At 41.0% G+C, this 121,896-nt stretch overlaps 5 protein-coding genes and 1 pseudogene across 9 annotated transcripts; 4 read left to right on the top strand and 2 right to left on the bottom strand.

Annotated features, from left to right (window-relative positions):
- Positions 1–463: 463 nt before the first annotated feature.
- Positions 464–3,882, bottom strand: LOC121327393 (claudin-1-like). Its single transcript, XM_041271414.1, has 4 exons — positions 3,406–3,882; positions 2,006–2,170; positions 1,543–1,627; positions 464–891 (listed from the first exon to the last, which is right to left on the bottom strand). The coding sequence occupies exons 1-4, from the start codon at positions 3,626–3,628 to the stop codon at positions 726–728; spliced, it is 639 nt and encodes a 212-aa protein (XP_041127348.1). The 5' UTR covers positions 3,629–3,882; the 3' UTR covers positions 464–725.
- Positions 3,883–6,610: 2,728 nt separating this feature from the next.
- On the top strand, positions 6,611–8,779 carry LOC121326613 (annotated as a pseudogene).
- Positions 8,780–9,474: 695 nt separating this feature from the next.
- LOC121326612 (claudin-16-like) lies at positions 9,475–13,906 on the top strand. Its single transcript, XM_041269940.1, has 5 exons — positions 9,475–9,588; positions 11,272–11,374; positions 11,701–11,865; positions 13,154–13,345; positions 13,758–13,906. The coding sequence occupies exons 1-5, from the start codon at positions 9,475–9,477 to the stop codon at positions 13,904–13,906; spliced, it is 723 nt and encodes a 240-aa protein (XP_041125874.1).
- Positions 13,907–27,559: 13,653 nt separating this feature from the next.
- On the bottom strand, positions 27,560–48,122 carry LOC121326994 (coiled-coil domain-containing protein 50-like). 2 transcript variants are annotated; one of them, XM_041270710.1, is made up of 12 exons: positions 47,897–48,122; positions 41,013–41,075; positions 38,527–38,656; positions 37,324–37,414; positions 36,769–36,874; positions 32,222–33,289; positions 31,444–31,568; positions 31,067–31,111; positions 30,860–30,964; positions 30,346–30,425; positions 29,499–29,605; positions 27,560–28,908 (listed from the first exon to the last, which is right to left on the bottom strand). In XM_041270710.1, the coding sequence occupies exons 1-12, from the start codon at positions 47,943–47,945 to the stop codon at positions 28,889–28,891; spliced, it is 1,989 nt and encodes a 662-aa protein (XP_041126644.1). In that variant the 5' UTR covers positions 47,946–48,122; the 3' UTR covers positions 27,560–28,888. The 2 variants fall into 2 exon arrangements, with proteins under 2 accessions (XP_041126644.1, XP_041126645.1); XM_041270711.1 differs by lacking the exon at positions 32,222–33,289 and having other exon boundaries at positions 47,897–48,116.
- A 3,137-nt stretch (positions 48,123–51,259) lies between these two features.
- On the top strand, positions 51,260–53,916 carry LOC121326353 (urotensin-2B-like). Its single transcript, XM_041269588.1, has 5 exons — positions 51,260–51,619; positions 52,059–52,169; positions 52,439–52,476; positions 52,832–52,919; positions 53,034–53,916. Exons 1-5 carry the CDS (start codon positions 51,520–51,522, stop codon positions 53,057–53,059), a joined length of 363 nt encoding a protein of 120 aa, XP_041125522.1. The 5' UTR covers positions 51,260–51,519; the 3' UTR covers positions 53,060–53,916.
- A 1,238-nt stretch (positions 53,917–55,154) lies between these two features.
- Positions 55,155–91,729, top strand: LOC121327040 (dynamin-like 120 kDa protein, mitochondrial). Of its 4 annotated transcripts, XM_041270818.1 has the most exons (31): positions 55,155–55,345; positions 58,620–58,938; positions 60,078–60,174; positions 60,899–61,006; positions 61,377–61,430; positions 62,577–62,650; positions 63,582–63,692; positions 65,631–65,684; positions 65,966–66,070; positions 66,525–66,611; positions 67,035–67,148; positions 67,371–67,451; positions 67,590–67,664; positions 67,754–67,825; positions 68,105–68,204; positions 68,412–68,542; positions 69,007–69,079; positions 69,196–69,268; positions 69,362–69,477; positions 70,718–70,782; positions 71,084–71,160; positions 72,048–72,213; positions 72,554–72,706; positions 72,993–73,101; positions 73,282–73,361; positions 73,443–73,583; positions 73,755–73,871; positions 74,539–74,632; positions 75,468–75,578; positions 90,596–90,674; positions 91,227–91,729. In XM_041270818.1, the coding sequence occupies exons 1-30, from the start codon at positions 55,317–55,319 to the stop codon at positions 90,658–90,660; spliced, it is 3,051 nt and encodes a 1,016-aa protein (XP_041126752.1). In that variant the 5' UTR covers positions 55,155–55,316; the 3' UTR covers positions 90,661–90,674; positions 91,227–91,729. The 4 variants fall into 4 exon arrangements, with proteins under 4 accessions (XP_041126752.1, XP_041126753.1, XP_041126754.1 ...); XM_041270819.1 differs by lacking the exon at positions 61,377–61,430; XM_041270820.1 differs by lacking the exon at positions 63,582–63,692.
- The last annotated feature ends 30,167 nt before the right edge of the window (positions 91,730–121,896 follow it).

Raw genomic sequence — 121,896 nt, 5'->3', positions numbered from 1 at the left:
AAAACCATCCCATGACAAAATACTACAGTGTAATACATTACTGCAAAAATACAAACATTCCTAAGAACAGTACAAGATACTATAGCCTGGTAGAGAGGTTCAGTGCTGCTCTGTTAACTGTTATAGTCCACATATTTCTTAACTATCTCATAAACTCAACTTGTATCAACATACACACTGTAGCTGCTTTACCTGAGTTTTCCTCCTATTGGCAGTTGCTTTTACCCAGTGGAAAACATTAAGAATGACCTAACGGTTACCAAAAATTCTGTGCACAAAAAAAGAGCACAAAAAATAGATATGTTCCCCAGTTTTGCTATAAAACCTAGGCAGGCAAATGTAAACAAACGTAACTTTGTTTTTTTGAAATGAATAGACTATATTTGAAATTAGTTTTAATTGCACACACTGTGGACCCCTCCCTGTCTAAAGTCAACACACACACACACACACACACACACACACACACACACACACACACACACACACACACACACACACACACATATATACATATCCATACAAATAACAGTTAATAGCAAATACAGTGGTGTGCTTTTTGCATTGTTTGTTCTTGTGAACAGTGATTATCCTATCAGAATGTAAAAATCTCAAAGCGTCTATAAACTGGACGCTGTCTTTTCAGATAGTGGGATACTGAATGCTGAATGTCCAGTCCACTGTATTCGAGCCCTGCTCACTCTCAGGTTGATTTCCTCGGGGCTCTACACGTAATCCTTTCCTCCTGGGGGCATGGCTTTAGTCTTGGGGTACTGCTGAGAGCCTGCCTGCCTCCCCTTCGAACACAAGGAGCTGCAGAGGAAGGCCCCCCCCAGGATACAGAGTGTTGCAGCCCCCCAGCCAATAAAGAGAGCCATGCCAAACTCGAATCTGCAGAACAGAACAATGAGGGGATATAGGTCAAAAACATCAGAACCACTCTGAGCTGGATTAGAACTCATTTTGAGGGGTGCGATTCCACAATCTAAAAATGAGCAACAACAATACAACCCCAGTACCATGTTTGTATTTGAATCACTAGATTTGTGTTGTGACATACAGCATGGTAATCCACATAATGCACGCAGCCACATTCACTAAATCAAACCAATACTGCATGCACTGTCAGTCATGTCTAACCATCACGCAGTCCTACAGATATATCCTCAAGACAATGTTATCTTTTATCGAACTGAGATCCAGCACTTTGATAGTTTGAAGCTAGCTGTCTTTTCCATAACGGTGGCACATAAATATAGCCTGTTGCAAGGTGTAGACTCTCATCAGTGGGTTTAACTTGTAAAAACATACTTGCCCCCAGGGACTGAAATCAGAGCTGCCTGCCTAGAAGAGGTTTTACACCTCAGCTAGCTGACATGCACAATTCAGGGCCTACAGCTAAAGGGTAACCATGGCTTCCAGGCTCCCTGTCCTCAGTTCTAGCCACTGGGCACAAAGCCTGAATATTCCCTTGAGAAAGTACCATTGCATGCCACAGTAAAACTCCACACGTAGTACAGGACATTTAATAGAATCATTTACTTTGTGTTGGTTGGAGTAAATGGGTTGTAGAAATCCTGTGCAATTCTTTGACCATACCAAGATGTAGCCACCAGAGCCGAGAGACCTGTAGACAGTACAGAGTGATTAATAACAGCCACAAACTGATACAGCACAGTGCAGCTCCATCAATATAGACTGGAACCAATCTAATAATGAGAGCCACAAACTGATACAGCACAGCTCCATCAATATAGACTGGAACCAATCTAGACAAACTGATACAGCACAGCTCCATCAATATAGACTGGAACCAATCTAATAATGAGAGCCACAAACTATACTACACGTCGCTGTGCTTTTACTGTGGTGAACTGGTGTAAGGGCAAAGCATCTGCAGAACAGCCACTAAATAATAACAAAAACACATTGGGGTCTATAGGTCCGTAGCTACAGTTCTGTTTGTGCTGCCCTCAATGATACTGTCAGTCTCCTGACTCTCTACCTGCCGTGATGAAGACAGCTCCCCCAATCGTGGCAATGCGTGATTTTTTCTGCTTGTCGTCGGCGAAGCAGGTGGTGCACTTCATACCCAGCGACGCAATGAGAATGGCAAAGAACCCCAGGAAGATGCCCAGGATCATCAGAGCCCGCGTGGTCTGGACAATGGCTACAAACAGGAGCAAAACACATGATCACAAAGAAGCCAACTGCAATTCCCTTAAAGATCACTTAGCTGAGAAATGGTGTCACGCGATACTGAACGCTGTTCCCTTTAAAACAATAACGGTTGCAATTGCAACATGCATCACTAGGAGGCACTGTGCCAAGTGATCTTTAACCTGCCTGATTTAGTCAGGGGGTGCCATTAAGTGGTCTTGTTTACGTTTTCCTGACCTTGTAGCATCTGGATTTATGTTGATTCAAAATTAGCAATATATGCAATGCAGCTCTATGACAAGTTCCTTTTTGGTTTGAAGCTAGCAATAGGGCATTGGGACATGCTAGTGGTGAAACATACTCTGGGATCACAACTGTTCAGTTTCCCCACTGACTGAAAACACGTCTTGCTACATTTACTATCCAGCAAGGTGATACATGTCTGATGGAGGTGTACAGTAGATCAGATCCTCATGTGCAAGTCAAGTTTCCGTGTGTGTGTGTGTGTGTGTGTGTGTGTGTGGGGGGGGGGGGTGTAACTGCCTTGTGAGAGGGTGTCAGGCTGTTTCGGTTGGGCGTAGTTGCAGTAGATGTGTCCTGGACATGTAGACACAAGAGTACATTCCTGTGTGTGAAGAGGAATCCATTGGAGACAGGCATCTGGAAAGGCTATTGCCTGGACTTGCACACCCCTTCTCTCTCTGCTCCTGTTCCCAAATCCTAACCCTATCGGCAGCAGGAGGCAGCGTTCAATCAGGCGCACACCCATGCCTCCGCTAAAAAACTGTTGTTTGTGTTCTTTATTTTTGGTACATATTTAAGTAGACTGTTGGACCGGGTTAAAAAAACGGCTGAAATTGTTTCCTGTAAAATGTTATCAGTATAACAAAAAACACACCCCTTGGACAAAAAACAATTCACTGCTGGAAATGATAATCTCCTATTGTAGTAAACAACAAGAACATAACTGTCTGACACACACACACTCACCTATTATTATTATACCATACATACACACACACACACACACATTTTTCTTATTTTATAAGACTTCTGTAACATACTATGCTAATAATATGCCTACCTTCTCTCTCTTTTTATTTTATTTTTATGACAGAGTATCTAGCAATATGAATGAACGAAGGTCAGCGCACTTGCATCGCGTGTGTGTGTGTGTTAAACTAACACCTCGAACAGCACCTGTGAAGCACTATTCTCATTGTAAATACGAGTGCGTTTACTTACCGCTCAGTTGCAGTAGCGAGTCAAACCACTTGCACTGTACCTGTCCAGTACTCTGTGACGCGCACGACATCCACAGCCCCTCGTATATCGCCAAGGCTGTCACGATATTGTCCCCGGCATACGATGATGCCTTCCATTCCGGCATCGACGTGGATGCAATCAGACCGACAAAGCCAACGAAAGCCAGGACAAACCCAAGCAACTGCAGTCCCGAGTTTGCCATCTTTCTTGATCAGATAAGTAAGTGCTGGTCCCAGAAAGGAAAAGCGGTTTTCGTGTGGGGGAAAAAAAAATACAGTTTGATGAAATTAAATGTAAAAGGTTAACACAAGTTCTGAGAAATGACCTTCTTTAAAAAGATGTAGTTCCTGGAGGCTTTTTTTTTTTTTTGCAGTGAAGTAAAGAAATGTGTATTCTTTCCAAATTTAAACAGCACCTCTGCTGCTGGTGAATGAAGAATACCTGAATGACGGTCTCACACCTCGCTTCCAAATTTAAACCGGAGCACAGCGCTCACTACCGCCCTCTGGTGGTTTCACCCCAACAGTCCACAGACACCTCAAAACATCGCCTTGAGCGCCTTTCACAGTGGACCGCCATCACAACGCGCTTTGCAAGATGCAGTAGCAACAAGAACACCCAGAATACTTTAAATACAGAGAAACGCAACAACATTGTAAATTGCACGTGTTTTCTTTTCTTTTTTGATTTTTATTTGAGTGACATCACAGTTCTGATGAGCGGCCCTGCCAAGCAGTCCGGTCAAACACGTGATTTCAAAATAATCTGTCTCTCGAGGTATCGGAATGTTTGTTTATTTTAAAATTAGGCTATTATTATTATTATTATTATTATTATTATTATTATTATTATTATTATTATTATTATTATAAACCGATTCCCTGTGTGGACACAAATTAAAACCCCATGCTTATTGTATATGAGTATATACACATCACCTAATAATGCATTATAAAGTGACAGTAAAGCGCAGATACGGTGGAGCTAGGAGAGTATCGTTATAAGGATGGCTGATCACCGTGTAACAATTTTTTTTTTTTTTTTGTTCCTGGGTAGTAAGCGTTATTTCCAGTGATATTTCAAAATATCACTATTTCCAATGGGAAAATGGGCAAATGTGTGTCTTTTCGTTCACATAAAGTCAGAAGAAAACAACATATGAATCCAAATTAACATGTATTTATACTAAAGTAATACAAAAATGACTACAAAAGATTTAAAAGTGAGTAGTTTTTCGAGAGATTTACTGTATTATACTAAATCTCGTAAAACTACTCACTTCTAAATCTTTTGTAGTCATTTTTGTATTACTTTAGTATAAATACATGATAATTTGGATTCATACTTTTGAGGCATAAGCAATTAGGAAATAACACTTACTACCCAGGAACAAAAATTGTGTTACATAGTGTTATGTCTTAATTCGTTCTATCCTCAATGCCATAGTCGTTACACACTCCCTTTTTAGAGGGAGCTACACTGTTTTTTATTTTTAACCCGTAACTACTATCTAACAATGAAGTACCATCCACGGGTCCTCTGGACTCAAATACCAACCTGTGCAGAAACCCAGGAGCCAGCCCGGCAAAAACGCCGAGGGAGAGACGGCAAAACACATTGTGTACACAGACATAAATAAATAGACAACACGGATTCATACACAGGACCCTTCTGTAAATATCAGTGACATCAGGAACAACAAGCTGATGCCTTCTTGTGTCACCGGATCAGCAGCTTCAAACTACAATTAAATCAATGACACCTGACGGAGCCGTGAGAGCTTCTCAGCGGCAAACCTCAAATTACAGTACACTGTGGATAATTCAAATTATGGGAGGTGTGTGTTAACACTGTTTACCGGTGAAGAAGAAGAAGCCACTGCTTGGGATGGAAGCGAAGCTTGTTTTTGTGCAATGTTGTGCAATTAAAGCTGTCAAATGCAAAACGAGACTGGCAGTGTGATTAGAAAAGTGGCAGAGTCCTGATCTGGCCACCGAGGCAGGCACAGTCCGCTTGTGGAAATTTCCAGTTCTGTACACAATCTACTCATTTAGACACTTACTTAGAGCTGCTGTAGGAGTCACCGGCACCGGGTACAGGCTGGTCCGGTACGCGTATCCTCAAGAATAGTCAAGAAGCCCAACAGTACAGCTGATAAGATTACTTAATCGCAATATATGGGCTCGGGCCAGTTGCCAGATTTTGAATAATAAAAAAAGAAAGAGCACAAACAGTCCGTTTCTAATTTTGTTAGTTTTTTTTTTTTTTAAACGTTATAGCTGTAATTGTTGAACTGATTTCTGGCACTGTGGAAATGTGTGCTCTTGAGAATAATAGTACCTGTGCTCTTCGTTATTAGTTCAACATTGCATACATCTATAGATTTGTCGAATTCTTCAATCAGACAGTTCGTTCTAGTCAGTGTTTTGCATTCTTTCTATTTGCATTTTGTGTTGTTGATAGGAAATATATGGGCATAGATAATGTTTCAGAAGTTATATACTGTATTGGTAGTGACATTATGATGGTAACTTCTTGGATGTATTTATTGACCAGCAGGTGGATAGGATCAATGTAGAGTTTGTTATTAAAAGTGCGTAAACAGTGTAAAAAAGCACTCAAATGACTTGAGGTCTTCTGAAAAGTCTGAAAAGTTTTTAAAGTTTCTACTGAATAATTGAAAGGACTTGGAAATTTATATATATATTTTAAAAATTCAAATTCTCCAGTAGAATATTAAGTTAATGTACAAATGTAAAGTAACAGATTATTAATAATAACATAATATATTGATTGATTTATTTTCCAGTCAGATAAATGTATAGGTATGTACATATGTATGTTGATATACATAGATACACATTCACATCTCAATTATCCATGCACATACATACTTTCATACCTTATCATATTATACAGCATAAATGTGACTATTATGTGTTTCACCTTTTATTGAAATACTTAATGAGTGGTTTCCACAGTCTAACAAAGCAATTTGTCTTTCATCTAGCCTGGGTTTTTACAATTGTAATAGAGCCAATTGACATTTTGGATAGTTTTCCAGTAGAGGGAGCCAATGGGTATGGGTTGATTAGTTTAAAAATAGCCTGTTATTCATTTATGAAAGACCAAGCATAATTTTCTTAAGAATAGTACCTGTGTCATTGGGAACAGAAAGCCATGCATGGAGTGTTTAAGCTCCAGTAACCGAAACTTCCCAGTGTGCTTCGTGTTCTGCAGGAGTAAGCTGTCCCTTTCTCATGAGTTTGTGAGTCGGGAGGGGGGTGGGGGGTTCAAGGCGCTTATTGGCACAGCACAGTGAGGCTGTTCTTTGTTTATCTTTGTTTATTATTATATGGCTCAGCTTTGATGGTAACAGAATACTTTTGGAATATTCTAAGAGGAACACACGGGGCACAGGTCTAATTTCCAAAACAGGGGCTATTCACTCCAAGTGTATGTGTCTATATAGATAGATAGATAGATAGATAGATAGATAGATAGATAGATAGATAGATAGATAGATAGATAGATAGATAGATTCGATTCCTAGTTCTGCATATAAAAAAGTTTAAAGTGTCTGCTTTGGTTCTGACGAAATGCATAAATAAAATCAGAATGTTCTGATTGTGAATAGAACATCCAAACATAACATTCCAACTGTCCCCTCCCTGACTCACTCTAAAGGAATGTTCATTTGACTGATAGAAATCACCATAACCTTCCTGCAGGTCTAACCAAACCACAAGAAATGAGTGAGAAATATTGAACTCAGAGAGAAAGAGCAGAGTGGAAATGAGACTCCCATTGCAAAGCATTGAGCTCAGAGACACAGAGAAAGAGCAGGGTGGAAATGAGACTCCCATTGCAAAGCATTGAGCTCAGAGACACAGAGAAAGAGCAGGGGTGGAAATGAGACTCCCATTGCAAAGCATTGAGCTCAGAGACACAGAGAAAGAGCAGAGGGGAAATGAGACTCCCATTGCAAAGCATTGAGCTCAGAGACACAGAGAAAGAGCAGGGGTGGAAATGAGACTCCCATTGCAAAGCATTGAGCTCAGAGACACAGAGAAAGAGCAGGGGTGGAAATGAGACTCCCATTGCAAAGCATTGAGCTCAGAGACACAGAGAAAGAGCAGGGGTGGAAATGAGACTCCCATTGCAAAGCATTGAGCTCAGAGACACAGAGAAAGAGCAGGGGTGGAAATGAGACTCCCATTGCAAAGCATTGAGCTCAGAGACAAAGAGAAAGAGCAGGGGTGGAAATGAGACTCCCATTGCAAAGCAGATTGATCCATTTCTGGTTTTACTAGGATTTTAACACAGTGGCTAATCAATCTCATAGTAAACCTGGAATGGGTGAAACTGCTATGCAAGAGGAGTCTTATTTCCATCACTGAAAAGAGAAAGAGAGAGAGTCATGACAGGGGCAGCAATGGTTTCATTTTCTTATAGGCATTCTTTAAAAAAATAACACAATATCATTAAAAATATATATATAAGGACCAGGAATTAGCATTTGTACTATGACTACTGCTGCTGCCACTACTACTACTACTACCCTAACCCTTTCCTTTCAGCGGCACGAAGCAAAAGGACGGCACAGATCTCCCAGAAGAGAACATTTGTTGCAGGTGGCATTTTCAAGGCCGAGCTGAATGAGTTCGGCTGAGCTGAAAGACTCCTTCGTAGTGGAGGTGCGCGTCACCCCAACCGGGACTGAGATCCTCATCCTAGCAACAAGGACTCAGAATGTGCTGAATGGGGAAGGTCACCATACTTGGGAACTGGCTGCTGTTGTCCACAAGTGGTTTGGCTTCCCAGAGGGCAGTGCATAACTCTGCTGAGAGGATTGCCACCAGGGGACTGCACGCCACTGCCCAGGCAGAGTCCCTCCACTGCAAACCGATCGGGATCTGGCAGTGCGAAGAGCCTGCTACGCTGTTCCTCATTTTAACATGGAGAGCGGTGCTAAGGGCTGTAAAGTCGTCATTTCTGAGAAGCCAGAGAGCCAAGTCCATGAAGTTTATGGAAGGTCTGATGAGCCACAGTGGTGACCCAGTCTACTACTATGTTGATACCACTGTACGCCACCTTGTGCTAGGGCAGGGTGTGCTGGGTATCAAAGTAAAGATCATGCTGCCCTGGGATCCAAGTGGCAAAATGGCCCCTAATCTACCTGATCACATCAGCATTGTTGGTTCTGCCCACCACCCCCATCTCTGAGCAGAAGGGAGCCAAGCCAGATGTGCCGTCATGCCCCTGGGAGGCCCAATAAGGGTATTCATTAACTCGCAGAGAAGAAGTCCCTGGAAATTTTCTTTGCAAAAATTTAAACAAAACAATAAAAGACAAAAAATAAATAAACACCCAGTTGTACATAATGAAGCTATAATTCCAAGCAGGAGAGCAATACTCGTCAGTAAAGAGACTTCCAATGGTTCAATACTGCACGATTCTGACATAGTAAACTGCAGTTTAAAAGAAAAGTTTATCAGGAGTGGAGATACAAACAAGACTGGCTGCATGCAGGCTCATCAGGGTGGCTCCCGTTTGAAAGGATAACCTGGTTTTGTGTAAAATGTATAGGTCGAGTGAAACGCCTGTTTTGTGTCGGTACTCTTCAACGTTGTATCATAGCCTTGGTTTCTGTTTTTGTCTTTTTTTTTTTTTTTTTACAGTACTCTCATCTAGGAGGCTTCAACAACTGCATTCAAAAATTCTTTGCACCTCACTGAACCACATTACTGTGCATCAGCTCAACATTAGCATATTCAAGAGACTAACTGCAGTTACACATCTATGGAGGTCCTTCCAGGTCACCTTGAGCTTCCTGGGCCTGATCTCTGACGAAGGACCCTCCCCCTGATCCCAGACCCAGGGAGCCTGCCTGCCTGCCAGGGATCCAGCCTCTCTGTGCCTGTGTGTCTCACGGCCGCTGAGTAGTGTGGTGACAGTGGCTGCAGGAGGAATCGCAGTGGGGTAGGGAGATTCAGTCCCTGAGTGGCCGCAACACAGCTCTGATCCTGCCTTTGCCTCTGCTGCAGTATGAGGACTCTACTTGAGTACGGCGCCTTTTTCTTCGCTCTGGTGTCGTCCGGCTTCCTCATTGTGGCCACCTGGACGGACTGCTGGATGGTCAATACTGACGACAGTCTGGAGGTAGGTGTGGAATATCATGGTATAGGGTGCTGTTCAAGCTGTTAGTCCCACGAGAGCTCAAAGCAGCTGTGGTGGTTTCAAGCGGTTCAATAAAATCATCTTTCAGACAGCCCTCGATCATATCTTTTGTATGTACATAAATAGGAATAAGTGAACAGTATAGGTGGCCGCATCACCAGTGAAATCCGCCAGTATTGCTTCTGCATCCTATTGTTTCAGAGGTCTGCTTCTATCTTTCAGCAATGTCAGAGTACTGCTGCTTTGAATGTACATCCATAGCCTCTTCTATTGCAGCTGACTGTAGGTCCATGTTGCCTTGTGTTGATGTATTTGTAAAATGTTTGCTCTTTTTCTATATTCTGCTGGCACTCAAACAAAAGCTTCGGACGGGGTCAGTGTGGTAAAGATGCTCTCCTCCCTCCCGTGCAGCGGCATTAATATTATATAACAGCACAGCGCCTCCGCTCACCTGGCTTCACTCAGCATTTCATCCATTCTTCTGCATGTCGAGAGCCACGAATCATTTGAAGCCAGTGGAGCTGCTAACTGAAAGCCCATTGGAATGAATAGCTTGAACACCAGCCTTTCCACTGGTCAGCCATTCACACTGTGCTCCAGCACAGCCTGCAGTTCACTGCTCCTTTTCATACCTGGATCTCTATCATGAAGGGTGCAATAGTTTTTCACATTAACAAAGCGTTTTCCTCAAGGTGACGGAGATAGGTAATAGCATATACTGTAGAAGGTATAGCTGCAGAGAGAATTATGTACAGTATTAGCACAGTTTGAAAACTCAAGCATCAGGGTTTAAAGTAATGATTAACCCTACCAAAAGCCTATAAGCAATTCTAATGAAGTGCTTAATGTGCTCTTAGTCCTACTAAATAGAGACAGAGTCCTTTGGGGCAGGCCACAACAATTAGTTCTTTGCCACTAAGTCTAGTTGATATGCATGAGCTCTCTGGTTTGTGTTGAGGTATTTAACAGTTTGCCCTGTAATACAGCTCCTTCAGCTCCTCTCTCAGTGCGCTGGAACAATCGCCTGTGTTCACACAGCTCCTTCAGCTCCTCTCTCAGTGCGCTGGAACAATCGCCTGTGTTCACACAGCTCCTTCAGCTTCCTCTCTCAGTGCGCTGGAACAATCGCCTGTGTTCACACAGCTCCTTCAGCTCCTCTCTCAGTGCGCTGGAACAATCGCCTGTGTTCACACAGCTCCTTCAGCTCCTCTCTCAGTGCGCTGGAACAATCGCCTGTGTTCACACAGCTCCTTCAGTTCCTCTCTCAGTGTGCTGGAACAATCATTAGTCTTAGCCTTGTTTCCGGTGATACTGGCGGAAGTTGGCAGGACTCTCTTCCGAGCCAGCTCAGGTGATCCTCAGAAGGAGTTGTTGTAGAGAAAGAGCTGCAAGGGACTTCCCGGGGGAAGAGTGGAGGAAAACAAGATGCAACAATGAATTGATTAATCGATTATTGATCAACGTGGCCTTTATTTCTGCGAGCCTCGATTCAGCATTCATTAATGGATGAATTGGCCTGGGGTCCTTTGTGGCTTTCCTTGCTTTCCTCATGCCAGACTAAAGCTTTGCTGTTTGTATTTCTCTTGTGAGGAGGAATGGCAGAATGTCATTCCCCTGTACAGCTGTATTACCAGTGTCTCTTCTCACCTGTGCTCCTGTGCTCAGTTCAGCTCCAGTTGCCGAGGCCTGTGGTGGGAGTGTGTGACCCACGTCTTCGATGGAGTCACGACCTGCGATGAATACGACTCCATATTGGCTGACCTCTCCTGTGAGTATGCAGCTCATTTACAAGCTTCGTAGTGGAACCCAAGAAAGGTTTGGCATCCCCCTTTTAATCCCCCTAGTTCAGTAATATTCTGGGGATCGCTGCAGTAACTTGTGATGGATCTCCTCCTAGCAGCTGATGAGTTAATAACACTGACATCAGCATAAGTCCTGGACTTGCCTCTCCACTTCAGAGCTTGCTCTTTAGTTGAATGCTGAGATGTTCCTCTTTGAACCCTATGGCTTGCAGTTCCTGTCCAGCCCTTGCCTGTCCATTCAGTTCAGTGTGCTGAGATGCCAATGCATCGCTAACTGTGCGTGTGTTTACAGTGAAGCTGGTGGTAACCCGAGCCCTGATGATTATGGCTGATATCCTGTCCGGGTTTGGCTTCGTTATCCTGCTCCTCGGACTGGACTGCATAAAATTCCTGGAAGAAGAACCAAGTATTAAGATCCGGATCTGCTTAGTTGCTGGAATAACGTTACTGCTAGCAGGTATGGCTTTTAGTTCTTATCATTTTCAGATCAGTTTTGTGCTGTTTAGTTGTGCAGAGAGAACAGTGTAGTATGACTGGCACTGGTGGAATGTTATATTGATCTCCCGCTACATGCTATACTATGGTGGAAATCTGTGTGCAAGTATTCGTTGATTTGTTTATTGATTGATTCTTTAACCAGGAATAAATCCACTGAGACTGAGGCCTCCTTTACAAGAGTGTCCCGGCAAGATGACCTGAAACAGACAGCAGTCATTTCACATCCCTAAAAAAACAACATCATACATTCAATCTGGATCATAAACATTTGCACTCCGATAACTCTTGAAACCAACTCATTAAAATAAATGTCATCTTTGTTTACGTTTAGCTGATACTTGTTGACTGGCTGTTTCCCGCAGCGGTCCCTGCATGTTTACTACAGCAGTATGAGTGATTGTTGACTGGCTGTTTCCCGCAGCGGTCCCTGCATGTTTACTACAGCAGTATGTGTGATTGCTGACTGGCTGTTTCCCGCAGCAGTCCCTGCATGTTTACTACAGCAGTATGAGTGATTGTTGACTGGCTGTTTCCTGCAGCGGTCCCTGCATGTTTACTACAGCAGTATGTGTGATTGCTGACTGGCTGTTTCCCGCAGCGGTCCCTGCATGTTTACTACAGCAGTATGAGTGATTGTTGACTGGCTGTTTCCCGCAGCGGTCCCTGCATGTTTACTACAGCAGTATGTGTGATTGCTGACTGGCTGTTTCCCGCAGCGGTCCCTGCATGTTTACTACAGCAGTATGAGTGATTGTTGACTGGCTGTTTCCCGCAGCGGTCCCTGCATGTTTATTACAGCAGTATGTGTGATTGTTGACTGGCTGTTTCCCGCAGTGGTCCCTGCATGTTTACTACAGCAGTATGTGTGATTGTTGACTGGCTGTTTCCCGCAGCGGTCCCTGCATGTTTACTACAGCAGGATGTGTGATTGTTGACTGGCTGTTTCCCGCAGTGGTCCCTGCATGTTTACTACAGCAGTATGTGTGATTGTTGACTGGCTGTTTCCCGCAGCGGTCCCTGCATGTTTACTACAGCAGGATGTGTGATTGTTGACTGGCTGTTTCCCGCAGTGGTCCCTGCATGTTTACTACAGCAGGATGTGTGATTGTTGACTGGCTGTTTCCCGCAGTGGTCCCTGCATGTTTACTACAGCAGGATGTGTGATTGTTGACTGGCTGTTTCCCGCAGTGGTCGCTGCATGTTTACTACAGCAGTATGTGTGATTGTTGACTGGCTGTTTCCCGCAGCGGTCCCTGGCATAATCGCCTCAGTGTGGTACGCGGTCGGGGTCTATGTGGAGCGCACCATGCTGGTTTTCCACAATGTGTTCCTGGGGCTGCAGTACCAGTTTGGCTGGTCCTGCTGGCTCGGAATGGCTGGCTCTATGGGCTGCGCTCTAGCAGGGACCATGTTGACATGCTGCATGCACTTATTTAAAGGTAACTACAAAAGCATTGTGTATAATTCTTGAGCTCTGGTGTCAGATTATTTACAGAAAGCAAAAGGCATAGTTACCAATGCAAAGCTGCTTTATTTAATCAATTTTACAAATGTTCCTTTTACAGACATTAAATATCCTTTATAAATGTTTACCACAGTATTTTTGCACGGTATTTTTGCAGTTTTACCATGCGTTTCCCATATCCTATAGTTTCCCCTGGTTTGGCATGTTTGTTGATATGCTTTACCATGCCTCGCTATTCTTTAAACTGTTTTCACTATGCTGACCACTCCTGTGAGTGTGCTTTACTACACACTGTCATGCTTTTACTACAGGAAACTTGTATAATGGAAGAACTGCTGGTCAGTTGACCACTAGGGACAATTCCAGAATGTTGTCTTGTTTTTCAGATGTTGGATCCGGCCGAAATCTGTTCCACTACGACCATCCCTTGAGGCCAGTGCAGAGGAAGAAGCCTGCGAGACTGTCCCCTGACACCGTGCTCTCCCACACCAAGAGTGAAACAGCCAAGATGTATGCTGTGGACACCAGGGTTTAGAGACAGCCATTTAACAACAGTGCTGTATGGTTCTCAGCTGGATTTACACTTGCAAGAGGCTGAAAAGCATTTTCTTCAGAAACAGAAGACCACGCACACAGCACTTTGCTTCAACAACAGCGCCACCAGCTGAGCAGAAACTGAACTTTGCTGGACAGAAAAAAGGCTTTCTTGTACATTGCACATCCATGAACCAGTGGCTGGGACATGACTATCAGAGTGACTGTGTGCATTCAAAGACACATTCTTTAGATCTCCCATTGTTTGAAATGCAGGACACTTAAATGATTATTGCATCCTTTTCCACTCCTGTTTCATGTGTATAGTGGGTATTGACAGAAACGAAGAGTCCCACATAGAGATGACAGATGTTTACTAGTTTATGTTTGATGTACGGTACTGTTTGTATAATAATGTGCTCCCACGATCTAACCATTAGCAGAATAAAACTAATACCTGTGTCTTTAACCTGCTTCACACGACTGCATGTCTGTTTATTGCTTTCTTGTATTCCTGTTTTATTTCACTGGTGCATCAGGAAATTAACTTCTGCATGTCATTGAAAAAACAGTATTTTTAACCAGTTATTTTTTCTTTAAGAAGAATAGTTACTTCTATGCAACTTCTGGGCCAATTCGTGCTCAAAGGGTGCCACCTGGTGGCCGTGGTGCTGTTTACAGGAAATTGTACTACGCAGAGAAACAATAAAAAAAACAGAACCAACTCCAGTACGAGCGACTGGTCACCAAAGGGAATGGGACTGTTTGTCGATCACTTGCAGGGGAAAAAAAAAACGACTTTCTTTTCTAAGGCTCTGTTCATCAAATTAAAATAAAACTATGTAAAAATAAACACAGTTACAGATAATAAACAGAATAGAAATCCTGGAATGAGTCTGGAAATGCATTGCATTAGTCCATAGGCTTGGCCACAGCTTGTCATCAAGCACCAGTGTGTGAAACCAAGCAGACTCACAAAGACAGTGTCAACAAAAGCCCTGCGTACATGGGCTAGTCAGGTTACTATCCTCACATTAATAATAACACTGTATTGCTAGGCACTGTAATATGTTCAAGTAAAGGGATGACCAATATGAATAGAACTGAATGTAATGTTAAAATGTTCTTTTTATTATAGTAATAATATTATATATATATATATATCTATATATATATATATATATATATATTTATATATATATATATTAATATGTATTGTCCTTGAACTTTAATAATATAAACATATTTCACAAAAAAAAAAAAAACACACAAACAATCAGTACAGGGGTAGTGTACTATGTCTTCATACTGCAAACATCTTTCTGTTTTAACCGACACATCAAGCGCTTTGAGATACTGTGCTATGAAAGGCACTGTATTAATAAAATACATTGAAATACACTGAAATTGCTATTGGGTTCTAGACGTTATTCAAATAATAAAAGATATTAAGAAGTGCATAAACATGCAATTAAAACACAAATTGAAAAGCATGTACAATGTGTCCCTGTATTGCATGTTTAATCCAGCTGCGTCGTCTTGGCTTTGGTCTTCTGCCAGCGTTATTCCTGCTAGAATCCTCTTATTTTAATAGCCTCTTCATACGGAGGTGGCTGTGGAGGCTCTGGTCCTAGTGTGTTGAAGTAGGCTGGCGGAGATGTGCTGGGGGCCCCTGTTAACTGACAGGGCCTCTGGTTCCCAGGAAACTGACACTGGGAAGACTCACTCACTGCCAACACAGAACACAACACATACGAGAACGGTAAGAACGTGGAGAACCTTCCCAGTGTTCTAGAATATCCATGATGCGCGCTGGCACACGTGTAAAGAGAAGGGTGTGTAACTGCAGCCCTGTGCCTGTCCTGCTCTGGTTTCTCCTTTAGTTTAGCAGACGGAGCTGACCCGTGTCACCTATCTATCTATTTATTTATTGATTTATTTAAGATTTTCAGTCCAGGATCGAACCTTGAGATAGAACATCTCATTTGTACCAGAGGACTACAGACTGCAGACATACTGAACTCATACACTAGGAGCTGAATGAAGTTCAAAACAATTAGAGGATTTTAAAGGAATTGCAGATCTTTTAAAAAACAGGCAGACCGGCACTTGCCCTTATTTCAGCAGGAAGGTTATTCCAGCTAATGGAGCAAAACAAGCCAAGGAATGCTATCCAGTGGACTTCCTAACAGTGGGAATGTAGAAGTCAAGGCTAGTTGTTAAACGTAATGAATAATTATCAGACGAACATTGTAACAGACTGGTCAGAGAGGCCACAGAGCCAGTAACCCTGAGATCTCACCATAGACTGGATCAGAGTGGTTCAGTGCCAGGACTGCGAGGGTCCGTGCCGAGACAAGACGGTTGTGCCGAGTTAGCCAGCTCCGATGACAGCAGAGGACAAGTGAGCCCAGAGCCAACACTGCGAACAGCACCAGACAGAACCTGCACACACACACAGGGGTCAGGGAGAACAGGGCATGCAGTACAGACTACTGTACTCGCTGCCCGTTTCAAATAACAGCACTTACCAGACAAACCAGCCCTGTTCTCTTGCAAAGTCCATGCATCTGAAAACAACAAGCTTTTACTGATTTATATAATAGGAAAAACGAAGTGTGTATTTATCAGTAGTTTTAAAAAAAAATAAAAAATACAGCAACTTACAATTGATCTGTTTCACACAACGTGGCTGTGGGCACTACCTGCAACATTTCAGTGAAAACTATTGATTAAAATATTATCTCTGGGTTATTTCATTGGGTATTTGATACTAGTTTACTAACACTATAATATTTATTTTTAATGATTAGTCGATAAATTAATTAAAATCATCCTTAAGTCAGGTTTATCAACTCCAAAACCAGTCATAGGGTAAAGCATGAAATCAGGTTTTATATGTTAGATTATTATAAATAGATCTAAATCTAACTAACCAGTAACACAACATGAACGCTATACAGTTAATATACTAAGAAAAATATCCCTTGAAATGAAGCATAACCATATTTCCATACAATTTAATACAAAGTTTAAATACAGAAACATAAGAAATGAACAAGACACTGTTTCATTTTTGCAAATGTATCATATCAAAAGCAATAAAACAATAAAAACTATATATATATATATAGCCAATTAGAAACCAAACATGCATGATAGTCAAAGAGTTAACATATGCACAAAAAATAAATAGTCAGTACCTGCAGAAAGGTTGTGAATAGTAGTACAAGAAAGTTCCACATTATGAGTTAGCCGCTGTCTCTGGCATGAAGCGCACTTTAAACATGGAGCTTGTCTTTACAACAGCTGCCCTGCTACGGACATGCACAGCAATGCACCTGTGGGGGTTTTAACAGCACTCTTAATGGGTGACGGAATCAGCTCAAAAGCACTTAAAGAGGCTAATGACCTCTTTTGCATGTTTTTTTTCTTCGTACAGCTTTCGAGATTATAAACAGCCTCACAGTTAAGTGGTGCAGCGAGGCTCTGCCCCATGGAAATGACTCCAACTTGTGTGTTATAGAAACATGCATTCTCAAAAAACAAAAGCCTGACACTGTTCTCATGGCAGCAATAGAGCAATCACTGCTCCCCCTCTCCTGGTGTAGAAGCTCTGGTTCCCCCTTGCTTACAACTTCTGTATACTTCAGAGGTCTTGAAAGCCAGTGTTTGCATATCATAGTTAATCTAAGAAACAGTATACACTCTTCAAACTGCTATGCCGATAACCTTGAGTAACATCTAACAAAGTTAATCATTCTTCCTTTACAGGCAACTGCTGCTTTAGGCCGCTGCATTTGTTTGTCGCACATACTCATTACCACATTACAGCAGCTGTCAGCCCGCTGTTAACACGCCCCATTAAACCAGTGAACAGGTCTGAGCACTCGGGTGTACAGGTGTATACCAGTCTCAGGACCTGCATCAGTTACACATTTACACAGACCCGCAGCAGGGCATGCTATGGTAATGGGTAACTGATGCTTTGTAGTGTCAGGGGTTTCAAGGTGGGATAAGATCTGTATGGGCTGAGACTGATCCTGCCATGCATCCCATCCAGCAGAATGGAAGCACCTCACATTAAATGTCTCACATGCAATCGCACTGTGATTGCACACGTGGTTCCGTGGTGATGGCACTGCACATACTGTACACAACCTCCCAGCCTAGAGAAACTGCAAGACTGTAGATAGTGTAGTTCAAACCTGCCACCCAGCAGGGGGCACTAATGAGCACAGTTAGCACCACCTTGGATAGCGTGATGTATGAATAAATTATTACTGACACTTATAACTCTGCAACAACCTATCTAACCTATGGGTTAAGTAAAACATGGTTTTACAAGCAACAGAACCCCTTTTTTTATTGGCGATGAAGAGGTTATAAAAAGGGTTTTGTTTTCCATCAACAGAGAGTGACAGGCTTGCCTGTAGTTTGGATGGACAGTGCAGGGCAGGTATGGAAACCGCAGATTGCTTTTTAACAACCATCTGACCATCAGACCAAAGACTGCATCCATAAAGCAATGCTCTGCAGCTCGATGAATTTAGTGGCATGAAGCTACTTTAAAAGAAACCTCCCAGGAGAATCTGTGTTACTTAGAATGTTGTATTATCTTATCATATTGAAGTGTCTACTGCACATGACACAAGGTTTTAGTCATAGTCTTAGCAGCACTATACATACATACATATATACATATATCCCATTGTGACAAAGTGCCCGCCCCTTTGTATATCATCTGGTATGTGTTGCGTGTGGTGAGTTTCAATGTTGGTGTATAGTCATTGGTACACGGGATATAAACGGGTCTGTGTAACACAAGTGTTTAAAATGTATATGTGTATTTAGGCACGAGGATTGCACAGCACTTCACGTGCAAGTAAAATGTAGTAATATGTGAGCACGGGGAATTGCACTTTATTAATTCACGTGCTGGGATTCAAGTGAATAATTAATTGGTAATTGAATCCCAGCACAACAGTATATATAGATGCTCGTTGTCACATACTGGGGGTTGGGTGTTCGGGAGTGCAGAACGGGAGCGAGAGAAGGAGTAACTCAAATATATCAATTGCTATTGCGTGCTGGTGAGACCAGCACGATACTTGTTTATTTAAAACTCACCGTGTTTGTCAGTGTGTCTGTCCGTGCTCCGTTTTGTTAAGTTTAGTCTGTTTTTGTTTGTCTATTTATTTTGGCGTAGAGTGCCGTGTCCTGTGTTTTCGTGTTTGTTTAAACCTTTTATTTTGTAATAAACCGGCGCCAACAGGCGTCTTCATCATTTTATTTCACATCATCGTCTTTGTAGATAGACGAGATAGGTTCTGACACCCATACAAAGAAAACCAGCAGTGGTAAAATGTGTCAGTCCTATTAAAAATCCTGTGAGGTCCTGGTGCTGCTGTTTGTGTATTAGAGGGCGCCCAAGCAACACTGTGGGTAACCGCCACAAAGTGCAGCAGTTCATTTCCTTTACAGCAGGTGGCGACGCAGAGTACAGAATGTGCTGGGTGAGAATCCAATGCTTCCATATTGTCAGTGATGCCCTACAGTCCAATTCCAATGTTCTGTGTCATACAACCTCCCTCTGCTGCACACAATTGCAGGAGCACACCAGTTTGGCTCAGAGTCTGGCAGGTTGGAAGCTTGTCTAACTGTAGGTAAAATTACTGCTGGGGAAAAAAAATTGTTAGCAAGGTATGCTTTTGGGTGGAGTAAGAGTGAGGAGAAGGCTAACCCTTACAAGAGTTTACCCTGGCAAAAGCATAGACAAATGTAAGAAGGTATACTGAAAGGCATGGTAAAGCACAGATAAGCATTGTAAAGCTCATAGAGGTATGGTAAAGCATACTGAAAAACAATGCAAAACTATAGCACAACCATTTGAAAAGCATGGCAAAATTACTGTGCAAATTTACCACAGTAAAATTGGCCACTGCAGCTTTAACTTATTAACCTCTCAACTCATGTTGAACTGTACACGTTGCAGCTGTATAATTGTGAATGTGACTTTCTGAAAGCTATTCAAACCAGTGCAGAACAAAACTCAACACTACACACACTGTTTGAATTGCTTTTTTGTTTTTACTGACTTCCGAGAGTAATTTTCTGTTCTCGCTTCCGCCTTCCTCGGTTGATGACGGTTTTCATGGTGAGTGAAGAAAGCATTCCGATTTCATTCCTGTGTGAGGTAGTCGTCGCCCCAAGCAAAACGGTCTGCTTTTCAAATGTGGGCTATTACTCAAGAGAGGAGCATGGCAGGCTGGCTCATTTGACCAGGTAGAAACAGTATCCAGTTGGATTCATAAAAACTTCAAAGCCGGTTTGCATGTCCCTCAGTAGTCTGGCCCCTAAAAAACCCTGTGCAATATATTTGATTCTTGTTTTAAAACCTCTCTTAATCCTGCAGGATCCTTAAACAATCATCAGTCATTCCTGCCACTGTTAATCCAGCCTGGTTACTTGCTGCCTTGTACACTACCTTGTCTTTTTTAACTGGAGTAAGTTCCCGAATTCTACAAGCTTAAAGACTGGAATTGATTCCGGGTGCTTTCTCGGGATTTAAACTCTCATCAGTCCTTGCACTGCACCCAAGTGTATTGGAGTAATGTGACCTCAGAATAATGAATGGTTTCTGTCTGGCACTGGGACTGAGTTGAAAGCGATTTGGAAGCAATCCAGTCCGTTTCCATCAGCTGTCAATATCAGCATGGTTTGAACTGGGACTCTGTCTCTCGGAATAGGGTCTGAGGGAATTAGCTCCAACCTGTCTGACTAATTAAGACATAACAAGTGTCCATGGGAACATTTAGTTTTAGTTTTGAACTCAACATCTATAACTGTGTTATTAAACTTTCTTTTTTTACCTAGAAAGGTTATTATAAGAACACGCTAATGAGCCATTACTAGTGTAATGCTTCATATAATGTTACAAGGGCAGTTCGACAGTGGTCACAGATTGATTTGAGACAGCAGCTCAGTGACAGAATAAAGAACGAGGCATTAGTCTGTTTGTTTTTTGAAGAAATGCAACCAGGTTAACGCTCTGTCTTCCTAACCCAGATTCTGAAGCATGATTTTTCTCCTTTAGGGCTGATTAATGCAATGCTTCTGTTGCTTGTATCTCACAATGCTGTCTTGGGTTCTGCACACAGAACTCTAGGCCAGACCTAAGTTAACAATCCGTTTATAAAACATCTATAAATGTGTGAATATGAACAACAATTTATCTCTTCTCTTAACATAGTGCTGCAAAAAAAAAAAAAAAAAAAGATTAGCAATAATTCTCTAATATTCTTTCTCTTTTCTAACACATTTTAAATGATTGACTGTTTAAAAATGCATCCTTAATCTAAAATGTTACCAAACTGTATAGGTGACTCTATGCAAAATGTCTAGTTTTGGACATATTTAGCCTTCCGATGAATGGGATTTTTGCACTGACAACAGTACCGCTGCTGGTCAAGTATTGTAAATGATTTTTTTTTTTTTTTTGTTTTGTTTTTAGAAACCAACAAAACAGCTTATGAAATCCATCAAAATAAGAGTTGAAAACAAATGAATAGAGCCAGTGCCAGCGTGTTTCTACTTCACAGAGATCACAGAACACCCTTTCTTTCTGCACAAGGAACCAAACTGGAAATAAAAACTTTTTTTTGGTTGTTGTTGTTGTTTTCTTATCAGGGTGCAAAAATCAGCTAGTTTAGAAAACAAGACTTCCAGCCAGAGCAGACAGGTTTGTGTGGCTGTTACGAGCCTGGCATGCATGTCGCAGTTCATGTGGGCGTCGCCACAGAAACACAACCCTATTGCTGCTGTGTATTTCATAGAACATGAGGAAAATGTGGAAGGCGTTTGCAATGCACATGGCACCTGTGCGCTCCTGTACACTGCATCCCTACACTGTGCCATCTGCCTTTGTTTAAGACTGGGTATTAACGAGGGCTGGAAAGGGTCCATCGTGTATCAATGAATCGCGATGTGTATTGTGATACAAGACCAAGCGCACAGCTCACTGTAGTTCACCAAGTGGCACTTGAATGAAGAATGGGTGTGTTTTCTAGTTGGTACGGATATATACTATCCCTAACTAATTTCATGTTTGTAATATAATTTTACCGTTCTTGAGTAGCCCTGAGTAAACAATATTACTCCTGTAAACAGTGCATCTTTTGGGATTATGTGGTGAATATGGGTCCCGCTGAATCCAGCCATTACCTCAGAAATAGCATGCTGCAGCAAATTTCATGGCTCAAGAGTTTTTCCATGCACTTTACAAGTAAATCAAGTCATTTTTAAAGCACACTAGTTATTTTCTGCAACACAGTTTAAGCAAAGGTTTGTTTTTTCCCCCATTTGATTATTTTTAAGAGGAAGGTGTACACAAAGCTGCGTTTTCTTTCAAACCCCTTAAACCGGTTTTTCCAGAAAGTTAGCTTCAGGCTTGGCGTTACAAAAAAATGAAAAATGTAATTAATTTAAGCCGGAAATAAAACTCATCACAGCTTCGACGGGGTGGCATGGTTTGTAATCTCACAAAGAAATTCTCAATTTGCGTTAGGAACGAAGAAACCGAAGCCACATTTTAAACTTACCGAAGGAAAGACGGTTTAAAAGAAGGTCCGAGCGACCCGTAGGAAGGAAGTGTTGGCTTGAGCGTTTTTCAATCAGCTCTAACTCAAGGCAGACGCAACACCTGTACAAATATGCGTATTATTCAGTAACCTGCTTTCACGTTCTCGGGTAAGTGCACTTGTTTTTGTCTGACTTGAGGACTTATTGTTTCCAAAGTATCATTTATTTATTTAAACATTTTACTGGGCAGGCTTTCAATTGAACACCACACATTTTCAAGACGAGTCTGTGCTGTCAATTATAATTATAAGGTGGGTCTACAGGGCTGGTTCAGCTATATGTTGCATTTCACAGTTAGTGTAAGCGCGTTGCACGGGAATACCTTTAGCAATAGCAATTAGTAATAATTAAAGTAGTCAGGTAGGCCTAATGAGTCGCATACCTCGAGACGGCTGTACCAGGAAAGATAACTCCACTTAAAACAGTAGACAACGCAATTAAAGAAAATTATTACATCGTCATTTCTTTGTTCAATTATCCTGGGGTTCTTTTTTTTTTTTTAACGAAGTGTACACGTGCACAAGGAGTTAATGTTTAAAATATTTTATTGCCGCAATTAAACATGAAAGTAAGGAAACGGATAATTATTTGACCTTTAGCCCATCCGGGATTTATTTTAACATTAGGGCTCTCTCTAGAAGAAATAGACAATAGATTAAGTTTAGTGTTACTGGGGGCCAGGCTAAATTGAGACCACCAAATTACCAAATGTGACCTGGATCAGACTGCAACCCACTAGGGTGTCTACTACGACTAATAATAATCATCATCATCTGGGGAGAGCAAACTCAACCTCACAATAAATAGGTGCTACTTGCCCTTTAAGAGCACAGCAGCTCCAGGTAAGTATGTTTACAATGAGGGAGGGGTTAAAAAAACAGTTGCCACAGCCCTAGCTGTTTTCAGCAGGTGTTACTATATGACAGGCTGTACAGAGTATGGAGAGGACTGCAATAGAAGGTTGACTTTCCCTTCTCTTTTCTGCTTTGCAGCACAGGGTAAAGACTCGGGAGAATGTCTTTGGAAGGAGTGCCTGCCTGGCAGTCCCTCCTAAAGGATAGTTAAGAGCTGCGTGCCCTGCCTGAAGCAATGCCTGACATGAAGACCTTGAAACCATTTCAGTCATTGTTTCTGGTAGTGTGAGCAGCTACATCGACCCAATATACCTGGAGGGGAACCCCATGAGTCGGACACGTCCAGCAAGACACAGCGGTAATGTTTCATTTCAGACTTCACTCGCTTCAGAAACCACCCACGGGTGGGGTGATAAAGCTTGCTGCAGTAGCGCGGTCATGCTCAACTCTTTGAAGCTCTGCAGGTTTTCAATACTTCGCCCAATAATATTGAAGTGTTTATGCTAATTCTCTGTATTTTGTGCATAGGTGTTGTTCATGAGCAGTATAATAAAATGATGAAAATATACTCCTTATACTTTTTGTAGTTCTTATAAACGTTGAATGACTCCCGTGCCTACAGGTGTGAATGGCAACTTCCCCACACATCTCTGTGAGCAGAACTCAGACCTGATCCTTTCTCAAGCAGACTCTCCCAGTATGCAAGTGCCATTTCAATAAATACAACAACTTAGTTTTAGGTAGAAGCAGTTGCAATAGCATCCACATTGATTCTAGTCAATTTGTTTACTATTAAATATGTTTTTCCTCCTTGCACTGTTGCAAACAGAAAGAAAAAACAGGCTCATAATGCAACTGCTCAGTGGCATTGGCAGATATTGAGAGGGTAAACCACTTGAGTAAAATTGTCTTGTGATATTGGGTGTACAATACTCTTTGTTGTGAAAAAAAGTGATGATTTCACACGCTTTTTCTGGCATCTTGTTAAACCTGCTCCAACTGGTTGCTTTGGTAAATCTGCTGCAAACTTCCTTCTAAGTACACAAGACACCCACTGCAGTGTGCAGCAGTGTCTTTTCTAAGCAGCCAGTACATAACGATGCAGTCAAGATCATCATCATCATCGTTATCATTCTTTCCACTCAGGTACAAGCATGTTTCTTGAACGAGTGCAGAAACAACAATAGTAAAAAACATCTTTCTTGGTTTCCTTTTTTTTTTTTTTTTTTTTTTTTGGGTGATATCACATTAGCTTATTTCTATTCCCTTGTATTTGGCCACCAGAGAAACGGTCTCAAAGAGAATCAACTCTGATCTGTATTGGTAATGACAGAAGAAAACAAACAATCTTTGTACCAGCAGTCTGAAGTTCCACACAGCCTTGGCTCTTTGCATTGCAGCACTGCAAACACCTTTCTATTGTGTGGCCTGGTCGAGAATGGGGATTAAATGAGGAACATGAAGCATCAGAAACACACACTGCAAATTGTTGAAAAGAACGTGTAGATCCTGTTAAACACGGTGGTTTTGGTGTGTATAGCATTGGTACACCACCACTGAAATCAGTACAATTCAGTTTCGTTAGCATATTTCTTTCAGTGACACATTTCATTATTTGAATGGTAGTGCTAATCCCAAGATATGCAGAATGAATAATTGATTTTGTTCATTGCGTAACCTGTGAATTTTATGAATCACACAATTGTTGTTGAAGATGGTATGTGTGTGTAATATATATATATATATATAGAGAGAGAGAGAGAGACACACACACACACACTAAACTGGTTAACTCAGATTGATTTGTAGTTTTGCTTTAATCCTGATGAATGTATGAAGAACAGTCAAGTACACAACCGTGTTAACGTGAAATGGGACAGCGCCTTGGTTTTCAAAGCTACCTGTCTGGGTGTTTGCCAGGGGATATACTGTACAACAGCAACAGTTTAATTCCTTGAAATCCGCCCCATGGGGTGTATACGACACACTGCCGGGAGAGAGGAAGCAACGACCCACAGCATGCTGATGTCATTTGAAATTAGTGCATTGGAAGTTTAAATTTCTTTGCACTCAAATTACAGAAAACAATTGCTGGATTAGTTTCTTTTTTTGAGGAACACTGCCATGTGCGTATTGCTTGATTCTTCTACCGAGCTTTCTTTCTCATTCACTTTAACGACGGGGTCAAGCAGCTACTGGAGGTGGGTCTGTAGGGATCAATATTTAACCGGGCTGTAGTACCATCAGAGAGAGGGGGGGGGCAGGGTTTTGATGATTAGTTTAATAGTTAATGAATAGTGATGCTTTGAAAAGAACAAAAAATAAAAATGCATAACATTTTTTTTCACATTATTTGAACATGGATGCTTGGTAACTCACTTCCTGTAGGGACTGGGCCAGAACAAATTCTCTCATACTGTGGTCAGTCTCAATTCTTTGATCACTGATCTGAGTCTGAACGAACTGGGTCGACATCAATGTGCTTTCAAATCAATCCCAGCAGCAGATGGAAACAGAGCATTAGCCACACATTATTAACAGTGCAATGAAATGAAATTCGTTTCAAGCCCAGTTTGATGCTGTGATCTTCCCTGAACATGGTTCTCATAGGGATGGTAGCGACTGGTTTAAGAACATGATATTTCTTGATCACAGGCTAATGGTATTAGTTCATGGTCTTTACATGCGTTTCAGGTCATGTTGAAGGTTACGTGTCAAAGCACTGTAAACTAAACCCAATCGTGCCTGTCTTTTATATTCCCCAGCGAATGGCAAACAATAACATAAATAAACTAGACCTGAGTTACTCCTGTCACCCCACCGTCAGGCTTCAGACTGGGGGGGGGGGGGGGGAATCAATAGCATTTCAGATAAGCTTTACCACCACCAAGTCTGATGAGCAAGCTGTACAGCAGTACCAGCAATAAATGACAAGACATGTTCACAGCTGCACTACCATGAAGCAAAGAGCAGGCTGTGGAGAGAAAACACGCAAAGCAGAATACCTTATCCTGATAGCAATACATTAGCATGGTTATCAACTTCATTACAAAGCACTGATCAGTTTACACAGAGGGTATAAAAACACAATGTGAAAACTAAGAATGATTTATTGAGAATGACTACATAACCAAGGAGAGACAGACTGTACATTCAGGTGTATAGCTATACGTATATATAGTAGAATACACTAATGAGCAGATGCATGCACTGTGCATACAGTAATATTCCTGGATATAGATAAGGAATGCAAATTGCCTTTATAAAACATGATTCCTTTGTGATCTGTATATATGCAAATGTGCACGTCAATAGTAAAATATCACATCCCTAAGTACTGCAATCGCCACCTTCATTAGCAAAGCCTTTTACTCCAAACTGTTTCTGAAAGAACACAACACTTTTTATGAATGACAAGAGTAAACCTGCACTGTCTGAGCTGCTCATGTCTGCTTTAGAACTTTTCCCCTTTGTGAATTCAATTTTGCCAATGCCTGTTTGGAATAGAACAGTGGTCCGGCGATTGCTCTACTGAAGAGTTCCACAGCTCAACGGTAGATGGTGCCATTTTTTTTTTAAAAGAAATAAAAGCAGTTGCAATGTCACACTGTATTTCCAGCACATTCCATCGCCATTACAGATTATCCAACATGATTACTTACACATTTTTGTTCTCTGCTATTTATCAAGGTTAGTCTAGCGGGCAAAAAAAAAAAAAAAAAAAAAAAATCAGATGTATTCGCGTAACTGTAGTTTGGTTCTGGCACTGCCCTGTGCGGCTTTTTCATATTTTCTTGGGCAGAAAACAGTTCACGATTTATACAGAAACACTGACTGTACACTTAAGAGGTCATTCAAATGCAGTTTGTCCTTAACCCACATTGTCTGAGATTGTGGACCCCATTTTCATTGAGAAATTTTTCATTTTTCTACCGCTTATTCAGGTCAGGTATAAACAATCACACACAGAGGGGATGATTCCACATCGACTGACACCACGCGAAATCAACACCAATAACTACAGCGGACTTGATCAGAAACAGCAATGCTAAGACTTCAAATAATTATATATATATATATATATATATATATATATATATATATATATATATATATATATATATATATATATATATATATAATAAAATATAAAATGGTCTGGTAAAAAAATATCTAAAATAAATATTCTACAATTGTGCAAAAATTATTAGTGATAACAGGGATGGAAAGACTCCCACTGCATAGCGGTTTGATCCGGTCCTGGTTTTACTATGAGTTTAATAAGACACACCTGAGCTTGATAGTGATACACTGTGGCTGATCAAGTTCATATTAAAACCTGAAACGGGGATAAAACTGTTATGCAATAGGAGTCTTTTTTGCCATCCCTGAACAATAATGATTTAAAATATAGAAACAAGCTGATATACAGTATTCTGTAATCTTATACGCAAGAAATAATATCATAGAGGACAGTGATTACATTGAAGGGCGCTTAGTTTACAATCCAGTACTTGGGTTTCTTTCATATTGTGTGCAACTAAGATGCTACTGTGTTTAGTCACAATTAGGAGGTACAATTATCAAGCAAAAAAAATGACAATGAGTAACATTATAGTAAAGGTCATGTACAACACCCCAGTGGCCCTGAAACCAAGATGTGTGCATCTTTTTGTATAGGACAATGTGAGACCAATGATGGCAGTATGTAATCGGTAAGATTAACTGCAACCCTTTTCTGAGCTGTATGTCATGTACGGATTCCTTGAGTCTATAAGAAGCAATCCCTGACAAGGGCTTTTGTTTATGAATAAAATGTGTTTGCAACTGTTGAAAAGCATGAAGGTAACCAGCGACGTCAAAGGAAACGATCACTTGGAGTGGGAGTAAAAAAAGGGATGCATTAGTTACAAGGGTGAGTCACTGTAAATCTGGAGCACTCAGTGCAGCTTTTCTTCTAATTCTCAAAGTTCTGCCTCACACCCCATTTGTCTACATATAGCTCTACAATCACCGGGCCTGGCTGGGCTGTCCAGAAGTGCAAACCGGAATGAACTGTTCAGTCTGCTCACCAGTAGCCATGCCCGCTGTGATCCAGGGGATTTCACTGCGGATTTATTGGTTCATTATCCATCGCCCACGCGTCTCAATAACCCTTCATTAACTCCAGACACCAAACACTTTTGCCCTACAAAACAACACACAGAAATCTAACTGTATAAAAGACCACAGTGCATGCATGCTTTTTCACACGACAAGAACGTTCGACAGGCATCAGTCTGTTCACACATTTGACAAAATTCACGTTTTTTTTTCTTGCTTCCTTAGTTATCTCGTCACTTAGTTTTCTCCCCAAAGTTCTCAGAACTAGACAGATAGTTGGAATGTCAACAGCGATCTTTAAAAAAAAAAAAAAAAAACTAGATGTTCAGAAAACCACATCAGGTTTCTTCCACACCTTACAAAGGAGAGTGAGGGCGGTATCAAGATCATTGCCTGGAATAGGAACCTGAAACACAAAGTACAATTGTCTTATCATGCCTGCAGTAGTTCTTCTTCTTTTTGTTTTTATAACCCAGTGTCCAAATATCTGTCAACTTAAATAAGCATATAAATTAATGTATATATAAAAGTTATCTATGTTTACTGATATTTATTTTAAATAGTCACTGCATTTATACTGCTGGGTTTCAGATTATAATAATCAGCAGCAACATTCAAATATATATGGATTTCAGGTTAAGTATATATCATTTAAAGTTTGCAGTAATAAAATAATCATCAGGAATCTGCTACAAATTCTTATAATCCTTGCAAGGAGTCCTAATCTCTAGAGTTGCATGCTCAGAAACTGTACAACATTTATTTTTACCTTGATCATAAAAAGGCTTACAAGTCATTCTATTCTATACAGTGCATGAATCTCCTCTACATTTCTAGAACAGGATTGTAATAAACATCCAATCTAAAGCTTGGGACAATACTGAGCACTGAATTCATCATCTCTGCACAAACCCACACCTGCACTTGATTTTATCTCACTTGATTGTACACTAACTGCCTGCTCCACACTCCCACCCCCAGCCCCGCTCTGCTCACCTTTATATCCTGTGTCAGACCTGGTGGAGGGTCGAGGCGAGCAGTGGGAGCCTGTGTTTCTGTAGCTGGCATCAACGTTTTCATAGTCACCCACGGGTCGAGGTGGCCTATAGTAATAGACCTTTTTATCCCTATTTTTATAATCTAGCAGATCATCTATTTTTAGTTTAATTCTAAAAAAATCTAAAAAACTATAATTCTTTTTTAAAGATTTGTTTTAATACATTTCTTTGTTTTACATGGTCACTTTAGAGCATATTCTTCATATTCTTATTCCTAGACCCTTTGCAGAGGACATGTGTAAACACTGGTTCATGTCAGTAGGTTTACAGAAAAGGCCAGTCTCAACTGAACCTTCTTCAAGTTTTATTACGGTATATTTTTTCTTGTCCATCAAAAGTCCACCTTAATATGACTGTGTATTTAATTTGCCATTTTATGAAACTGGAAAAGAGATTCTTCTCCATGTGTCCAAACCCCAAAAATATTACCAACAAACTGAATGTATTCTGAAGGTTCTCTTTCCAATTTTTTATCACATTACCACATTATAATATATAGCAGACCATGATAGTGATGTGACACTGTGGTCCGAGTTGTATTTTGGATCAGATACAGACCTGGGACTCCTTGGGACTAAACTAACTCTAAGCCTTTCCATTCTGCTTATAAACAGGTGGCCAGGTTTAATTGGCAATCAGTTAACCACTTTAGCCTGGCCACATTCTCCAATCTAGTCCAGCCACATTCTCACACTGCTTGGCTAGCCTGTCTGTTGGAAGAGAGCTAAACAGAAGCATCCGTCTCTAAAAGTGAACGTGCCGAGGCCCGAGAAGGGCTGCCCCACCTGGTTGGTTTGTTGCTCCTTGGTCTCTGGAGCTCGTAGCCTTCCCGGGATCGCGGCCGCACCACCTCTCCTGGCTCCAGCTGAAACACAGCAGCAGAGGACAAGTTGACCGATGGGCTCCCGGTGCACCACCACGAGAAATATGATGCGAGTGACACGACAACACCCTTTGTTGCAATGCCCCTGGGGGATATATCGGAGGTCAGAGAATCTGCTGACAGATGCCATCATTCACAAATCCGTGAGACATTCCAAGACTAAATTTACAACAAGTTATTTCTTCAGGAGGGATGAAGACGTTCTTGGAAAATGTTTACACTAGGTAACGTGGTTCATAGGACAGGGAATACGAGGAGATTCAATTTGAGGCATTACAGAGGCTGAGCATTCATCATGACTCTGGCTTCCAAAAATGGACTTGGAAGAACCCCCCCCCCCCCCCCCCCCCCCCCCCCCCCCGACCCCCCACCCCCCCCCCCGACAAGTTCCTGAAATGCTGAACAAGAAATCTGACCTTCCATTCTGGCTCCTGTCGTCTCATTTCCATTGTTCCCTTTTCCCGATCCCTCGACCTTATGTGCAATCTCTTCTCCTTCTCCATCAGTAGCCAGGCAATTTCCTAGGGAAGAAGAAAGGAGACAGGAAATGAAAAGAGCACACTGCGGGTTTAAAACGTTCAATAGAAATACTGGACTGTTTAGAATATACAAGGGACCCTTACCTCATCATGTGCCATCTGGACTGCTCTCTTGTCTAAGTTGCTAGCCTGAAAAATAAAGTTTTTTTTTTTTTTGCCTGAAAATTGTGTACAAGTGCACTCCCCATCAACAATCCACTATCAGCTCAGAGGGGAAGAATGCTGAACGATCCCAAATCACAGTGAGAAAAATTAGCACAGGTACAAAAGACGGGCCCTGCTCTTGACCTGGTACAGAAAGACATACCACAGCAAAACTGTACTGTGCAGTCTTTCAAACACATGAAATGCTCTCTTTCAGCTGCTGCCCTAACCCTAACCCTAATTAAGAATCTTGTTCAGTATTAAAATTCCTGACAAACCCCTGACAGGTAAATGCCTGCCCGTGCCATGCCCCTCACCTTTAGCTCCTCCTCCTGCAGCCTCAGGGCTACCTCCAGGTCTGACAGCTCGCTGCCTCGGAGATCAAGACGAGTGACTCCCTGAATCACCTCCTGCACCCCATACTCCCCCCGGGGTTTCCTCCCTGAAAAACAAACACTACAATGAAATCCACTCCCTGGCAGCACTTTTACGGATCGCCTTTGTTTCATGGTACAGTGTAACAGTTTTCATGTCTACTGTTCACTATATACAGCAGCCTTCTCTTCCATGTTGACATGCACCCCAAAACTTTCTTTCCAGGGCAGCGCAAGAGTTCTAGCTACAGCATACCGTGCTATTCTGCTTTACAGAAACAGTGAGACAGGAGAACAAAGAGTTTAATGTAATTGGTACTGTCAATACCAGCAGAGTACCTCTGAATGTTTCAAGGTTAGGAAGCCTTATTAGAAGAGAAAACAGGAAGCAAAACAAAATTCTAAAAGTAATTAAGGGTAGAAGACATATTTTAAAACCGTACTCTCAACCTTACATTTTCTCTTTCAGTGCTGTGAGACCTAACCTGGGTGCTTTCTTGTAACCGAATCAGGAAAAGTTAACAGCTAATGCTTGAACATACTTGATCTATCCTGGATTCTTCATGTGGAACAGCTAAACTCTGGCTTCCAAAAAACAGCCTGCATTAATTCTCCTTCCTTTCGGGCATAGTGCAAGAGAGTCCTACAGAAACCAAGCAGATTCTTACATCAGAATGCCCCTCACTCTCTCACTCACTCACTCACTCACTCCTGCCTTTACCTCTCTGGTCTCTGTGGTGGGGATGGTTCTCTGGCCAGTCCTCACTGGAATGCGAGCGTGTTCCGTGCCTCTCCTGAGCTCGACACGAGGGCTCTGTCCTGGCGTCCCTCATGTGGTGTCTGGAGCTCGGATCATGGAACACCTCATCGCACCCAGAGGGCAGCCTTTGCCTGTCCTCCCTCCCCTCCCTTCCACTGTACTCCTCCCAAGACCAGCGTCTGCTCGGGCCAGCCGAGACCCTGTAGCTCTCACTAATCTGCTGTTCCCGGCTTGCGTCCCTGCTACGGTGTGGCACGCTGTCCCTGCTGTGATCCGGTCTCTGTTCCCTGCTGTGATCACGTCTGATCTCCCTGTCACGTTCTTGTCTGTGTTCCCTGCTGTGATCTCGTCTCTGTTCCTTGCTGTGATCACGTCTGATCTCCCTGCCACGTTCTTGTCTGTGTTCCCGGCTGTGATCTCGTCTCTGTTCCTTGCTGTGATCACGTCTGATCTCCCTGCCACGTTCTTGTTCGTGTTCCCTGCTGTGATCTCGTCTCTGTTCCTTGCTGTGATCACGTCTGATCTCCCTGTCACATTCTTGTTCGTGTTCCCTGCTGTGATCTCGTCTCTGTTCCTTGCTGTAATCACGTCTGATCTCCCTGTCATGTTCTTGTCTGTGTTCCTTGCTGTGATCACGTCTGATCTCCCTGTCATGTTCTTGTCTGTGTTCCTTGCTGTGATCACGTCTGATCTCCCTGTCATGTTCTTGTCTGTGTTCCTTGCTGTGATCACGTCTGATCTCCCTGCCACGTTCTTGTCTGTGTTCCCTGCTGTTTTTGCTGTGGTTGGGTGGTGGGAGTCTAGCAGGCTTCTCCTTCCTCCTCGTGTCTCGCTCCCTCTCGGGTTCCTGCAGTTCGTGTCTGTGGTGGGGAGCCCTGGTAGGTTCGGGGCTGTGCATGTAGAAGGTGGACTGGGACCCTCTGGATTCTGCCTGGGGGTCGGTGTCTCTTTCCCAGCTCCGGTGCCTGTATCTGTGTAGCCTCTCGTACTCTTGTGGCCCACGCTCTTTATGTCTGTTTCGGGCGTGGTCTGAGTGGCCCAAGGAAGGAAACCATGCAACAATGGGGAGGGAGGGACAGGAGCGGGTTAGTTAAAACAAAGGTTAGTTCCAAATGGAGCAAAACTTAAGGATGACATGCAGTACACTGATGGTTCAAATAATAATGACACAATGAACAAAACAGACACATGCTGGTAAAAATTAGAACTTAGAATAACGAAAGGACAAGGACTTTTGACATAATGGCAAAGACTTTGCATGAAAACAACGGTGTTAGTGAGGTTTAATACTAAGATGCAAGCTTCCCCATACCCTGCCCTGTCCGTGGACCTGTTCACTTTAGAAATCCTTCCGAGTACTTCCACAGTCTCTATTCCTGAGGCCCTGGGCTTCTCTGAAAGACTGCCAGTAAAAAGGTACATTAGAAACTGAAGTCAAGTCACCAGAACCCAATCTGATTGAAACAACTTTCAATCACTCCTGGAAGTGAAAGGCTTTGTATTGCATTGCCAAGTAACCCAGCTGCTAGAACACGATATTTCATTTTTTCTGGAATTTTTATTTGAGGCAGGCCTTGTTGGTCTGTATTTTGGATCGTCAGTGAGTCACTGACTGACCTGACTTGTGCTGCAGAGTAGGACGTCATTGCCGAATACAGACTCACAGCTGCTTGTGTCATCTATTGCGTACCTCAGAAGGAGCCTGGCCTACTGTGTCAGGCCCTGGTTTCCTAGGAGACACAGGTCGACTGCCACGGAATGTGTTGGCAATGCAAGTGCAGAGATTAACAACGAACCACAGAGCACAAACACAACCAGGAAGCCAGGGCCAGCCTTTCCACATCCTGCAGAGCTGCTCTGTACAAGCATGTGTCTCCCAGGGTGAGTCCGGGCCTACATTAGTCTGAATGAAGAACAGTATGCGTCTGTACTGGTATCTGTATTTTAACGTGTATGTGAGTGCATGCATAGCTAAAGGTTTTCAGTCCTAAACATTGAGTACGGAAAAGGCCTGGGGTTTAAAAAAGTGCCCTTTTTTAACCTGCTTAAAATAGGAATAAAATACCTTGGCTTTTAAACCGGAGATGGAACGTGGTATCAAACACACAGTGACTCACAATGATGTGGCACTGTGTCCTGTCCCCACCTGCGCATTTAGGATATTAATCAAACAGGCACTTAAACTGAAACCCTCCTGCTTAAACACTGTGCTGCACGGCCAGTCACACATCAATAGGAGCCTTTAATTACCTAAACAAAAAATCCCATGTGGATCTGAGGAACTTCCCTTTGCTTTTATCTTTTTATTTGCTTGCCCTCAGCTTCCTTTCACTTCCCGAGAGATTCAGAGCATTGCATTTGAAAAATCAGTTTTGCATGAACCAGAGGAGGAGTTTCCCAAGAGAGAAGGCACAGATCGGCTCGTATCGTTGTGGAAAACACCTCTCAGCTAACTGGTTACAGGCGAGATCAGTGTGTGTTTAGGTTACACCTTTAATTGCAGACCTCAGGAGGTTTAGGCTTCTGTAAATCAGTGTGCTGGTACAAAACAGATTTATCTTAGACTTTGAAACTTGAAGCTGATAACACTGTGTATTGTGTAAAACGTCTATTTAGGGTGTGACAGTAGTAATACCAAGTAGAAATTCATGAACTATTCCGTGTGTCAGCTGGTTTGATATAACCAATTAACCACAATGAATTAACCAACAAATGAGTTCATGATATAAATAGCTATGAAACAGTTAGCAAATTTGGTTAACTTTAGTGATATACACTTGAAAATAACATCAACTGAATTTCATAGGAGTAACACCTGAACTGAAATTGCCAGTTATAAATCAACATAGGTAACCCTAACCCCCTGGCTGTTTCGAGGGACAAGAGTATGGTAAAGCTTGCTGGGCGCACAATGGTAGCATCAATCAGTAAGCATTGACGACGGACAATAAACTCTTCTGTTATAAAATGAAACGCTACACATTAAAAGGTGAAACAGGTACAAACAAAACACACACAACAAGACACGTGTAATGCATGGCAGGGAACAACAAACAGGGAGAGCAGAAATGACAGAGCAAGTCACCCAATTACAAAGAACATCCTTTTCAATCACGCTGGAGCAAAATCCCAGGGGTCTGGAGAGTGGTGAGAGAGACTGGAGAACCAGAGGAGGAGGAGAGGACCAGGAGGACAGACCCCAAACAAACATTTCCACAGCAGCCAAAGAGGAGAGACCCATCACCAAACAGAAAGAAGAGCCGTCCTGTGTCGCTGACCTGCTGCCAATTCAGTATCGCCTGGCAGCACAAAGTATGGTCAGCAGAGGGGTTGAGCTGGGCGCGCTGGCCAGCATCTCCTCGCCAGACGGAGAATGAAAGAGACCAGGTGGCCTTGGTTGACGAGGGTGGGGGGTGTCTATGTGTGTGTAAAAGCATGTTGGGATGGTTCCAGCTGGCTTACAAAAAGACCCTCGCCAGGGATTAGGTGCTGGGACTCATACTGCACCTGGCTGACAATGTGACCACCAGCACTCTGTCAGGCTGCCCTCTCCCAGCCTAGTGGTCCCCTGGTATCACTCAGAGTCGGTCTGTTTGTTTGGTCTACTTAGAACAAGCTACCGACACAGTGTCTGCCCATTGGAACCACCCTAGCATTAAGGAATTATGGTATTGTAGCATTCCACAGTAATCAAAAAGACCCACATGCAAAATCAATTAGGAATTAGGAGAGGTTTGCCATATATTTCAGCCCTGTACAATGACGCAATAGCACCAGACTGTGCATGTTTTTTTTTCTCTCTCATTTTTGACCAGCAAGTACAGATGTTTAGAGATTGTAGAGCAACGCCAGGAAACATGTTGCTTCTGACAGTCGAACGGACCGATTTTACTCTGATGCTCTTTTTACAGGTAGTGGGACATGATTAAATCTAATTTGATATTGCAAGGGTGGAAGTAAGACTCCTACTGCATAGTAGTTTCACGAATTCCAGGTTCTGATACAAGCTTGATCGGCCCCAGTGTAAAGATAAGAAGCTCAGGTGTTTCTGATTCAATTCCTAATAAAACCAGGAATGGATCAAGGTGCTATGCAATCGGGGTCTTGCTTCTATCCCTGAATTACAGCTGTATTAAACTATCCTTCGACAATCAACCAGCAAAACTTCGAGCAGCTTGGCTTCGTTCCTCATTAACCTTTACAATCCTGCATGCACCACCACATCTGTACTGCCTGGCTGCAGAGACAGCATTGCAATACATCTGAACTGCACCGTTATTGTGAAGAGCTGATGTGGGGAATCCCATTTGAAACTATTTACTCAGCTACACGCAAGGCCAAGATAATGCGCTCTTGCATCCTGAATGTATCGGTCCGCTGCCTTACCATTTCACTGCTCACTCATCAATATAACAGATGTACGTTCGATACATTGTGGTGTAGTGTAAGGGCAGAGCTGTCTCTCGGTGCAGGGAGAAGGAACCCCACAGCTTTAAGAGCAAGAGTACCTCCATTGTCTTCATAGTAATCGTCTTCATAAGGGACATCCTGCAGCTGCTGCTTCCTCTTCCTCTCCTCCTTCAGCTCCTTCTCATGAAGTCTGCGAGCGATGGCCTGGGGAGACAAGTACACTTGAGCTCTTTCTAATTAGAAGGAGGCAGCTGGATCACTGCATCGGTGTAGATGCTGGAGGAGGGGTGTAAACCGACTGCCTTGCTAATCGTGCGTCTTTACCTCTGTCACCAAGGATCAGACCCCTTTGTACTGACAGTAATAGAGCTTATATCCATTACCTGGTGTGACCTGCAGGGGTCAGCATGGTTCCCCTAACACAGCACAGCCAGGCGAGATCTCAGGGCTGCTCTTTTCACATGCATCTCTGACACAGTGTCCAAATGCAGAAACAAACTGTCAAATTGTGCACACATGTGGACTTTTAAGGTATTTCCTGACAAAGCAATAATGGCATGCCCACATCTGTTTATTATTATTATTATTATTGCTTCTATGACTATGGTTCAAGTGGCTTCACTCCTATCAAGTGTAATCAGGTCCAGCCTCACCTCGTCCTTCTCCTCCTGCTGTCGTTTATCCAGGGCCTGCTTCACCAGCTGCTCCTGAATCTCCTGTGCGATCTCGTTATCGCTGTGCACTCTGGAACAACAAGAGCAAGAGACTCAGACCACTGCCGGGACACACACGCGCACGCAGAGAGCGGGCAATCCAGAAGCTTTCTGGGGGGAAAAAAAAGGTGTTGCCAAAATTGAGCAGAATCCAGGACTTTCTTTCTGCTAGTTAGGACTGGAGACTGAAGAACAAGCCAATCACAGCCCAGTCAATAGCACTGCCAGCTTTCCAGGCAAGAGGGTGGTTCAGAGCTCTTAAAAGCTCTGGTGCTGGTTTTGAGGTATAGGGTCCACTACACAAAGGTATTCCAATAATGTTGTTGTTGCTTTGATGGATTAAATAATATTTTGTACGCATTAAACTGTTCTGGATGGTTTGACATAAAAAGGACAGTTCCATGAATTTCAAACTTGACAGATGTGCCAATTATGCTTTCCACTCTGCAATGTAAAGGCAGCTTTACAATCATACTTTCCATAAATATAACTCTAAATGTTATCTGTCTGTGTTTGAAATGCTAACTGTAGCTTGGGAGACAGTCATCACATCCAGGTGTGGGAGGCAGCTTGTTAAGAACACAAGGAAAAAAAAAAAAAAAAAAAAAAAAAAAAAAAAAAAAAAACGGGAATCCCCCTCTTCCACTGCTGGGCTGGAAGTCAGCTTTGCTTTTTAAATGCTGACCTACAGCTCCGACTCTGAGTGGATTTGCTCCCACTTAAACTAGCTACAAAAACACTAATAAATAATTAAGCTGCATAAATAGAATATTTGCAAAACCATATCCCTTGGAAGGCGGAGGCCAGACTGCTGTGGTTTATTAGCATCTTAAACCACCTCAGCTGGGAGACTACAGTCAAATATGTGTTACCAGAAATACACTAATACTAAGACAGTATGAGAAGTGACTTCAGACACTAGGTTTACATATTAATGAGCAGACAGCTTTTTTGTAGTCACTGTTCAGTGGCTCGATGGTTTTATTTAGTGTGTTTCTTAGGAAATATAAAACAAAAACAAAAAAAAACAGTTTCTATTTATTAAACACTATTGCAGAGAGAGAGAGATTCAGTGCCTCGTGATTTACCCCCCTCTTCAGTCTGATCAATGGCTTCAATGAGAGTAGTAAACTGTGACCCTACATGTCTCGTTGGCGTCTCTGGTTGCGTGCCCATGCCCTCTTGTCCTCTTCATCCTGCATCCTCTTTGCCACCTGGAGGTCATACTGCACCAGTCGGCTCTTCTGGATGTTTGATGCCAGGTGATTCTCAACTGGAGGAGGGCACACACACACACGCACACACACACACACACACACACACACACACACACACACACACACACACACAGAGGATTCATTTAGAATTACTGCAGGTAATAATTTTATACTTCCATTTCGCAGTTTCAGACAGATTCATTGTTAATTCTCCATACAAAAGGTTACACCCAAATGAAACTACACTAAGAATGGCTCCAACTGCAATGCAAAATGTAATAAATTATCCCCTGTAAATTACAGAATGGTCTACATTTTACTAACATGTCTCAAAAGGCGAATTAAGCAGCGCTGCAAACAAAACTCCAATTGCATTGCAGTGTGAGCTATTCCTGGTTTTACTACAATTTTAATAAAACACATCTGAGGTTGTTGCCTATACACTGTGGCTAATCCGGCTCATTTTAAAGCCTGGAATGGGTCTTATTTCCATCCCTGTTAAGTATCACATCTCTCTAATTGAATGCAGCACTAGGAAGCTCAATTGCATCTTCTTAGTTCTCAAATTAAACATTATTAAAAAAAATAATAAAAAAAAATCAATAAAGTGTTAAATAAGCAAATCAATGGATTATTAAATGAGCAGATTGCTAGGGAGCCCTGTTAAAAGGCCTCTCTATATTACTACAGCACTTTATGTCTGCAGGTCACTTTCATGCATGTTGCTGCTAAAGCACTCAATCTTCTGCCCTGTCAAAACCTCTCAAATCCCTGCTGGATTCCTCCACTCACACACAACATATCAAATGAGACACTGATTGAATGTTTCCGACGCAATCACAATTTATTGACCCCAGATAAAAAAAAAAAAGAAAATTAAATCCAATTCAAGGCCAAACCAATACCCATGTTCCTTCAGTGGTCAATAAATCTTGATATTGACTGAAACAAGGCGGTACCTGCATCAGTCCAAAGACAGATGGGGGTACAGTATTGATTAACTAGCGCTGGGCTGCCATCCACTTTGGGTGTAAAAATAGTATATCGCAGTTTACTGTGCTTGTTTATTTACAATGCTTTCCTGTGTTTTACCTTCCATTGCTATGCACTTTTACAAAGGCAACATCACAAGTCACAACTACATTCTATATTAAATGATACTTATTGTAGCAACTGGATTCAATACAGAATTGTGGTTCACCCAGAAGCCACAGTCAAGGGCTACATGACTAGCCTAGCCTCTTCAGCAAACACATATAATCAGTGGTTGATTATCGTCTAGCAATTATCACGATAAACATGATTATCTTAAACCGTGTTTTAACGCCTTTCTCCCTAGTTTGCAGTTAAACTCCAGGAACACAACCTGAAACTACGATCACTGAGAATGTTTTTTCAGTACAATAAAGAATACACACTAATTAAATTTTCAATAATATCATAACGTTAACCGGATAGAAGTACGATTGAGATTTTTATAGCAAGGAGAAGCCAATTGTCACAATACAGAGAAGATGGTTTCAAATTCTTTCTTTCTTTTTTTTTTGTTTTAAAAGGTGGTGTCTCTCTCTTTTCAGAATAAAGCAGATGTGATACTTTGAGATTCACACTTTTCTGAAAACAGTGCAAGCTGCAGAGTCTGGTACTGCACCACACAGAAGAATGCTGCAACAGGCTTTACCACAAAGCTCTAATCACAGCTTTTATAAGAATGCTCTTCTTAAAGTCTTTTTACTGAAATCAAGCTACTGGATTATTGGCAGTTGCATTAATAACAGTTTCATATCTATTTCTGTTCATTCTAGGCTGCACTTCCTTCTTTCCTGTAGCTGTGGGCTGCGATGTTCTGCACAAACTTCCTCTATAAAACGTCACAACAAAAAGGATGGAGGCTAGTGGGTGGTGAAGCGATTAGAGAAGGAAGCACCAGATTATCACTTTACAAATTCATGTGTTACTGGGTTCAACAACCTTTTGCCCACTCCTCCATTGCTAAGGTTTAGATTCAACAGGCATTCATTGTGCAGCTGAGAAAAACAAGGGAGGTAACAGGTGATATTGAAGGTTATTTACATGAACATTCTGCTCATTTTTATATAAAAAAATGAATTAATGCAAGTAGTCCAATCCCCTATTTGCTACTTTATTATTGGGAGTGTCTGCAAAGTACAACTCTGAGGCTACAGCAGCTAGCGTGACATCACTAAATGCCAGAGCTGCCTGGTGGAATATAATCTTGCAGGTGCAGCCCGAGTCAGAGTGGAGATTGTACTGTAGAAGATGCAGTGCTCTCTCCCTCTCCCTCACGCTGTCCCAAAGTCATATGCAGTTTGTTCTTTCATTTTCCCAGTGTGGGTAGAAGCACAATAAAAATGCACGGGGCTGAGAAGCCAATGCCCAGGCTGCACTTACTCTCCTGTTCCTGCAGGTTGTGGGCGAGGGCATGATCCTCCAGCACAGCGAAGTCCCGGCACACTACAGACAGGAGAGAGAGAGAGAGAGAGAGAGAGAGAGAGAGAGAGCAGCATTCCAAAATACACCATTCATCGCAGAACAAATGTGAAGGATATCAAGGCTGCATAAAAAGGATAATAAAAAAAAAAAAAAAAGAAACATGAAATTAAAATGCATCTGGGGCCATGGTGACACAGCTGTGCTACCTTTAAATAACCCAGTGCTGGTTGTGAGCAACTGGGAATGAGATTATAACCAACAAGTGGACTGCTGAGCTAGAAATAGTGTGCAGCTACAACTGCCGCATTTTGCATTCACATGCACCAAAAACCCTGCCTTTACCTCTGGGACCATGTTGACACAGCTGTGCTACCTTTAAATAGCCCAGTGCTGGTTGTGAGCAAGTAGCAGGGTGTTTATTACCAACAAGTGGACTGCTGAGCTAAAAATAGTGTGCATCTACAACTGCTATGTTTTGTATTCACATGCACCAAAAACCCTGCCTTTTCCTGTAGGGTTAGAGATTTTATTAGTCACAATAAACAAAGTGTTCAAACATGCCCAGCAGTTTTGATGAAGCAGGCTAGCTAAAGACACCATTTAATGAAAAGGAGTTTATTCAGGATGCATGGAACCCCCTTCTCCAGAAACTTTTTGTGCGCACATCTTTCTCACTATCCTCGTTTCACCACCAACTCTGCTCACTGCTGCTGAAGGATATTTCCTAGTCCAGTATTACAACTCAATTTGTAACAGCTTAACAAATAACACAGAAAGGACAAAAAATATGCCAGCCCTAAAAGACAAATCATGCATGAATTAAAAAGAACAGAACCCCACTGTAAGGGTTTAAGAAGGATTAACCCTTTGTGGAAATGGATCCAGGGCGTAAATGAAATGTTCTTTCATTTCTTTAAAGGGCTGCCTGTGGGTAGACAAGCTGGGGAAACATATTAGTGTTGCACAGAGACCACAGCATGCGATCACTTCCAGCCCACTTTCCCTTGCAAAGTGTAAACCTAGACAAAATAAAATAAAATCATCTGCATTTTCATTAAGCAGCAAGACAAGCTTGTTGTGCTGGACGCGGTTAGGTCTTGGGTGTGCCGTGAGAGACGAACATAAGAAAGTTTGTAAACAAGAAGAGGTAATTCAGCCCATCTTGTTTCTTTGGTTGTCAGTAGCTTATTGATCCCAGAATCTCATCAAGTGGCTTCTTGAAGGATCCCAGGGTGTCGGCTTCAACAATATTACTGGGGAGTTGATTCCAGACCCTCACAATTATCTGTGTAAAAAAGTGCCTCCTATTTTGTTCTGAATGCCCTTTTATCTAATCTCCATTTGTGACCCCTGGTCCTTGTTTCTTTTTTCACGTCGAAAAATTCCCCTGGCTTGACACTGTCAATACTTTCTATAATTTTGAATGATTGAATCAGATTGCTGCGTAATCTTCCTTGTTCAAGACTGAATAGATTCAATTCTTTTAGCCTGTCTGCATATGACATGCCTTTTAAACCCGGAATAATTCTGGTCGCTCTTCTTTGCACTCTTTCTAGAGCAGCAATATCCTTTTTGAAGTGAGGTGATCAGAACTGAACACAATATTCTAGATGAGGTCTTGCTAATGCATTGTAAAGTTTTAACATTACTTCCCTTGATTTAAATTCAACACTTTTCACAATGTATCCGAGCATCTTGTTAGCCTTTTTTAAAGCTTCCCCACATTCTCTAGATGAAGACATTTCTGAGTCAACAAAAACTCCTACATCTTTTTCATAGATTTTTTCTTCTATTTCAGCAGCTCCTATATAGTATTTGATTTTTGAGGATGCAACGTCAATAATAGATAATTGCAAAGCATATGACATGGTTTATTTAGATTTCCAGAAAGCTTTTGACAAAGTCCCGCATGAAAGATTAATTCTCAAACTGAACGCTATAGGGATTCAAGGAAACACATGTACATGGATTAGGGAGTGGTTAACATGTAGAAAACAGAAAGTACTGATTAGAGGAAAAACCACAGAATGGAGTGTGGTAACCAGTGGAGTACCACAGGGATCAGTATTAGGTCCTCTGCTATTCCTAATCTACATTAATGATTTAGATTCTGGTACAGTAAGCAAACTTGTTAAATTCGAAGACGACACAAAAATAGGAGGAGTGGCAAACACTGTTGCAGCAGCAAGGGTCATTCAAAATGATCTAGACAAGATTCAGAACTGGGCAGACACATGGCAAATGACATTTAATAGAGAAAAGTGTAAGGTACTGCACGCAGGAAATAAAAATGTATATTATAAATATCATATGGGAGATACTGAAATTGGAGAAGGAATCTATGAAAAAGACCTAGGAGTTTTTGTTGACTCAGAAATGTCTTCATCTAGACAATGAGGGGAAGCTTTAAAAAGTTCTTATGTTCTTATTTTTGTGTCATCTGCAAATTTAACAAGGTGGAACCAAGTGTGGCAAACCACCTGGGAGTATCCAGCATAGGCTAAACACAGGAGTGCGATTGTGAAATTCTAAACGTTACCTCATGACCGTGACCTTTCCAATCAAATTTACCAAATACTATCGCTACAAACAGCCGCTGTGTGCTTCATTTTATAATTGGCAATATCTTACGCATTCTGTTGCAGCAGAGGACTGTTCAGGAAACAGGGCAATTAAAAGTCTGAGTCCTTGGTCATTTCTAGTTTAATTGCTTAGTTAAAAACATTGCTTATTTAAATCCCATCATCCACTGTACTGTGGATCTGTGAGACTCTCTAAACACAAAGTGTGTCACTCTGGTATTTTAATGAACTTTGGTACCAACTTGAACTTGTTAAAAAAACAAACAGAAATAACCCTGTGGTTTCACAAGACTCGATCCTGTATCAAGTCCTGCCTTCTCTCAGTCCCAGAATAAACTTGCTTTTTTGTAAGTTTGAGAAGCAGAAGTTATACAGTAGAGGTGTCATTTCCAATTTCTGAAAGTGTACTGACATTACATTCCACTAACTTTTGTAGAATTACACAAGTACAGTTACTTAGGATACTCTCATTTTGATTTGACCGGGAAAACCCCCTTGCAAAACTACCAGACCAGTAACTGTATGTATGAAAGAAACCCCTGTGCAACAGGACTGGAGCAGTGGTGTTAAAAACAGTCTAGCACCTTAAGATCTTATCAAAGCGCTTTGCAGATAATCAGGAAAGTACAGCCTGCACTAATGGGGGAAGCAGTAATTACATACACACACTCTACTAACTGTTGTCTTTCCTTTTTTTGCTGACCAGCAATACTGCAGTCTTGCACAGGTCACTAGGGCACGTCAATCATAGGAGTAATCAAAAAGCCATCATTGCACAGCTATTAGAGTCATTACATGCTTCAGCAAGTTAATTAAACAATGCACAGCAAGGAGGAAGAGTTTAGGGTGTGCAGATTAACGTGGAATGCATCAAACGGGTGGGCGCCTTTCTCCTGCCACTCCTGCTCAAACAGAAAAAGATTTGTTGTTCTTCCTATAAAATATCAGACATGTTCTACATTTCTTCTTACGAACAAGATACAACTCATCAGTTGCCTTTTCAAGTTTCTTTGATGCTATGAAAGTGTGTGTGTGTGTGTGTGTTTGTGTGTGTGTGTGTGTCATGAACCAGCTCAGTTTTTTGTACAATATACAGGGGTTCATGATCATACTCACAGTATTATGGAAACAACAGTGCTGCGCATTTCTACCAATGCTACTTCTTTAGGGTTTACACTCTATTGTTATTCAATAGTGGCTTCCTGAATTCCAAATACTCAACTCTGAATACAAAAATATGGCCCGGATTTAGAGATCCTAATAAGGTTAATCTAAGGTTCAATCTTGTCAGCTGGAGGTAGTTGTGATGATTCTGGGGCCTTATCACAGAAGAGCTGAGAAAACACAAGATTTAAAACACTAAACAACAACAAGACAACTTGTGATAACACACAAGAGAGTGGGCTTTACCAAGAAGCATGCAAATCCATTTCCTCTGCGATTCTCAGAATCAAGACCAGGCTGTGACTGAGTGTTGCTGCTCAGCCAATCTGAATCATCGCCAAGCATCGTTTCAGTTAGAAACTACAGTAACCTGTGCTGGACCGTTTACAACTCTCGTTCAAAAAAAGCAATACTAGCTTATTTAATGAAAGGTAAGATTTTGATTAATAAGACCCATGATGGCATTGGAATAAAAAATAAAACAGCAACCATGCTGTTTAAGTGAACTGGCATCTTCTCTAGTGTCAATAATTCAAACGTTATCTTGCAATCACTATAAAAGGTATAAAACTATGTCTGGATCTGGAACAGTAAAAAACAAACGTAGTTTGCAATTCTCCCAGTGAAAGGGGTTATGATTCGCACTATTTTCACCTGCTCACACTGGTAGGAGTCATAGCCAAGGCTCAGGCAGCTGTTTGTTGGTGCCAAACCTTGGAAGTACTGTATCCAAGTACAAAGTGTTCAGAATTAAAACTCTTAGCAAAATAATACAAAGTTACGTGCTGCACAGTATGTGATGTCAACAGTCAATACAACACTGATTGTAAATCCTGTTTATTTCAAATGTTTAATACAATCCTTGACATTGTTCCTGCCATGCCACCGCTTATTGGGCACTAATTTACTTCTGCTATTCAGCAACTGGTCTGCTGAGATACAGTAGAAATAACTGGAAGATTAAACAGCCACACATTTCACTGCAACACAAAATGCAACGTCTGCCTCAAAACCCAAGAAGCCAAGATTTAAAACCCTGAAAGTGGGGTTATGGAGCGAAAAAAAGGGAAGACACAATTAGACCACCCTTAATCCATCATACTGCTGCAGCACTGGTGAGAGAGACAGGAGGAGGATTAAAGCAATACACAGCCTTTAAAGCAGCCAATAGGGCTGCCAGAATATTATTCTGTAACGAAGCGTTGCACCAGCATGGATTAAACAGGCTATCACTCTTCACTGTGTTACCATTTGCATTGAACATGGATATTGCTCAGTAAAGCTGTATTGTGCGTGTCCCGGCTGCCAAGTCTGACTCACGAGATAAACCCAGGCAGATAAGGCCATCATTTAGGAGACAAACGCCCTTTAATATCAGAGTCTTCCCAAGCACTGTAGAATCATGTTGAGTATTTATAGTAGGGGACTGGGTTACTTGACACTGGGTGTCTACCTCGCTCTTCACAAGAGTAAATCGTAGTCCAGGTTTGTGACCTACAGCAAATTTAATCACAGGTTTCAACAGAGATGATAGGCTTCAGAAACGTTATTATTAATACTATCAACCCTTTCATGCATGGAGACCTCATATGGGGACGAGTAAATAAAGACCTCCTCGTCTTTGCCTTATATGAGGTTAGGAGATAGGGTGCTACCTTTGTTGCATGATGACCTCATAGGAGTAACTGGGTCTCCGGGAGTCACTGTATTTTCATTAACAAGCGAGTTTCTTTCCTCATTTATGGGGCTTTTGCGAGGAATGCCATTGAAAGACAGGAGCATTGTGAGATTCTGGATAGACTCCATTGTAATGCTAGTCAAAGCACCAACCCTCCTCTCCATATGTTACACAACTGAGGATGAGTGACAGCTGCGTTTTGGCACATATGCGCTGGGTAGGCTATTTATAGCAATGAAAAAACCTAACAATGTGAGGGGGGGGGGGGCGACTACAATAGATTTCTTAATGGAAGATATTTGAGGGGCGATAGATAGATAGATAGATAATGGGGATCCCACTGCTTGAACTACTTCTGTGTGAGACTTGGGGGAACAGAATGGGAGAGACAGACAATGAAAAATTGATCACATCTGCCGCTTTCACTTTTTCAGCCCAGTGATTTCCACCTTTTCATGAACAGCGAGGCAAAATACAACTTGTGCACAACAAGTAATCATTACACGCACTTATGAAATAATAAATGTCCAGAAAAAACAAAAGCTCAAACGTGAGCGCGCTGAGGAGAAATTGGCTGCATTGCAGACCCTAATCTCTTACTGAGGCTGGGGGCCAGTCTGAGTATATTGTTAGTTAAACCAAGCTTTGCCTTATCAAGATCTAAGTGCCACATTAAAGCCAGGGCTAATCATGGACGTTTCTTAAGGCGGCTGTGGCCTACAGTACACACAGCCCTTTGGTCACTAGCGTAGTCATGCCACTGTTTGTAATATTTAACATACACGTATTAACAAACAGCTAGTGTACCCTTCTTGCGGTATAGTAAGGAACACGACCTTGGCAATTACAGACTAGATCTCAGCCAACAATTAATGCAAATCAGAAATACAAAACATGACACACAATACAAAACATGCTTACTCGCAGGCTCTTTTATTTATTTTTTTTAATTCCTTACCGTATCAAGAACACGCATTAAAGGTGAGATTCTTTGGTGCTATTGTAATGACGATGATTTCACACTGCACACATGGAGCGTACAGACAGTGGGTAACGGGCACACACACAATCAATACATACCGTATTTCTTCTCCAGGGAATTGAAAAATAACCCTATGCACAATGCTTAAAACATCGTTTTTAAGTGAATATGACACCACAAGATTATTTTAAAACCTATTTTTTGAGAATTATCGATAGTAAAAAAAAAAAAAAAAGAATACAACATAACATTGAAATATACTACAGCGATTTTGGTAAACGAACCGAGAAGCTGATTGATGATAAAACCACCCGTTAATTATGTGTGAGCATGCCTGTTTCGATCGGTTTGCATTCACACTGTATCGTATCGCATCCTCCTGTGCTAGAGCTTCTGTATTCAAAACAAACGTTTTACTGGACCAAAACAAACTCACCTTCCTTCACGCCAGGTAATTTTTTCTGATCAATACTTAGATCAGCCATGTTGCTGGGATTGTACTGTTTCAGGATCGATCGACGGGGTATTGAATCTATATGGGTTTCAGGTTGATGTATTTAAGCACAGATTAGCGTCGCGTCCCGACCTCCAGGCTGACAGGCGGATATCTCCCTCTAACTTGAACACGGTGCAATGAAACAAACACAATGAGGAAATCGCAGCATTGAGCTACGGAGAGCAAAGCGGGTCAGTAAACCGCACACGCACACGCACAGGTGACAGGCGTTTGGCAGTAAATACACACCGCATCGCTTTGAAGAGCGAAACTATGGGTATATTATATATTAATAGACTATATATATACACACACACAGAGACTGACTGACTGAGTGTGTCCAGTTTAAACCAGTTATTATTATTATTATTATTATTATTATTATTATTATTATTATTATTAAATCAGAAATGTTGTAGTTGATTTGCTGTAGTTAGGATAATTAAGACAATAGCGATACCTGTTGAAATGAGGGAGGATATAATCTGAATCACTGGCGCCGCACACCAGCAGTTACAGTGATACATCTGCAAATATAAATGCGAAGGATATTATCATTGTTCAAAAATAAATAAACAAACCAATCAATCAATACTTTCGAACTCTTCCGCGTGCCCGAGTGCCACTGCTGGATTGATCCTTTAGCAAATATGACCGGTCATAAACTTACACCTGCCACTGGGAGTAGCTTGCTCTATTGTCCCAGATGTAACATTGCTAACACAATGCCTGTGCCTTGCCTGTGTCTCTGTAACACCACTTTGTTTTCCCTATAGGAACGGTGCTGTAAATCCTGCCCACAATGCTTCGAAAGATAACATGAGGACATTGTTCAAATTTACTTAAACCACGTGATAATGAAAGAAGAGACCACTAAACATTACACAGCGTGATACTGGTTGGATGTCATGTGGGTTTGATTTTCTCTTGTAACCCAGACTGGTTTGCACACTGCTTTTTACTGCCCACGGGAGGTCAGTCCTATTCAACCACAAGGCAGCAGCAGTCCCAAAACTCTGCCATACTGCACAGTCGTTTCAATTGCCCTGATCCCTGGGCTGAGTGCTATCGTGTGTGCATCGTTACCCCGACAAAACAGCCTGAACACAACAGAGCTGTTCCGTGGCTCCTTCCATTTGAAGCAGACAAGCTAATTAAGAAAGGACCTCCTGTAGATTCTCCCCAGTTAACGCCTTTTTAACACTTAACGAAAATACAGATTGCTGCAGATGTCTCTGACGCCTGACAATTAGAAATTAAAACAGACATTTTAATTGTGTAGTTTACCATGCGGTTACGTTTTGATTATAGCGCTGCTGTAGTTAATAACAACGAAACACAATCTGATGAAAATTATTGCAATTATGTTATGCTACAATTCTTCATCACTGGAGTATTTGTAAAGCTGGTCAGTGTCTAAGTTTTTTGTGCTGTGTACATTAGGGCTGGTCCTTGTTTTTTCCTGTGTAATGTTTGTATTTTTTTGTTTGTTTGTTTGTTTTTTGTTAAGTTTGAAAAGCGCTCCAAGCTGCAGTGATGATGCGGTGAGATGGGATGACTTGACAGAGCGAATCTCGTTTGTACCATTCAGTGATGGACAGACCTCTCTGGCTTCACTTCGCTCTACCCTGAAGGCAGTTCTATCACATGCGATGCCTGACAAATCTCATTAGTTCCCAGTACGTCTTGTGTGTTGATTTATTGCACTAAATACAACATATATCACGAAGTCGACGCAGGCTCAGCTCTGTAAAGGGCTACAGAGAGGACAGTAAGGGTGACATGTACTCAAGAAAGCGGATCGGTAGCTGTCTTTCAGTTCAATTTCTATTTTATTTTAGATTAAATAAATAAATAAATAAGACATTGAAAAATAAGTGGTACTGGAGGTGAATTCTTTATAACAGCGATCCTAAACTGCATCGCTACATTTTCAAAGTATATGCTTTCATGACAAACGAACCACTATTTTTTTTAAAGGATACAAAAAAACTAGAACGAACAACTAAATAATATAATTCAAGCCCTTTTGTCACTGTGTTTGTCATTTTTTTAAACAATACCATGATTTCTTTTTCCCCTTTACAAAATAGGAGTAATTAGAATATTTAGTAAATGCTTTGAAAATATGCCCTGTAATCCCATTCTTCAAGATTGCATTGGAGTCTTAAACACGCATTGCATATTTTACACTGCAAAAAATATGGAATGCTATACCTAATAGAATGAAGAAAATACTCATTGTGGCGTAATTAAATGTCTTATAATGACGCAAAAGACACCATCTACGTTACAATCAGCACTACCTGCTAGAAAAATAATCCTAGCAGAGACAGCAGCGCACTCTGCTGGACAAACTGTGAATAGTACATTTCAGATAAAAATGTATTTGTTGAAATAGTAGATCTGTTGATCCAGTTTCTTCTAAGATCATTTAGAAGATCATTGAATGTAATTTAATGCATAAATTAACCTGTCAAATGGAGCAAAATGTAACCAGGCACAATAACAAAGCATTAACATTGGTAACATGTTTTATAGCTATGCAATTCAGAGTCTGTTAAACAGGCTTTTGAAGTATGTCTGTAAAAGAGACACACACAGACACTGTTAGATATGCTGATATACACACCCATGGTACAGCATTGCTGTGGGTCTTTTGATCACTCCCTCTATTGATGCTGAGAAATAGGCTCTAAGCTTATTGTCTGCAATAGCTAGGAACATATGCATTATATTCACATGTAGGCCATGTTAAAACATTGTCTCTGGTTTGTTATTTACTCCTTTTTTAAAAGTGAATATTTCATGTTACTGTTACAAATTGATAAACAACAGACCTTGAATTACGTTATTTGTTTGTAGATTCTTAGTATTGAAAAATGAACAGGAGACTTTCCTCCTATCAAAAAATAAGAGTGAAATAATGTTATATTACTGTTCAGAAGAATGTTTTTAACATGGAATCTGTCTTGTGCATAACCCTCTGATGACAATATGTCATGTCATTGAAGATGTGAGTTATATTATAGCCACCAAGCATATGACTGGCACTGCACCAAAATGCAAGGTGCTAATTTCCCAAAGATGCTCTCAACATTCCACCTTCGCTCTGACAATAAACACAATGTACTGGGCCCAGTGCGGTGACGCACTGAGATTGCGTACCTGCCACTGTGATAAATGGTCAATATATATATTACTTAAGATTGAAGAGCAAGTTCCTAGTACATTTGGCTGCTATGGGATTTCAAATTAATTAAAAAAAAAAAAAAAAAGCGACAATAAATAACACAGGCACCCACGTAACCGCTCCCAGGATTTCAGTTTACAAGAGAATCCGGATTTTATTTATTAGCCTGATAGAAGATACATGGGCCGGGTCCTGACATTAGAGCTCTGTATATCTGTCAGTCTTTGCATGGACAGCTCCTGGGATGATGATAAACAGACAGCTCCTGCCATATCCCAGGCATTGATTTACAACCCCTCCGCCCCCCGTCTTCGGCTTCAAAAGTCTCCATGAGACCCCAGTGGGATTCCAGCAGAGATCCTGAAGCACCATGGACAGAGACCTCTCCACTCCCTTCTGTGCTGGCCTCCTGGCTCTACTACTGATGGTTCAACTTCAGGCAGTGCATGGAAGGAGTTTCCTGATTCAAGGTGAGCTACAAGCATTGTCATTAGAGGCTACTAAGATGCTAATGTGGCAAAGTGGCAAATGTGTAATTTGCTGTGCTTTTCCCCTGCTTATATTAGTATGTTATTGAACCTGCACTAAGCGTTTACAGTGGTACTGTATTACTGCTGCTACTGGTGTGTGTGGGATGAAATTCATTCTTGTCTATTGCTGCTGGTGTTTCTTGTAGTATATTCCTAGTTGCAAAATGGATTGCTTGGAGCATGCACGCGGTGTGTATACAGTGCTGGAGTGGGATGGGTGATAGACTGCTCTTGCCAAACCATTGATCTCCTCTCTGACCATTTGCTTCAATCTTAACACATGTGCAGGCAGTGTAGCTATACAATGCTATTCAGAGGTTGACAAACAAATACCAAAAGCTCTATAAATGACATACTCTAATGGCTTTTGGATACGCAGAAAACCAGCTGGCTCCTGGAAGAGACGTCACAGATTTCCAAGACAAGCTTATAGCTCTGCTACTGCAGAAAGGGGTGTCTGGCAAGTCTGGAAGAAGATCTGAGATCAATGGTAAGCATTCTAATGGGAGAGGGTTTGGGATTTCTTTCTTTCAAACTATTCTTTCAAACTTAAATACAGTATATATTTGAACTATATAAGAACTACATCTATATAGAATATGTGTATAGATCCACGGTGTGTTTAGACATGGTTTACATTTATAATATAGGTACATCATGCAGAGGTGTTAATGTATCCTGGACAGATTTATTTTCCTTGTGGGTAGTTGAAATATCTCATGGCTCTGAGTGGACTGATAATTCCTTGCTCTGTCACAGATCTGGAGCTGGCAAGCAAGCTAGCAGAGCTGGAGCAGGTATGCAAATATATATTTATATAATAGTGAAGTGCTCTTCTGTAAAATTGCTATGATATGGCATTCTCTGAGTACCAAAATTTAATAATAATAATATTATTATTATTATTATTATTATTATTATTATTATTATTATTATTATTATTAATTGTGCCATCTGTGAAAACAAACAGCTTTTCACATCTATGAGAAAATATAATCATTGTACAATTAATACAACGAGAAAGCAAATGTAAGCTCTCTGCTTCACTCTTAGAATCCAGGTTTTATCACTGCCATGTGGCACCAGTGATGCCTTGTGTCTATGGTTAAGCATTTGGTATTGATGAAATTAACGCAGTGCATCCTTTCACAGTTGGCAGCACTGAGAGAAAAGCTTGACCTGGAGAAGCAGCTGGACTCCAATGCAATAGGAATGGAATCAGCACACCCGAGTAAAAGAGGTACACCCTCCTCACTCTCTCTGCGAGGCAGTTATTATTGAAGACTGGACTTGAGAGATGGTGTGCTAAATATAATGCTATGTACTGTCTTTATATTTCCCTGTCTGTCTGCAGCTTGCTTCTGGAAGTACTGTGTCTGAGATCTGGAACCTTTCCAATCACCCCAGCAATGTGTCACCCTCAATATCAGAGTGTAATATATATATATATATATATATATATATATATATATATATATATATATATACACACACACACACACAGCTGCAGAAAGGGTCCATTTCAAACATGTATGCTGAGAGTGTTCAAACAGTTCAGCGTTCAAACACATAAAAGCAGGTGTTATATCAAAACCATCCATAACTACATTGTATCTAAACTAGCAAGATATAAAATTGAAAAGAAAAATAGTTATCAGGGATCACATGTACAGTATTTTACTTTATTTTAACAGGAAAACTGTGTGCATACTTTCTGACAAAACAAACCCTTGTTTTCAATCCTGTAAATTGTAGCTTCTTATTATATTAATACTAAATCTATTGACTATTCTATTATGTGTGCCTCTGTACAACCCTTTGTTTTGTCCTGCTACCAGTATGCTATATGACTGGTTTCACTTATATTGGATTACCTTTCACAAGGTAGCATTGGTGGTAATCAAGATCTGTGAAACCAGCCTGCAGTTTCAAATGATGTCATTAAACTCCATAAAAATGCTGTATGTATCTAATTTGAAAATAAAACAATGTACAAAGAATTGAATTTACTTTTACTGGATGTCTTGATATTTATTTCTCATAACAGCAGACAGTTCTAACTGCTTTCATCACTCCCTTCCAGCACTTCATTATTATATACATAATACATTATATACTATACATAATTTGTTTACAATGAGCTTCCTACAGTATGTATTCACTCTTCCAACCCAAAGCACCTAGAGCCCTAACCACTAGCGCTCCACTCATGAGTTTACAAGGAATCTGTGACACGTTCCCTGCCCCTAAAATGATGAACCCCATCTCACCCATGACATCATTCATTAACAGGGTCAAAGTGATAACTGAGGGAAATGAAACAGAGCCTCTTCTCTATAGCGATGCACTTCTGGAGATTATCATTTTTTGATCGATATAATTAAGTGTACTCAAAACTATATTTATTACTCCTTTCAACATCTCTCCTTAAAAACAGCTTCACAGCCCCCTCAAAATCAATTTAATAATGCAGTCCAATAGCACCACCATGCGGCTGATTCATGTAAATCATTGGTACAGTAAAAGCTCCCTGTTCTCATGGTTGCATGCAACAAATTCAGTCATACAAATTAGCATTCAGCTGCATATATGATGCATGAATTCCCGGTCAAGAAAAACAACAAGAAGAAGTCAGCAGAGAAAATGAACAACAATTAGAAACAAGTTCCGCTGTTACCTTCAAAGCCCTGGTGATATCCGGGTCTGTACGGTTACTGCATCTGATACGCGTGTAGTGTAGCTAGACAGACAGATATCAGAGTGCGTTTCATCTTGAGCTGCTGCAGATCGTCGCAGACACAGACAGGCATACGAAGAATGCTGGGGAATTCATAATGATGCATAATAATGGTAAAAGTGCAAAAATGTCTGTAATTTTAAGAACGCCTATTGGCTATAAGCACATTGGAAACCAAGCTATATAATATAGAATATTTAAACAAACAAGAAAACTGTTACAACAACACCCCTTAGGGTGGGTGTCCAATCCTGGTCCGGGTGGGTTGGTGTCCCTCCTGGTTTTTGTTCCAACTGTGCCGTAAATTACTTAATTAGAACAATAACGGACAATAATTAAGTAATTTAGGGCACAGCTGGAACAAAAACCAGAAGGGACTCTAGCTCTCCAGGAGCAGGATTGGACACCCCTGCAGAGCATGGACAAGACCTGTATAACAATGCAACAGCTTCTATTGTATATGTAACACTTTAAATATCAAAATGTAAAGAGTGATTTATGAACCAAAAGACAATGACATTTAAATAATTCATAAAATAAACTGAATTTTTTTTTTCAAAGGCATTCGAGGTTTTTTGTTTATATATATATATATATATATATATATATATATATATATATATATATATATATATATATATATATAATGTATTGTTATGAAAAATTATTGTCACCGCTCACGGTCCTCTCTGCCCCGGGTCTTTTCGTGCTAATGTTCCCGTGTTTCACTTTTTTCAGGACGAAGTTGGTAGACGGACCGGTTTCCAGGAAGCGCTGCTGTCACTTGCTCGCTCTCTGTGTCCTTGTTAATGAACACCATAGAATAATAAATATGATCTGATTCCTGAGAAGCGGCTTTATATCAAACATTAGTCCTATTATTGCAAAATTTACTGCATAATGTTACGGGCCGGGACCGGAGCTGCCTGGTGAGTAGATTTTCGTCCAATGGTAGGTCTTTTTGTTTTGTCATGGCACTGCTGAACGGGGCGTGAGGTATAGAAGGATAGCGATTAATACAGATACATCATATAATAATGTATGTACAGTGACATGTTCCCTACGTGCTTCTTCAAATGACATCGCATCGTGCAATTCCCATTTATTTAGGACGTTGCCATGTGTACGGTACCTAATTGGCAGATCAGTATTTATACATACATACACGGGTGCTGCAGTTGTCCAGTTTCTAGAAATAGATGTCCAAATATGAATAGGTTTGTTGTTTACAAGGATGTGTTTTACCCAAAACCAGTGACGCATTAAACATCTGCTCTTGAACTTCAAATTGAGTCCTAAGAAACTGCACCTCGCTCCCTTTCTCTATCTGTGCAATCCTGCAGTGTCCAATCTGCAAACCAGGCCCTTCCATTATGAAAACATTACATATCTCAATATTTCTACTTATTAAATGGTTACTTAATCGAATCCATTTTTTCCCCCAAAAATATAACAGTTCTTACTATTAAAAATGCCATGGTATTTGTTATGTATGTTTTTATTTCTATTGCAGTTTCTGCTAGGATTACTAGGAAATAATTTTTTTTCAGACACTTTCTACTATTAAACAAGGCACACATTGTGTATTATATGGTGGAAAGCCTAAAGGTGATGACAGGTGTTAACTGTGCCCACTGCATAAGCTTCCCCACCTTTTCACAGATAATCAGGTTTTCTGAGTCTTGTTTAGAAGCTGCCCTGATTACAGAAACAGGAATTTCCTTCTGAAGCAGTTATTAAGTGTGGTGAATAGTAATCCAGGTAGGCAAACCCTTTAAGGTTCTCTGAATAGCTGTATTTCTAAACCCCCCCTTTAACATGATGTCAGCTGACAGGTGCTTGAAACAGAAAGGAACCTGTTAAAAACGTGTTCATTCCATAATGACATTTCCTGCCTATTCCATTATTTTTCATTCAACGCTGTTTTTCGGTGCCAATCAATGATCTCGAGAAAGCATGTTCTTACAGTCTGAATGAGCTATTGGGAAGGCTAATTTCTTTGCTGATCTTGGCTGGAGTTTTTTTTTTTTTTTTTTTTTTTTGAGTCAACAGTATAGGCTGAGACATGGATCAAGCCGTAATAAGATTAAATCATATTCCTTTTCTGATCAAATTAATGTTGTAACTTCTTGACTTACAAAAGGAATACTATTTCATCTTCCTTGATATATGCATACACGTTAGCCTGTCTAAAATGCACAGTTTTTCAGATTGTCAGGAGACGCTTTTTCATTATCATTGATTGGTACTGAAAAACTGCATAGATAAGGCATGAAATGTCATCATACAATGAACACAATTTTAACAGGTTCTTTTCTGTTTTAAGGGATACCTGTTGGCTTACAAAACATGTTAAAAAGGACATTTGGAAAAACTATTTGGAGAAACTTAAAGGGATTGACCCCAGCCCTCCCCACAATAAATTGAGCCCTGACCTTTGCCTCGTTTGCTAAATGAAAAGTGTATGTTTTTATCAATGTGTTGTTTTTCTTCTATTAAACTAATAACAGTGATAAAGTAAAATATTTATACATATCTGTAACATACATATCTGTATACTTCTCACACTTCTGTAACAGATAGCATTAATTTTAAATATGAGTTCTCCATTGTTTTGCTTTTTTCTTAAACTTTGCAGGATGAAATATACTTCTATGATACATTTACCACTGAAATACAAGTAAGGGGACACCAAACTAAAAATAGATGTATCCTGCCTCTAAGGCTGCATGTTTAGATATTTTTAAAAGAAGAAAGGTAAAATTAAATGAGGATATGAATCTTTTCATTATTATTATTTTAAACTATTTGTATCATATACAGTACTCGACTATCAATGTAAATACATTTTTAAAGAAATGAAATGGGCACATGGAAACATTAAACTCTTGTATTCATTTAAGCACAGTACAGTGGTACCTTTATGAGCCATTCATGTTAGACTACCCTAGTCTAACCTTGTCAGGCAGTGAGAGTGATGATTCAGATGAGGATAACCACCAGTCTGTTTTATTTTAGCAATCAGTAGATAAACCCACCCTCAATTCACTCTGATTGGTTGCAAATATGAACGTTGACTGTTCGGTAATTCTCCAGGTTTGCACGGCTCTGTGCAGCCGCTTTTTAATGCTATTGGTTGTTCAACATTACCGTTAGTCACATCAAGTGTCATTGTTCTGTAATAAGTTATGTAGTGTAGTAACACAGCAACCTGCATGCAAGTACAATAAAATAAAAACATTCTGTTACCGCCGCACCAATGCTCGGAGAAAGGAACGGGGCGAAATGAGTGTCCCAAAAAAAGTTCTGCAAATACTGGGACCAGTATTCCAAAAGTGGGACTGTCCCGCTGTGTCATCGATAACGACTCACTACGGCTAAATTGACTGCCAATTGACAGCGACTCTTTGCTCCAGAATTTGACCAAAACACCTATCTAGAGTATATGATAGAAGAAATCTGGAAATGACTGCTATCAGAAAAAATGCTGGTTTGGATAGTGTGTTTGGAAATGATGCGTGTCACCTGCTGTTGAACACGTGTTTGAGGAAAAACCTGGACTGGAATAGGATTGTAGTGCCAGATTTACACAGGGAAGGGCGACAACAGTTAAACAATTAAACTAAATAAATACATTTTCTTGTTGCATAAAATTTCTCATGTGCAAGGTTTTTATAATACTTTCAGTAGTCCTGACTCCCATTGTAACTCTGCAAGCCCTACTACATACACTTCTATGAGTAGCAGTGTTCTTTTACCCTTTTACTAAATTTTGTTCTCCTAATCAGCAGTGATTAAAAGTCAAGGTGTAATATATGCTGTAGATTGTAGAGGCGCTTGCATTGTGGCTGTCCCAGCATTTCTTGCAGAAATTGGCTATTATTTTCTAGCTGAGCTGTGTCTGTAGGGACTGGACTTGAGAATAGACTTCATGGCAGAGGTGTAGAAAGACAGGCCAGGCTTTCCAGCAACAGGCCAGCTGAGGGAATTAGAATATTCAAAATAGTGTAGTACAGTTTGACATTGTCCCGTCTTTCTGCACCAGGTAAAGAGTGTGGCCTGTCTTTCTGCACCAGGTAAAGGGCGTGGCCCATCTTTCTGCTCCAGGTAAAAAGCATGGCCTGTCTTTCTGCGCCTATGCCGGTGGCTATTGGTAAAACAATCCACTGACCGCTCCCTTATTTCTCTCCCACCCTCCCCCAGTGTGGCTTGCAGGAATCTGGTTACCAACAGCTTGGGTGTCAAAATCAGGATCCCCCTTCAAAAACTTCACCCCGTGTCACGGGCAGTCCACCACCGCAGCTCCCCCAACGCTAACCCCCACAGGCCCTCCCCGCACTCTGCAGCCCGACAGTTCACCTCGCTCTCCAGACTCCCCCTCCGCCCAGCCAGGCCCCTGCCAGGGAAGTACGGCCACCAGCCACACAGGACCTTCTGGGTAGCCCGACTGGCTACGCGACTACTGAAGCTTCGCTACCTGCTTCTGGGATCAGCTGTGGGTGGCGGCTACACCGCCAAAAAGGTACTGCTCTTGAATCTGTGGCGGGAGTGATCATGCACTGTTAAAGAAAGTATTCTATTACCTCTGTATTATTATTATTATTATTATTATTATTATTATTATTATTATTATTATTACTTGGCGTATTCAGGGTTAAAAACAAGACTCCCATTGCATAGCGATTTGCTGCATTCATGGTTTTATTGTGAGCTTAGAATAACCTGCACACTTTGGCTAATGGAACCTGAATGGATCAAATGGCTGTGCAATTGTCTTCCATCCTTCCCTTGCACAAACTCTCTCTCTCTTAATCTTTCCAGGAAGCTTTTCCGGTCTGGGACAGCTATAAATATTCCCCTCTGCTGCACTTAACTGCTACTTGGTTCCACACAGATTATTTCCCATAGTTCCCATACAGCTGAATTATATTTTTTTACTGAAACTAGAAAAATGTTTTTTTTCTTGGCACCAGTAGAAAAATAGTTAGGAGAGACTATTGACTAGGTCACTAAAGGTCACAAAACATTGGAAGGACTGGGTGATTTTGGGGTGATCAGTAGAAGTTAAATTCAAGTTAGGGTTGTAAAAGTGAGCCGCTGATGATATACTATCAATGCTTGATTGATCATTAATCACACAGAAACGTTTGAGTTTTCTGACAATTGCAATTACTTATACAACAGACTTGATGCGTTTCTGCACTCTGAGATTAATAGCTTCACCAGGCAGGAATTGACTGCAAAAGACAAATCTTAAATTCCCAAAATCTGTTCTTCAGACATCTGAAAAGCTATAAATAGAAGCAGACCGATTAGACACATGGCCAGTTAGTCAGTCAGTCAGTAACAGCTGTTCATCTGTGAAATAATATAAAATAAATCAAAATAGTAAGTATGAAGAAACTGACAAATTTGAACCGGATTTATCACGTCAGCTTTTGTTTGATTCCCACCTTGCTTCGTGGGATGGTGTTTGAATAGCAGATGACTCTGAAGCAGGGGAGGTGCCAGAATACAGGAAGAGAAATTATCATTTGCACTTTCTGCTGGCTGTTTCACAAATGATTTATGTTCTGTTTTAGTTTTTGGTAAATGAAATGTAAAACTTTCAAAGCTAATCCCTTTGCAGATACAACTATATGCTTCTATGCTTTCTTTCAGACTTATGAAGAATGGAAGGATATGCTGCCTGATCTTGGTGAATATAAATGGGTAGTGCCTGATTTCATATGGGAGCTCGATGAACACATTGATCTGGGTAAGGGTATTTCTACAGGCAATATATTACCTTGACCCAGTAATCCAGTATCCTTTAAGGAGCTGCGAGTAGAGTGTTTATTCCTAATGACTTGAGCCTAATAGTATACTTCAGCACAGTGACTATACAGGAAGAGAAGCTGTTGAAAACGTATTGCAGCCCTTTACACAGCTTCCTTGTTGTAATGCTGCATGGACTCCCATTTCCCACATAACACTGTTTCACAAGCACTTGCATTATCTTTATAAGGCACAACACACATAGACAGTCTCTTAATCCAGAATACAATGTTATAAAGGGGTAGCACTGAACATACTGTAGCACCATTGTTTTGTGCTGAAAAATAAATAAAAAGGGGCATACTCCAGTTTACTGGTCTGCAGTTTTGAATGGCGTTATCTGTCCTGTGCAACAATAGCGAACTGCAGTTTATTTTTCTAGTTTATTTTACTTATTTTCCAGTCAGGACTGTGGCTTTTTTTTTTTTTTGAGCCAGGTGGTTCTTTGATGTTTTAATGGGAAATAAATATTATCTAAATGTCTTTTTTTTTTTTTTTTTTCATAACATTACACTGGTGTCCTGGTTGAATATTTAGTTTCTATAGTTAGTGTGAAGTTTTCAAGACAAAAAACTAAAACTCAGCTGTCCGGTTACAGCTTATGCTTGTGTTGCTAAGGTGAAAGTGTTTTAAAATAGAAATGTTTATTTATTTCTTCTTTGCAGAGAAAATAGCCGGTAAGCTGCCTGATGCTGAGACCCTGGCCAAGCTGCTGCCAGACTTTGAGAAGATTGGGGAGAACTTCAGTTTTCTGAAAAGCCTAATGTCAAAGGGTTTGTAATGATAGATTCTGTTTATTTAAGAACTGAAGTATTAGCTTTTAACGTGTAGCCAGTGAATACAGTAGGGGGGAAAAATCCTGCTCAGCGGCTGAAATTCCATTTGAATTATGGCACTGTAATCCTCAATACTGTGATGAAAATATTTACAGTTCTGCTCTGTGTATATGCCTTGGGTGTGTCCAGATGCACAAATCTTGTTGTCCCAAGATTTTAAACAGGACTGTCCAATTCATTCAGAAATTGTGCCACTTTTTGATGATGTAGTTGGTTTGTGGTTTTGACCGTGTGTTTTGAGACTGGTTTGAGTTCTGTCTTTGTCGCCATCATTTCATTTTCCCCCCTTTGTGCTGATTTTTCACAGGTGTGAGTTTGGTTAGTGAAGTCAAAGGAGCTTCTGGTCTGCATCTGTTGTTAGGTGTGTAAACCCCCGTTCTTTTTGTTCGCATTCACCTTCCAATTCAAGTTCAGTTTGAATTATATTTTTTTGGAGTTCTGTAAATCCTGTTATTCCTTATCCCTGGCTCGTAACATTAGCCCAGCGCAGCCTTCCTAGTATCATCTATCTAAACTACAAATGTGACTTTGTATATTTTTGACAATTCAGTCCTTGGGTAAGTTAAACTACATTTAGTTCAGGAAATCTGTTATTCTTCATTGCATTCAAAAATATTTAATTGTAGCTCTGATTGTTATTTCATTATGAAACAAATAATATGGATGGCAAGATTTGTTGTTAAGAAAAATGTTTTAGTTTGATTTATACGGTTTGCGGTGCACTTAACAACAGATACAAATACGGATAGTTTTTTGTTGGTTTTGTGTTGTGTATGTAGTGTTAATTCTGTATCGCCTCCTTTGACTTCTGCTACACACTGAGTTTACACCTGTGCTGCAGCTTTTCTGGGTGCATTGTAAGGGGTGCCATAGAGAAAATGACTCCCTGGTTTGATTGATGGACATGCCTGGTATAATAAATGTGAATGTGGTTGATTTTCAAAGCTTTAAATTTTAATAATCCTTTTTATTTATTTATTTTTATTTTTTTTAAATGTGAAATCAAAACTAGAACCACACATGTTTTTACTGGTTAAATACATAAACAATGTTATCTTTGTATTATAATAATTTACTATTAAAAGTAGTTAGTTTACACTAGAGTAAGAATCTGGAGTAACAAGCTTTTAAAACCATTCCTAATATATTTATTAAAAAAGAGAAAGAAAGAAAGAACAAATTGTGTCTTAAACATGCTTAGCTTTTGCGCAATTTCTTTTAATTATCAGTCAAAGTGAAAATCGTTGAAGTTGAAATAAAAAAAGTGTATGTGTGATATATTTATAACTGACACACACACACACACACAAAATAGTCTCTGGTTTTTATTGACCTGGAATACCATGGCGGAAAGCTAAACTTTTTTGACTTGTGCTATACAGGCGTGCCCTAAAAAGATAAGTTGACGAGGTGTATTCAATCAATAAAAATACCTCCAAACTTTGTCTATCAAAGTTATCAAAGCTGACTTATCTAACAGAGCAGCACCTTTTGTTTTTCTTTACAGAGTCACCGGGGGAGGCCACATTCAAAGCCACAGAAAACGCCAGCTTCGAAGGCTCTGAGAAACAGTATAAGAAGGCAAGTTTCAGAAAGCCGAGAGTATTTTTAATATGGGGGTAGGGGGTTCCCTTCACTATAGCTTCTCTTTATAGGAGGATCTCGTTTCACAAAATAATAATGTCCCTTGGCAGGTGACTCGTGGCTGTGGTCTCACCAGTGACCAGAAGCACTTCACACTGGGGACACAGGGATCGTAACCCTTTCTTTATACTCTATCAGTGAGTGGGGTCTATTGAGCTATATACTGAAATGGACCATATGCTTTTATACCAGCGTGTCACTGCTCAGCTCTGGCACATACATTCTGAGTGCACAATAAACCCATGATAGTTTGTCATTCATGTCATATGTGTGTGTTGCATGTTCATTTGGTCCTTGTGACGTTTAGTCCAAGTACCATTTAGCTATTCCATACCCTGTGTTTTCTGTTTTATGTAATCTATTTTAAAATAACTGTTGTTGGAATTCAAGATCCCTGTAAGATTTAGTTGTTTTGGCAGTTACAAAAAAATAACCAGTAAAAAAGTGAATTGAGATTAGTTTAACAGGTCATACATTTAAATTCATAAATATAGTTTCAATAATCGCATTTATAAAACAGTGAATATTTATCTGTTTATTTATTTATGTACAATTTGGAAATGGTTTTCCTACAGTAAAGTAGCCCTTTTGAGTTAAACATATGGATTTCAGCCATCAAGCCCTACAGGCTCACTTTGGTAAAACCATGTTGAAGATGATGACTCTAGTCTGCCACTAGAGGGCGTTCAAGGATCAAAGTTCTCTTATTCTGCCACTTCTCATTTCTTTACCCGTCTTTCCATATGTCCACCTGGCTTTATGTTGTGTTTTTGGGTTTAACTTGTTTTCCACTTCTTTTTTTATTTTATTTGTATTTCACCCCCTCCCCGCCCCCTCCTACCTCTCTTCCTTTGTACACTCACGGCAGGGTCTGCTGGGGGAACTCATTCTAATACAGGAGCAAATCCGGGCCCATGAAGAGGCGGCGCGCTCAGCCGCAGGGCAGTATAGCACAGGCTCCTCGCAGCAGAAGCGCAAGGTGAAGGTTTACAAGCATCAAACAAACGATTCAAAACCCACGGCTGCATTCACACTGACAGGCTCTTTCGGGGTGGCTAAACCGCTGTACACTGACCAGGCAGTGAAGTGTGTCCCGTTCTCCAGCCTGTCAAGTGCGTGCAGGGTTGATGATTAGAATTCCCACTCGTATTGCACCTACTGTAGTTACTACTGAGAGTGTGTCCGGAAGTGGAAAAGGATACACTGACATGCACGATTTACAAAGCGCTTTTCACCATGGCATCTCTACCTGATTCAAACATATGGTATATTTGTCATAACAACTTTTAGCATGCAATGCAGTAACACAACACAGTTTGGGGTGTAGAAATTCGTATGACAAATATTTTTTAAACTGTTTGGAAACTTTCAATGTGTTGAATACTTCTAGAATGTGTTTGGCTCCCCAGTAGAATATAGTAAGAATAAAACTGTTGACTTCTCTTTTTTTTTTTTTATGAGTTTTTCCAAAACTGGTATCATCAGTTGTTTTGCGAGTTTGAGCATTATGATCCTACATACATTTTTTTGTAACTTAATTATTCACTTGCCTTAACTTAAAATGTATATGAAAACACATTGGACCACATTGCTCTGCAGTGGTGTACACTTTCTGTCTTGATGAAGAGTTTTGAATGTATTTCAAGGCTTGCCACCCACGAAAATGCTGTTAGTGGAGAATGAGCCATTGGATACTGTAAGGTGAAATACATGGTGAGGGTTTGCTTGATTCGAGCTCCAGAAATCAATCAACAGCATGCAGTTCTGGTCGTTCCTTCCACACACGACAGGTTGAATGTCAGCTCACGTCATTTTCCTACTTTTTTCTTTTCCGAACCCAAAAGGGTGCATTGGGAATGCTTTCATGCTGATCTGCTCCTAATATCCATTGAATTACTTGAAACTGCATTGACTGTGCAAATCCTTTTAGTATGGGGTGTGGCAGTTATTAATGTAATATGCTTTATTTAAAATATTTTTTTAAATATCTGGCTTTCTCATTTTATATATCCACTCCCTTTCAAATTTTGGTACTAGATTATTCTTTTTTTTTCTTTTTATTAAAATGTAAAATGAGTTGTGTTGGAGGAATTGCACACAGTTGCACTTTCAATCTCTGCATTAACATGTCCCATTCTGTCTCAACATTCCCCTTTGTTAGTGATCATTTTAATGAATCTTCTTCATGTGGTGTTTGTGGGGTCCCCTGTTCTAGTGTGTTGGTGTGAAGTGCAAATTTACAAAGCATTCAAAATAACCCAATATTTTATACTGTGAAGACACTCGATAACAAGTCTTTTGCAGGTTACCTCGGCTCAGCGTTTGAAGTGTCTTTTTAATACTGTACAGAACAAGAGTCAAAGTATTCTGTTACCCTTGAAAGTATACTGGAATGATCCAACATGCTTCTTGCATCTCTAATGATTTTGCGTGTTGCATGCTACTAAAACACGCACTTTATGTAACCTAAAACATTATGCCCATATTATATTTAGGAGAGCTGTGTAGATATCCAGGCATAGGTTATATCAAAATTACAAGGTAGACCTAACTATTGTAAAGTATACTTATGGCAGTGCCATCCAGTTAGATTTGTAATTCAAACACAGTGTTTTAATTGATATGGTCAGTATGAATAACAGAAGAATGCAGCACCTGTTAGCACCTGCAGCTGTTATCCTCCAGTACACATGTACCACTGAGTATTTCTGTCATTCAGGATTATATCAGGTGAGAATGCACAGTGCAGGAGTGAGGGGCTGCTTGTAGCTTTTCTGTTACCAGTGTCCTTCAAAAGTGGATGCCTATTTTCTTGAAGCAGTGAGTGAGTTTCAGTGTTCACATCATGCAGTTTTTTTTTTTAAGACCAACAATGCTTATTAATGGAGGCGCTTATTTCTAAATTGTGTTTTTAAAGGTTTCAGACAAAGAAAAAGCAGACCAGCTGCAGGAGGAGCTTCTTCGAACACAGGTATTGAATGAATTTATGTGTCCTGAACTATAAGGTAGAAGGCAGTTTGATTATACTTCATATGTTGAAATTTTTGGGGAAATTTACCTGGTATTACACCTGTAAATATTAATGATCTATAACATGAATAGCTTTTGTTGCAATGGCATACACCTTTACCTCGTTCATAATGAAATGACTGTTTGAACCAGTTACCCCTTTCCCGTGATTCGCGTTAATAATAGTTTGATGTGTCCATTTTGGTTTTTTTCCTCGTTGCACGGCTGAACATTCTTCTTTAGTTGAAGTACCAGAGAATCCTGGAACGCTTGGAAAAGGAGAACAAGGAGCTGAGGAAAGTGGTGCTGCAGAAGGATGATAAAGGCATTCACCAGAGGAAAGTCAAGGTACGAGTCTGCACTGCTGGGGCTCTCTGCAAAGCCTCATGCAGGAAAGAGCCCTTAAGCCAAGGCTTTCCAGTTTAAAAGTTTGAAAGGTTTCACTGCAAAAGCACCATGTTATAAACGCTTACAATTTTTCAGGAAGTGCATGTTGATTACATACAAAGCCTTCACTTACAGATTCTTTAACAGACTATACAGTGTGCCCACCTGCTTTTGCCACTTCTGGCTGTTCTAAGTTAGCAGTGTTGCACAAGACGGCTATTGATGTTAAAAAGCTGTTTTGTTTCAAAAGCTATGCAGTAAAATTGTCAGTTGCTGAAACTCAGAATGTTTGGGCTAAATAGTGCAAATGAAGAATTAGATTCCCAAAGCATAGTGATATTTGTAAATAATGTAAAGTACCAATAAATGTTGTTATTATTTTTATTATTGATGTATAATTTTTTCCTCCCTGTAGAAGTCCCTGATTGACTTGTACTCTGAAGTTTTGGATATCCTCTCAGACTATGATTCCAACTATAATACGCAGGATCATCTGCCGAGGGTAAGACTTGAAATGTGAAAGTGCTAAAGCAGCATCAGTGTGAGCTTTTGCACCAGTCATGGGTGAGATGTGAGAACATCCGAACAGGAAAGTGACTCACACCGATATGTTGAGTAGGCTTGTGTTAATTCTCAATTCCCATATGAAAGTTTAACGCAGTTCATTTGCATGGTAGTTTTACATTCCCCAACCCCCCCTCCCCCGCAATTTTTTTTTTTCATGTTTATACTTTGCATTTATGATAGATTAGCATGGCTGGCCATGGTTTTTAATGTGCTTTACCATGCTTTCACTGTACACCTTGCTAGGTTTTTACTGTGGTAAACGTCTATAACGGTTCTGCTTTTTGTTTTTTGTTAAGTGCACCGTTTGAACTTTTAAATTGTTTCTGTTTTAATGTTTTTTTTGTTTTTTCTAATTCAGGTTGTTGTAGTTGGGGATCAGAGTGCTGGGAAGACCAGTGTGCTGGAGATGATCGCTCAGGCCAGGATATTCCCCCGGGGTTCAGGAGAAATGATGACCAGATCTCCTGTCAAGGTGAGCCGGTTACACGACACACTGCTGTTCATTAGTTGGCAATGTGGACCAGCCAATCAAGCAGAGAGGTGGGTCTCTGCAAAGCCACTGACTAATTGTGTGACCTTGTGCAAGTGATAAACCGTACATGTAGAGCTCTTTCTGTTTTGCTTTATTTTTACAAACCGTTCTGTGTGATATGACATAGCCCTTTTTCTACAAAGCTTTCTTTCATCCTCCTAGGTGACCCTGAGTGAAGGCCCCCACCATGTGGCTATGTTTAAAGACAGTTCCCGGGAGTTTGACCTTACTAAGGAAGACGATGTAAGCGTGTTAAGCAATACGTAACGGAAAAGTACAGGCTGACAGAATTCGTCTAGCGTTAGTATTTACATCTCTCTCTTTCAGAACCCGACAAGCTTTTCTATTGTTGTTTTAATTTTCTTTTCGTTGGATTCGCAGCTGGCAGCCCTTCGTCATGAAATAGAGATACGAATGAGGAAGAGTGTGAAAGAAGGACAAACTGTCAGCCCCGAGGTAAATATTACAGTGCTGCACCTGCAGTACACCCTGTGGAGGATGGCGTGTCTATTCCTGCTTTTGTACATTTCATTCTCTTGTTGCAGACCATCTCCCTGAGCGTGAAGGGCCCTGGCATTCAGAGAATGGTACTGGTAGACCTCCCTGGTGTTATCAGTGTAAGTACTGACTAGACTTGACAGTTTACAAGCTGGTTTGCTGAATATATAAAGGGGATAGCAATAGGAACAGGCATAGTTTGTTTAACCCAACATTATCCGTTACCTTTGTCAGTTTCAGCTTGACGTCCTTTTTGCTGGAATGTAGGGCTCACTCATGCTTACCTATAATTTTAATAGTAACAGCAGATTCAAAATTGAAAACTCGTTCTGTAAACAATCGCTGTATGGCACCACATTTCAATTAATACATTTTTTTTTTTTTTTTATATCTTGAAGACTGTGACGACAGGCATGGCCCCAGACACAAAGGAAACCATTTTTAGTATCAGCAAGGCTTATATGCAGAATCCCAACGCCATTATCCTGTGCATTCAAGGTGAATAGACTTGTCTGGGTCTTTGTGGTTGTGTGGTTAGTTCAACTAGTTTTGGTTGTGCACTGTTGGAAAGTTGGAACTGTTTAGATTATTATTATTATTATTATTATTATTATTATTATTATTATTATTATTATTATTATTATTTATTATTATTAGCTGATTTTTTAATATATTTAACTGTTGTAAATGTTTTGTGTTTTACAGATGGTTCCGTGGATGCGGAGCGCAGCATAGTAACAGACCTCGTCAGTCAAATGGACCCCCAGGGAAAAAGAACAATATTTGTTCTGACTAAAGTAGACTTAGCTGAGAAAAACCTGGCCAGTCCCAGTAGGGTGGGTCAGTTTTTTGGTGCACGCAATTTGGTTACTCTCAGTTTGAAAATGATGCGCTACTCTAGTCTGATTTGTCATGTTTTATTTTTGCTTAAAGCATGCAGAACCACTGACGTGCTGATGGATAAAGATGTGTTTGTCTGAATAATTTAGTAGGCAGGTCTTTAGTGATGTTATAAACTGTAGTAGGTAAGGCAGGCAAAATATGATTTGTGGAAAAGATACATTTTTCATAATGTTAGGGCATTTGTACTTTCAGCGCTGCCATTCGTGATCACTGTCTGCATGTATGTCTTGTCACCTTGCAAGTAGTGAAGGATTTCAATATGATTATCCTATTCCTAGGATTAGTGTAGATCAAAGTATTTAAAAATATGAAAAAAAAATAGTTAATGGTGATGTTTTAAAACTAGTTTTAGTTTTCATTGTTTTTCACAATGTTTTATTGCTTTTTATCTCTACAGATTCAGCAAATTGTTGAGGGAAGGTTATTTCCAATGAAAGCTTTGGGGTACTTTGCTGTTGTGACCGGAAAAGGTAAAAGTCGGGAACCTTTTTAAAAAACTAACCTTCCACTCAAAGTCAATAATTGATCACTCTGTCACTGAAATCAATAGTTTTGATTACAAAAAAAAATCCCTTCTTTCGATCAGGGAGTAGCAGCGAGGGTATTGACTCTATTAAAGATTACGAAGAGGACTTTTTCCAGAATTCCAGATTATTAAAGTAGGTTTCCAGCGCATTAATGCAAGCATTTAAATACATGGTGTCACTGCAAAGACTTGTGTGCTGAGGCTTGCACCTTCTGTATCCTAAAAGGACAGGAATGCTGAAGGCACATCAGGTGACCACTAAAAACCTGAGCCTGGCTGTATCGGACTGCTTTTGGAAAATGGTTCGCGAGTCAGTGGAGCAGCAGGCAGACTCATTTAAAGGTATGTACTGCTAACTGAGCAAAGAGGATCTACCCATTCTGTCCACACTGCGTACACATTGCAGTCTTTCAGTAGAACCAGTACCGCAGCAGTTTTTAGATGCCTTCCACATGAACGGGTTGGGTTGTTCTGCAAGCTGTCGTTTGTGACGGGTTTAATCAAACTAACATGCATCACCTGCCTCTTGTTTAGAAGAAATAAAATAAAACAAAACAATGTTGTTTTAGCTGCTTCTTTGTGTGTCTGCAATGTGTAACTTTGGTAAGAAAGGTATAGAGGTCTCCCCAGCTTGGTTACCAGAATCACACAAGCTAATTGCTTTTCATACAGCTAGATTGATACAGACAATATATATATAAAGTTTTGCTACTTGGATTGTATATGTAGGAGTGTGTTCAGTTGATCTAAACTGAGAAGGATCCAAACAAATCATTAAAATATGTTTTTTGTGCATGTGAATCGTTGTAGTACATTTCTGTACATGTATGGAAATCGGCAAAGACGATCCTGTTTTAATGATTTAAATGACTGGTATTTAGATCCGGAGCCTATAGATCACTTATACAGACCCCACAGTGTTTCCATGTTCCAGTTGAAACTGTGTTTAGTTACTAGGCTAAGAATACTTTAGTATAGATGTTATAGTTTGGTCACCTTGAGAACTGTGGAGTTAACTTGGCAGTTCATCCCTGTAGTTCTCTTCCCTGCTCCTGTTTAGCGATTTTAATAACCCTTTAACTAAAGACAGCTAGCTGAAGCTAGATTTATGATTTTCAGCTCCTGGCTTCATTTTCCTTTGTGCTCTTATTGATTCGAGCACACCTCAGGTTGAATGAAAATCTTCAGGGGACACAAATAACAGAGCAATTAATACAATATCTATTGTGGATGAAAAAGGAGCACAGTGTTCCTCTGCTGTAGCGGGAGGCTGGTAATGGATCCCAGAGAGTGTAGAAAATCAACAGTTTGCTCTTATTAAGGAGATTGGCTGGCACTGTGACAGCGGCAGTATTGATCAGAGTCTGCCATTCCTTTTGTTTTCATTGTATTCACACGCTCAGCTGCCGCACTGACTTTACACAGCATTGAACCCCTGAGCCTAGGTTCCATTTTTTATTATTGCCCAGGTAGGACCCTCTAGTCTGGCTGGGCTGGTAAATACACCCCTGTGTGTGTGTTTCTTTAGAAGAACCCAGTCCCAGCTCTGCTAACTGTGAGGTGTATACTTGTTGTTTTCCAGCGTCGCGCTTCAACCTCGAGACGGAATGGAAGAATAATTACCCTCGACTGAGAGAGCTTGATAGGGTAAAACCTTTAGATTCTATGTCAGTGCAACATGTGAAAGACGTTGATACCTGGAAACACTGGAAAGCCCCTCTTTGTTTCACACTTCGCCTGATCATTTTGGCCTCTGCATTAAGAGTGCTATTCTACATCCATATTCATGTTTTTGTTTGTCATTCCACTGAAATATCATTTATTTTAAAAACATAATTAGAAAACAGTTTAATAAAATACTTGGAATGCAAGCAGAGAGCTATATTGCTGTTTTATGAGTGGTGGACTCTCATAGCCCTACTCTTTCTTTTGTCTTCTTGCTGTTTAGAATGAGCTCTTTGAAAAGGCCAAGAATGAAATCTTGGATGAAGTGATCAGCTTGAGTCAAGTTACACCAAAACACTGGCAAGTACTATATTTTTTTATTGGAAAAAGAGTGTATGTCAGTTAAAACAAGGCAACAGCATGCAAGTGCTGCCGAAACATATCGAGCACCACACCAAGAGCTCAGGATCGGTAATTGAGCAGGACTGCGTCTTGCTGAATTTGGGATCAGCAGTTTTGTTAACAGGTTTATTATTCAAGCAGAAAAGCCAAAAAATAATTCACAACACATTTTATGTTCTCTAACCAGCAGTAATATAAAAAATAATCTACATTTAGGTAAGCAAACTGATTTTCTAGTCTGACACGAAACAGCAGTGCATTCAGTAGCTTAACACATGTTTCATTGGAGAACAGTAGGTGGGTCCAAGAAAACATGACTAGAGTTAAGTCTAATCTTAATATTATTTAATATACTTTTAAAAAAGAATAGTGGTTGTCCCATGATTACATTTTTAAAAATGTATATGCTTGAAATTAATTTTAGATTAAAATATATATATATATCTATATATAATATATATATATATATATATAATATATAATATATATATATATATATATTCACCTAATAAATTTAAGTGGATTAACTCGAGATTAGTCAATTGAGCCTGATCAATGGGATGATAAATTGCACAATACAAGCTATTGTGTGCGTGCCTGGTCTGGGTGGCTCTGTGGCAGAACAAGATAGCCTGCAGAAATAAAATCTGAGCGTCAGACTGTGATAAATGGGTCCTGGTAGAATTGAGAAGAGACAGTGTTTTATACTGTACTGCATTTTTATATATATACCTTGAACTTTGGGCACAAAGTTCTTGACAAATGTATGAGCAGAGAAAATACTTGGTGTTGTACTTGTTGTATTGTCTCTGCCTCTAATACATTGGTATTGTTTTAAATCTTAGGGAGGATATTCTCCAGAAGAAGCTGTGGGAGAGAGTTTCCACACATGTGATAGAAAACATCTATCTCCCTGCAGCTCAGACCATGAATTCAGGGACCTTCAACACCACGGTAGACATCAGACTGAAGCAGTGGACTGACAAGCAGCTGCCACACAAAGCACTGGAGGTAAAAACAAGGTTCATTTAGCATGTCTGCTTCAGTACTGAAACAAAACGAAAAACAGTGCAGTCTACTTGCAGCAATTGTGTGTGTGTGTGTGTGTGTGTGTGTGTGTGTGTGTGTGTGTGTGTGTGTGTGCGCATAATGGTCTGCTTTCTCTAGCAATTATTTATTTGAAGTAACCTGGGATCACCATGCTTTTTCACTATACATTATATACACTTCTAAAGATTGCTGTTTTGAAATAATGCAAAAACTATTCAGATTAGATCTCAGCTATGCGTACAATATGTCTGTCTGCATATGCCGCTGCATTTTCACCGTGTTGAACCCCTTCTCTGTCCAGGTAGCATGGGAGACGCTGCAGGAAGAGTTTGGCCGCTTCATGTCGGAGTACAAAGGCAAAGACCAGGACGACATCTTCGACAAACTGAAAGAGGCCGTCAAAGACGAGAGTATAAAACGACACAAGTGGAACGAGAGGGCGGAGGACAGCTTGGTAGAGTATCTGCTGACAGGAGTCCCTTTAGGGGCTTGGTACAAGTCACCATTATAGCTGTCCTTGGGGTGGTGGTCTGAAATCTTCCTTTTTAGGTAGGGAAGTTGGGAATGTGGATGCTTTGTAGTGAAGTTACTGATTTGTGTTTGTGGTTGTATTCTTACACAGGCTTGTGAAGCCAAAGTGTTCTGAGATCTGTGCTTAATGATGCTTTTCTTTCCCAGGACACTTCCCGGAGGCTATCTTATTTAAACAGCTTTAGTGGCTTTGTGTATTTTCTTTGCAGAGAGTTATCCAGCACAATGCTTTAGAAGACCGCTCCATATCAGATAAGCCCCAGTGGGATGCAGCGATTCAGTTCATGGAGGAGACTCTACAGGCTCGACTTAATGACAGTATGTTTCAGATAACTGGTTTCAGACCATGAGGAAGCACATTGTTTAGTTAACAGCGTCTGAATGGGAGTGTCTGCTGACCTGTAAATGAATGAGTAATTTCAGCATGTAAGTGTGAGGAAACTGGATAAAAAGGGAGTGGTACAGATCATGTTTGTTTTTTGTTATAATCTTTTGCAGCTGAATCTGTTATCAGTGACATGGTGGGTCCAGACTGGAAACAGAGGTGGATGTACTGGATGAAACGCTCCCCAGAACAGGTCATTATTGATGTAATGTACAGTACATTCTCATTTGTATAAATCTCAAGTTTTAAATACATGCCTTTTTTTTACTTCCAGCACATTTGTAATGAAACCAGAAACGAACTGGAGAGGCTATTGAAGGTGAATGAGGATCACACAGCTTATCTGGCTAACGATGAGGTCACAACAGTGAGAAAAAATCTGGAAGCCCGAGGGGTGGAAGTGGACCCTGCTTTGGTGAGTGTCGCTGGTTTGACCCTGGTCTGGTGTATTAAAGAAACGTGTGCTTCGTTTGAAGAGTCCTCAGTCTGCTGAGGATTGGCTGCATATTTATACGTGTGCTTACATAGTATTTATCCTGTTCTTGATTTACAAAATGCACCATTTAAGATGTCTTGCCTTTGCCAGATTAAAGATACGTGGCACCAGCTTTACCGGCGGCAGTTCCTGAGGACAGCACTGTCTCACTGCAACCTCTGCAGGAGGGGCTTCTACTACTACCAGCGGCACTTTGTAGACTCCGAGGTGGGTCACTTTCATTGTCGACCACTATTCGTGTGAAGCTTTCAACGTGGCTGGTCAAAGCGATGAGATGATCTTGCTGTAATGACAGCATACTGTAGTTTCAAGTGGTGCACTCCAGTATCAATTTTTCAGTTTATGGTATCACAAATAGCCCCCCCCCCCCCCCCCCCCCCTTGCCTTTTGTTAACATCTTCATATAACAGTGGATTATCTAGCATTTTAACTAAATGAGTTGCCTAAAAAATTGGCATCATAATAATGTCTTTGAGTTTTCTCGGTTCCAAAGGTGGAAATGCAGGCGGATTTGGCGACCATTATTTTACACAATGACGTTCGTAGAGTATGTGGGCATGGAGACAGAACAGCTCTCTTCTCATCCAGAAGCCACGAGAGTGGTCTGTTCAGGACAGGCTAGAACAAGCATGATGCATTCTTGGGGTGGGGGGCAATCTGGAGAAACTGTCTTACACCACTACAAAAAATATTGCAATCCACCAGAGAAAAAAAGTATATATTAAAAATCCCCAATGGAATCAAGTTTAAAAGCAAATTTGAGGAGAAATGTGTATGATTCTCAAGACTGCTTGTGCTATTCTATTGAGTGCTTTAGAGGGATTGAAACCCTTGCCAACCCCAAACAGTAAGTGTTTTTGTGCATTTGCTGCAGCTGGAGTGTAATGATGTGGTCCTGTTCTGGCGGATCCAGAGAATGCTTGGAATTACAGGAAACACACTGAGGCAGCAGCTCATGAACACTGAAGGTACTGTCTAAAAGGCTTCCTTTTACAGCAGCAGATATAATTATTATTTTTTTTTAATATATAAAAGAAGTGCTGTCAAAAATGTGTTCTGATCAGGTTCACACACGCATGGACCCACATGTGTTGAGAGCATAAAAAAAGCACACAATGATCAGGAGGAAGTGTAGATTAATAGTGATGGATTCAAAACTATTCATAGACTGAACAGTGTAACTCAATCTAATGGACCCCCAGAATTATCACAATACTTAAAACTGGATAGCGGGTAAACCCAGCATAAAATATCACTGTATGTTTAGTGGTACTGGTTATTCCTAGTTTGCAGCACACAATTAAAATGTTGTATCACCAAACATGAGATTTGTTGTAAAATGTGGTCAGGATATTTCAGGTAGTGATGTAAAGTGATGTTGCAAATTTGAGCTGAGGTTTTACACCTCAAACAGTGAATAAGCCCAGGGTTTAGATTAATGTGTTAATGAAGGGTACAGGACATAGCTATCAGGAGGCTGTGTGGTCCAGTGGTTAATGGGCTTGTAACCAGGAGGTCCCCGGTTCAAATCCCAGCTCGGCCACTGACTCACTCTGTGACCCTGAGCGAGTCACTTAACCTCCTTGTGCTCCCTCTTTCGGGTGAGACGTGAGACTCTGCAACTGCATAGTTCGTGAGACGTGAGACTCTGCAGATGCATAGTTCACACACCCTAGTCTCGTATCATGTAAAGCGCTTTGTGATGGTGGTCCATTATGAAAGGCGCTATATATAAAAATAGATATTATTATTATTATCATGATCTCTATCCTGCCCTCATCACCCCCCCTTCACATTTTGCAGTCCGCCGTCTTGAGAAGAATGTAAAAGAGGTGCTGGAGGACTTTGGAGAAGACAACGATAAGAAGGTCTATCTGATAACTGGGAGGAGAGTGCAGCTAGCAGAGGATCTCAGTGAGTACTGACTGCTGATTGAACCCTATCCTTTCTTAGGTCTCTCTCGTATACACTGCTAGCTAGGAATTCTAAGCTTAGAAACACTTAATGCGTTTACATGAGGAAAACAATGCTGATATTTATCATTTAAGTCATGTAAACACACTTTTCAGAAAAAGTATTTCCATAGCGCACTGCTCATGTGCAAACTTTGACATCGTTCCTGCAAAGCAACTATATCCATATTTCTAGCAGAAAAACCAGCTCTGCAGCAGTGAACGGTGGGAGTTGGGAGAACGAGTTTTGTTTGGTTACATTCCTATTTCAATGTCCATAGATCACTATATTGGGGACACTAGTACTTTGATCTTAAAAAGATCAAGAAAACAAGAGCAAGATGAGGAGAAAGGAAAGCATGAGAACTGTTTTTTATCAGTTTTGCTTGGCAACTTCTCGAACGGCGTCTTGTGTAAGGGTGGTAATAAAAAGCAGGCAGGTGGCACATTATGGGAACCGCTTAATGATTTGGATTATATAATAATATGTAGACCAAGGGATGCTTTTCTATTTTGTGTTGTATTTATTTGTCCGAAACAAAAATAATCAATAACAGGATGTCAGATTTCAGTCACTGATCAGTTTGCACGGATACATGGATAAAGTTATATTATTCATTTAAATAAAGTAACTATGGTTGTTCACACAGAAATTGCCAATACTGTTAGTGCAGCAAATGAGTACAAGCTGGGTTAAGTGCATTAAGAATTTACAGGACCGTAGTGAGGTGCAGTAGCTTACATGAAGCCGAACAAAAAGCATCTGCATTGCTTTTCACTTTGCAGCATGAAATACATTTCATGTTAGGCTGATGGTGTCATAAGTCACACCCGCTCAGAATTAAAAGACTTTGCTGTGGCACACCGTGGCTTTCAACCAAACTGCAAAATGTCAGAAACAAAGTTGGGTGTCTCGGTCACCTTCAACAATTGAGTTACACCCCTCATGCGTTACTGTCCCTGAACAGCAGAGGGCAGTGTTGTCTTGGACATCTTTGGCGTGATCTCAGCAACGCTGGTTGGAGTTAGTTGTGCTGTTTTGTTTTCTGCTATGGTTGTATGGAAACGGATTAGTTTACCCTATCAAAGATTACCAGACCCATCTGGTGTCTGAGTCGTTGTTCTCTACGAGTGGAGAAGGTCTATAGGACTGCAGGTAGATTCTAAATTGTGGTGCTTGCATTGAACTGGCCACAAATTCATTAGTCTTTGTCAGTACGGTGTGCATGCCTGGACCTGTGCCTCTGCATGAGTCCTTTATTATACTGATTACAGCAGAAAGAGAGAGAGAGCCAGAGCGCATCGCTTCAGTGTTAATTCATCTGACTGTAAACGCATCTTAATGTCTTTTAAGATTTCTTTCCACAATCATGAAACAGAAAAAAAAAAAACTTTTGCATTTCAATCCATAGCTTAAAATGGATAGGATGATTTGTGTTTTAATCGGAGTATCAAAAAACCTTTCCTTTAATAAACAAACAAATAAATAAATAAATAAAAAGGGCACACATTTATTATTTTACTGGTTTTGTCACAACATAGTTGCATGAAGTTTTTAAACCATCCTTTGTAATTTCAGTGAAAAAGTAGACCTTATTTAGCATTTATATGCAGTCGCCACCACTTAGAACGGGCATGTTTGTGTTAACGTGATTCACCTGCAGAAAATCACCAGTACAGTAATCAAAACAACAAGCCTGTATACGTTAAGTCTTTATTAAGACACTCATTACACTAATAAAAAAGATGCATTAAAATCTGTGAATGCAATCTATGAAATGTACAGTACAGGTAGACTACATTACTGCAAATTGTTTCCAGCAAAGAACTCAGCGTTTTCTAAACAATCCCAATTCGGCTCTATATCCAGATGCTGCTCCGCTTATGTCATCGGTGTCTGTTTCATGCAGGGCGTCCTTTTCGCCAAGGTGACACAGCTGAGAATTCTTCCTTTGAAATCCCCCCCTGGTGTTGTCAGAGTTTCAGTTTGGGCTGTATTTTCGTCCTTGCTCTCCTCTTCAAGTACAGAAACCCCAGGTTTTTTGATGCAAAGTTGCATTGTTTGCTGACTGACAGAGTTCCAAGCATGCTTTAGCAAGCACACAGTATCTAATAGAGACATTTTATTTACACTGAAGTTTTCATGCTGATGTTCATCACTTATCTTTCTGGCCAGGTATGTGGCAGTCAGTGCTGTTTTTTCAAACTCTAAACCCGACACTACATACAGGGATTAAGTAGCCAAGGTACCGTACAGGGGTAGTCGCTCAGTAATGAGAACAGCTGATTTATCGATCACTTTACTACTGTAAAGTGCTGCCTTTTGTATTGAAATCTATGTGAATGGCAAGGTAACGAGGTGAGAACAGCTGATTGGTGGATTAGTAAGAGTGATTACTACAGTATAAGCAGTGCTTAATTTAAATCTACACATAACAAGTTCCAAACAGCTGAGTTTGCCCGAAATATACGGCGTGCTTAACACAGTATAAAAGATGCCTTTGTTATTGAAATCAATGGGAATGGCAAATACTATTTGTCCAATATAAACGGCTGCCTGAAATAACCCTGTATGGTGTAAGTGGTGGATACTGTACTCATTTTTTTTATTTTATTTTACTTTTGTATTTATTTTCACATTTGGCACAGATTTTTACACATGATGCTGGATTACAGCTAGCATTGCAAAATAATGGATGTGAAAATGAATGCAAAATCATCATTAAAACGGATCTTTAGGTAAAACCCTTTAGTTAAATGCTGTTCAGTATTTGTATTTTCATGTATTATTTCACCCTTTGTTAATAATTATTTTTACATTTAGGATTCCTTTCTTGTAAATAATCCGAACCCTTTTGCTTGCTCTCGTGCAGCAGTGCAGTTAGCTGTTGTATACACAACCTACCCAGTCTTGTCTGACCAAGTGGTAATAAATAACCCATTGTGGGGGCCCATTGTCCATCAGTGTTGCAATTTGCAAGTGACCTCCCGAGCAGGCTTTTTGCCTGCTGCATTTGATAAAGAAAGCATGTCAAGGCATGGCTATGGCTAAGTATGTAAGCAGTGGTTGCTACCCCACATAAAATACACACACACACACACACACACACACACACACACACACACACACACACGTACACGTGTAGGACAGCTGACTATTGATATCGGAAAGAAGTAGGGCTTGTTATCTAATCCTAGTGTTTAACTGTATGTAATATAGTTAGCTTGGCATTAGTTGCCTGGGTTATTGTGGTTAAATATTCCCCTTCTGCCCCTAGTCTGGTGCGTCCCTCTTTTCATTATGAAGAGCTGTGATACATACTATAACTGCTGATCCTAATATAATTATTGTGGATTGCATGAAAAGATACTGCTAGTTTCTTATATTCTGAATCCTTTTTCTTTCTTTCTTTCTTTCATTTTTGACTCTGCTTCAAATAACAGAAATTATTATTCGGGCCACCAAATTAGAAGAATATTTTTATTGGAACAGGCACATGATCTTTTTGATGGCATTGTTTAGCTGTAGTTTTCACAGCTGATTTGAAGTGTCAAAAAAGCATGACATTGGCATCAGACTCACATAAGACAGCTCAATATTAAGCCAGTCGTGGTGTGAATGAAATGACAATCTTTGAGGATGTGTTTGATTCTGAGGATATATGTGATCAGCATTAGCTTGACCGTTTCGGCCAGTAAGCCTCAGGAAGAATATAGTGTTGGCGTTTCTTACTAGCATCTCTATCTTGGATCATTCTTTCCCACAGTATTCCCATTTATTTTGTTTCAACTAGCTGTTATCATAGTGGCCTTTTATCACCTGTAAACTTGGCTGACATAAACAAACACAGTAAGCTGTCTCTTTAATTTTCAACTGGGCTGATTTTTTATTTATTTTTTTATTTCCTTTTTTTAAATAAATAACTCAAAAGCGTTTTCCTTGAGTCTCTTTCAAAGCAGAGGAGTTTCTGGGCTTGCGTGCACGCACCCTCCCTGCCTGGGTGTGCAGGCTTCCTGCACAAGGTGGCAATGTGTTCCCTGCTTGCTGCCTCTTTTGATGTGGGATTATGGAGCGTCTGCAGCAGCACGTCAGCCCTCCTGCCTCTGTTTGCTCTTCCATCCTGCTTGATGCCTCCACATCACCCTGGCAGCAGGTGGTTGTTTTCTCATCGGCTGCCAGAAGCATTTCTGTACTTGCTGAGGCTTGTCCCTCTCCTCTCCTCTCCTCTTGTTTCCCTGTGATACAACGAGAGCTGAAGAGGCTGGATGGGCCCTTTTGTCAACTCTTGCAGAAGCCAGATAACTAGAGAGACAATCTAGCATGCAATAATTTGGCATTGTTGTGCATGTGTAATAAACCTTCATGGGCCATTTCACGAAGGAAGTGCATGTGTGCTTTGGTATGTGTGTTTGTTTGTGTCTGTATATCTGTGATTTATTTATGCAGTCTCCAATGATGGGCCAGCCGGTGTCACATAGATTGGCACTTATGTGATTTGCAGTGTGTAGGGTGCTACAGTTATTTTGGCATTAGATAAGCTGATGACATTAACAAAAATAAATTAGCTTTCTTCAGATATCATGGATGGGTGTTGTTTTATACAGATATAATCCATTTGTTCTAACATTGATGTTTCTTTTTCTTCTTTGTTTACTGCTAATATATTGCCGGATTTTGATCTGTTGATTTTGCCTGTGGCCACTGAGATGCTGCATCTCTGCTCATTTTTTTTTTATTTTTAAATGAATGAATGTGTAAATTATTAACCTTTTCTATGCTGGAATGAGCTACATCCAGTCCCTCCAGTGTGTTTGCCCTGCAATGGGAATCGGCTGTTTTTAATACATCACACTGGTCTCTAATAAAACGCATCAAGTATTCTGTGCCTTACACTTTATCTGCATACAATCAAGTGTGGAAACTGAGGGAGGATTTCAGTTTTTTTTTTTTTTATTTTATGATTATTTTTATAAAAATATATTTTATTGTTGTTGCTTGAGTTCGGGCAACTCAAATAGTTTCAGATTCAGGGGTAAAGTAAAATCCCAAGAATTCACAGAAATGTTGTTTTTCTGTTTTTGAGCAATGGAGGCTGGGGGTCACAGACAGATCTGAGAGGTAGACTTTAGATTATCGTGTTACTGTGCAGGGCTTTATCCACACAGCAAGACTGAACAGGAAGATCCCTGAGCCCATTGCTTTTGAAGGCAGGAGACATTTTTCTCAGCGGCTATTGTGCTCGCATAATGGGACTGTTGTTACATGTTAGGCACCGGATTCTTTTTCTGTTTTTCTGGAAGTTCTGTGTGGTTTGTAAGAAATGAAAAAAGAAGCCTTTTAACCCATAGGAAAACATTAGTGTAACAAGCTAGAAAGCTGAGACTTTGACGGTGTTGCTATATGTGTATATAAAAGAGTAAAAGCGTGACCCCCAGGTCAGTCTGTCAGCACAGCAAGCCGAGGGGATGCCACCTGTGCAAGTGTCAGTGAATGGGGCAGGACTACTCTGATCTGCTATGGTTTAGGAATGCCTGGCACCTCTGGCTATGAGTTTGTTAAAGTGCAGTATTCCTTTTTCAATCAGGATAATTTGAGGAGAGCAGTTTGTCTAACTTGTGGGTGGGGGAAAAAAATGAGGACAGCCTCGCAGTAGTCGGACTCATGAGACACACGCTACAAGACAAACCTTATGCATGCCACACTCTGTTACTTTTAGTAGTGTACTTTTTATTTTTGAATTTTGTGGCTTGCTGTGTTTGAGTTAGCTGGATAACACATGCAAGGATTGGCAGAACAGTGATCATGTGCCACAGTAACTGCTCAGCTAAGTCAATATGCTAGCAGGAGTCTTAATAAGCAACTGCAAATATGTCACATGAACTGTTTTCTGTTTCATTAAGAAACTGTATTTACTGTACAGTGCCCAGGTGATGCAGTAGGATTATTGGCTGGACTTTCGCCTTCTTAGTGCTTGGTTTTAGTTCAGAGGTTCACTGTCCTAGGGGTTTGAAACGGCTCGATAGAGCTGCATGATTTGATTGTTCGGATTGAGGTCTCCACAGGTCAGGGTCATTGGTGTTGATTGGGCTGATTTACTGTTCCATGTAAAGCCATGTGTGGATTGCTGCTCTCCACTGTCTTAAGAAAAGCAGCAGTTCACACAAATCAAGTAGCTGTCTCTTCACTCATTTCACTTGGAGTGATTTAATTAGCCCAATCAACACCAATGACTCGCCTACTGAATAATCAATTTGTGCAGCTCTACAGCTAGGTGCATTTGTCCGTCTCTGGGTGATTTAATGGTTGGGGTGGTCCTTCAAGAGAGGAGTGTCAGCTGAGCCTGGCTCAACTGGCGTCAGTTCCCCCTGTAGCTGATAGTGGCCCCCATTCTCTGTCTTCAGCATGTTTGAAAAACAGGAGTGTATCCAACCAGCAGCTTCAAGTCCCCTTCTGAGGAATGGATCTTGTTATAGAGAGGCTTGGGTGCAGCCAAGACTCTGCATCATGCTGTTTTAGGAAACATTAGCTGGAAAAAATGTGATGAGCTGCTCGGTCACCTCCTAAAGTGAATGCAAATGCATAGATCACAGGTATGTGCCGTCCACATGTAAACTGTTTACAGCAAAAGCTTTAGTGAGCCTTGGCAATATTGTAGGCTGACATTTTAACAGCTTCTAGTGCACTGTTTCTGATACGGATTCATAGATAAGGGGGGTGCTGGTTTGTGTCAAGGTAACCGTTGCCTTTAAGGCACCGATGCTGAAATTCCACAAGACAGTCAACAGTTTATGTAGCAGAGAAATTCCCACCTGAGAAGGCATGCAGTGCGGAACGCAGTTATTGATTATGAGCCTGGAAGTAGCAGAGACAAGCCTCAAATGGATCCCCAGTAAGCCCGGTGCATTCCTCAAAGCCGGCTCGCGTCAACACAGCAGCCCAATGATAAATTAGTGCATGACTAAAAGCTCATTTTCTGCCCATTAATCTCTAGCCAGGCACCTGGGTTTTCCAGCAGCATCTAAAGCCAGGCGTCCGGGTGTTCTACTTGTTACTGTGCGGACATGTGGGAGCCGGTGTGATGGGTTCATGGGTTCGCACTCCGCAGTGAAGCTTTGCACTAAATGTGCCTTGTTGTTTATCATGCTGGGTAAGCCCTGTTCTTCCCCCTACCTCATCAAAAGCATTGTTGACAGATAGGTCACATAGGGAACGTTACTGACGACTGCTGCTTCCACATCTCCTGGCACTAAGGGTGTGCGGGAGTGGAACACAGGCATTTATATGGGGAGAGACGTTTTGGAGACGTTGGATGTCCCTTGCAGTAAAACAAGGCATGGTGTTGGCTGTGGGTTCCATTTCCATCAATAAACTAATTTTCTGCATTTTACAGGCATCTAACAGCAGTTTTAAATAAATGAATGTGTTGGTTTTCCCACTCCGCATCACTTGTGTTTACCTCCTTGTTTGTAGTTCAGAAAAGACTGGTTGTGGATATGTGGTAGTCCTTATTTCTTGGCAGTGTATGTTTCTAGTTGTGAATATTAGTTTTAAAGTAATTTTGGGATTGGTATTGGTTTCCCTGTGCATTATTTTACAGCTGTCTCGTACTTAGTAAAGGAGTGAAGTGCAACTGAAAGCTACATTTATGTCAAACCCATCAGCCTAACGTGCGATATATCCAGAGCACTGGGGCCTTGTAATCTTCAAAGCGTTGGAAAGCAGCAGGCTTCCTCCAAAGATTAATGAACAGCAACTCAGCTCTCTGCCTTGCACCGATTAATCATTGCGCTTCTGATCTTGCAGCACAGCAGCCTTTAAAAAAAAACAAACAAAAAAAACAAACATGTTCCACGCAATTGATGAAATAAAGAAAAGTCTTGTATTGATTAACTATTTCTCTTAATTCTTGGAAGTAAAAAAGGGAGCATTTTGCAGTATTTCATTTTTTACTCATCTGGTGTTGAGTGACTGAGCTATTGAGGGCTATATCTTGGAAAGCGATTGACAAAGTTTATTGAAACTTTTCAAGGACATGGACATAAGACAGAAGAGCTATAATACTTTTCCAAAACACTGGCATAAATATGTATTGATTATAAACATTAGCGAAACGGTAAAGCCAGCATTTTGAACTGCCAGTCAGACTGCGCTTTAGACTTAACTTTGTAGGATTGTGGCTTGGTAAGATAGAAGTGACCTTACACTACCCCACCTTACCCCCACATTCTGTCACACACACAACTCCACCACAGCTCTTGGAAACCCATACCATGGGTGTGCAGCATCCTTAATGTTAAAAGCACCCTTAGGTGGCGGCCTTGACAAATGGATATTTATAGCTTTGTGACAGCGGACTAGGAAACAGCGCTGATCTTAACAGCTGGAAGAAAGGCCCTTTCCAGCTCCCGGCCAGGCGGTTACAGTCTTGACCCCCTTTCAGAGGCTGGGAAGCACGCTGGCAGCAAACAAACAGCCGCCTCCCTGGTGTTTTCTTGACCCACCGACTGTCCATTCACTCCCCATCTGTTTCGAGGCCTTAAAGGAACCAGAGGAGGTCCCCACTCATATAAATCTGTCATCACTGGTGATGAATGGCGCGCTGCCTCTTAAAAGGGCAACACACTGCATGCTGCCTCTTAAAAGGGCAACACACTGGGTGGTTTTCCTTTTTCTTTAAAAAAAAAAAAAGAGAGAGAGACAGAGAGAGAAGGGAACTTTTCAGTTTTTCTGCGAGCTGCGTCCAGTGGGAGTGAAAGCTATGTGACGGAGAGGAGGATGTAGAAAAACAATGCGACACTCCCAAGGTTTTTACTGTTGGACTGTGACCCTGTTGTGCCACGGCTGTAAATCTGGGAGCTCTGTACTGTATGGCCTGAGTTTGTATTTCCCTCCTGGTTTCGTATAGCTGTTAGACTTCCCACTGTCAGAGTTTACGTGTGTATTAAAAAAATAGTCTTTATAATGCATACCTTTTGAAGAGTAACATCTGGATGAAAAGTAACATCTGCTGCTGGCAAGACGGGTGCTAGTGCATTGGAGGAAATCATTATTGTGATAGTCGAATACACACAATATACGTAAAGGCTATTACAAGTGTTACTTGGAAACCCATTTGTGTATTCATAGAAAAGTATTGTGACACATATATACACACACACACACACAAAAGCATGCCCTTTGGAGTCGATGATAACAAATAAAACTTAGCTTGTTTGTTTTTTGGTATATCACCAATGAACAGCATGGTCAGTCATGCAGTGTATGTGAAACTGTCCAGGAGCACAACTGTGTGATGGAAGCTCTTTCCAATCAGTTGTGGGCCAGGCAAATAAAGGCTTGTTTACCAAAGTCCCCTGTGAACAATGCAGCAGCAAAACTATTAGTGTTGTTATGTATTAGGCTTATTCACACAGTGATACATTAGACCAACAGCAGGCTATAGCAGCCTGGCAACTAACCCAATCACATTAGTAATTGGCGCAACAAACCATTTAACCATAAAGGTAGCTTGAAACTGCATCCCAACAAAGACTTGTTAAAACCTGCATGTTCAAGCAGCTTTACGGGGCTCTTTCAAAAGCTTGATTTATTTGCTAGCTGCTAATGTCCTTGTGCACAATTCTGTTCTGAAAATAACAAAGTAACACTGTTTTTATATTTCAGATTACAGTAACTGATAATTGCTGCTGCAGAAAACAAAGGGTTCAGCAGGCACTGAAAGATACTAACTGCTTCACTGTTTGCACAGAGACAGTAGGAGGTCACTACTGGTGGTCTAATCTCATTGAATCCATTCAATAGTTTGCATTCTGGCAAAGTGTCAGGGACCTAGCCCAGGCTAGCATAGTATAATTGCCACAGTATATTGTAAATTGAGCAACTTTTGCCAGGTTGTGACTTGCCCTTATTGCAGAAAGGGATTCTGTTGCCCATATTGACTAAGCAATAAAAAATTAAAAAGTCAGTCATGTGGGTTTTTTATTATTAGGCTTGCACTAAAATAACAAACGCTGTAGCACTTTATATTTTACATAGAAACCTGCCGTCATGCGTCTGGTGTTTCCTAGCAAGGCATCAGTACTGCAGCATTCTGTATTCAGAGCCTTTTGTAATCCTGTAATCCACACCAAAAAAATAAAAAATAACGTACTTCGAGATTCATTTGTGATTTGTTTAGACCTGAGGCTATCAAGAAATGCCTGTGTTCAAGTCACAGATTTTGCAGCATGTTTTTAAGAGGTCTGTCTTTTTATTGTCTTATTTTCACAGCTTCACAGCTTCACAGTGTTCTGGTGTTGTCATCATGTTTAATATATTACCTCTGCTATTCCCTCCCAGGCAGCCTCATACAGTGGTACCACAGTTTATTCTGCAGTACGGTATCTCTTGCCAGTGGTGCATCAACTCATTTTTTAGGAATACAGATTATTAAAAAAAAAAGTAATTAATTATGCCCATGCTGCCAGGCATATTGAATGAAGTCCATATAACATTTTTAAAAGGCTGTTGAAATCCCTGAGCTGCATATGTTATGTCCTTTTAATGTGACTTTAATTTTAAAGATTGACCTTTTCACTTAGATGTATCGAGGGGGGTCTTTTCTGTGTTGAATGGATTACAGTTCTTGTTTTTCTCCCCCAAGTGGACCTTGGTCCTGAACTTTTCTTTTATGTCTCTGCTCTCCCTTTTATCAGAGTGGGTTTCCCTTCAGCCAAAGTGTTTCAGACTCTAATTACAGATCAATTATAGACTCTGCCAGCCTCTGTGGTACTGCGACATGTGTGAGCCTCAGGAGCGAGGGAAATCTGAGCCAAAGAGATCCCATTTCATGTGGAGATCAGGGGAAAGGGACCTGAATGGGAGAATTCGGAGGTGTTCTGAATAGGAGCGGTCCCGAGCAGTGTCCCTGAAAAGGGTTTGTGGGATAGAGGCCAGAGGATTATGGGAATATTCATGAGCAGATAAAGGGAGGATCATGAATTGATGTGTGTAGCAGCTCATCTTTTAGGTAAACAGTGGCTAAATGGAGTTTGGATCCTGGTTTGTATTGGGAGGTGGGGGGGAAGCACAGTAGTTGTACAGCATCCTGCTTATATAGAAAGGTTTGTTTCATTCTTTTCTTTCCCATCTGTTTTTTTTTTTTTTTTACTACAACAGATGGCAATGAAAAAATAATTGTTTGTTTTAATACGGTATTCATGATTCGTTACTCCCTTCCGTGTCTCCTCCGACCTGCTGAAGTTAAAATCTTTTAGTGCCTATTGACAGACCAATGGAAACAGATTAAACCGTAAGGCTAGTTTAAGAGATTCAGTGTGAATAATAAGATTCTGGTGCCGTTCTGGCCCGACACACAACTCAAGCCTCAGAAACAGCAGAAATACGCTTTTGTATTAAAAAGTCAAACACAGAATTAAACTATAAACCTGTTTCTTGAAGGTAGGTGACGCTTGATCTGCCGATTTTTTCTTTATTAAAATAACGAATTGAAATGTTTGTGTGCCATCATCCATTCCACACAGTAGCTGAATGGAACTAAAAAGTGATGGCATTTCTTTCCTTGTGATTTCATCCTCTGTTCAATCCTGCTGAACGTGCAAAGAGACATGCTGCTCTTGCTTCTCTGCCATGTTTTCATGAAATACCAGAACTCCTCTAAAGTAGAACTCTGCATGTAGACTCTTGTAGAAGTGTTGGTGCACTGTAGCTTACTTGTAGAAAAGTGGAGTTATCTGTGGAAGCGCTGTGTGTGTGGCTAGCATTACTCCACATGACAAGGTGGGGCTTAACCGCTTCGATATTGTTAGACGTGACCAGAACATTTTGCATGTACAGAAAGGGATCAGAAAGGGATCTGATGTATCTAGAAGAACAGCAAGACTTTGACCACGTTTTGATTGCTTTTTTTGTCTTAATCCATAATGTGTTTTAATTTAAGGTGTCCCAGATTTGCTAGAAAAAAGCCTGTACCTGTAACTGTGGTTTTTCTCTGCCCTTTACTGTAACGTGGCTGCAGTAGTTGCGCTGGGTTTTACAGCGTATGATAAAATGATAAGAAGCACCCCACCTGGCAGGTCTGGTTTAGTCCCTGCTCCTAAGTGCTCATCCATCTTCCTGGCTGAGCAATCGATTGGCAGTCCTGACTTCCTTTTTTCTTACTGCTGTCTCAGTAGCTATGATAATTTGCCAGATAAAGAGCGTCAATGGTTGAAGCCTCTGATAAATGAATGGACACAGGTTAAGAGAAAATGAAATGGCTCTAAATGGGGGTAGGGTGTCAGTGATTTATCATGTTTAGGCAAGCTTCCCTTAACCGTTTTCTTATTAGAGCTCTTGTCAAATGTTGTAACTGAAGTGGAATTCTGATGCCTCAGAAGACGTGGCAAAGGTGAAATGTGAAATATGATTTAATGAGCTTGCAGTGTATTGTGCAGAAACTAGCTCTGCCAGTCTGTGTGTGCTTTCAAGATAAGCAAGTTATGAAACTTCACCAACAAAAATGCTTATAATAATAGGGATTCTTTACGTCCTATATTTTGCTTTATCCACAGTCTTAAAAAAAAAAAAAAAAAAAAAAAAAGACTAATGATGTGACATGGTATCAACAGTATCTTCTTATGCTGTTGAAAGTGTCCTGCGGTTTTATTTGTGCACTTTGAAGTCTGTGACTTTCTGGACCTCCTTAGACGATGCCACTTGTGTGCTGTTTGTGGTGAATGCACCTGCCCAGTTAACCCCTTCCTCTGCAAGTACCACTTGCGTTAAAGCAAAAAGGAGTCTGGAAATATCTTTACAAGTGGCAAGTTGTGGAGAGGAGCGTTTAAATAGCTACAGTTAGTCTGCATTCAAATTGACACACGGTTGTGATTGATGTACTGACATTTCTAAACATCATAACCCTGTAGTTGTATGTAGATACACAAAGACTACTTGCTTAAAATTGTATAGGTATATATTAGGCACCTTTTTTATTTTGTAATTTAAAAATATATATATATATATATATATATATATATATATATATATATATATATATATATATATATGTATTTTTTTTTTTGTTACAATGTGTTAACTGTTATTTGTGGTATAGGTACTAGGTTTCAAATTGTATAGGTACTTTCCAGGTATGGAAAGAAATAAGAAATAAATAAAGCAACAGTATTACTTAATATGAATTAATCTCACATACGCCATAAATTCAACAGAACCCTGTTGGGTTTCACCTTAGCAACACTTCCTTTATTAGAGGTTGTAATCTGTTTCCGAGTCCTTTTGTTTACTGGTGCGTAAACAGAGCATCAAAGGAGCAGGGACGCTGAAGTAAAGGAAGATGTTTTTGCAGCTAGCTTGGCTTTCCTTCGAGGTTCCTTTTAGGCTACAAGAATAGATCTTCTGTTCTGTTCACACAGCATGCTCGCAGCCTTGACTGTTTTGGAATTTAATGCACAAATAAAGGGACTGTATTTCTGCCTGTGCAACATGTTAGCATAACATTGAGGCTTTATATAGCTCCAGGGTCATAGCAGAGGCTTACTGGAAGCACAGACAGCACAGCAGGGATTTAACTTTAGTAGACGAGGAAGGAGACAAAAAAGGCAAGGTATGCTGTGTGAGATTGGCAACAACTAAATCTCAAGAGTGCTTTTTGTATCCTTTCTTTTTCTTATACCCCTGGTCGTTTGTGCATCAAAGGAGTTATGAGGAAGTCTTTATTTGTGTGAATTAAATGGGTGTGTTTTAACACATCAAACCGGTGCAGGGGGACCGCAGTACAGCCGAGGATGAGCAATAGATTCCAGAAATAAGGACAGCCAGGTAGAAAGCAGCCCCTCCCTTAGATCAGGAGACCTGAGGCTCAAAGTCATGGTCTGTCAGTCTAGCATGTAAGTTCTGTGGTCAGAATGTCCCATGAAAGCAGCGATTCTGATATCATGAGAAGCATTAGTAAGATACACCTCAGGGAATTATGCACAGAAAAAAAAAATCTAATTTATGCAGTATCTCTGTACAAGTATGTGCAAAGTAACAGTGTACTGTGCAGTTGTATTGGGTTCTTGTGCTGGATATCAATATATATGTATAAAGTAGAAAACAATGGATTTCTTTTTTTAACATAGTCTTTCTAAATTCCCTAATTTGAAATAAAACCTCTTTCGGCTTACCTTCCGAAAGAGACTGCCTCCGATCAGACAGGACAAGATTATACAGCGAGTTGCTACGCTCAGCAGCAGCTGTATTTGTTACTGCATTTATGTCTCTGAAAGCTAATGTTTTCAGATGAGGAAGATGGTCCGCAGTCGATGACCTATACAAGTCAAAGTCAATTTCCCCTGGCGGTAGGGTGCCACCTTCACAGTGTACAAAGCAAAGCACATCTTTTACTCTCTCTTTTGATAGATTTGCAATGTGGGACCTTGTTGTGGCATTTTCTGGCCAAATCGACCAATGTTTCCTTTTCATGAATACGTTCTGAAGTCTGTGTTGTAATGTAATGATTCAGTTATCAGGAATCATATTCGGGTGATGTCATTATGAATCCATTTATTCAAGCAACATATCAAGTCCCCTTTTAATTAAGGAGTACTGGATATACATTCAGCTTACGTTCAAAAAGGTCTTGGTCCTTAATAAAAGCGTGTCAGGCCAGTCTTTGATGTGGCCTTTTGAGTTTTGTTTAGCTTTTCTGTCATACTGACTGAAACGTTACACCATCCATTCATTATTATATCTCCTTACAGCATCAAAGTATACCTTTTTAAGGTATTTTTTTAAATGTCAGTAGATGTGTGTGTGCCATCTGCTTCTACTGCAACACCTGATTAAAGGAGGAGAGGAATAACAGAAGTGGACGGCTCTTTATTGTAGGAAGAAAAATGTCTTGAAGCAAGATAATCTGTTTACAACTTTTGGTCATTCTGCACACAATAGCTAAACACTGATCCATTGCTTCTGTTTATCTTTTTTCTGTCTTGTAGAAAAGGTTCGTGAAATTCAGGAGAAACTTGAAGCATTTATTGAAGCCCTTCACCAGGAGAAGTAAAGTTGGTCTAACAGGTACACTTTCATTTCTGCTTGCTTGCGTGTTGTGCCATGGCTTATTGAATAGTATAATATAGTATAGTATTTTTCAGTATGCAGTGGACTGGCTTGATAAACATTACTTTCAAAGCTCTAAATCTTGGATTACTTCCTATTCCAGCTGTAGGTAAAGCAACAGAATGCCTGTAGCTTTGCATAACAGTAGAAATAAAAAACCAAGAACCTCAGAATAATTGAAAACACCCTAAATAAGCAAAGTTTTGGCATTTTCACTCCACTTAGAACAGCAGCTGTATAAAACTTGATCCAGATGTTTTGGGCTTGGTACTAAGATATATATATATATATATATATATATATATATATATATATATATATATATATATATATATATATGGGGGGGGTACGTGTGGGGGGGGGGGGGGGGGGGGGGGTCTAATACACTGAATCAAAAGGTTCCGACTTTGTTATTGGTGTAGACACATACTTTGTCGTAGACCACATTTTCTAAATATAAATAGATTTTTTTTTGTAACCTGAATTTTTCAATCCACTTCTCTGTTGCAGATCCTTTGGAGCCAGCCTGAGACCCACTCTGATTGATTACGCACTGATCAAAGAAGACAAAGCATCTCTCATTTTCTGGTTTTTGTAAATTATATTGCCTCTCTTTTTCAGTTTCTTTTCACTGCACATGCTTTTAATTTCATGGCCCAATTATCTTGCCGTACAGAGTAACCCTTTATAAAAAACGTAGCAACGTCCAGAATTTCACAGTAGGGTGAAACCAGTTGAGTACCTAAGATGTCGTTTAGTGTTCTGCATTCCCCTTTCCCAAAGGAGAGCCTCCGCAAGAGCACAAAACTGCTCATCATTAATCCATAGTGCTGTGTGCTTTTAGAGGAGGGGCTGTTGCAGGATGCAGGATGTCCTCGTTCACATGCACACACTCTGTGATAAGCACCGTTCTGTTTAGAGTCAGCCTACTCCTGGGCAGGTTTGTCACCTGTTAGATCTGCTGTTTGTTTAGCTCCAATAGCAAGATCATATTCTTTACAGAGTGGGTTGTGTGATAAGGGTTGAGAAGGTATTCTAAGTTTAAGGAAGACGAACAGTCCTCGTCTACTTCACCGTACACGGCACCAGCAGACGAAGTCATAGCGCACGGACGCTTTCGTTACGTTGCAGACTAGTTCGTCGCTTGGTATACCCGTCCTCAACCACTATACCGTGACAGACCCCAATTGCACAAAACGAACACACGTCACATCCTCCCTCCCTCGTTTTCACTCAGCGTTACGGGCTCGACCGTCTCTAAGGTCCTCTCCTACAGGGGGTCGCTTCTTGGTGTGCCCAAAGCTCCCCATCGGTTACACTTAGAGGGAGAATCATTGTTCAGGATTACGGGTAACCTAATCGGTACGTAGCGATCGGACTGGCTAGACGCAAAGTCGAATCCTGCAACCGTCAAGACATGAACACTATTACGTAGAGTAGCTGCAGCAGATTCCCTGTGGCTTAAACATCTGTTCTTGTGCCCCGCCAGGGAGAAGCAGTGTGGGGTCTGTACAAGAAAATAAGTGAACGAGTTACCACTGGTACGGAGATTTTATCGCTGTGTGATTGGGCGAAATCTCTTGCACGGACAGGGCTTTGATATTGTGGAATGTGGCTGTACAAATGGCACGTCAGCCAGCGAATTGCTACCTCAGCATAGAGCTGCCTGGTCCTGACAACCACTGACACGTAAACTAGTTAAGCTAGTTCCTCATCGCCCACCAGTAGTGACGACGTTCAAAACGATGCCAACTCCATTCATTCAGATGGTTTACTCTCAGACGGTAGGCACCGTACAAAACATTTGTTCGCAAACATTGAAATATTCCTACCAGTCTGTTCAGCCCTGATCGACACTTGGACTCTGACCGTCGTTTTTGTTTTGTACAGTGTTTTTTTTGGGGTCCTACAAACCACACGTCAGACATGTGGCGCTTCAATTAGTGTTGTTGTTCGATTTTGTAATTTTTTTTGTTTTTTGTACGTTTAAGGCCTGTCCACTTTGCCGTAATTTAGAACCTTCTAACCCTTATCCGATTGAGTACTGACTGACGTTGTGCGCATTCAGTAGGAAGAACTAAGTCCGGTCCAGATCATCAACTGTGAGTGCCTCGTCGGCGCTTAAGATTTTGACTTTTAACGGAATTTCGGTCTTCACGGGGTAACATTATTAGTTGTATCACGACAAATCACCGTTGGATCTATGCTTTACTGAGTGCAGTAAGTATAAATCAAAAGATCCACATAATTTAGTACAGATTCCTGTGTCGTAAACGAACGTTATCCACCATCAAAGGGATAGTATTGCAAGGGTATGAAACGACTTCAGGAATAGCTAGACAGGCGAACACGTAATCGAGACTTATACTGCCACTAAAACTAAATCATTTTTTTCAGCCCCCTTCCGATGAAAATTGGAAGCTCTACCGATTTAAGTGTGTGCAGTTTGTTTATGTTCTTTTCACACTGCAGATGTAGCTAGATGATAAGCCTCCAGCTGCTATAAGCTAGTTCCTATAGAGTACTTTGAGAAGCAGCAAAGCAATCCAGTAGCCAGGATGCTTATTTAATTTGTATCCGTGTGTATGCTGTGTGTGTATATATTATTAGGGATAAAAGTGTGAATGTAAAGTAGTCACTTCAAACACATCTGGAGGATCTCACTGGTTTAAACTCGCACTACAAAACAAATAAAGGGTATTCAATTCAGTTGTTGGAGCGCGTACATGATCTTGCTGTGTGCAGCGGACCTCCTTTTACCAGAACTTCCCAGTACATGGAGGAGGTTTGGATAAAGGGGAGTTTGTGCCAGCCTGATTTAATATTAGAGGGGGGGTGGTCACTGCTGCAGTTCGGATTAGGAGGTTAGGGTTAGGGTTAGGGTTTGCACTTCATCTGCAAGATCTAGTTTTATTAGGGGGGAATGGGGGTTGGGGTTTCTGTTTAAAGCCTGTTAAATGGAGGTGCCTCACTTCTGCTGTGGAGCAGATGAAATAGGCATGCGTGCCGTGAGTCTGCACAGTCGCCTGATCAATGCACTTAGAGCAGCGAAGTTATTGGCAGGAGTTGTATATGGCACTGTCTGGGGTTTGCGTTGTTGCTTGTGTTTGTTCTCCTCTCGTTTTCACTCAGCGTATCCCGCGCTGGCAGAGAGAGAAGGAGAGGGATGTCCAGGCAAGTTGGTACGGGTGAGGGGGTAGCCAAATGGAATCTCCCCTTGTAGTAACAAGCCTAAATGCAGCATTGGATTAGCTTACATACCTGTTCTTACAGCCCAGGAACACTGGCAGTCTGTACAAAAAAATAAAAAACTCTGCAGACAGGAGGCATTTTATTTGTTTTTTTGGGCTAAATCTCTTGCACACACAGTCTTCTTTTATATTGCTCAAGAGGTACAATGCAGCAGCAGCGAATCTACCCTGAAAGAGTGCCTGGCCTGAAACCACTCCACACAGATGTTCCAAGCACTAGACTAGACTTGAGTTGTCATTTATATTTATTTTTCTAGGTGTATGCATCTAAAACACAGATTTGCTAAACTTGAGATATCCTACCAGTCCTTCTGCCCTCCCCTGCATTGCGAAATGAAGGTTGAATTTGATTTGAAAAAAAAGTCATACACTGCTAAAAACCTGAGATGGGCTTCAAATTGTGTTGTTGTTGTTTTGTTTTTTTTGTTTTTTTTTGGCCAGACTTTGTCTTCAGCGCGAGGATCAGGACATAGAAAATCTAATCATGGAATATGCTGTTTCTTTAAATTTTGAAATTTAAAAGGAATTCATTGTCTCTCACTGTGTCCATTAAGAGTTCCGGAATGGCATTACACCGCCACTCCGGTATCTCTAGTGCTTTTATTTTCATAAACGAAAAACACATTCTTCTAATTTCAGCTGCTCAATTCCTTTGTTTTTATCAAAGTTCCAACCTTATCCCATCAAAGTTTGTGTATTTATTGAATGTGATAGATTGTATTTAAAAAAAAAAAATCTAAACAAGAAACAATAATAATAATAAATATATAATAATAATAATAATAATAATAATAATAATATGCCATTTTCCATGAAAATTGAAAGACAGTTTTAAGTGTTTGCTTTATGTACTATACACTCTGACCTGCAGTATATAATATATTCAGGGTGATTAGAAAGTATGTTTTCCACTTCAACGCACCATCTAAAATGGGCAAACTTCTAATCTCCCTGTGTGTGTGTATAGTGTGTGTGTGTAAAATATATATAAAATGTTCACCTCGGTCCTGTATTGCCACCAAGGTTTTTGCTCATTAAAATACAAACTGGTTCTTCAGATTTAGCGTCGTACTTTCTTTCAAGGGGGTTCTTCTCTATTTTCTCTCTCACAATCCTGTATCATTAATAAGCGTTATGTTTAATACTCTGTTTTGTACTGCAATATCACACTTGAAAGGTGGATTTCAGCGCCCTTTTTCCCTACTAAGTTTGCTCAGGTGCCCCTTGGCATTGTTTCTGAACCTAGTGAGAAGAGCACACCAGGGGCTCCTCTGTCTGTCAGGGGTTGCTGCAGGTTTAACAACAAATTAGACTCGTACTTCACTTTTCATGCAAAAAAACATTCATAGTTACAGTAGAACAAGACGTACTTTGCCAAACAGGATTGTTGTACACATTTTCCTAAATGCCTGCTTTTTTTTTTTTTTTTTTTTTTTTTAAAACTAGCACACATGCAATTCGTTTTAGAGCAAACAAAATGCAGTGATCACATTCCAAATGTCCAGACTTCTGCTCAGAAACATACCATGTGAATGACCGTGTTAGTGAGCTGATTGATAGCTTTAGGGGTATATGTCTTGTTTTTTCAGTAAAGCTTTAACTTGTTGGTTCCTTCTTGAGTTTCAAAGGGGTGCTGTTTGTTTCCTGGCATCACTGCCACGTAGAAACACGCTGTCAGTCCCTGTGCTGCTGTTTGTTTCCTGGCATCACTGTCACGTAGAAACACGCTGTCAGTCCCTGTGCGGCATACGCACTTCTCGCTAGCTCCCAGTTGTTTTAAAGAGTATGATTATACTCCCCCTGTTTAAAAAGACAGTTTCACTTTGTGACTTCATTCAGCCTTTTTTTTTTATTGAAAAGTTCCCTCTGTCCCTTTTGTGCTATCAGATGACGATGTTCTCAGACTAGAGGAGATACACTATACCGACAGTTAGCATTTGCAAAGGCCCTCGCACTGACTAGCAGTTGAATCACAACGCCGCTGTTGCTCAGTTTGTATTTTTCCTATTATGTGGGCGACACAAAGAAGCCGAAGACTGGTGCAGGCCTGTCAAATCTGGTAATGTAACAGACGGCCCCAAAGCTTTATTTCCCCTTTTCTTATACAAGCGGCTCTGTTCTTTGTCATGTTTCTTTTTTTTTTCTTTAAAAAAAAAAAAAAAAAAAAACAGAGAGTTCATGAATGGGCTGTGAGGTAGGTAAATTAATTCAGTGATTCAGGGGGCGGACAGTTGCGACCGTGTTACTGTTTGTTTGCAGCCGTGTCGGAGGGGTGGGACATCTCCCCCTGCCCTTTGTCTCACATGGTTTCCACGCAGGTTGGGAGTTAATGGAGGTCCTTGTGAACAGCCAGAGAGTCGAGATGCACAGGGGTGCAGCACATGGCATGACCACCTTGGAAGCATTCAAGAGGGTGAAAGAAGTGGCTTGTAATGACAGGAGGACCGTCAATAGTCCTGCAGCCTTCACTTATTGTTCAGCCTCATTAACAATAGGCCTGTATACCTGCACTGCCTAGCAAGGTTGTCACTGTTTGGATGTGATATGGGCAAATAAGTTCTCTTGCAAGTCGAGATTGTTTCGGTTTGTTTAACAAGTACAGCGTTTCAACACGAGGAACTCGCTCTTGAGAAATTTGTGGGTTTTTTTATGGGTTAAAAACCAAATGCAAATGAGACCCGTACTTTTTCGTGGTGTCACTCTGAACCTCTAAATTAACATTCCGAGTTGTTAGTATTTTGTAGTTGTCTTGTGAACTTGCACTTTGGCAAAAAACCTGTCAATATTTCATCCTGTCTTATCAGTTTGTGAATAATTCAAGTCAAGAATAATTGAATATAATAAGACTGGAATGCAGCTTCTATTAACTGACCCACACTGATCAGTTTAATGTTTACATGCCATTCTTTAGTCTTTCCTGCAAAGTGAAAGATGTTGTCATTACTGACTTATGGATGAAGAGCAGACAGCCTTATGCTATCACTTTAAACATACTCGTCTGATAACTAACTGACCTTCACCAGTTTTGAAATATGTTTGCATAGCGCCAGTTTTGTTGCTAGTGAGAATAAAACCAAAAGATGAAACAATTAGCAAAGTGACAATTATTGGTTTGTGAACTAATGCACAGTACAATATACAATAATCTTCTACAAGTTCCTTTAAAAAATACATTAAAAATTGCAATAGGTGAACTGTAAGTGTATTCATTTTGAAGATATGTATCCCCAGTGACTGGTTTAGCAAATTCGTTTCTTAAGAGAATCTGTTCTCATGCTGAAAAGTAGCACTAAACCTTATTGAATATTAAGCTGATGAAAAATGAATTTGTATTTATGCTTTTTGTCAATCACGTTAGAATTTAAAAAGTGTTGCTAAATATATGTGTTGCCCCATGGAAGGGTGCATATAATCTTTGAGCCAATCACAATTTATTTAGTGTTTCTGTCGCTAATAATCGCATTAAACTCACTTGCATGCTGTAAAATGTGCCCTTATATTGAACCTCATAACACAGTTCAGATTTCAGTGATGTAATCAGATTCCTTTGCATTCTAGTAAATCTGTTCCTGAAACATTGGAGCAGAGGCGAACCCAACTACCTCCTATACAGGAATGCTCGAGATTATTATAAACAAATTCACTTTTGTAAGGAATTTGGGTCAGTTTAATGAATTTCTAATGCCGATGCCATCTTCCAAGCCTAATCTCCTTTCTCCTGGACTGTTTGGTAAAGCTGGCATTTCACACACGAAAAAAAAGCCCCTTCTAACAAAGGAGAATAAGACTTTACTGGTAGGATTCGATTTACTGGACACTGATCATCCAGGCTCGAAGGTAAACATCAGTAGATACAACGAGATAAAGGGAGAGAATGTGCATGGGGGAAAAGGGACAGGCTTGGCTTATGACAGCCGACTTTCATGTGGAGTGAGAGTTGCCATGGGTAAAGGCGAGCCAAACAGTCTAGTGAAAGGGAGTGTGTTGGCGATGCCGAGGCTGCTGGGATGCATGGTTTTAGGAGGATTATGTGCATATTCATGACTGCTGTAGGGGAAGCAGGTGAGGCCCTGAGCCTAGCAGCTCATCCTTTAGGTAAACACAGTGTAATACAGAGCCTGGGTTGCCAGGATGAAAGTAGCCACAGTGTGGCTGATCTCTTTCACAGTGCTGCTGCTGACGGCACAGCACTTGTCTTGAGCAGGAGGCATGGACCGGTTCATTCATTTCTAAAGTGTTGCTGAGCGGCAAACCCAAAAGAGGTCTGGTGACATTACTTAACTGGCAAGAATAGTATCTTCGGAGTCCTTAAACCCTGTGCAAACATACAAAGGGGCTGGCGTTTATGTATAGGCTTCACACAAGCGGGCTCCTGCTACTTTATGTTTTTTTTCCTAATTTTTTTGTTGCTTTTCAGCATGTGTCATTACATTTTTTTTTTTTGAAGTGCAGAAATGAGCTATTGCAGTGTTGGTGGTTAGTAATGGTACACGTTGATTTTGCGTTTACAGCAGGGGTGTCCAAAGTTGGCTATTTCACTCCTGGTCTTTGTTCTAAGCCTGCTCTAAATTGTTTAGTTGAACCAATGAAACCTCCATCTGATCCTGAAGTGGTTCATTATATAATTCTACCTGTTGAACCTGGACTATGATTGGACACCCTTGGTTTACAGTATATCGTGGTGGAGTTGCTATCGAGAGGGTTACTGAACACAGAGAGCACAGCTATCGAGAGGATTACTGAACACAGAGCACAGCTATCGAGAGGGTTACTGAACACAGAGGGCACAGCTATCGAGAGGGTTACTGAACACAGAGAGCACAGCTATCGAGAGGGTTACTGAACACAGAGCACAGCTATCGAGAGGGTTACTGAGCACAGCTATCGAGAGGGTTACTGAACACAGAGAGCACAGCTATCGAGAGGGTTACTGAACACAGAGAGCACAGCTATCGAGAGGGTTACTGAACACAGAGAACACAGCTATCGAGAGGGTTACTGAACACAGAGAGCACAGCTATCGAGAGGGTTACTGAACACAGAGCACAGCTATCGAGAGGGTTACTGAACACAGAGAGCACAGCTATCGAGAGGGTTACTGAACACAGAGAGCACAGCTATCGAGAGGGTTACTGAACACAGAGAGCACAGCTATCGAGAGGGTTACTGAACACAGAGAGCACAGCTATCGAGAGGGTTACTGAACACAGAGAGCACAGCTATCGAGAGGGTTACTGAACACAGAGAGCACAGCTATCGAGAGGGTTACTGAACACAGAGAGCACAGCTATCGAGAGGGTTACTGAACACAGAGAGCACAGCTATCGAGAGGGTTACTGAACACAGAGAGCACAGCTATCGAGAGGGTTACTGAACACAGAGAGCACAGCTATCGAGAGGGTTACTGAACACAGAGAGCACAGCTATCGAGAGGGTTACTGAACACAGAGCACAGCTATCGAGAGGGTTACTGAACACAGAGAGCACAGCTATCGAGAGGGTTACTGAACACAGAGAGCACAGCTATCGAGAGGGTTACTGAACACAGAGAGCACAGCTATCGAGAGGGTTACTGAACACAGAGAGCACAGCTATCGAGAGGGTTACTGAACACAGAGAGCACAGCTATCGAGAGGGTTACTGAACACAGAGAGCACAGCTATCGAGAGGGTTACTGAACACAGAGAGCACAGCTATCGAGAGGGTTACTGAACACAGAGAGCACAGCTATCGAGAGGGTTACTGAACACAGAGAGCACAGCTATCGAGAGGGTTACTGAACACAGAGAACACAGCTATCGAGAGGGTTACTGAACACAGAGCACAGCTATCGAGAGGGTTACTGAACACAGAGCACAGCTATCGAGAGGGTTACTGAACACAGAGAGCACAGCTATCGAGAGGGTTACTGAACACAGAGAGCACAGCTATCGAGAGGGTTACTGAACACAGAGCACAGCTATCGAGAGGGTTACTGAACACAGAGAGCACAGCTATCGAGAGGGTTACTGAACACAGAGAGAGCACAGCTATCGAGAGGGTTACTGAACACAGAGAGCACAGCTATCGAGAGGGTTACTGAACACAGAGCACAGCTATCGAGAGGGTTACTGAACACAGAGAGCACAGCTATCGAGAGGGTTACTGAACACAGAGAGCACAGCTATCGAGAGGGTTACTGAACACAGAGAGCACAGCTATCGAGAGGGTTACTGAACACAGAGAGCACAGCTATCGAGAGGGTTACTGAACACAGAGAGCACAGCTATCGAGAGGGTTACTGAACACAGAGCACAGCTATCGAGAGGGTTACTGAACACAGAGCACAGCTATCGAGAGGGTTACTGAACACAGAGCACAGCTATCGAGAAACAATAATGCTTTCTAGTTGCTTAGCAGCTGATCTGTATAGAAGAAAAGCAGTGGTGCTGTTTCAATGCACTGTAACTGCAGTTACAATACAGCTCTTCTACTCTTTTTTAATTGCACTTGCAAGGCACAGCAGTTATCAGGAGGAAAACAAAATTACACTCACACTTCTTTTCAGTTAACTTACAAAGTTAAAGTTTTAGCATACCCGTCTAATTTACCATGTTTCACTACGATAAAACTTTTAGAAGGTTTCAAAACAGCTCTTTACTAGCTTTCTGTATTCTTTTGAAAGAAGGATGCTTCTCGTTAACAGCACGGAGAGACAGGGTTGCAAGCCCACACCTCGGCTCCCTCCCTCCCGTTTGTTCACCTACCCCTGTGCTTGTGCCAGCTCTCCGATCTGACCTTGCAGAAGCCAGCAGCTTCACGCTCGCCTGGAGCAGCAGCACAGCGACCAGCAGCTGTTACTCTGGGGACTTTCTGCAAATATTGAACTAAAGTCTTGGGCACTGTAACACTCCTGAGAGTGTTGACAAGCACCAGTTACCAGCATTGTCGCCATTGTCCAGCCTGAGTGCTGGCCCCAGCCAGGCCGCTGGTGGTTTCTCTCTGCTCAAAGTGTGCAAGAGAGAGTGTGTGTCAATAAACAGAGATCATTCTGAGCCGTGGTTTGGAATGTTTGCCCTCCCAATATAGAGAGCTGCTGTCCACTCCAAACCAAACCAAACAGCACTCATCCACAAGGGCTTTCCTTTCATCTTAAGATACAGCCCTTATTTAAAAGAAGAAGGTAAATAACTACTGATCTTAATAGCTACGTACGGTTGTTAGTCAATCCCATTAGACTAGTAGATTAGCGTTAGAGCATAACATCAGGTATAACAGAGAACATATCATTCTTACATAGTATGAAACCCCTACAATTAATGTGATACCCCACTATGCACACCTGCACATGTTTTCAATGCTGTACTGGTTTCTTCAAGCACACCATCATTTATCTGATTAATACATTGGTGCATACCTGTGCACACATACCTGTATACCTTTTTTTTTTTATTATTATTCTAATAGCCTACCTACCAGTGAGATCTATTGACTAATCTGTGAGAACAGAAAAATGGCACACTAACCACAGGTGGGAAGCACATCATTCTTGTTTAATGTATCAGTCTCGTTTCCTTTGATCAGCAGTGGTGTGTGTGTGTGTGAGATCCTCTATGCTCTACACCCCCCTGTCAGTTTTGAGTCCCTTGATACAGTATCGCCTCACCTGGCCTCTCAATTGGCATACTTTAATGTGATGAAACCTCACAGGAATGTTGGTTCAGGTTCCTAGCGATCCTCGTTGAAAGTTGACCAATATTGTGTATTTTTCATTTGTTTCTATGGTGTCACTGTTCCGTTATTTAAGAACACACCAAGACTCCACGCTATTGATGCATCACTAATCCATATTCTCAGTCTACAATAGTGCTGAAAAGAAGTTTTGCAATGTCTATGCATGTGTCTAATTCTATTTGCAGTGAAAGTCACATTTACATCTTATAATTCTGCTGGACTGGTAACAGATGGGGAGTAGTGGTCAACCAATTCTCTTAAACAGTTAAACAGTGCTTTTAAAATTGAGAATAAATAAACCCTCTGTGAAAACAATAAAAATAATGGTTTTAACAAAATGGGCTATATGGTTGTTTTTTTTTTTTCTTCTTTTTTTTTTTTTAAACAATCCTTAAAAGTTTTGTGAATAAGGCCCCAAGTGCTGTCACTCTAAGACTGGTGATCCAGAACCAATGTCCAGCTCAGCTTACCCCCAGACAACATTTGAACCACTGACCTTTCCAGCTTCCAGCCCGGAGCTAAGGGGCTAACTAATGAGCCACTGAAGTCCTAGATGGACAGCCAGATAAGGATATCCAGTTGTGATAAGGTTTGCATGCTGCATGTTCTTCAATTCAACATTCTCCCTGATGTGATTGTTACCAGCGCCCCCACTGCCTCATTCATCCAGGGATCTTACTCTTACAAACCACAGCTGTTCCCATCGCTCACTGACTGCACATTTCACAGGCCTCCTGCTGACTTAATTGGGAGACTAAGCAAACAAATTGGCAGGGATAGATCCATGCTACAAGCTCCTTTTAACAGGGGTGGTTTATAGTCTCACCCAGAGAAAGGCGCGGGGTATTAGTGAAATACCTTGCGGGCCGATGCCATTGTCGAAGAGAAACAATGGCGTTTCACATTTGACACGTTGAGATTCACACGCATTGTCTCCTCAGCCAGGCAGATAACAATGCAGTCATTCTTTAAGATTAGATAGGGCTTGTGACTAAACTCCGAGTGATCTGGCACTGTACTTTATATAGCTGGCATGTACTGAAAATACTTAATGTGAAGGATTTCAATGCTTTCTTTCACCAAACAGAATTACCTAAGATGGGCACCAATCCTTGTGTACAGTGCTATGTAATGATAATTATTTTATGTTTTATTTCCAACTGCTCTATTGTAGTCATACCACTAAATGTAAATGTATGATTGTAATTGTACCTTTTGTGCTACACTCTGATCTGTCTCCTCAGATTTAAAAACTACTCAGTTACTGCATCGAGTAAAGCAAGATGCGCTCTATAGCCTGTACATCGTCGGTTCGAGTCCAGACTATTTCATTTCCGACTGTGGATGGGAGTTCCCAGAGGGTGGCGCACAATTGGCTGAGTGTCACCCAGGGGGGGGGGGGGGGGGGGGGGGTGGGGGTGGGTCGGGTTAGGTCGGCCAGGGTGTCCTTGGCTCACCGTGCACCAGCGACCCCTGTAGTCTGGCCGGACGCCTGCGGGCTTGCCTGTAAGCTGCCCAGAGCTGCGTTGGTCTCTGACGCTGTAGTTCCGAGGTGGCTGTACGGTGAGTCTGCAGTGTGAAAAGAAGCAATAGGCCGATAGCACAAACTTCGGAGGAAGGTGTGTGTTTGTCTTCGCCGCTCTGGAGTCAGTGCAGGGGTGGTAGTGGTGAGCTGAGCCAAAATAATAATTGGAAATTCTAAATTGGGAGAAAATGAAGTGAAGTAATGAATGTAATGGCTGGAATTAGTAACATTGTTACGGTCCCGGGTAAAGAAACTATAAACCTGCCTCTGCTTGCAAGGGCTTCATCCATCAGCCATCGAATTGATCAGGTGAAGAGAAGAACATGGAAGGGCCGCCAGGTTAATCCCAGGACTATAGTTCAGCGTGAGTTAGGAGGACAGGTTAGAGGAACTGAGTCACCCCTGTAAGGTGAGATGCGTTTGAAGATTAGAAAGTGCAGGCAAGGTCAACCTGTGTTATTCTTTCAAGCTCTCTTTAGGACTAGAAGGCATACATTGTATAGAAGAAGGGGGAGTTTACAACAGACAGTGCAAATAATAGCAGAGAATAATGAAAACCTGTACCAGTCTACCTGAAGGGTTGGAGTAGCTATGTTACTGGGAATCATTTGAAGAACAGTCAGAGGTGGACTTCAGGGGGCATCGTGTTACACAGAATGAGCGTTTACCCTAGTTTATCCCAAGGCCTAAATAAATGTCAGTGTTTTGAAACAGTATTTAAACCTTCTCAAAGGAAAGGTCCCACTGTCAGGTAGGGAGGAAATTGTTTTTTGGTGTAATTTGCAACAATAACAAAATGATGAAAGGAGAAACAGTATCCATGTACCCATGTTCCAATCAAGAACGTGTCTGAGCTAGAAGGGAACACGCAGGGAACCTCGTCTTCTTTTACTTTCTATTCTCCGTCCAGCTCCATGTGTACATGGAATATTAATACTGAACACCTTTGCAACTCAGCTTGTATAATGGTTCCTAGTCACAAAATTGAACTCACAAGTTACTTCAAGAATGTGTTTTTAGTCTGCTTTTAGAAATAGCCTCTTGACAATCTTCTCTAAGTAACTCAGGTATAGCTGTTCCTGCTTTGTTTTCACTTCATGGCTTGTCTAGGTATTCTTACTTGCTACTTGGTGAAAATCCATCTTGCATAACTGTTTTGGTGTATACAGTTCGCTCTCTACCTACATTCAGTGTTTTATGTCAGATTCCTCTGCGGCCGTCCCCTTCCCCAATCAATTACCAGCCACTTCTTGCAACCTGGAGGCCAATCAGCAGTTGTCTTACAGGGGTTTCATTTTCTGTGTCTATCGAGTTCAGACCAGTGGTGGAGAAATAGCAGCTGCAGCTGCACTTGGGTCCCGGAGGGGTTCGAAAGTCTTTTTGTCTTTTAGTCGTTTATCTATTTATTTATTTTTGAACAATGATAATATCCTTCGCATTTATATTTGCAGATGTTACACATGTGTATCACTATAGTTGCCGGTGTGCGGTGTCAGTAATTCAGACTCTATCCTCTCCTTTCAACAAGTTTCGCTATTGTCTTAATTATTTTTTTTCCCTCCGGAGGCTGGTACAAGGCACGTCTTCATGGAAGGTTTTGGGGTTTTACTCAGCACAGGCATTTGCAGTTATATTCTGCAGTATAGACAGAAGCTGTTGGGTGGTGCTGCTGGCACCAAAATAAACTACAGCAAATCAACATGCCTGCATTTTTTATTTTTAAAACAAAAATAAATAACTAAACAAATAAATAAAACCATTTCCTCTGTGAGACCATTTCTGCAAATGTCTGTGCATAATTGTGAATTCTGTAATAATTTCTGCGATCGTAGAATTGGAGAATCCTGGTAGGGTTAGTGATTAAACCTGTTTGTTTTTTATTAAAAAATAGTGTGGTGTTGGAAGTAAAGATGCACGCAAAATAAAATAAAGTAGGTGAGTGGAAAACGTTCTTATTACATACTGTTTTATACATACTAACATTCTGACAATTAAATATAGTTCAATATTGAACACTTGATTTGGTGTGTTTGATGCTTATAAGTAAGGGTTAAATTAATGTTTGGGGAGGGGGGCCCACAAGAAGGACCTGCAGCAGGGCCCATCTTCCTCTTCCTCCACCACTGGTTCAAACATTATACTATAAAATAAAACACAAGTTTTGCTTGTGAGATCAAAATCAATGACAGGCTCATCCCTCATTTAAAACCAGACAATGACTCTATGAAGGATAAAGGAGCAGGCAGCATCTCCCATTCTTCAGGCCTATCTCCATGTCAACCTTTCTGTTCTATTTTCTGATGGGCAAGCAGGAAAGCAGGCAGGAAGGCAGGCTTTCACCTTTCCACATTCAAATCAGGTTGATTAAAAGCTCTTGGGAAGGCTATTTGTGTGTCCAAGCTTAGCAAACAAACAGCAGTGACCCGCAGCTCAGTTGGGCGGAGGTCCTGGTGGTCTGTGACCTTGGCTTTATGCGCTTGCTGCCACAGTCACCCTTCAGAGGAGAGCCCTGGGGATCAGAAGTTTCTGTGTGGCCCTAATTTCTTGCTCAACTACTGAGGTCAGCCTCCTGCACAGCATGCTGGATTTCCATCAGCTGCAATGGGGCTGCTGTTGGTTTAACCCCTCAAAAGACCAAGCAACTCTTTCTTTTTTTCCTGTGCTAATATGAATAAGGCAAACGTGAGATGCACGACCAACTTTAAACACACAGTCATAAGATCAACAGTAGAAATCTTTATCATGTCTGATAGATCTGTTACTCTCATAAAAGCCTTCTAGCTGAAACGTTTTTGTAGATCTGTTCATGCATTTCTCGTTCTTACCACTGTAGCATGTATTTAATGACAAACGAAATGTGAAAAGTAATCAATTAGAAATAAAATGTAATGGATAATAAGTGAATGTGAACTAAGTGCAATGTTTCATCTTCATGTGATTAAATATACTGGAGCGAGTTAGCAGAGAAGCTTTCCACCCGAGCTACAAATTCGATCTTGTCAGAAAAAGAAGCACTTCCACTACAAGGCAGAAGCCGAGCCAATCATTTACCCCAAAACAGGTTCAAAGTTCGCTTTTTTAACCAGGTATCGGACTCTACTATTCAGTCTGTCGAAGAACATTTTTCACAGCTTCAGGAACAGTGATGTATTTAAAGTCCTGTACAACATCCCTGAACTGGCTGCATTGGGAACAGACTGTTTAATCTACCAATGCTGCGTTATTGAAATGGCTCTCACCCACGGAGATTCAAAAGACATCAACAAATTAGAATTATGCGATGAGCTAAAGAACAGATTTGGGATCCAGGCCTAAGGATGTATTGGAATACATTTGCAAAAACAATGTCTTCAGTGTTTCCAAATGCATCTATTTTGCTGATAATAGTACTGACGCTGCCAGTCACAGTTGCGAGTGGGGAGCGCAGTTTCTCACAGTTGAAAATAAGAATATAAAACTGCCTGCGATCCACAATGACACGGTTGAATGGACTTGAAACAATTTCAACTGAACTTCCAAAACCTGGATCTGAAGGAATCCCTGCATGCCTCTGCAGCAGCAACAAAAAAAAGTCACAAGAGTCATGTTTTCATAATCTGTAAGAATTTTTCAAACTAAAATCATTATCATTTTGGTACATTTTTAAAATTATGAACATGATTTTATGGTAATAGTGTGTGTCTGTAAGTGTGAAGGGAAGGGTGATGGTGGGGGATGTTTATATTCTGCCCAGTCCAGCAAAATGTGTCAAGCCTGCCCTGGTTGTGTTGTTGAAGCCACCTTTTCCAAGACAGAATCTGGAAGAGTCCTGAAAGTTTATATCCACAGTCTCCGAAAAGGCTTAACCTGCCAAACATGAGAAGCAGGCAGGCTTTCGATACTTCCTCTGTTCTCACTGCAATGGTTCTGCAGTATAAACAATTCCAGGCACAGCAGTAAAGGACCCTGAAACAATTATGTCTGAAAACAAAATCCCAACAGTAAGAGTTCATTTCAAGTGACGTGTCCGGTTTCATAAAAGGGTCCCACAAAGGAACGTTCTTCACTGCACACTCCTAATATCATGAAAATGGTCACATGTCCCCAAAGCAAATGCTAAAGTAAATAAAAACAACATCAAGTCCCTGGATCTGGTAATCCGTCTCTAGGTCATCCATGCCAATAATAACACTCTCCCAATTATTTTGTTCTATGGGTTTGGAGTTAGGGCTACAACAGAAATAAAAAAAAAAACTGAGCGGTTGTTATGAGGTTTGAATGTTGTGGCAGAGACCCCCCGAGTGGTAAGGGCGGCGCTGTTTCGATCAGATCGATCTCAGGCACTCCATCATCACCGCCATCACCCAGTTTCCTGGCTGGAGGCTCCAGCGACTGCTCCAGGCCGCTGCCAGCTCTGATAAGTCAATCTGCAGCAAACTGGTTCCCTTTTGTGGATCTTAATTGTGTCAGGAAATCGTTGTCAAGAAGCCATTATCAGTTAAGCAGGCGGCTGGGCTACCTGTCCCTTGGTGCCTCATCTGTCACTGACAGCCCACTGCAGCACACCTGGCTGAGCGCAGTGAGTGAGATGCAGGAAGCCCGTTAAATAATGCAAAAAAAAAAAAAAAAAAAGGAAAGCTTCAGTTTTATTAACAGGCTACTTATAAACTCTGAACTTTCATCTACCAATCAGGAAGCCCCCCCCCCCGCGTGGTTTCAGATAGAATGGCTAGCTTTAAAAGAGCAAAACAGAAGGATAATCAAACAATGGTCAAACGTCATTGCAATGGTGACGTTCAAGCTGAAATCTGTGATTTTTAAATTTTTTTTTTTGCTGTCAACTCATTTTATTTGTGATCTGAGATCACAACCCAGCTCTCCGGAGGTGAAAGGCCCACTCTCCCACTACAAGACGAACAAAAAGTGCTGCAGCAGGTCTTCAGAACCTGTGACGGCTGGCCACCCGATCTCAAAGCCTCCTTGGAGACCAGAAAGGACAATTGCCAGCTTTCAGCACAATAACTACCATGTGTGAGTGTGTGTGTGTGTTTGCGTTATTTTTTTTTTTTTTAAGTTATTTTTCTTATAATCTCCGAGTGTCAATGCAAACCTGCAAGCCATTATTGAGAACCCACCGAGGGCTATATAATTGAAAAAACATGAATGAGACTCCCTGCCTGTTTTTTGTTGTTATTATCTGCAACTTGGCAACTCTATTATAGGCTGGCAGTGGAGCATGCATCTTCTGTCTCTCTCTCTCTCTCTCTCTCTCTCTCTCTCTCTCTCTCTCTCTCTCTCTCTCTCTCTCTCTCTCTCTCTCTCTCTCTCTCTCTTTCAAATAAGCAGTTAATTAAGAAATAAAAGAACTCTGCTTTCATCCTGATTAGCCCCAGATTAATGACTAACAGCAGATTTCACTCTCCTCTACAATTTATCATTGTGGGGAAAAAGAAAGAAAGAAAGAAAGAAAGAAAGTAGGTTGTTTAATGATTAAGCAGCCAACTGGGTCTGAGTCTTCAGTGAAGCCTCCAATTTGATTTAATTGCTCTTCTTGGTTTGTGACCTGGAAAGCCCTAGTGGCAGCTCCTATTAGCGAGCCCAGCTTGGAACCATCTTCCAGTGCTGCAGTGCAGCAAGGGGGATCTGCTTTTCTGGCTTCATTAGAGACGACACATGGAGGTCAAGTGTTGCTTTGGCACACACAGATGTCAAGCGCTTTATCAATTAATAAACCAGTTTATTCCCCCTTTTGTATTGATAACAGCCTTTGTCTCCCGGGTTTAAAAAAACACAAGATAAATGACTCATGGCGGACTGAAAGCAAGAGTTGTGGCAAGCAGCATTTCCAGCATATATGAGCTGGAAATGCTGCTTGAGGAAGTTATGAGGAAGTTATTATTAAAAAAAAAAAAAAAAAAAACTGCTTCAACAGAAATTGCCCCCCAATAAACGCCTGCAATATATCTGCAGCGAAAATGAGCTAAAGCAAGACAGACCACAGCTGAGCACTACGCACAATACTGTAAACGCCATTTAATATCACTGTACTGTGAATGCCCTGTAGTTGTCAATGCAATTTAACACTGGACCTGTTGAAAGAAATTAGCTGAAATATTTTTTTGACTTCACTGTAAGAGTCACCACCTGTGCGTTTTTACAGCACCCTCTTTATGATAGCTGTAATTGCATTTAAGAAGCTGTAAAACTGAGTAATAAATAAATGCTCTAGGCTACCTATAATTATTCATATTTTTTAAGAAGTAGAGATTTCAGTTCTGTTTCTATTGTATATTATATTAAAATACAGTCAGGTCTGTCTGAAGTGAGGACTCTGATGAATCTAAGTGTGCATGTTGAGTATATACGTCCTCTCTCTGTATCAACCATGTGAAAAGTGTTTGGTTTTTCTTAACCTGGGCATGCAGAATTGAGCTGCCCGTTATTATAACCATGTACCCACAGTTGACATGCACGTAGTGGAGGTTCAAATGAATCCAGGTTGTCTCCAGGCAGGATTGACCTTTTTCTCACCTTGGGATTTACCCTCAGGTAAAGGCTGTGTCTCAAGCACAGCAGCCCCCCCCCCCACTGGGCCCCAGGGTTCCGGTTTCCAGAACGTTCTTAAAGATCAATCTCGGAGCTCCACACATAGGACTCCCAGGTGACGATGACGTCTATCTCTTCTGAGGGTTTGGTTACCATAGTTACTGACCTGCAGCCCTGGCCACTACGAGTTCCTCGTGATGGTGAAATCCACATTGAGAATTGAAAACCTTAGCTTTTCAGAGTGAGTGTTACATGATACAGAGAGTTAACAGCCTGAGTGGAAATTTTTACTTAAACCATTGATGTTGTCCCAGCTGCCACAAGTAATAAGCATTCTCTTAAGCTACCTTTTAATAATAAACTAATGGACATTTGTTTCAACATCATTACTCATTCAGTACTACAAATATCGCTCATGTAACAACCCAACTGAGCCTGACACAAATTATGTTTTAGCTCCAGAGAAACAAGGAGAGAAATTCTAACTTGATGCAATTAAAGGCACGAGTGTCGAGCAATTACATTGTCAGAGACGTGTTAATTGACGCTAAATTGTTTTTCTGAACTCAGAGGGGACACAGCAGTGACAAGTAATCGCTGTGGATGATCTTCCCCTGGCTCCAAGAGGAATTGATGTGTCTGAGCCTGGCGGTGCACAGTCCACCAGAGCCATTCATTAACTCTGCCAGTGTGTTCTAATGAAGCCCCCTGCGAGAGCCTGGGTCTCATAACTAGCCTGTCAAAGGGGGATGCATTGCTGTGAATGGATGTGTTTTTCCTGGTAATGAGAAAGGAATACAATGGTGAGACCCCCCCCCCCCCGCGGGGCTCAGGTTACTCCACTGTAATTAGCAATAAACTGTGACAAACCCATTTTCTGCAAGTACCACGTCAACCAGAAACCAGTGGCCCCCTCGATGGGAGATTGGGTCAGAGAGTACGAGGCAGGACTCCACGAAGGCAGGGAATGCCTAGTTCCCTTTTCCTCAGCTCTCATCGATTTTCTCTTTCACGCAGTGGTGTGGTTGACAAAACGCTTTGCTTGCTCGGCTGCTAACAGAGCTATAGGAAAAAGTGGAATGCACTCTGACTAAACAGAAAAGTCTTCTTTCCTCACTGAAAATGTTCTCCCTTTTAAGGTGATATTGTAAGACTGTGTCCAACTGTCTGTCACGCTCTATGTGGCAAACATAACAACTGCCTTGAATTTTCAGAACTCTCCACCAAACTTCTTTTATAGTCTTTCTCTATTACATTTGGGTAATATCCACTAAATGTTTGACTTAATTAAAAAAAGTTTTATCTTCATATCCTGCTGCTCATATTGCTGTGCACCTCTTTACAAATATATCAGCGACAGATTAATATTGACCAAGCTCATGCGGGCCTCTGTATGTGTGTGCTCTGGGTTAGAGGAATGTTTCCCCTTTGATAAGTGAGCCTCTGCCCGCATCAACCAGTAGCCTGGCTCCTGTTGAGAGCGAGCTTGTCCGCACAGGTGCTTACTGTTAATGCCATTGATAGTCAACAATGCTTCTTGCAGCCAGTTGCCAAGATGACAAGCTGAGAACTCTGCCGGAAAAAAAAAAACAAACAATTTGACAGCAAATTAGATGCAAATGTTTAAGACATACAATAGAATACAGTGCAACACAATAATTCATATACATGTATAGAACTTTCTTTGCCAAGAAAACTATTCAAATCCCTTCACAAAGACAAAAAGAAAAAACGCCTCTGGATGGAAACAGTTGAAGATGTAAAAACAAGCTATCAATCAGGCAGGATGAGATTTGTTCCACAAGCTGGGTGCCTGGAGCCAGGCAAGGCTCTGTAAAGCCTAACACTTTCCTAGCTAGAGAGAGCGAGCTGTCAGATATATTGTGGGAGAATGTTTGTGAGCCTCAGGGCATGAAGAGCCCTTTCACTCTGAGACACGAGCCCCACGTCAGGGGCTGAAAGCACATTGCACAGGAGCTGGAGTTTCTGCAGGGAAGGGAAAAGCATCACCAGAGGGACCCGGATTGAGAAGAACAGACACAACTCCCACAGTAAACATAAGAATCACAAGAAGCATCAACTGCAGCTCCTGGCTCTGTGTAGAGGATCTGACAGAGAAGCTTTCAGTTACTTATCAGAGTTCACCATGGTAAAAGCATAGCAAAGTGCAGTAAAACACACTACTGTGATAAAGTATGGTAATCTATGGCACTCACTCTTTGAATCAAATGTATAAAATGGGATTACCTTGCTTCACCTTTGTCTGGCAAGTTATAAAGCTGGGAGCTCAACAGGTAGTCATGATGACCCCCGCTGAATGACTGCAAACAGGGGATGAAGTGGTTAATTCGCTCTGGTCACAACCACTTTCTTTGCTGTGTATTTGGACTGGCTTCTTCCTGGAGTTTCATTGTAAAGGGCTCTTATTGTTGCCAGTCTTGTTCTGACAGGCTATTGCTGGTTGTGATGACAGGTTGTGGACTAATAAGGGCTAACTCATGGTCTGTCTTGAACAGCTTCTTGGGCTGGGAGCCAAGTTCCCAGGAAAGCAGCAGTGAAGCCAGTTCCTCGCACAGTGAGGTCCCACGCAGGTAGCTGCTCAATGCCTCCTAATTTATTACTTTCGACACCGAAGGGAATTTGCAATGGTGTGATTAGCACCGAGTCTCTGCACTGAGAAGTGTTGTGTGTTTAAAGGATTTATTATTTATAAAAAGGTATTTATTAAGCATGCACGTTCATTTCCAAAGAGGAACTGTAATTACTAAGTTACTGAGTACAAAATTTGCTACCATTTCTATATATCTGATATATTAAAGAGTGTTGTATTAAAACTCAGTTATAAATTGTATGTGTACAATGGAGGTGTGGGTTTTGTGATCCAGCATACAGTCATGTGCAAATGTGTTACAACACCTGAGGGTTTGTCATTGATACCCTTTAAATACCTACCTGCATGAAAACCTCTGGGTGAAAGAATATCAATTTCCATGCAGTAATCAGTGATATAGAAACAGCAGGCACTCATGTGTGAAAATGTTACACCACTTTGTGCTTTAATTAGGCATCTTAAACAACTTCTAAGAAGTTTCATGCATGTTACTATTTGTGGGTCTGTGTTCCTTTATCCTTACTATTTAAATGAATTGCATGTGTGGCCTATTAAAATCATCAAGACATCACTAATGTACCAAGTTTGAAGTTTTTAGCAAGATTTCCAGATACAGTGGTTTGATTTCATATGCACATCAAAACTACAGAAGCAATGGAGTGCTCTAATAAATGTGCACACTGCTGGAGTATGGTAATCCACTGGTTTCATGCAGATTAATGCTGCCCTCTTCCAGGACCACCTTAGACATGAGGTGTAGATCTGAAGGGGTCTGCATTCACGAGCGTGCTGTGAGTGTGCTTCCTTCCAGGCCATTGTCAAGCTGATATATCTCATTATAACATGAGAGAATAGAGAAAGCACAGGTTCGTGTACTGTGATGAAGCCAATCACAATCACTATAGAATGACATGAACACACAGATTCATGCAAACTAACTCCAAGGAATATTTTACTAAAGTCAACATGCAAGAAACATGAAATGAGCTACAATGACCCACATGCATTTTACAAAAGAGAGGAAGCCTGGTTATATAATCACTGTGACAGCTCTGAATAACAAAGCTATTCCCCCAAAGCCAGGGCTTTCAATGCACGAGTATTCAAGTATGAACTTTTAACAATCCCTTTTATTGTACATCTCAAGAACACGGCTGTTTGCATAGGCTCTGGGTTTGTGACTTATAGAATGACACAAAGGAGATGAATAGAACACAGAGCCAAGCTCATTGGGTAGGGTTGACAAGACAAGGGTTATTGGAAGCGCGTTTAGATTCCTTTTAGACATTAACAGATAAATATGAGGTTGAGTTTATACAAATACACTGAGTGTACAAAACATTAGGAACACCTTCCTAACATTGCGTTGCACCCTGTTTTGCCCTCAGAACAGCTTCAATTCATTGGGGCATGGACTCTACAAGGTGTCGAAAGCATTCCACAGGGATGCTGGCCCATGTTGACTCCAGTGCTCCCCACAGTTGTGTCAAGTTGGCTGGTAGTGGATCTCTACTCTGAATAGCTTGTTCCATCTCATCCCACAGATGCTCAATTGGATTGAGATCTGGTGACTGGGCAGGCCACTGCAGTACCTGTATATTGCATTCCTGGACAATCCTAGCCTTGTGGTATGGGGCATTATCCTGCTGAAAAAATCCATTAGCAGATGGATACACTGCTGCCATGAAGGGATGCACCTGACGTCAGCCTCCTTTGGCCTCTTTCATCAATAAACCGCTTTCAACTACTGGCCTGCCATTGGCTGGATGTCCTTTGGGTGGTGGACCAACCTTGATACACACGGAAACTGATGAGCGTGAAAAATCCAGCAGCGTTGCAGTTCTTGACACACTCAAACCGACGTGCCTGGCACCTACTACCATACCCTGCTCAAAGGCACTTAAATCTTTTGCCTTGCCCATTTACCCTCTGAATGGCACACATATACAATCCATGTCTCAATTGTGTCAAGGCTTAAAAATGCTTCTTTAACCTGTCTCCCCTTCATCTACACTAATTGAAGTGGATTTCAGGTTACATCAATAAGGGATCATAGCTTTCACTTGGATTCACCTCATCAGTCTATTTCATGGAAAGAGCAGGTGTTCCTAATGTTTTGTACACTCAGTGTATATACACAATCAATAAACAGATGATACATTAGAAATTGCTCTCTGATCTCTATGAAATACAGTGGTTTTGGGAGTGATGAATGCATTTTGAATCTTGATGTAACGATCAAGATTTAATGCTGTCATTTACTCACTTAAGTTAATACTTAATGGAAAAATGGACACTGCCATTAATGATAAGTCAAAAGTTATTATGGTTTCCTAATAAGTATATACAAAGTACACAACCATTTATATTGATTGATTAACCTGATCATCGTGAATAAAGGTACAGGTGGGATCATTATGAGGTGGAATGCGCAATGAAATGATTCTCAACTTTAGTACAATTCAGTCCAGTAAAAAGATTTCAGTTTCTACACAAGTATTTAATTACAGTTATTGGCACTTTTACAAGGTGTTGCAACATTGTATTGCTTTACGCTGTGATATACTCCCCTCAGCCCAGTTGGAGAAGCTCCAGTATGTTTCTTGTTGTTGACCAGCTCTGGGAAGCAAGCCACCACATGCTCTTCAGATCAAGGGTCTCTGGTTTTCATGAGAGCATGTTAATGTTGTTGACAAACAGCAGCTTAGGCCTACATTTTGACATGCACTTCTTAATTCTTTGTACAAACTCTTAAAACCTGAGAGTTTCTCCCAGTTTGCTCTGCTCTCCAAATGCCTAATTAACCTTGTTTAAAACAAAACAAAACAAAGCCCAGGCTTTTGTTTTAGAACAAACCCTTATCTCTTAAGAGCAGGCCGGGTGCCTATACATTTCCCTTTACCACCGCAGTGGTGGCTGCCATATTTCCTGTGGGATGGTTGCTAGGGAAACCACTTATTTCTCTTGCCATGTCTCTTTCTATTGATACCCCTCCACCCTCCCTTCTTTTTCCAACATAAAACTAAAAAAATGTGTGAATGGGCTCTGAGGTAGGTAAATGTATTCAGTGACATCAGCCAGATGATTCTATTCTGATAAATTCCTGTAACATTTGTTTTCAGTCTTGTCTGAGGGCTGGGACACAGTGTTGGGCCTATTGTCCCATGTGCTCTCCACACAGGCCCGCAGTTAATGGAAGCCTTGTCTAGAGCCATTGGAGCAGAAATTTTAGCCGAGGGGTACAAAAGGCTCGCAGGCCACCTCAGAGGTTGCTATGGGAAGTTCCTCTCCTGGAGACTCTCAAAGGAAGTGCAAGATAACAGGGAGAGCCATCTATGAAACATTCAAGTACGCTCACTCTCACACATCTGGCCTATCTGCCCTGGGCTGCTCATAATGGGAGTGCAGGGCTTTCTCACTGCCTGTATCAATTCAAGGCGCCTTTTTGCTGCCTATCAGCAGTGATATAATGCAGAGACGGCATCATGAGCACAATGCTGTGTCTTTCTGTAGTGCCTGAGAACCGGGTAGTTATGAAACAGGTGCGTGATGAGAGGGGGAGCGGATCCTGTTATTCCACTCAACAAGGCCAGGCCCCTCACAGCACAGCAAGCTTGTGTCTCCCCTCTAGTCATGTGAACAGATCTTGAAGGAAATTGCTAGGAATGGCTTGTACGGGTTTCATTTTTGGATTTGGCCAAAAAACTTAGAACAAAGGTTCTTAATAATAATAATAATAATAATAATAATAATAATAATAAATAATAATAATAATAATAATAATCCCAAGACCTAGTATTCCAAGTTTTCAGATTTTATATTTAAAATGTTGACATTTTTTAATTTATTGCTGGTCTATCGAAGAAGAAAAAATGTACATGATCAAAAGGAGCAAAAAATAGCTCTGATTGAAAATGTGCTGTGTTGTCTGTCCTAGTGCTTGAATGCACTCTACAGCATGCATTACAATACATTCAATATGGACTCGTTTTCTGATGAGGCTATATGTAATGATAAGCCACTTGAAGAAGTGCCTGCTTCAGCCTTCAGAGTACAGTAAAGTTGCAAGAAAGTTGTATTCTCATCCTTAATGCATTTTTTAAAACTCCATGTAAATAATGCAGCACTATATCTAAATTCTGGCCAGGGGTGGCACTTAACTGCTGAGCAAGCAACCCACCCCCAGAAAGCTATTCCTGGTTTAATATTTCAATAGAGAACTGCATGAAAAGGGTTCTGTTAGCTTTCACACCAATGGAAGCACTATAAATACCATATCTTTTTTATACACTGGACCAGCTATGGTGCTATTATTCCTAAAATCAAATCAACACAGACCTAACTAAACTGGAATTCAATTGTAGTTTGCAAGTGAAAGGAAGTGGTGAATGGAGCCTGCGATCCAGGGCAGGAACCCTCTCCCCTTGGTTGGGGGCAGGCCAGTTGCAATGAAGAAGAGGCGTGATGGGAGAGGAGAGAGAGGATTAAGGGATTTGTAAACTACCGGAATCACGGCAGCAACACGCTCAGCCAGGATTATGATCGTTAGATACTTAACAAATGAGGGAAAGAAAAAAGAGACACAAGTGAATAATAGACCACACGTGCGTACAAATAAATTAATAACTGCAAAATGTAAAGAGAGAAAAAGAATGGAACTCATTTTGGTGTCTTTTCAGTGAGGTTTTTATTTGTATTTTAAACAGCTTTAGGTTATCCAATGAGAAGATAAGAGAAGCCACCTTCCCCCTTCAATGGGGATTTATAGGAATTAATCTTTTCTGGCTTGACAAAAAAGTTTTTAAATAAGAACATTTCTTAACATGCCGGGACCAAATGACAGCACAGAAGCTCTTATTAAGATCTCTCTCTCTCTCTCTCTCTCTCTCTCTCTCTCTCTCTTCCTCTCTCTCTCTCTCTCTCTCTCTCTCGTGCATGCACTTCTATTATCTGCACTGTATTCTTTGACTGAGTCCACCTCCTTTGTATTTCAGAGACTGATGAATATGAAAATGCATACACCAAGGAACCCCCCCCCCCCCCCCCCCCCCCCCCCCCCCCCCCATACTGTAAGATACTTCAAGACATCTACCTAAGCAACAGTGCTTTAGCTGTTCAAGCTCCTGTCTCCTGTCCCATCAGTTCTTCAGTGTGCAGACCTACAGAGAACATTAGCGCCATAAAGACCAATGATACCACAGGCCATGGAGAAGGAAGTACCCTCCTTCTGCTCAACTAAGCTGAGTCCAGAGGTGAAGCAGTGGGGAGGCTGACATTGCCATCGCTGATACAGGAGTCCACTCTCCAGTGCCATCAATTCAGCTCCTTCACAAGCTCCAAATGAAACCGTTCAAATAGAGTGCTCAATAACAAAGGGAGGGTGAAAAGCAAAGAAAAACACTACAATATGAGAACCCTAAACCATTTTCAACACAATAATATAGGACACTGCTCACAAAGACACAAGTTACTTAATGTTGAACAAAAACGTAGTTTGGTATTAAAATGTTGTTTCACAGACCCAAAAGCCCTACTGGTAATCTTGGCGTAATGTACATAGAGTAGCATTGTCTAGTCCAAGTTTAATACTAAGTTTGCTAGCACAAAGAAGCCAACATATGCATTGCATTTTAATCAGTATGTTTTCTGTGTTACTTTGAAATGCTAAAATCTGAAAAGGAACCTTGAAAACAAGCAGAAAAGTCGGGTCTCCTCAGGGCTGCATTGTTCAGTCCCATGCAAGGGTTTTTGCCCTGTTCTGTCTTCCTAGATGTCATTATTGCATTGAATAGGCATGCCGAAAGTTGCCACCAAAAGCACGGTATGATGCGTTCCCTTTTGCCAGCATTTACCAACATTTCACAGCTAGGGATCTTGGCTTGCAAACCCACATTGCTACTCAAGACCTCATGTGAAATAGTACACTTTGTTTGCAGCAATGAGTGCATGTTGTAGACTCGTCCTGAGTATTACTTCCAGCTTCCAGCGGTGGTTTATCAGGGAATGCGGTCCATTTTAATTCCTATAAACCAGTCTGGAGAAGCATTTTCTGAGGGATGCTTTATTCGTCCAATGGATGTGATTTACAAGGGTAGCAGAAGACTACCTTGAATAAATGTGACACTTAGATTTGATGTGTCACTGCAAAGGATGAAATGACTCCGCACTGTTGCCAGCAGGAATGAGGCAATGTCACAAAATGTCCACAAGAGGGAGGTCTTGGCACTTGATAACCACGGCAACAAGCGGGAAAGCAAAATGGAGGGCCTCCAGGCAAGTGTATGTTAAGTACTATTTTGACAAAATTTGTAAGCTGTGAAGACGAAAAAAAAAAGGTGTACGCTGTTTAACTTTAACTAAAGGACCCCACTACTAATAGCAGCTTTAGAAGAAACAGTATCCTATGTGTTTGTGGACATGTAACCGCAGCTACTGTATACTGACAGTACGTGAACGAAACAACACATTTTCTTAGCCTTGCATTAGAATGTAAAAAAAAAAAAAAAGAATGGGGAGCAAGTCACGCTGTGTGCTTTCTTCCCTGCGAATTAAGCCGAGCTGTGTTTAAAAAGAATGGGGGACCCCAGATGGTAGTCGATCGAGATAGAAGCGGTCATTTATTCAAGGATCATCTTCTTTTCAAATACAAAATTGCTTGCTACATCGAAGGGGTCTTATGTCCAATCGGATACACAAACACCTGTACATGCGCGTCGATGAACATATGACTGTCATTGACTTGCTGTTGTTGTGAAAAGAATCGCCGAACCGTTTTGTAAAAAAAAAAATGCTTTCTTTGCTTCTGTTGATATGGCATAGTCGAATCAGTATTGTTTGCCAGTAATGAAGTTTGCAATGACGCTAAAAGCTGTGTTGCTTGGTGACCTGAGATTACCCTGCGTGATGAGCTAAAGGCGGGCGTACGTCATGGAGCATTTTGACCTGCAGGTGGCGATGGCGAGGTGACGCACTGCTGGGTGCTGCAAGAATGAACTGTTTCTTTATGTAATCCCGTTTACTGAGTGCCAAATCCTGGAGGCTGTCCCAGGCTCGGCTCTTCATATTCCTGCAGATTCCTGTCTCTCATCTCCCAGTCTTGTTTCCTGCTTCTTACTCTGTCATCGCCCTAATTAATACGTCATCAGTGCAGACAACTCGTTTGAAACGTTGGTACTGGAACGTTAAGAAGGGGATGTTATTCGTCTCATAAATTAAAGCTCTGTAAATATCTAAATACACTAGCTGCATTATCTTCGCAGTAAATAAGATTTGTCCAGGGCTGGTTTATTGCCTGTCCAATTGTGCCACACCCGTTATAAAAGCTAACTTAGTAAAAAGCAGTGTGTAACAAAGCAAAGTGAAAGTATGGTAAAGCATAGGTAAGCAATGCAGAGCCCAGAGAGGTATGGCATAGCAAATCATATTAAACTGTAGCACATGCATAGTGTAACCGTGGGGAAGGCATAGGGGGAAGTGATAAATGACTGTGCAAGAATGCCGTGGTTAGCTTGTGTAAGAGACTTGTGCATAGGCATCTTGGCTTTAGTTCTATAAGAAAGCCAGATGAGGTTATAGTTGAAGCATGTGTTTATGATAGTCAAGATGATTAAAAGATTACCAGTTACGTTGTTTGGTAATTTAGTTTTTTTCATACTCATATTGTGCCTTTCTCTAAAGCTATGCTTTTTTTTTGTTTGTTTGTTTGTTTTTAATAATAATGACATTATCGCTGTACCATGCTTTGAACAATGCTTCCACGTGCTTTGCTGCAATCAGCTTTATTTTTCCATTGTATACCACTGTGCATTTTTAAAAGCAATGTCATACTGCAGACCAAGCATAGCGTGACTTCTGCTCGTTGCTAATATGTAACCATATCCAGTTTCACAAGAGACAGAGATGATCAACGAAAGCATGAACTTACATTGACAATTTACTGATCCCTATAAATAGACCAAATGGGATGTAAATACATCACAGAAACAGAGCAAGTAAATCTCTTGACGACATTTTTGTGGTATTCTGAAGCGGCGTCTCCTGCAAATCCTATTCGGTATTCCAAGACACAGCTTGAATTACAAAGAGGAAATAGCTGAACTAAAGAAATAAATTAAGTAAAGCTGGAGTCTCAAAAATTCTTCCGAACCTTAAAAATCATACATTTTAGTTGAATGCACTTGATGTAATGTGCTGTCTAAAAAGTACTCAACTATACATCGGGTTTATTGCTGGCAAGGCCACTTCTGTAAGTACCATCTGAACCCGGTTTATCTAAGGTTCTGGGTCCAGTGCTATTAGTACTGGAGCAGTGCTTCACTGTCCACAGTCCAGTTCTGGAAAGCATTTTCAGTGAACACAGCAACTGTTTTGACCTCTTTTTGCTGGTTTGTTTAGGTCTGCTTGGGTGAATGGGTAGAAGAGTTTAAAAAGAGCCAGTTCTGTCTCTCCGACAAGTAGCAGCGTCTATATCCCAAACTACAACAACGGCAGCCGGGAATGAGAAAACCATTTATATACACCAACATCATCTACTGAACATTATCAATACATACTAATAGCTTGTTGAAAGAAATGAAAAACAGTGGCTAGTGGTGTCAAACCCTAATGGACTTTGGATAACTGACTTGATGTACATGAAAAAGCATGTGTAATACAGTTTTCAATTATACTTATCCAGGGATATTTTATATAGGCAGGTATTAGTCACAGTGCAGGTTTAAGGATTGTAGGAATAAGGAAATGGATTCCTGACACTTGCTTTAAAGCAGTTCTGTTTGAATTGTCTCTATACAGTATGAGAAAAAGATTCCTGCTGCGGAACGCGACAGCTTGACAGTGTGTGCCTCTTAGAAAGATCAATATTTTTCACAATGGCAGATTCCAGCTTGAATATAGCTTCTGTTTTGTATTCTTTACAACTCAAGCATCCCGTCCTGGTGCAGTATTTCTCAGGGGTCACTGTTTGAGTAGGTGCAGAGTTTTTGGACAAGGCCCCTCATGGACCTGTCAGTTGAAGAATGTGACGCGCAAGAGTTGGGACGGGAGGGGACGGGGGAAGCAGTACCAAGCTGGAGGAGAGGTGGGGAGACTCAAGTTTAAACATATCAAGAGGGGGAAGAGTTTCACCCCAGTGCCTCCGGTCCCTTTCCTTCAAAGAGTGCAGTTGGGATTGTTGTGAAATTGTAGACGTTTTCCAGGATTCCAGGAGGCTTGCGCAGGTTCCCAAGCCCCTCATCATGTCTGGATCCATCTACAGTTCACCTCTTGTTGTTTCTGCATCAATGCAACATTTTTTCGTGATTAATGTTCTGTTAAACAACAAGACATTTCATTTGTCTTTCTTTTCTTTTAAAATGATTTGGCGTTGAGTTCGGGGGATGTTTAAAAAGTAGAGGTATTGAAAAGACTGAGGGCTGCAACTCCAGTCTCCTGTAGGATCAGTTATTGGAGAATAGATTCATTCACTTCCACCAGCTCTTCACAAAGACTTGCCCTTGGTTTCTGCGCTGCGTCTAAAGCACTGGCTTGGGTTAACTTTATCAGCTTCCAAGTTTC

Source organism: Polyodon spathula, chromosome 14, assembly GCF_017654505.1.
Source record: "Polyodon spathula isolate WHYD16114869_AA chromosome 14, ASM1765450v1, whole genome shotgun sequence".
Lineage (NCBI taxonomy): Eukaryota > Metazoa > Chordata > Actinopteri > Acipenseriformes > Polyodontidae > Polyodon > Polyodon spathula.
The sequence above is the reverse complement of the archived record's forward strand: the minus strand, read 5'-3'. Positions and strand labels throughout refer to the sequence as shown.

Excerpts from the sequence above, each read along its gene's own strand:
- LOC121327040 (XM_041270818.1), top strand. The coding sequence starts at position 55,317 with ATGTTACGGGCCGGGACCGGAGCTGCCTG. Across the intron at positions 66,071-66,524 it reads TTCACCAGAGGAAAGTCAAG|AAGTCCCTGATTGACTTGTA; the intron begins GTACGAGTCTGC and ends TCCTCCCTGTAG. Across the intron at positions 69,478-70,717 it reads GCAGGCAGACTCATTTAAAG|CGTCGCGCTTCAACCTCGAG; the intron begins GTATGTACTGCT and ends GTTGTTTTCCAG.
- LOC121326353 (XM_041269588.1), top strand. The coding sequence starts at position 51,520 with ATGGACAGAGACCTCTCCACTCCCTTCTGTGCTGGCCTCCTGGCTCTA. Across the intron at positions 51,620-52,058 it reads AAGGAGTTTCCTGATTCAAG|AAAACCAGCTGGCTCCTGGA; the intron begins GTGAGCTACAAG and ends TTGGATACGCAG. Across the intron at positions 52,477-52,831 it reads AGCTAGCAGAGCTGGAGCAG|TTGGCAGCACTGAGAGAAAA; the intron begins GTATGCAAATAT and ends ATCCTTTCACAG.
- LOC121327393 (XM_041271414.1), bottom strand. The coding sequence starts at position 3,628 with ATGGCAAACTCGGGACTGCAGTTGCTTGGGTTTGTCCTGGCTTTCGTT. Across the intron at positions 1,628-2,005 it reads AGCTGTCTTCATCACGGCAG|GTCTCTCGGCTCTGGTGGCT; the intron begins GTAGAGAGTCAG and ends TACTGTCTACAG. Across the intron at positions 892-1,542 it reads TTTACTCCAACCAACACAAA|ATTCGAGTTTGGCATGGCTC; the intron begins GTAAATGATTCT and ends TCTGTTCTGCAG.
- LOC121326994 (XM_041270710.1), bottom strand. The coding sequence starts at position 47,945 with ATGGCTGATCTAAGTATTGATCAGAAAAAATTACCTGGCGTGAAGGAA. Across the intron at positions 38,657-41,012 it reads CAACCTGCAGGAACAGGAGA|TTGAGAATCACCTGGCATCA; the intron begins GTAAGTGCAGCC and ends GCCCTCCTCCAG. Across the intron at positions 36,875-37,323 it reads AGCAGGAGGAGAAGGACGAG|GCCATCGCTCGCAGACTTCA; the intron begins GTGAGGCTGGAC and ends TTGTCTCCCCAG.
- LOC121326612 (XM_041269940.1), top strand. The coding sequence starts at position 9,475 with ATGAGGACTCTACTTGAGTACGGCGCCTTTTTCTTCGCTCTGGTGTCG. Across the intron at positions 11,375-11,700 it reads CATATTGGCTGACCTCTCCT|TGAAGCTGGTGGTAACCCGA; the intron begins GTGAGTATGCAG and ends GTGTGTTTACAG. Across the intron at positions 13,346-13,757 it reads CTGCATGCACTTATTTAAAG|ATGTTGGATCCGGCCGAAAT; the intron begins GTAACTACAAAA and ends CTTGTTTTTCAG.